This window comes from Loxodonta africana, chromosome 6, assembly GCF_030014295.1.
Source record: "Loxodonta africana isolate mLoxAfr1 chromosome 6, mLoxAfr1.hap2, whole genome shotgun sequence".
NCBI classification, from domain to species: Eukaryota; Metazoa; Chordata; class Mammalia; order Proboscidea; family Elephantidae; genus Loxodonta; species Loxodonta africana.
The window spans coordinates 74927131-75071309 of NC_087347.1; the positions used below are offsets into that span (position 1 = coordinate 74927131).

The 144179-nt window shown below is 37.5% G+C and overlaps 1 protein-coding gene across 5 annotated transcripts; it reads right to left on the reverse strand.

Moving 5' to 3' along the window:
• Nucleotides 1-494: 494 nt before the first annotated feature.
• DYNC1I2 (dynein cytoplasmic 1 intermediate chain 2) lies at nucleotides 495-57766 on the reverse strand. 5 transcript variants are annotated; one of them, XM_023542854.2, is made up of 18 exons: nucleotides 57610-57766; nucleotides 57365-57517; nucleotides 55285-55401; nucleotides 52609-52726; nucleotides 38883-38973; nucleotides 34704-34763; nucleotides 32434-32549; nucleotides 21992-22087; nucleotides 21621-21783; nucleotides 21411-21510; nucleotides 20780-20905; nucleotides 19737-19883; nucleotides 19257-19370; nucleotides 18810-18943; nucleotides 17833-17977; nucleotides 4789-4929; nucleotides 2866-2991; nucleotides 495-1137 (listed from the first exon to the last, which is right to left on the reverse strand). In XM_023542854.2, exons 3-18 carry the CDS (start codon nucleotides 55390-55392, stop codon nucleotides 1027-1029), a joined length of 1896 nt encoding a protein of 631 aa, XP_023398622.1. In that variant the 5' UTR covers nucleotides 55393-55401; nucleotides 57365-57517; nucleotides 57610-57766; the 3' UTR covers nucleotides 495-1026. The 5 variants fall into 5 exon arrangements, with proteins under 5 accessions (XP_023398622.1, XP_064143066.1, XP_023398621.1 ...); XM_064286996.1 differs by having other exon boundaries at nucleotides 495-1140; nucleotides 57610-57763; XM_023542853.2 differs by lacking the exon at nucleotides 57365-57517 and having other exon boundaries at nucleotides 495-1140; nucleotides 57610-57765.
• Nucleotides 57767-144179: the final 86413 nt, after the last annotated feature.

Genomic DNA, 144179 nt, shown 5'->3' on the forward strand with positions numbered 1-144179 from the left:
TTCTTGTCACCTACCTTTCAGACTTGTAGACAAAGTTGTGGTAGCAAGGTTCAGATCTCAAGATGTGGAGCTGATTCAATGGTAAAGTGTGGGTTCATTTGAGCACTTTCCCATCATGGCTACTGCAACCATGAAATCAATTTCTCTCAGGGGAGGTTTTACTCTCAGAGGGCTCACATACATAGTAATCTCAATCAGTGAAAATAACAGGCAGCCTTCCATTTATTCTTTAAAATAAATACATGTTAGATGGAAAGAAAATAAGATAGCAAAGCAGAAGTTAACCTACGGAATGTTTTTTCACTGACAGATTATCTAAGAATCAGTTCATACCCTATCAGGGAATCGACAGTATACTCTGTATAGTGTATTTAAGGCACAGAAATTTACAGGACCTGAGGTGGCTGCTCACAACAGGAGCTTAAATGATATCAAAAAAAGAGACACTTTAGAAAAGAGACGGAAAAATTCAAATTGCAGGGAGTAAATCAAAATGAAAAGTTTATGCAGATTTGTTTTTATTTAGATAGCTACCACATGAATTATAAACAAGATAAAGGAGAGCAGAATGGAACTTGGATAGACATACGCATGCTACAGCAAAGAATAAACAATGTTCCTATACTTTATGGTTAGTGAGAACATTATCAGTATAACAAGGAATTGTGATTATTTAAAAATACGCAGAACTTACATAACCTTGCTTTAGAAACTACTGCATATAATGTTATAAATTGAAAAGAATTCCAAAGAGTAACTAATGTGAAATAGACAACTGTATATAAGAATTCAGAAAAGGCTGCATTTTGTAATGTTAGTCAGCTGTATTAAAAATGACACAAATCCAAAACAAGGTGCATGTTATATAAAAAAGGACATTGTAAGACTTGCTTGTGGCATTAAATCCACAGTTTAATCCATGAAATTTCCTTTTGATTATAACTTAGGTAGAAGCATGCAAAGAGTCTTAGGATCTACTTAGAGTCTTCCCCAAATCCACTAAGGCTACCCATCCCATTTCAAGAACTAAGCAGGTATCCGAGTAGCTGCTTCCTCCTCTGCATCAGCTCGGTTTGCATTGATTTCCGCGAGAGTTCGGCCAAACCGTGCCCATTCATCATTGCGGGGAACAGCAATCTGCTGTTAAAAGAAAGACAACGTTTTAGGTACACAGAAATAAAAGATCATCTTACCCACTATTTATTCAGTTTGTTTTCGAATAGTTTTCCCATTAAAAAGTAGTAATTGGCCTGAATGACCTTTCCATAATTAGAGGGACTACTAAACAATGGCTTACAACATTTTGAAACAAAAGTCGGTGTCTGTGAAGTGTGTTGTGACAGCCTCAGAAATGACTTCGCTATTATTACCATACGTGCAAGAAAGAATAATAATGATGCTTTGTAAATATAACTCTTGTGCACCAGCTCATGGATTTTGCTGGTGGAGAGGAATTTCTTAAAAATTTTTTACTTTATTCTTGTACTATCCCTACTAAGTAGGTTTTTAAAAATAATTTTTATTGTGCTTTAAGTGAAAGTTTACAAATCAAGTCAGTCTCTCACATAAAAACTTATGTACACCTTGCTCCCAATTACTCTCCCCCTAATGAGACAGCCCGCTTTCTCCCTCCACTCTCTCTTTTTGTGTCCATTTCCTACTAAGTAGTTTTTGAAGCATGATTTGTGAGAGCTGGTTTTTTACGAGCTGGTTTTTTGTAAGTATTATTTTTGTTTGGGGCCTAAGATAACCTTTTCTAATACCTCAATCACTTCATCAGATGCTATGCCACTCCTTAACACTTTAAGTTTTGTACCAATAGTAAAAGGGGAGAAGTAAGAGGTGTGTGATGTTTTTGCCTCACTAAAGCAGTTCATTGACCAAAATTGTTTGATAATTGCCATTATAATATTGCAGGAGTTTGAGAATGCTGTATTAGAGCACAAACCAATCAGTGGGGCAAAAGGATGTACCTACTTCTAAGCCTACAGTGTCTAATACAGTAGCTACTAGCCACACGTGACTTTTTAAATTGAAATTAATTAAACTAAATAAAACTAAAAATTCAGTTCCTTAGTTGTACTGGCCGCATTTTAAGTGCTCAACAGCCATATGCGGTTAGTGGCTACCATACCGGAGAATATGGACACAGAACATTTCCATCAGCACAGATAGTTCAATTGGACAGTGCTATTCTAAGCAATTCAATCCACCTCCCTCTAGATCCAATTGCTAGACACCATGGGGTGTCCAGAGAAAGCGAGGAATCATGAGGCCCAGCAAAAATAAAAGTACTAAGGCACTAGCCAGCCTAAGAAGGAGGAAATCAATCCCAGACATTGTGTCGAGCCAAGAGTGCTGAAGGAGAGAAAGCTGCAGCTCAGCATGTCGGACTGGATTATAATGGGTCTGCAACAAGGCTCAAGATTCAAGATTCACATTTGATATAGTCATCAGTCTCAGAAGACATTACTTATGGTTTCTACTGCCTTGCCCAAACAAATCTATGAACACACAAAAATAAAATTTAACCTCAGCATTTCATAAAATCCCAAAGTCCAATTATAACTCTAAATATCTTCTCCTATCTGAAAAATTTCTAATTTTTTAGCAAACATGCTTCAAAAAACAGGGTACTTTCAATGTATCATGTTACTCTCAAAATCTGTTACATGGCAATACGTGACAACCAGTTTAGAGGGAAAATTAATCTCAAGATTGCCTTCTGTGGTAGGAAGTTTTTACAACCATGTGGTTTACACAATGCATGAACCTCAAGACTAGGTTTAGTCACAAAGATACTTTCACCGCGATGCTGTGAAAGCTAAGTAGATGTGTCAAGACGATAGGCAGCAAGTCCCATACCTCGCCCACATCATATATAACAATCTGTCCTTCAGAATCACCCACGGCAATCTCTCTTCCAGAATGGGTCCATCTTACACGATTAAGAGCAGGATTACCCTCCACGGAAATGCTGGCAGTTGGCACCTAAAGTCATTTAAAATAGAGTGCAGTGTTAAAGTTTCATCAAGATTTCTATAAACATGTAAAACAGTAATTCTTCCTTCTTCCAATCTGGCTACATTTTTTAAAACAAAGATAAAAATAAAGAATTTCCCCAACTTTCTTCCTATTCAGCGATATATTATGAATGACATTATAGCCAATCCTTGAAAATGGTTTGGGAAAATGATTTAAGTCCTTATATAGAAAATTCTCACCAGACTAGACACATCATCTTGAAGAGCTCCTCTTTAATAAAGTATTCTTTGTTGCTGTTTTAACTCCTTTAAGAAGTCAAGCTATTTGAAAACATATGGCCAAAACCCCATTTAAAAAAAAAAAAAATTCAAAAGCCCTCATAAACAGATCACAGTTCAATTTGAGAGGACAGGTATCACTACGGTAGCTTGCATTTTTGTCAGCTGAAGCCTGTGGTTTGATTCAGAGTTCCCAGTTCCCAGAAACAGTTCATACTGAAGATGCAATATGCGCATTCCTCTTGTTCCCATAAACTGACTAGAAGGAGGCAGGATGATGGCACCAGGCCCTTCTAATCTGACTCTGCCCCTCCTTTGCTGAAGAAAAAGAGATTTGCTTGATTCTGACTAAGCAGCACAATAAAAACCCTTAAATTTTGAAATCTGATTAAAAATAATCCTAATTGAAACCAGTCATCCCCAAATGATTGATTTAACCCCCAAAACCCTAAAATTTTTACACATTAAAATTATATTTAAATATATTCTTTAACTATTATAGGAAAGATTCACATTTAATTGTGGCCACAAATCTCTGACACCAAAATCCAAACTAAGAAAATAAAGCTAGTACCATTCTCAGTAACCAGAAAACATACAATCAAATCCAATTACTAAGCTAGGGTTCAACACCCTTTGTTAGCAGTACTTGAACGTTTCTCCCCAAACTATGGGACCAATAGTTAATACAGTGTTAAAATTCTTACATTTCCAATATATAACTTCTTTGCCCTCTATAACCAACTTCTTTAACAGCTCTAGAGAGAGAAGCCATCAGAATATGAAAAGACATGGAAGAGCGGGATGTGGGAGAAGGCACCAGACAACTTTCTCCTTATTGATAGAACTATTAACATTATGTCTGATACCACACAGCAATATAGAATTCTAAGAACATTTTAAGCCTCTCTAAGCTGGTAAAAATACACATGGCTAAATATAAATTATAATTACAGTTAAATTTTATTGCTAATAAGTGATTTTAGTATAGCAATTATGAAATCTGTTGGTTTCTATATTCATTTTATAGTAACAGTAACACTCTGTATTCAGTCCTCCATGGAAACAAGTCATCAAAATACCTTTTTTACTTCAATCAAAGAAGTCAGGCTTAGACTAATGTTTATGGATGATACACAATTCTATCAAGGCTAAGAGATAATTTAGAAATTCAAGATTACGGTTAACATACTTCAACAGTCTGAAACTACCTGCTTTCTTATAAATGAAAATATCCCAGTTGCCTTATGCATGAGAGTTTGCCAGGACATTAGAGACACGATAGTGCTTTTCAGAAGTAAAAGGAAATGCCCCAGTGCTCTTAGCAACATTATTTCTTCCTTCAGTTCTGCACAGCAAGCTGTTTATTATTTAGGGTACAAAGCTTATTTAGCTCCTTTGTGATGAAGCTACTACAGTCACTGAGCCCTTTTACATTCCTTAGGATAAAAGAAATTTCACAAATTATTCAATAAATCTCCAATTTTCTATTTTTCAGTGCAATTTTTGTTATTTCCCTGCTCACCTCTGTGTCATTATTGAGATTCCACAAATCCAGTCTCCCCATGCCATCCACACAGGCAAATAGGGCTGGGTGGGTGGGTGACCACATAACATCATAAACGTAGTCTGAATTATCTTCGAATGAGTACAAAGGCTTGTTATTCTGAAAGGGAAAAGTTGATTCTTAGCACAGTCAAAATCTGACATTCGACAGGTATGAAAACATTTCATTATATTTAACCCAGCCTAGAAAAAGTTCCTATAATTTGCTTCACTACAGTATTACCTGGAGTTTCGAATTAAGAATAAGCTATTGGGCTGCATTTTTTAAAAAAACTTGTAGATGCCATACTGCCATACTGTTTAAAAAAAGGAACAGAATGTGCTTTAAAAACATTCCCCAGTGAGAGGATTCTGGGAAGATAACAGCAGTGGCAGTGTGCTTTCTGAATTTTCTCTGAATCTTCCCATAAAACCAGACACAGCAATGAGGACAGCAAAACCAAAGACTCGCAGGCAACATGTACAACAAAATCAGGAGACAAGGTATTCTCACGAACTTCCAAATAGAAGTGGGTGGAAACAAACCTTTGAAAACTACAAGACTGGCAAGATCCGTGCGGGAAGATGTGGAAGAAAGGCACGAAGGATTCTGACACCCTGAGAACAGAAGCACTTCGCAGTCGCCAGTGGATACTCACTGGACAGTACAGTGGGGCAGTGTGAGAACAGGAACGGAAACTGGGATGGCATTTTGCAGAATTCCATTTACAAATCTGTGCAAGCAGACGGCAATGCCATATAAGTGAAGTCTGATGGTGCAGTCTGGGCCCTATAAACTCTCAAACTTAACAAACCAAAGCTCCTTTCCAAGGTACAGTCTTCTGTTTTTATTTTAAATTTATTTTAGTTGTTGTTGTTGAGAATATACACAGCAGAACATAGAACATTCATCAATTTCTACATGTACAATTCAGCGACACTGATTACTGATTACATTCTTCAAGTTGTGCAGCCATTCTCACCCTCCTTTTCTGAGTTGTTCCTCCCCCATTAAATAAACTCACTGCACCCTAAGGTTCCTATCTAATCTTTAGAGTTGCTGCTGTCAATCTGATCCCATACAGATAGATCTTAAAAGAGCATAATGCTCAAAGCAGACACTGTTTACTAGCTAAGCTAATCTACACTTTGGTTTTAAGAAGATTTCAGTGGATATTTTTGGTTTAAGGTTAAAGATTATCTCAGGGCAACAGTTACAGAGGTTCATCCAGCCTTCATGGCTTCAGGAAGTCTGGAGTCCACAAGAATTTGGAATTCTGTTCTACATTTTCCCCCTTTTGATCAGAATTCTTCTACAAATGTAAAGTCTTGCTGAAAAGAAACTGCTGGGACTAGAATCCAAAATGTGGAAGACAGAGACATCAGGGACAAGGGAAAGAAAAGATTCAGATCAAAGTGGTAGAAAGGAAGAGGAAAAGCACAACTCAGAAACTATAAGGTATCTATCTCTATCTATATACATATCTCTACTAACACATGCATACATATATCTGTTGCCGTTGAGTCAACTCATGGCAGCCCTGTGTGGAAGGGCAGAACGGAGCTCCAAAGTGTTTTCAAGGGCTGATTTTTTGGAGTAGGTTGCCAGGCCTTCCACATATATATAAAAGCCTACCGCTGTTGGGTTGATTCCAACTCATAGCAACCCCACAGGGTTTCCAAGGCTGTAAATATCTACAGAAGCAGACTGCCACATCTTTCCCCCAAGGAGCCACTGGTGGTTTCAAATCACCGACCTTTTGGTTAGTAGTCCACTGCTTTTAACCACATGCCACCAGGGTTCCACACGTACACACACACATATAAATAAAGTCACTTTGCAAAATCCACAGGAGAGGGTGCTCTAGGCTAGGCTATGAAACTAGAAAAGGTATCCTTTACCTATCCCTCCCTCCTGGAAGTACAGGAAAAACTCATGTCACTTATAGACAATGAACAACAGAAAAGGATCTCAGTCAAAACCCATACAAAGTTACTGTGGCAGACTGTATTTTTCAAAGAGGGACACACCAATATATATCCCATTGACATGCTCTTCTTATATGATACTGACACTTCTCCATTTAGAGAAAATGGTCTCTGTGTCCTCCTCCAAATCTGAACAGAGTTTTATAATCTGCCTCAACCAACAGAATGCAGTGGAAGTGATGCAGTGTGACTCCTGAGGCTGGGTTACAAAAGGTGCTAGGGCTTCTGCCTGGCTGCTTTCTTTTGGGACATACACCTTTGGTGCCATGTTAGATGTCTGGGTATCCTGAAGCTGCCATGCTGAGGAGACCATGTGAAGAGACCACATCATGCTAAGAAAGATGCCTGAGAAGCCCCAGTTATTTGAGTCTTCCCAGCTTGGGCACCAGACATATGAGAGCTTTCAGATGATTCTAGCCTCCAGCTAACACCGAGTGATGCAGAAGTGAGATGTCCCTGCTGAGCCCTACCCAGACAATATATTCATGAACAGAACAAATGCTGTTACTGCGTTAAGTCACTAAGTTTTGGAATGTCTACTACATAGCCATAGTATTACAACAGTTATTATAAGAAAAAAAGAAAATGAGAACAAAATACCTTCTGAAAATGAAAAGACACCGGAAACGCCCACAAAATGGTGAAAACTGTAACTTAATATTTCAAAACAAATTAAAAGAAATAAGAAAATGATAAAAACTATGAAATAACATGAATCATATTAAAAAATTCTAAAATGAGGAGCTCAGATAAAAGGAATCCTAAGAAGAGGTAAAAGAAGTCAGGAAAGACTCAGAATTAAAAGAAAAAAATAAAAAATGAAATATTACAACTAGAAGAAACACAAAAGCCTTAAGAGAAAGAGAAGATGGAAATGAGGAAAATTTAAAAAACAAAAAACAAACAACAAAAAGAACGAAATTGGAGGACTCACACTTCCTTATTTCAAAACTTGTTACAAAGCTACAGTAATCAAGACAATGTGATAATGGCATAAGGAAAGACATACAGATCAATGAGATAGTAATGAGAGTACAAAAATAAACCTTCAAATTTATAGTCATCTAAGCTTCAATAAAGGTATCAAGACAACTCAATGGGGGAAAGGGTAGTTTTCAAAAATTGGTGCTGAGATAGCTACCTCCACAGGCAAAAGAACAAAGTTGGACCCCCTCCAACACCCCGCTTACCTCACAACATATACAAAAACTAAATCAAAATGTATCATAGACCTAATGTAAATGCTAAAACCACAAAACTCTTAGGAAAACACAGGAGTAAAGAAATCTTCGTGACCTTGGATTAGGCAATGGCCTTTTAGATACAAAACCAAAAACATAAGCCACAAAAGAAAAAAACATAAATTGGACTATACCAAAATGAAGAACTTTTTTTTTTTAATTAATTTTTATTAAGCTTCAAGTGAACATTTACCATTCCAATCAGTCTGTCACATGTAAGTTTAATGAAAAACTTTGGTGCTTCAAACAATACCATCAAGAAAGTGAAAACACGCCTATACAATGGGCGAAAATATCTGCAAATCATGTATCGGATAAGTGGCTTGTATCCAGGATACAAAACCAAAACAAAACCCTTTGCCATCTAGTCGATTCCAATACATAGTGACCCTTAAACACTCTTACAACTCAATAATAAAAAGACAAATAACCCAATTAAAAGACAGGCAAAGGATCTGAATGTAAACATTTCTCCAGAGAAGATATACGAATGACCAATAAGCACATGAAATGTTCTCAACATCATCAGTCATCAGAGAAATGCAAATTAAAACCATGAGATATCACTTCACACCCATTGTTGTTGTGTGCCCTCAAGTCTATTCCGACTCATAGCGACCACAACATGACAGAGTAGAACTGCCCCATAGGGTTTCCTAGGCTGTAATCCTTACAGGAATAGATTACCAGGTCTCTTCTCCCACAGAGCCACTAGATGTGTTTGGCATGCCAACCTTTCAGTTAGCAGCCGATTGCTTAGCCACTGCACCACGAGGGCTCCTTCATACCCATCTAAAAGATAATAACAAGTGTTGGTGGAAATGTGTGAAACTGGAACCTGGTGGGAATGTAAAATGGTACAGCTGCTTTGGAAAAGTTTGGCAGTTCCTCAAAAGTGACTCTTAGGTATACACCTAAGAGAAATGAAAACATATATACCTAAGAAAAATGAAAACAAAGGTTCACACAAATCTTGTACGTGAATGTTCGCAGCATTATTCACAACAGTCAAAAAGTGGAAACTCAAACGTCCATTGAGTGATACATGTATAAACAAAAAGTGGTATACCGTATATTGAAATATTATTCAACGATAATAAGGAATGAAATACTGACACAGACACAACACAGGTGAACCTTGAAAACACGCGAAGTGAAAGAAGCCAGTCACATACTGTATGATTCCATGAACTGTTCAGAGTAGGCAAATCCATAGAGATACAAACTAGAGAAGTGGTTTCCAGGTGCTGCGGAGGTTAGAAATGATGATGGGTATGGTGTTTCTTTTTGAGGTTTGAAAATGTTCAAAAGTTAGATAGTGGTGATAGCTGTACAATTCTGTGAACATACAAAAAACCACTAAATTGTATACTTTAAAAGAGTGAATTTTATGGTATATGAATTATATCTCAGTTTTTTTTAAAGCTGTTATTAAAAAAAGGACAAAGGAAATAAAGAGAATTAAAAAAAAGAGAAATACACAAAGAAAACTAGGAAAGATAAACTGATCAGCAGCCCTGAAGAAGAAAACCAAAGCAATGATACAGAACGAATACTAAAAATAATAATTCAAGAGAATGCTCCTAAAATTAAAAGGCAGCTTGAAATTACATATTGAAAAGCTGTCCTGTGTATCTAGGAAAACTGACCCCTTAAAAGACCCTGTTGTACATAGGGTCACTATGTTTTGTAACTGGCTCGACGGCACATAACAACAACAAAGAAAAAGAAAAAAATCCTGCAGACACCAAGGTAAAAAGACCAAGTCATACACTAGGAAAAGAAACTCAGGCTGCCATCAGACTTTTTTTTGACAACAATGCTCTTGGTTAGAAGACAATAGGGTAATATGCACTCAAAGGAAGAAAATGTAAGTCATGGATTTTATACAAGACCAAACTAACCTTCACATCCAGGTATACTGTTGTGAATATGGGAATAACGTGCCCAGGGGCACCTCCTGAGGAATATACTACAGAATGTGCTTCAGATGACCAAAAAGGATCATGAGACATCATCGCAAGGACTGGTATGGGTAATCAAATGATTCATAAGGGTAAATGTCCCTTTTAGAAGTATTTTAGCTAGCAGGTAAAGTATTAGAATATAACTATTTTGCAAGCCCTAACGGATCCAGGCAGCATCATCAATGGCTGTTAGTATCACAAAAATACAGCAACCAGTCATTATACATATCCCAGTGGAAGTAAAGACCACCACCTAGGAAGCAGCTGACTGAACCTGAATCTAGTCATGCTTTTAGATCTAAGTATGAATTTACCGGAAACGCAGGGGCAGAGGAACATAATAAATGATACCAAGGAATACAAAATCCAGACTGTGAGAAACCCTACAGGACAACCAACATTTTTTCTTCATCTTCAACGATGACAAAGCTAGAAAAAAAAGAGGAAAACCCTATCATGACAGGGACTTTAAAAGATGTCAATGAATCACAAATGCATGGACCTCATTTGGATTCTGCTTCAAAGAAATCAATCGTAAAAAAAAAAAATTATGAACACTGATTGGCTATTTGATGAAATTAAGGTATCAATGTTTATTTTTTTAGGTGTAATAATAACACGGTGGTACTGTGGTTATGTTTTTTTCTGTTTAAAGGCTTTATATTTTAGAAATATATACTGAATGTTATTATAGATGAAATAATAATGTCTAGGTTTGCTTTAAAATAATCCAGGGGTAAAGAGGGACAGAAGGAGTATGCGTGGGTATAGATAAAACAAGACTAGTCACGTGTCCAGCCTCCAGCAGCCTGAGCCCAGAACTAAATGGTGCCCGGCTACCACCACCAACGCCGGGACAGAGCAGGAGAAAAATCCAGAGCAAAATTCAAATTAAAAAAAAAACAGAGTTATTAGTCTGACAGAAACTGGAGTAATCCCTGAGACTATGACCTCTGGACACCCTGCTTACTCAGAACTGAAGCCACCCCTCCCGAAGTCCATCTTTCAGCCAAAGATTGGACAGGCCTATAAAAGAAACACTAACACACGTGAGGAATGTGCTTCTTAATTCCATCAAGTATAAGAGCCCAATGGGCAACACCTGCTGAAAAGCAAAGAGGAGAAGGCAGGAAGGGACAGGAAACCTGGATGAATGGACATGGGGAGCCTAAGATGGAAAGCAGGATAGTGTTGACACATTGTAGGGATTGCAGCCAATGTCACAAAACAATTTGTGTATACATTTTTGAATGACAACGAATTTGTACTGTAAACTTTTACCTAAAGCGCACGCACGCACATACACACACACACACACACACACACACACACACACGACTGGTCACGTGTTGAGAATTGTAGAAGCTGGGTGACGGGTATATTAGTTTCACTATACTGTTCGCTCTGCTTTTGTATATATCTGTAATTTTCCATAACAAAAAATTTAAAAACATGTTTTTGAATTTTTCAGATAACAGTAGAGGTCAATGGCATGACAATCTTTATAGCAAAAACAGTTTGTTTTAATTAAAAAAAATTTATAAAACAAAACTTAAACTGAAAACAGAAATGAAGAGATTTCTTTTTCCTCTCCTAAGATCATTGTAACTCTCCCTGGCAAGTAGGTCCTGGGTGGCACAAACGGTTTGCCCTCAGCTACTAACCTTAGAGGTTGGTGGTTCGAATCCACCCAGCAGCACTATGAAAGAAAGGCCTGGCAAACTGTTTCCCTAAAGCTTATGGCCAAGAAAACTCTATGGAATAGTCCTACTCTGTAACATATGGGGTTGCTCTGAGTTGGTTTTCTCCCTGGCAACAATGCTAAATGAAGTCTGGTTCTTTGCCAGTGGTTTTCAGTTTAGGAGGGGTATCGCCATCATCCGCAAAGCTTTTTAAAATACAGATGCAGGAGTTGCACTTCATTAGTATTTCCGGTGTTGCCCCACTGAGTGATTCTGAGGCACACTTGGGGCTAAGCACCATTGTGTTAAGGTCTATGACTCTTGAGGTATACTTCTTCAAGAACACCTCATTTTCAGGTAATTTTTGTAGTCTTATCTTAAAACAAAAGTTCTTCACATTCTTGTTCACATGCTCAACTCTCTAATACATAATAGTCTGCATAATCTTTTAAAAAAGGGTTTGCCAACAAAAAATGGGCAAAATAACAGTCACTTCACAAAATAGCCAGTAAACACATGGAAAAGTGTTTAAAGTCATTAGCCTCAGATTAGTACAAATTACAACCACAATACAATGCAACTACATGCATCAGAATGGTTAAAATGAAAAAGACAGAAAAAAGTGCTGGCCAGGATGTAGAGCAACAAGAGCTCTGATACGCTACAGGTGGACTGTAAACTGGCAAAACCACTTCAGTAAAAATGCTTGGCTGTATCTGCTAAAGCTGAACACATGCACATCCAAAGACCAAGTAATTCTACTTCTACGTATATGCCCAAGAGAAATGAGTCCTTATGTTGATCAAAGGGTATCTACAAGTATGTTCATAACAGCATTATTTGTAACAGGCCCAAACCAGAATCAATCCAAATACCATCGGAGGTGGAATGGATAGATTATGGTACATTCAAAGAATGGAATAATATACAACAGAGAGAATGAACAATCTACACACAACTACATAAAACAATACAAAATCTCAAAAACATGATATTGAGCAAAAGAAGGCAGACACAAAAGAGTACATACTGTATGACTCCATTTTTATAAAGTATATAATATGAAAAAGCTATATATAAATTAAACTTATTTATAATAAAAAATGAATGTCTCAGGAAATGGTTAGATAAAATGTTTCACCTACTCCATGCAACCAAAGAAGCAAGATACATAGCTGGGTAAAAGATTACACTAAAAAGAAAAATACAACAAAACAGCAACATTTCCCCAAATTTTCACAATGTGATTATGGACAATGACTAAGGCTTTAGAAAAGTCACTTCACCTTTCTAGGCCCCTATTTCCTTACTTGTAAAACAAAGAGTTCTGTATCAGTGGTTTTGAACCTTGACTGTTTTTTGTAATCACCTGGGGAATTTTAAGAACTATGTTGTTACCTGGGTCTCCCTGTTAGAGATTCTGATTTAATCGGTCTGAGGCATCAGGTGAGCTTTGAGAGTTTTAAAAATTGTCCAGGTGATTCTAATGTGCAGCCACGACTGAGACCACTGAAATAGATCATTTCTGAAGGTCTCTGCAGCTCTAAAATACTTATACATAAGAGGTTTTCAAAACATATTAGCTAAAAGAATAAAAAAAAGAAAGGTTTCTTTGAACGTCAATAGCATTTGAATAAGCAAAGGTACCTCATCCTGTTACATGGTGAGCATCAACACTGTATGGTCAAGAGAGAAACCATATTTTCTCTAAGTTCTTTAAGGTTATTTCTCAAAGCTGGAGTAACTGGGGAGTTCTGGATTAATAATAAAGAGAGTCCCCGCAGTAAATACATGAGGGTAACAGTGAGATGCTCTCTCACTGGAAATAAGTATATCCTCAAACTGGATCAGAACAGAGACAAACAGATGTCCTTACAAAAATAATCCCAAGGTCAGAAATGTTGTTAGGTACCACTGAGTCATTTTCCACTCACAGCAATGCCATGTGACAGAGTAGAGCTGACCCACAGGGTTTCCTGGGCTGTGATCTTTACGGAAGCAGATCACCAGCTCTTCCTCCTCAGGAGCTGCTAGATGAGTTCGAAGCACCAACCTCACCACTGTACCACCAGGGCTCCCTTTACCTTCTCATATAACCTGACTGAAGACATTAATTTCTTGAGGAAGACTGTGTCAATTAGAAGTAAACAGAAATATTAAGCAGCAGTCTTACAAGGAAAATGAAGACAGTAACCATTCAAGCACTGTCCAAGAGAGAGGGAGTCTCTGTCGATGGAATTTGAGAATTGCTACCCCATGGCAAGGCGAACTCTATTAGAAGATGAATGAATCAGGCTATCTTAGCTTGATGCCATTTAAACATTCAAATTATAAAACTTCTTTTGTTCCAAATCCTTGCTCAGCAAGCAACCTTCTGATTATAATTTGGCTTCCCATGTAGGTTGTCTATATGAAAACAATGAGCTGGTCATGCTAATATGAGTATCTGGGCCTTCTGGCAGCTATGTTTCTCATTGTAAGTTAACGAACTGACATTCTCCAATGTATCAGTGCCTCAGGAGCTTGTTAGTTCCAGTCAGCATTCCCTACTCTAATCACTCTAGTAGATCGACAAAATTGAGTTCCTGAAAATGCAAAGGAGAAGCTGGACACCGGTTAGTAGCAAGTTCGCCTTCCCCAAGAAACATTTCAACTTTAAAGCATTGTTTCATTTTAACATGTATAATCTGTACATAGTTGTTATCCCAAGCACTGGTAGGATCTCTTTAGCCTTACTTTAATGCTGGTAACTCCCTGAGAATTAGACAGGTAAGCTGTTAAAATAAGGCGGGGATTTGAGACATCAGAGACTGTGAAAAATTTTAAAGTGTTTACGGGCTACAAAAGCCTAAAAACTACCTGTTCTAAGGAATTACCATATTAACAACCTTAAGTTTGTCACTTTATGGTAAAATATGGTTCTGATAAGCTTTTGTTTGGAAACTAGAATATATTGTGCATACATTAAAATATTTTGTCCCCCATATAAATACTTACATTTTAAGAGTAATTTATATGTTGAACTAGCAAATGTTGTGTCTCATATATACTTAGAATAATTTTAAAAAGGAGTAATTTATAAGCATGGTTAAATGTAGTGGTACATTAAGGAAGTTAACCAGGTCTACTCCAAATCAAGCTTTTATAGAATCCGCAGGTTACTCTGATGAAGCTTTCACTCACATATTTTCCTTAACATTTAGGCCTGCCAAAGTGCTTCTGTTAAGATTTTTCAAATTTAATATTCTGAGAAGGTAACAATGTCCTCCACATACATTAGACAAAATGTCTTGACTGATTTAAACTTTACCAATATGTAGAAAATTATTTTATGTTCTGTATTAAAAATGCCTCAGTTAAGAAACTTAATGAAAACAGTTTGATGAACTAGAATTCTGTCTGTGACTGTGTTATGAATTTCTGAGTTGGCAATGATTAGAGGCTGGCTACAGAAACAGATAACTTTAAATTAGAGGCAGTGCTGAACTGAGCTTTCCAGGGATTTTTAAAGGACTTCAAGAAAGGAAAATATAGAATGAATCTTGTTTTGCTATTGGGGCAGTGCCAGATTTTAAATGACACAAGATATAGCAATATCTAACAATTCATGCTTCCAGTTTATAAGGGATCAATCAATTCCCAAAGTCAGAAGGCATATAGAGGCAAACAAGCACAACATTTAAAGTCTGTTAAATCCATGAATGTGAAGACACTGGTTTAAAAAGCTTAAAATGGAATTGTTTAAAAACAGATTATTTTAAAACACTGCCTTTATTCACTAGCCTTGTACTGGAGAGCACAGAGGTTCTAACAAGTCTTTAAGCAGGGCAGAAATAAATACCAGCAACATAAAAAAAAAAAAAATTGTGAACCTAAGTAAAACAATGATATTGGAAGTCATGGTATGGCCAAATATAAAAATATTTATTCAGTTGACTGTTGCTGCTCTACTCTTTATAGAGTAGAGCTATTTGTGTACAGAAAGGTTAGAATAAAGGGTAATTCTTCTAATAAAGTTTTAGAGGGAACTTGAGCATGTATGAAAGTACCCTACTCTATGCTGGCCCATCCTTTGGCCATTAACATTGGAGGGAGGTATGACTGTGTGTGGAGGAGGGGAGAGGCATGCATCATGGATGAATGAACAAATGAGTCTTCTATATGAAGCTCAAGGAAGGAAGTCATGTCTAGCTTAATTAGCAAGAAAAGAGATATGCTTGCCTGTCATTCTTATTTGGAACAGTTCTATGTGGAAACAGCAAAACACAAGAACAAAAAAATATCAACCACCAATCAACCAGCTATGTAGTACCACAAAGGCAAGCATCAATCAGTCTGCTATCACAGGTTAGTTCTGCTCTTGTTTAGGTAAGATGAACTCTTCATTTCCCGATCCTGTTAATTTAGAGCCAAAAGAAGGCTGGCAAACTGAAGCCCTGCTATACCAAAAAAAAAAAAAAGTCTACATACAGATCTAAGATTCTTTTTAATTACTAAAAAAGCGAGCTTGCTAACAACCTAACAAATACGCAATGAGTCCTGTGTCTATATAAAGGACTACTAAAGGAAAAGCACATCCAGAAATCTAGCAACTTACAGGCTGCCTGCAGCCTATTGAGAAGTAGCTGGTTTCGTTCATCTTTCCAAAATGCTCCATCGTGGTTTGGTTATACTAGCTACATTATGCATTTCTTTGTCTGCAGTTGTGAGAATCTCCTTCTCCCTTTACCTTTTCCTGTGCATAAGTCTCATTAAAAGAACATAATATTCAAGAACAATCCAAGAAAGAAACCAGATGATTTATTAAATGCATTCAGGCTCTGTCTGATCCTCATTTAGAGGAAAATGAGGTACTAAACAACTGGTAAGTGCCTATTACATGCTGGATTCTGTTTTACGCACTTTTTAATATGTTCCCTTCATTAGACGTAAGGTAAGTGCTATTTTTATTTCTCTAATGCCAAACCTGAAAACATTCAATTTTAAAAGGCAAGTTTTTGGAGTAGTTTAACTCACTTCAATTACACTGAAATATCAAGGAAGGATAAGAGTGAACGGTGAGTTTATCCCAGATTTCTAAGGCCAGCACTCAATAAATAAATGTAAGTTCACTGGAATAGTGGGGAACATCTCCTAAGACCACCAGGTTTTCTCAAAGAAATGGAAGAACCAAATAAGCTCTCTAAACTTTGTCTCATTCAGTGTAAGGCACGAGGAAAGAGAAAAAAAAAAGCTCGAAATTTAATTTAAATAGAATCTGATATACAGTATGCAGTTTCACCAGCAACAGTGTAACACCGCAACAAAACAGCAAAGTCAAAGCACTTTAACTTTAAAACAGATGGAACAAGACCACGAGGTCAGTCACAGCAGGTAAATGTTCCCTCCCTACTTGGATTTGCCTTGAGACTTTCAACTGGCCAAGTTCCTGCCAGTCTTTAGCCCAAACGATGATACGCAGAAAAACTCAACTGAAATCCATACAACCATTTTCTTGCCTTGTCGCATTTATCTGAAATCGCTGGAGGATCAGGAAGCACTTTATCACATAAGTGGGCTTTTCAAATAACTAAAACTTATTAAAACCAAAACTATTCATTTATTATACAAAATAAGGAAAAAAAAAAAAAGTACCATGCCTTTACACAAATCTTTCCTAATGATTCAAGTTTTTTACGTATGACCTTATTGTATACGACCTTAATGTAAGTCAGTTTTTATGTGTCTTTTCTCCATTTCTCCATCAGTTCTGTGAGTCACTATGGTTCTGCATAACCCTCTAAAGCTCTCCATGGAGCAATGCATGGCTTTTGTGATAGGCTGTATCACAGTTATGGGAGGTGCTATGTGAGATACTCAGGAGCTATCTCCCCAACTCAGTTTAGGGTAAGGAGCTCTGTGCTTGAAAAGCCTGAAGTGGTGGGGAGGCTGGTATGTGTGCGGTTTCCATATCTGCCAGGACACTTTTATGAAAACTATAACATCCAATAGCTCACTCATGTCCTGTGTAACTTTTTATCAGGTTTGATCCATTAATAAATAATTCTAAGCTATTTGAAAGCTTTTCATCTTTCCTATATAGTATTAGAGCACCACCTTGTGTCAGAAACTTGAGCAAATGAGCAGATGTCTGCATTTTAGATACCTTAGTTGTCCAAAGTTTTACTGTCCAGTCAAACGATGAAGTGACAAAAAGATGTGAGAAGTCTACTGCTCCAACAGCTGCATGACAATGGATGCCAGTGATTGGTCCTTGATGCCCCTCAAACATCTCACTGATTCCAGCTTTGCTATTTCATAAAAGTGAAAATGTTTAGGAAATCTCTTATAAGTAGACCACTTACAAATACATTTTATTATGGGTTTAAATTTCATACCTTGACATAATTTCGCCAAACTTCAACTCTTATAAATTTATTGTTATTCTATTAAAATTTGGCAATACTACTAAAGCAGTAAGTACGTTTCACAACTGTAAACATCATGCTGTTGACAAAAGAACTTAAAAGTCCAATATCTGAGGTGGTGGAATAAAGACAAAGTGATCCTAACATAAGAGACATAATCTGGGTTACCTTTAAATCAAAAGCTTTGAAGTGAAATCTGTATTTGCGATGAAATCTGGACACTCAATTTTACTTAAGGAAGCAACTGATAAGGTACAGACAGACAGTTTCAAAACAGATGAAACAGGAGAAACACCAGTCAATATAACATGTGTATATGACATTACTGTACAACTATTAGGAGGACTGAACTAACACTAGAGTCCAAATAAATCACAATGAGATAACAGCTGATAATCTTATTTACAACTTTAAATGTGATATATCATATTTAGTAGAATTGCTGAATCTTGCTCTCTACCACTAACATCTACGTGTGCATGCACACACATAAACACAATATACCACAACCCACAAAATCCAAGACACATCATGAATCCAAAATGACTTTTTTTTTTTAAAGTTAAGTTTTAATTTTATATGCCTGAACACAAATAACCTGTCACATATAATGAGTGGCTCTAGGGCAGATTTCTATGTAAATGAGGGGCAATTTGTTTCAACGGATTATTCAAGGGAGAATATTAAATAATGGCAAATTCCAGTTTAGGTTTACCTGCCATGGCGGCATGCTGTGTACACAGAGCCCTCTTCACTCCCAACAACAAAGTTGTTGACATCTCCAACAGGGAAGGACATAGATGTCACAGCCACTGCCTTTGACTGTTTATGAACCAACTCCATGCTATCCTACATAGAAAAAAAATTGAGGAAATCATTTTGTAAACTTGCAACTTTTAATTTTTACAAAAACATTGTCTAGTTTTAGTTGACCTGTAAATAACTCTTTTATTATACTATTTACATAAATCTACTTTGATGATTAAATGAAGTAGGTTTGAAAAATAAAATGCATACACAACAAACACACCAGACATGTTTAGGTTTATAAACTGTTAAAATAATACTATTACAAAACAGTTTATAAAAAACATAAGCTGGGGTATATAAACAATAATAATGATATTTGCCTCAAAATTTCAGTTTTCCAAGTTTAACCTACCTGTGGATGGGAAAGCATGTCCAAACTCCATGAACAAATTTTTCCATCAGTAGAGATGCTAATCAGATTGTGAGCATTTTGTGTTCCAACTACATTTACACAATATACAGGGTGCTAAAAAGATGAAAATTAAGAAAATTTCAGTAATTATTTTACAAAAAAGATTTTTTTACTGTCTTTTCACAGGTATTATGTTTCATATGAAAATAAGTCTCAAATAACTTGATGGTATTTTTAATATCACTTTTACTGTGAGTCTTTAGATTAGCAAAAGATTCAGTCTCTGAAGAGAGATAAGTTTCTGATAAAACAGAACTTCAAAAATACAGAAAAAGTCTTTCATTCTTGGTTGCTAAATGATGAGAAATTCATACATCAAAGGAAGCACCATCTGAGGCTACGGTACTCTGAACGGATACTACTAAGTAGTTAATGGAGACAGGGCACAGAAGTGTAATGGAAATACCCTTATTTACTTACTGTGTGTGCAGCAGCTGACAACGGAGTTCTTTGCACTGGAGTTCTTTTATTGCTACGGTTATCCCAAAGCACAATTTGGCCTGAATATGTACCACCAACAACCAGATTTGGATGAAACTTTGCAAATGTAGCAGACATCACAGCTGACTGCAAGTAAGTAAGATTATTACACTTAAGGTTCACAAGCAAGAAGCCTGAAAAGTTATAAAATTAAATCTACTACCCAAAACATTTCTTTCTTTATTGTAAGGTATTAGAGGTTATAAAAATAATGAAATTAATTCATTAACAATTTTAATTTTTTTCAGGAGTATAAAAATGTACCTTTCGAATTTTTTGGCTAAAAATGATCCATAATGACTTTTTACATAAATATGTTTAAGCAATGTTTCAAAGAAAGCAAATATTATTCTGTTTGATGACAGTATTAAATCAAAACATAACTGGCCTTGTGTCAGCCTCTGACAGTAATTTGACAGCAAAATGTAAGCTAGTTTTGATCCAGTTAAGTGTTTTTCCCCCCAGAATTATGACATTATTAAAAGATTATAACTTTGCCAACAGAAAAGTCTTGCAAAGTCTAACCTTCCGCTAAATCCACTTTAAAAATCTGCATCTGTTTTCTACTTCAAGCATATGTTTCTACTTAAAACTATCTAGTTCCAACTCCTCAGGCCATGTATAAGTAACTCAGTGGGCCAACGGTCTAATTGTATATTCAGCAAATAAGTTCCTGAGAAACTCCCTGTAGAAAAGACATTTTATAAAAGATTCGTTTTGTACAATCACAATAACAGAAAATCACAACTGTAAAGGACTTTAGGTGTGATTAAACATTATAAGAGATGCCAGAAAAGCTACAAAAGGCAGATCATCATGTTGAACTGAGAAGCCCTCAGTTTCTGTTAACATCTGTTTGCAAATATGGAGTGGTTTAGCAAATGCCAATCCAATGAAATCATTATGTTGACAAGAAAAAAGGCATTTGTCCAAATTCATTAATGAATTTTTAAACTTGGGGAAGACTGTTAAAACCATCTCACCTGGCAGTGAAACACATACTCTGGCGTAGTTTTTTTGTACTTCATATTCCACACGAGGGCCACACCATCAGGCTCATGAGGAGCATCTTCATTGTTGTTATAGGAAGCCACAAGCAACTCTGGGTACTGTTCACAAGGGTCAAATAGAAAAGAAATTCCATACGCAGATAAGAACTATTGTATGTTCCTAGTTACTCAAATGTTTTCATCAAATTATTCTGAAAAGACAAATACCTGATACTTTATCTTGAAAGACATCTCTAGAGTTTCACTCATTGGGAACTTAGTACAATTTTAAATTAGTACAGTTAATTACCTAAAATGTTTTTACATTAAAATATTTTATTAAAATGTGTACTTAAATTTTGTCCAAAGAATTTGGTGAGCAATTGAAATTAGTAAAACTGGGCTGTGGCTTAACTGAAATCTTGAATTTTAAATACAAATAATGTTTCCAATTCTATCTTCCACAATATAGAAGATAAAATGGACACGGTAACACTGGAACCATCACCCACTGTTACTTTAATTATACATATTGGTTTAGCTACAAACAGTTCCCATAATTAAAACTACAGGTTAATTATAATTAAAAAATGAGCTAATAGCAACCACTCTTGCTATCCTTTACCTGAGATGACCAATCCAAACAACTAACAACACGATGCTTTGACCAACGTTCGTCAAAAAATTGTCGATTTAGTGACAGTTTAGCACCTGCTTGAATCTCTCTACAGAAAAGACCAAATCCAAAACAAACATGATGTTATAACTTATATCACTCTTAATCTTAAAGCAATTTAACACAGCGGAAGCCATAATCTTAGCAATTACACATTACCCTTCTTTGTCTTCCAAATCTCTCCCACTGTAGTCAAAGAAGATGTTAATCTGTTCAGAAAGAGCTCTTTCTACAATTCTTGTAGAATGGTCAAAGAAACTTAAAAATTCCTCAGAGTGCAAAATTTGTTGCTTTTCTTCTTCAGTGAGCTCATGAGGGGGAGCTGGAAAACAAATATTTTTCTGAAGTCTGAGTTATGTCAGACAAATCGTGTCAACTTACTATCACAGTTTGGATCAACGAATGCCACACATTCTTTCTCAATCAGATTCACCTCTTTGACTTACAGTATTTTATCTTAATACGTACATAATAAAATAAATATCAACAAGAATCACCAGAATTTTTTGAAGTTAAATTCTTTAAGATACCTTTAATATCATTTTCTTCATCTTTCTTTAAAGTTTTCTCTTCTTCAGGTTCAACAGGAGGCTTAGGAGTCACAACATCATCTTCTTCCTCTTCATCTGAAAAAACAATAAGACAAATTATTTTTATGAAAATAGCTGATAATTTTGAGGTAATATTTCAGAATGTATCACAACTTCCTAGATAAGTGCAAAAGGAAGCCATCAATAAGACAGAAAAAGTACAAAAAATATGAATTAAAAAAAAAAGAATTAAGCAGAGCCTCTTGGTTAAATTTTTATACGTACCTATGTATATGTATACCTTCATCAACAGTCATACCAAATTCTGTAGCTACATAAACTGAAATAAGATATATAAGCAACTGGGATGAATTTCTCATGGAAATCTCTGAAAGCTTGCAAGCATTTATCACTCAGGACAGAACAACATTGCAACTCCAGCATAGTTTTATGTAGCATGCTGACACATTAATGCGGTAGAATGAAGAAAATCAAATGCCTAAAATAGCCTACAGAGCTGGCTGCTTACTTGTGATCTGAAACCATCAGTGTCTAATGGGTCTTCATATGGCATAAAGATGGCTTACATTAACTCTCAGGTTGCTATTTGAGAGGCAGATTTTAAAGATAATAGCTGTGAGACCACATTTTCTATTCTGTCATTTTAAATGCAAGTCTCATTATCTACGTTATATGATGTGACAATAAGCACTTAATGTTTTCTTAATTTGAATAAAAGTATGTATTGATATAACATACAATGTTTATAAGACTTTATTTTCATTACAAAATCTTCCCTTATATCCCCAACCAGGAAGTAACTTAAAACCATTTATTTTAAAATGTTATAAAACATACAATCTTGCCTACCTTCTCTTTCTCTACACCCTGAAATAGATTTTTATGAAGGAAATGTTTATTTTTATTGCCTAAACAGATGTGTCATTTGTCTATAAGGGAATGGCAGCAGGCGGGTGCAGCGGAGTACATCTCAAGTAATGACAGTCTATTCAATAAGGGAACTTTACTTGTTACACAGTTATAGTCATTTCCTCGATCCATGTCCAAAATTATCTAAAACACACATATACAACGTTCACAAAAGAATGGTCAAGGATGGGAACCAGCTGCCAAGTCATGGTCCCAGCAGCCAGGCCAGCTGACTAGATAGCAACAACCAGATGGCACTGCTGGGACTGTGTCTTTCTGTACAAGGTGGCAATGGGATGGCATAACATTCTTCCGCTTGACTGCTTCCAATCCTGTCTCTCCCCAATGGTGAGTCTGTGCAATTACCAGCACTCCAGGAGGCCTACAGACAAGCCTTTACCCTGCAAACAAAACGCTGCTTGTAGGCCACACCAGCTGCCAAACCACACACAGTGTTAGGTTTAGAGAGTGATGAAAATCTTTCTAACTCTACAGTATACGCAATACAAATATAACTGTACCTGTAGGAAAGAAAGCTTTAAATGACACTGTATAATGCACACAATGATACAACCTCCAACTTAATCAAAATGATAATGACGTATGCCAATCCTACATTACTTGAAATTGAGCGATTTTTACGTACTGACAAGTTTACAGAACTAGGATAAATGGCACAAATGATTTCAATATATGCTCATACTTTTGAACCAAATGGTGAAGGTTAAAATTTTTCCTTTCAAGGGCCTCAATCAGCCACAAAGGAAAACAGTAATCACTGTCTTTTCAGCCAGCCCAACTGCATTTGTCAGCCCTTTCTCTGTCAATGCAGCCAGAGCAATCAACCTGCCAAACATTCGGAATGGAAAAACAATCTGAAAATACAGGGTATAATGCACCTGCCAGTGAAAATGGCCATTTCAAGAAAAGCTAGTGATCTCAGTGACCCTGCTGAGGAGGCGGTAGTGCAAAGGGGAAAGAACACGTAAAAGAATTCTTAGTGCTCGCCACTCTCTTGCACATTGACACTTCCTTACAAAGCATGCCAATTACAGCTTTTGTGCTACTTAAAAAAATGAAAGCTTTTTTGGGCAAAATAATCACAGACAGAAACAGAAAGACAGCACTCCTTTATAGATGAATTCTCATATACAATGGATTATTAATCTGAAAACAGTATAACTGGTAGCAATTCTATACTGTACTGCTCAAACATTAGGATAAAATTCTGCCACAAAGTGACCTATGGGTGTAATGTAATAAAATAATTTAATTATACTTAACTTAAAGTTGACTTGTGGATTAATAGGATATTTACTTCAATTAAAAATTCACTATGCAAATATATATGCATTTTTCCATTTTTTTGCTAATACTATTAGTTATTCTAATCAATTCTCTTTACTAGTAGGGTTCACTGTATGCAAATTCTAAAATCAAAGATAGGGATTTTCAGTCACCCTGGAGAGGTCATTCTTAAGCAATGTGAATTATAAATTACAGCCTACTATCCACATATTATTCTCCTCTCTCAACTTTGTTGCATTATATGGCTTCTAAGTGCCATTTCCAATGACAGGTGTCAAATTCCTGTCATAATGCATATGGTCAGTACTTTAGTGCTAAATGACCTCACAATCTACATATTTAACAGAAAAGATCTTGTTTATAAATTCTCTTTTCCTTTTAAAATTTAAAATGCAGATGAAGTATGTTAGACATGATCTTTATTCATCTACTATATGCCATTTTCCATGCCTATTTGTCCACATAAATTATCTGTTGTAGTTGATATCAACTATTTAAATACATGTTCTCAGGATTTTATTTTAAAACAATTATACATACCTCCATTTCTACATGGATTTAAAACTATAATAGGTATTTAAACCAAAATTTTATAAAAGCAATTAAGTTAAATAAATTTCAAGGGACATAAAAACAAAATTCATTTCTTAAACAATTCTATGTCACTAAATATTTGGCAAAAATGCCAAATATCAGTAACAGCAGATTAGAAAATGTTCCTCAGAAACAAGTAGACTTCTCTTATTATAAACTAACATGATAGCTAAAAAAAAAAAAAACAAAACATGATAGCTATTAAAGTATAATTAGCATGACCAAAAATACGGTATTATAATTCTAAAGATTTTAAAAGATAGTCCTTATTACATGATAAACTATAATATATTTAAAGCTGGAAAGAGTGCAACAGAGCAGGAAGACTGAAAAATGGGACTGCCATGTCACATCAATTTATTGATGAATATTCATTACAATATGCTAAGTGGTTAACTCTATGCTTTCTCTGACAGGGAATCTAAGGTTATAAACTGAGCAGTGAAGAATGCATAAACGTAGCAGTTACATTTTTAAAATGACAAGTCTCTTGTCAATGAATTCTAAAACTAGGTTTAACGAACCACTGAATTTTTACTTTGAGTTAACGTCAAAATTGTGATGTATTTTGGGGAGTTGGAAAGAAAAGTTGTGCTGTAAATTAAGCTGCACCTAGAAATAACATCAAAGAATGAAATTCCAGTTGTCGGAATAATCTGTTACAATGGGAGTCGGTTAATCAAAGTTAAATCATCTGTGAAATGGGTGGCTTTTGTTAAGCTAAAGGAAGGAGTCTTCAAACCAAGTTTTCTCATCTGTATGTCATATTACATTTCAGACACATAAGATACATTAAAGTTAAGAATAAAGCACAAAAGTACACTTTGAATTATTTTAAGATATTACAATACATTTGAAAGGTAACATGCAAGATCCTAGAAAATCCTTACTAAACAAACATGGCCCTAGACACCCTTCAAACTTGGAATTGAAATCACTCCTGGAGATCACATTATAACCATATAATAGGCCTATAAAATGAACAATAACACCAGTGAGGAATGTACACCTCAGAACAATCAACTATACAAGACCTAACAGGCAGCATTTTCCCAAAAGCAAAATTTAGAAGGATGGTAGAGGCAGAAAAGCTGGGCAAATGGACATGGGGAACCCAGGGAGGAAGTGGGGAGAGTGCTGACACATTCAGGGGTTTGCAACCAATGTCATGAAACAAGCTGTGTATAAACTGTTAAATGGAAAACTAATTTGGTCTATAAACTTTCACCTAAACAATAATTTTATCTTTAAAAAACAAACTGATCCTTAGGTATCTATCACATCATGATTAAGCCAATTCTCAATAACAAATTCCATTATTAGTGCATTAATGTTGTTTAGGAAATACATTTACTGTCTTATCAATTCATTATGTAGCTTCATTATACTGGTATACTCTAAGATAATTTAATATCCTATGAAGAATTCCTAACTTACAAAGTAGTTTGATTATTCACAGCACAAAGAAAGCTGCCAATGAGTTCTAAAAATCTGGTTATCTGTCTGCTGTTACATATGAGAATGATTTGATTTACAAAAATTCAATTTATGAATAATCTCACAAACATCTTGCATAAAACGAGAATATTAGAGGGAAATGCTTCCATCATTAGCTTAAAGATACAGGTTGGATATGAATGATTTTCCCTTAATATTCTCAAAATAATTCTTTTCTGTATCAGTATCATTTTGAATCACTCCATTCAATCTCTTTGTCCATAATTTAATCCTCTTATACCTTATCCTTTAAAATCAAACACGTATTGAGAGTTACCTTGGGACAAAGCTTCAGGAATGTATCAGTGAAATCCATTCCTTTCCTTCTTTTAAACAATTAGAAGAAGATGCAAAGCCACTTGGATTTCCTTAATAATTTGAATCTTCAACAAGGAAAAAGCTGACTTTTAAATTAGAAATATTTTGAATACAGATCTATTGCTAATTTGGGGGGGGAGGGAATTTGAAAAGCACAATAAATTATAACACTTACTTGATTTTAAACCAGAATTTGTTTCTTCATACAGTATTTTTTTAAGACATAATTCAAATTTTATTTTGGCAGTATTAGTATCACTTAGAATCTGTTACCTGTGATCTCTTACCAAATATTGTATTTTTCTGAGGCCACAGTTTCAGATATGCAGACTAAAGACTTTCAGTCAAGAGTAAGAACGAATGCTTCAATTTTCAATTATATTTATATTCTCATGGACTCTCTAAAGATTAAAACTAATTTAGTAAATATGTTACTAATTTATTCGAGAATTTTAAAAAATCCATTTTAGACAAGGGTAATACTAACCAGAAGGCCCACAAATTTACTCTATTTGGAAAGTGTGGATTCCAGATGTTAAGATCATACAAAAAAGGATTAAGGGTTGTTCATGCCTAAGAATTTTCTATACATTATAAATGCTAATCAACATTAGAAATACTAATCAGTGTGTATCTGATGAAAATATCTGGCTACCAAACCAATACCAGCAATAATTATAAAACTCTATACAGGTAAGAAAGTAGAATGGTATGAAAACAGCTCTTCTCTGGAAATCAAGAGCCAAGTTCTAGTTGTAGCCCTGACGTTTACTCACATTCATGCTTAGGATCATTAACTTCCTGGGTGGGTCTCCATTTCCTCAGGTGTAAGGAGCTAATTAGATTACATAACTGAATAAGAGCTATGGCTGCTAACCAGAAGGTCGGCAGTCCAAATTCATCAGGTGCTCCTTGGAAACCCAATGGGGCAGTTCTACTCTGTCCTATAGGGTCGCTATGAGTCGGAATTGACTCAATGGCAACGGGTAAGGATTTCTTACTCCTTTAAAAATCCCTTGTTTCCAAAAAGAATAAAATTTTCAAAAAAAAAATCATACTGAACAGCTGCATAAGAAAAAATAATGCCACTTTCAAAAGAGTTAAAAACTTGGAAAAAAGTAACTTTTCCAGTAGCGTGGCTTATGGGCACCATGCTCCTGCCACGAGAAGCTTTTTACCTGCCGAGAGTGAAACTGACTGAGGTCACGTGGTCCTAGTCAATGTCATTCACGGTAGGTGTTTTAATACAGCAAAGCAGCTGAGTTTGGAAATAGTACTACCAACTTACAGAGTAAACTTGAAAGCAAGAAGATAGCTAGAAAGCAGAAAAAGAAAATTAAGACAGAACAAAAACTATTGCTTAAAAAAAAACCAAAAAACAAAGCCATTAAAAAAAAAAATAGAACAAAGATAAAACCAATTTCTATGTTCAATTCAGGAACTCACATTACTTCTGCACTGATTATACAGCCTACCCAACTTTAATTTACTATCTGTTACACTCAAATTGTGATTTCAGAAATTTTGTCTCATGGTGAGTTTTGCAATTTGTTACATAATTCTTCAGTGGAAACCAACCAGGCTAAGTTTAAAAACTGTTGTATTAAAGCAATGGATGAGCATAAGTATAGTCAAGCACAAAGTGTTTTCATTACAAAGCCTTCATTTCAGTATTTTTCTTTCTTCTTTCTAAAACTTTCACAAATTGGGAAATGAAACAATGTAAGAACCTCAGACATGAAAATAATTTTAATGATATAGAAAGGAAATTATCTCCTTTAAAAAAAAAAAAACAGCTCCAAAGGCTAAGTATGGCCCCATGGTATCAGGATACATTTTTCATTTTCTTTCGCTTACATATCTCAACCTGTAACTAAAAGGACCACAAAACTGAAGAAAAGGATAATACAGTGCCTTCATAAATAGCATATACTCAATAAACTTATAGAATCAATGAACATGTTGCTAACTTGCGAATGGATAAGCATGGGCCTTTATAAAATTAACATCTAAGTCTAGCTTACACAGGAAAGGTTAGTAATTATTGGCGCTGATGAGGATAAACCCATTAGAAACTAGGCTCATCTTATCACTTTCACCTATCAGTGAAGATAAGAAAAAGTCTACTTAACGTCACAGAAGGTAAAAGCCACTTACTCATACACTCTGAGACAATCACTATAAAATATTGTTCTGATGCAGATACACCCATTTATAAATAAGCCAACCATCTTACCCTCTAATGAAGAGTTTTTCAAACTATGGGTTTAAACCCATAAATTTAGTGTGTCATGGTCAGCATTTTAAAGAAAATGAAATAGAACTAGATAGAAAACATCAGAGGGCCCTGCATATAACAAGGAAGGGAAGGTACTGTTCAATAAAACTTTTCAGTTATACATATATATCTATGTTTGTACCGGATTGTAATATAAACCGGATTTCTTATTATAAGTTGCTATTATAAAAAACGTAAAAGTCACTACTTTAGAGGCAATGTGAGAGAGAAAGCACATCTTGGAATCACTAAGACTTGTTTTAGAATCATTGCTATTAGTTACGTGGTCTTTGATAAACTATCTTTTTCAAATTCAGCTTCATCATGTGTAAATGGAACTAATACTTAAATTTCAGCATTTTGGTGAGAGAATTAGAGAAAACGTAAAGTGCCTCACACTATGCCTGATACATAGTAGGCACTCTTTGCTGTTATAATTTTCAGTCATCAATTTAAAACGTGAAGTTTGGAAAACTACTGACACAAATAGTTAAAATAATATATTTAAAAATGTTGACAGATTCAATTTTGCTAATAGCGTTCAGAGAGATATAAAGAACACAAAATAACAGAACGTGTTTATATCTACACAGTACGTCCTCCTGGAATGACTATAAAAAATCTATAATGGTTTCATTTCTGGAACCAGGGCAAATAATGTTTAGAACATGTTACAATTGTATTAAAACGAGGAACTAAGGCTAATCCCATTTTTTAACCCAATTTCATCAACTGTACTGAAATATTAACACTTGAAAAATAGCCTACTTTCCCAGTAGTTCTTTCAGAGTGAGAGCGTGAAAATAACATCCCAGGTAGGCAAAATCATTCTCCTGAGTAGGTAAAAGCAATTCCTTCACCAAATATGTACTGAATACTTACCACATTCCAGGCACTGTTCAGGCCTGGTATTACATACAGTAAGAAGAAACAGGGCTCGAGAATTTTCTCTGTGCTCATGAAAAATTTGGCAAAGAAGCTGAAGTATGATGAGATTAAATGCCTTGCCCTGAATAGCTTCAAGCTGAAAAGCACACAGATTATCTTCTACTTCTGGTCATTAAAATTGTGATCTTTTAATTTTTTTAATTACTTGCAAAATAAAAATGGGAACTTTTTTATGGAAAATGCCAGTCTTAGATTATGCCAGCTATATATCCAAACTAGTCCAAAGATATTAAGTTACATGTTCATGTTTTAAAATTTATATGCATGTCAAAAATTAGCAATTAAAAATGCAGATTTCAAGCAGGATACGAAATCATATGTGTGCGTATAATTTTTGAAAAAAAAAATACTCATAGAAAACTGACTGGAAACAAAATGTTAACAATGGCTATTGCACAGTGCTATCACAGACATTTCCTCTTTATATCCTTTCTGTATTTTCTAAATTTCTATGATGTGCTGCTATAATAATTATGAAAAATTGTTTTACAAAAATGAAAGTTTTCACTTACACTGCACATAATTATAGGTATATTATAATAGGTATTACCCAAAATAGCTTCAGAACACTTTTCATTTCAAATAGTCCAAAATGCATTTCAAAAGTATGATAGTGTAACTAAAAATACAATGTCTAAATTAGCAGATGAAAAATAAAAGCTAAAGTATTTTTTAAATGAATCACTATGCTCTCATTTTGGATATTTTGCTCACTTTCTGAGTTAACACATCTAATAATGTAGTTCCAAAAAGACACTAATACTTACCAAATTAATATATTAGTAACAATATTTTTTTAGAAATTATGGAATCCTGCAGTTTTAATACTCTTCATACTGCCAGTTCAACACTTTTTTTACTTCCTCCCTTTCTTAAAGATTTTACCATTGATGGCTTTTTTTTTCTGGTAGGATAAGGATTTCACACCTATGAAAGCTATCTTACCAACTAATGAAGCAGTAGGAATGAAATGAACATAGTCAAGTAAAAAAATACTTGGATCAAAGTGTTACCTCAATTTCCTCAAAATTATCAAAGTATAACTGTATCTATGATAATGTCAACTCCTTTTGAAAACAAGATGAAAGTGAAAGGAAAAGTTCAAGGTATTTATTTCATTTCCATCCTTAGTGAGCAGAAATGGGAGAGTTGTTGAAAGTGCATGTGATGATCTACTAAGTCAAACAAAGTTGTAAATAGTTACAATTCTGATTTTATCTTGAGGTATAAACAAACATAATAATGTAAATTCTTTTTCGTAATAGGGATTTCAAGGATTTGTGCCCCCTTTTGCTTACCTGTGTTTTCTGGGCTTTTTGCAATAAATATTACCTTTGTTTCTCCTTAGTGGAGAAATATGGTAATATAACCAAAATTTTAAAAATAAATTAATTTAAACATCTGATAAAGAAAGGTTTTATGCTTGATTTTCTGTAATTAATTAGGAATACATTTTTCCTGGCTAAAGAGAAAAAAATGTTCCTTATGTACAAACTGCTAAAAGGGTAACGAATCATTTATTATGGGCCCACAATATTTTAGCCACGATTCCAAAATATCAATGACTCTAAAATTAAGTACTGGTTTGGTTTACACGATGAAGCTCATCTGGAGGTAAACCCTGACATAACAGGAGGTAAAGCTATAATCATTATTTATCTTAATTAGCGTGAATACTCATATTTTTTGCTGCCAAAATATTAAGGCCCAAGACCCTGTTGGTGTGCTTACGTATGGTATTTATACTTTATTATTTTTCTAAAATCTGAAAAATTCTAAGTTTTATATATATATAGCCCCAGATGTTTCAGGTTCGAGACTGCAGACTTATATTAGGGTCTCATGTAAATTTCTTCTATGTATAACATAAACACATTAGCCTTACAGGTAAAACAAAAACTATATTATTTTGTGCTGAATCATTAGCTATCTGATGAGATTTAAAAAATTAATCCCCAATTTAAAAATGGTAAGTCTTTCTGGTTTATTTAAGAATGAAAGGACTCCACATTCAATATAATGTCTGTGCATACTTCTCACCATTATACACGGATTACAGACTACTACAGAATCTACACAGTACAGCCCTAAGAGCATAAAAGAAGGTTTAAGAATTCAGTCTAGATTTGTTCATTAGTATGGATAACAATGACAGCATATCAGAATACAGTATGCTCTAAAGAATAGTAATTTACATAATTTTACTGAGTGATTCAACTTTTTGGGGGAGGAATTATGGTCAATGACACAGAAAAAGAACACTGTTAAGCTTTCCAGCTTCTAAAAGCAGCCCTTGTAAATGACATGAAGAATCAATGACTTAAATTTATGTCAACAAAATTGAAAACCATAATATAGTTTATACTATTAACTTCTTAAAAAAAGTTTAAAAACTCCAAAAAATAAAGACATACAGAAATCCCAAAGCATTAGTTTTATAACGTTTCCCTAAGAAAATATGGCAAAAATAAAAATAAAACAACGGCAAGAAGAAAGAAGGAAAGAATGAATGAATCTACTCATTTAACATGAGGGCATAATGACAATCACATTAAAGACAGATATTCACCTTCTTTGGGCTGAGCCATAACTGGAGTCTGAGTTTCCTTTGTATACGTGACGATTTCTCGAGGAGGAAAGTCAACTTGTGTAATTTTAGCCATTCCGAGTTTAATAGGTCCTCGTCTAAATAAAGGGAATACAAATGTTTTTAAATATAACAAATGATACGTTTTAACTACGTCAAACCATGTTATTTTGGAAAATTAAGAATTAAACATTCATGTGCATCCAACATTGTAATTTAAATTCTTGTTTTATTCAAGAAATTTTTTAATGAACAATGAATTGACTTTATTTTAACACAAGAATTAGAAGACAGAAAAAAACAAAAGGCATTTCTGAATCATTCAGGGTGCTTACTTCACACTTTAAAAAGGCAAATAATTTAGTTTCTTAGAGTAAATGTGTGGGTGATACTAGAGCAAGAGGAATTTCAGAGTAGATTGTTGACTATGGTTGGTCACGATAACTATTTTTAGGAGGAATATGACTCTGGACTCTTTTGAAGAGTCAGAAATATGGATCTCATTATGATCAAGTTTTATTCTCTTCACCATTAGCAGACTTCAGCTTTAAGATTAAAAAGCAGATTTCTGTTGAAAACCTTTCCTTCTACTACTTATATCTGGCAGAAATTGAGAGCTGTACTGTCAATTTAGACTTTACAGTGAAATATCTAAATCTCTAATCTCTGCATGGTCAATATTGTCCTTGATTCACATAAGGAAAAACTAAGGTGCAGATATATTTACAGCTAGACTAAAGCAACAGATGCTTTGAATACCATAAAGCTACTAAAGTCATTTCTGTTTTAGTTAAAGAGAGGGAATAAATTCTTTTTTGACAAATAGTAGGAAGAGGAGGATTATAGCTGAGGAAAACGGACCAAAACAAACAAAAAAAATTATGAGATATCTGGGTGATTATATTAGATGTCTAAATTCTAAACCAAATACTCTTTCAAACTCCCACAGAAGTTCTCAAATAAATAGCTGTTGTAAAGGATATACAATAAAGATACTGCTCTTTAAATTCTAAAATACCAAGTAGGATATCTGAAATAAATGTATCAGTGGTAATATAGTATCTTTTTTTGTATATAAGAATCCTTTTCAATTCTGTTTGTAACTAATTCCAAAATCCTGAACCAAAAAATATAATAAAATCAGCACATTTTAAAATTAAAGTCCTAAATGTGGGCCATAAAAAATTTCCAATGTGTTTTCTACTTTAGAAATATATTAGCCTTAAAGAAAAATGAAAAGCATAATCAAAGAATTAAACGGGACAATTTAAGCACATCTGAAATAATCTAGTAATCTAAGAATGAAATTTAAATAAAGCTTTATATTCTGATTCTTAAGATGTAAACTATAGGAAAAGCGGATCACTCACATATCTGGAAAAAAATGGTCAAGCCAACAACATTAGGCCCAGTCACTAACTTGACTGCATTTAGGGTCTAACAGACAAAAATCACAATATTAAAACAAATAATCAAACAAAATATTCCAAGATTTAGGAGTGGGAGAGTAGGGAGAAAATATCTTCTTTATTCAAAAGCCATCTTTACTAAGAATAAAGAAGCAATGGGGGAGAAAAGAATCAGGGCAGCCAAGACAGGCCTTCCAGGTAATATATTAGGAGCTCATATACTTTTCTTATATGTCCTAATTCGACTTATTACTCTAGATTTAGAGATAATTCCAATAGGCGTGGCCATATACTTCAGGAGCTGCAAATTACCAGGGGAAATGAGCTGAGTCAGGCACAATGGCAGCAACAAGAATTTATCATTTGCATTGCATATATGAAAGAATGAATTAATGAATGAATAAATAGTAATCACGGGCCATAGTGTAGAGCTCAATAGCTCTGTACTTTCAAAACCTTATAAGCCCATTGGTGAATTTTAACATTGAAAATAAATTCATATTCATATGAATAACCAAGAAAAGGTTCAATTATATGTAGAATATACATTAGAAATAATCTGGGAAGTTTGTAATACTTTTTAGAAAAACTTCCATTGAAAATACAGAAATAAGAAAAGGAATTTGGGCATTTAAATGAGTCGACTTAGGACACCTAGAAAATCACACATACAGAATACTTCTTCCACTAATGACACACGATAAATGAGGTGTCACAGTAAAATATAGCTTTTTTCCTAACTATATACAGCAATATTAGAAACTTATGCAAAATAAAATTAGGACAGTTTCACAAAGAATCAAATTAACTATAAAAGAGGGAAGTAATAAATCTATTCGATACCCCAAATCGGAATCTGAGTGAAGCTGAAGAACTGACGGGTCTGTATCCCAATGCAGCGTCCTAAATGGTTGTAGGACAACCATGAAGTATTAGCAAAAAAGGCCATAGGTTAGTCAAGCAAATACATTCTATAAATAGCTAAAGCTAAAGTACTGTTCACAATTAAAAACCACATGTTCTGGTTAGTAAGACAACAAAACAAAACAGGTATCACTCAATGGTTTAGTGCATGCACTAGGTATAATATGGTTAAGACACAAGCATACAACCCAGAATAGTAAAAAGACTTAGAATTTTCAGATTATAGGAAACTAAATTAGCTAACAACCCAAATAATACATTATTTATAGACCATAACAAGATACGATATAAAATAATTACAATTTTATTTAAGTTTTCTAATGAAAAAAGCATTAGTAAAAAATCTTGGTTAACATATTGTAATCTTGCCCAAAGCATTAAATATGTGCAGGAAATTGTCATATTGGTAAAGGAAATGAGTCAACACATAAGCCTTTCGGTAAGAAAACCAAAGACTATTCCACTGGGATACAAAATGGCTAAAGTTTCCAAAATGTGACCCTTCTGTAATTTATGGGTTAAGCACTGCCTTGGGCTTACATGTCATCTGCTTTAGATAGCAACTAAAGATTTCTGTCTCTAGGATAAAACAGATTTTTTCCTGGAAAAATATTTTATGTTTAAAGGATTTACTTTAAGTCTTTTAGAGAATATCTATCTTAAATAAATGATCAGTTGTGTTTTAGCCTTGCCTACTGGGTAAACAACTTACATGGGGTCTTCTCCACTTAAGCCAAATCTAATAATTACTAGAATAAAACGCACTTTTTTACACTGGCATTCTTATAAGCTAGAAACATGAAAAATAACTACATACAGTACTACATGATGCTTATAGCCCTATAAGAAAGTTAAGCACAACACATTTAGTGCTACCATTTCTGTCAAATATATTTCTCACTTATATAAGATATAAATTTTAATACACAACTAAAACTTCCACAGTATTTTAATATAAACAAGTGATTTCTCTATTTTACCTGTGTATACAATTTATCAATAAACAATTGGATGAATTAAACTAGATAAACCCTTCATTTAAAAATATAAAGACCTTAGAATTTCTATAGGATTGTGTGCATGCAATGAAAGAAGCCAAAGTAATGAACAGCAACAAACTTAAATCTACTTTGCACTAAGTAATGAACAGCAACAAACTTAGGCTTTGTTAAACCAGAAGGGATTCTATGAGATGCTCTTCAAGGAATGTTCTGTCCACAGCCTTTACATCATATGACAGCCATTGCTGTTATCAATGACTTAAGGCTCCTTGTTGAAGATGTTATTTTAATTTAAAAGCAGGTAAGACCTCAAAATACTGGCAATACACTGAAGAACATACGTGATTACAGTTATTACAGGCATCTGCAGACATATAATATAAAATTCCAATGTAATCCTAAAGCCTGAGAAATAAGCTGATCTACAAAAAAGGAACAGGGGGCATGGAATAGCCAATTGAATAACCGTCACCCAAACTTTAGAGATGACAGAGGTGATTCAGAAAATGAACTAGAAACTTAATGAAATGCAGCTTTCTAATTTGTTAAGTTAGAGAAATACCACATTTCATGGTCTTTTATATTTACTCATACATTATCACCAGGCCCAAAAGAAACTCTTGGCACTCAGAAATAATGATTCAGACATATTTAGATAACGTATTTGGTAATATCTAATCTATCTTTTCTTACTCACTGAGTGTACTAATCCTAGACCGTCTTGGCCAACTAACGAAGTTAAGCGTACGGGTTCATACATTCCACGTGCATTTTCCTGTGGTAATACTTCTTCTCTTTATTCTTTCACTGTTGTCATGCCTGCTCAATTCAAGTTCATTCTTCTTCACTCTCACACTCTTAGCAGTCTTTTACAATGCCACATATTTTGAAATACTATTATTTTACTGCCTTATCACCATCAACAATATTAATTCTCTCTCCACTATGGAATCTGGAAATGATTTAGTGCAATTCATAGTCTTCTACACACAGACGTGCACACACAATGAATACACTCAGCCCTCTTGAAAATTAGTGTTTCAAATGAGTCTCTGCTCTCAAAGGAGACAAACCATGCATGTATTACAACTGAAAAGATACAAGGTCACCTCTTTCAAGATGAGGATTTTTTTCTCTTCTGTTAAATGTAGAAGAAACTTTAATTTTGTATTCATTCCCTAATAAGAATAGTTACTCCAAAAGATATTAAACCACCTGTTTCATTGTTTCACAATTTATCATTAAACCGACATACTACACTTATAATTTTTCAACAAAATGTATAATATCTTTAATGATATAATCATTAGAATTAATTTCTACAAAGGCAAGGGCCATGAACATCTTATTGTTTTGTGGTAACCTACAGTATCTAACACAAAGTTGGCAATTTGATGAGCATTTGTTCTATACATGAATAAATACTTTTCTTAACAATATTTACTCCCTGTTCCAATTTACAATATTCAAAGGTTCTCTACTACTTTCTATGCTGTCCCTGAAATTCAGGAGAACACATTAATTTTGCAAATCAGGTATATGTGACATAGCACTTTTTTGAAAGTAAGCCTGCTGGCAATAACTTAAAATAATCTCCCTACACTTATTAAAAATCAGAAACAATGAGTTCAGAAATGAACAAAGTATAGTATCCACATAAAAATTATATACAAAGCAAATCAAGAAATTTAATAGTTTTTTATTTTGGGAAATATTTTTATTATAATGTTGCACAAGGAAAAAAAAATTCTTCACTTGAAAATACCACTTATTATTGGAAAAGAAACACTAACATGTTTATATAAAAACACAAAAGCATGACACAAATAAATTCAGCCCTAAAAGTAAATTTAGACTAAAGAGTCTTTAGTCCATAATACATATTATTTTATAAAGTGATAACATTATTTCTAAAAAGAAAAGTTTTGAGTTTTTTAAACAAAAGAGTTACATTGTTTACCTTCAACAACTGTATTTCTTTAGATTTACAATATGTGCAATTCTGGTTCCGTATACAGAACAATTCTGGAAAGCACAGATCAAATTCAAACTGGTAAGCTTTGTGTGCCTTCCAATTGTTAATCATAACCTGATTATTCAGAGACTGATTAAAGTACTGAGCTTATGAAGTATCCATCTAGCCTCTCCCGTTGTTTCTTTTTTCTTGCCTTTTCCTCTGCACACTTGTTACTTTTTTTTTCATTGTTTTTAACTTTAATCAGAGGTCTCAGCACAAAAAAGAGAAAACTTCTATCAGTTTGGTTTATAAGTTTTTAAAAGGTGTGTTTGGAGATTTTGTTGAGGAGGACATTTAACTTACTGGCCCAAAATAGGAACTCTGAATCAGCTGTGGGTTTTGACTAGCTACGTTTAATCTCATTTCAACTGTCACAAGAATTCAAAAAGTATGATGCTATTAAAGAAACACTATTATCATGCAAATATGTACAACAAAAAGTAATAACACTTTCCCTAATACAATCTTCAGACGGAAGTGGAAATCTTGCAGAACTTTTGAAAAGCAAGTGTCTGCGTGTGTGCAGGCTCCTAAAACAAACCTGAAATACAGTTTTACAAGGAAGATGCAAGTTCAGGAAAACCTGGCAGTAAACAGTTGGTGTTTCTTTAGCAATTATGCCTTATTCTTGGTATTTTATGCATTATTATTTTGTCTTAATTAGCAGAACTAGTGATTTAACAGAACAGACTTTGCTTAACTGAACTGTTTAGAATTTCAATTACTGAATGGGGAATTAAGCACAGCAGAGAGGCTTTACACTATTTACAGCTAAACATTCACTAACCAATATGGAATTTATTTAAACAAAAAATTTCAAATACATTAACACCTCTATTTTTATTGTAAAATAATCAGCATAAATCTGTTAACTATTCAGTACTAAGTTACTCAAGTGTGATGGTTAAATTATTGTAAAAATATTTTTTTCCCAACTTACAACAGATAATTTCTGTGTCAATTAGATTTTAAAATGCTGGGGCTAACCCGACACAACTTCTTAAGAGTCCCTCTAAAGCATCAACAGCATGGGCACTAAATGCATTCCATCATCAAAATATTAAAAGAAAACTACTGTACCTAGATCCCACGGCACCATCTCCAGAGTCCTGGCTTCCAGCTTCGCTTGGTGTGCTCACAGATTTGGAGGATGGAGACATAGGAGGAGGGACTAAATAGTGAAATAGACAGGTATCCGCTGTTACTACACGGAGAGGTTGCTCAGCTTATGACGTTTCAAAAGTAATTTGACATGAATTAACAAAAGGAAAAAAATAATGGCAAACCAAAAAACAAAAATACATGAATGAAAATGAACAGTAGAAAGAAGAGGAAAAAGACAAAGTTAACAATGCATGCTGAAGATTCATGCAGTTTCTCTGGCAAAATGCATTTGGGCTTTACGTTTAAAACAAAAAACAAAAACAAAACAAGGCAGGATTATGGAAGGATGCGTCTTTATCTCAGCCATCACCAAATTGGGCCCTAATTTTCAAAGGAGGGCATTCCTTCTCCTCTTCCTAACTTCTCATTTTTAAGATCACCAGATGATAAGGAATATGTATAACCGCTGCCAAAATTAAAACTCTGAAATATGCTGCATTAAGTCATTTAATCGCTGGTTTTCTGAGATTGTAAAATATTAATTTTTACCTAATAATTCTTCTTTCAAAAATTAAGGGGCACTGGTGGTTAAGAGCTCAGCTGTTAACCAAAAAAATTAATGTTTAAAGTGATTTTATTCCCTCCTCCTCCACCAAAAAAAAAAAAAAAAAAGCCAATTTAGAGAAATGACCACGGCTAAAGGAATGGCTCCTCTAAATATTCATTAGTTTCCAGCAATTTGGGTGAAAAATGCAAACAGGCCATAAAACAACATGCCTTCTCGACACGATGCATAACATGAAGTGATGCATGCAACTTGAACAAGGCAAGACTTATGGTAACTTCCTTACCCCAGTATTCAGAAAAAACTGGAGTGTACAGACAAAGATACAGACACCCAAAATATTCTTAATCCTTTCTTATAGAAAAATATGTATTTTTCACAGTATATAAAACAAACAGAGCAAATGTTTTCCCCTAAATTGTCAACTTTTAAACATTATACAACAGCTGAACATGCATATTTCATGCTTTTACATTTGTAAAACTTTCTGACTACCATTGCAGGAAGTATAGGAGGATCATCACTGCCATCTTCTGGTTAAATTTTACCATAAATGTCCCCAATCCCATGTATCTTTTTAAAATAATTTTTCAACGTACAATATTAAGCCACTAATGTATTTTGTGTTGAGCGGCAAATCCTCTTTTCATAGTCTACCCAAAAGATGGTAAGTTCTAGTTATATAAGAACTAATCTAAGGAAATATGCATTTAAATAAAGTCTGTGTTTTTGGAAGACTCAGTCACTAAACCCTTAAAATTATGTTTAAACGTTTACACATGCTGCAAGAAACAGTGGGTTTGATAATCTAATCAAATGTACAAATATAATATGATGAATTACATCTTGAACAGAAGTACAAAACTGATTTTCCTTGTTTTTTCAATGATAAATTCTACTGGTAATCAGTAATAAAATCAGGGAAAAAATCATAGCTAGAATGTTTGTTTTCTGAGATACAGTGGTTAATTTTTGCTTAAATTTCAATGGACTATAAAAACATAATCAAATGTTTCTAATTTTGTGGTTAAATCCCTCAAAAACAATTAGAAGACCAGATCACTTCATATACTGTACATATAACTCAAAGTCGCTAAAAATGACTTGGATTTAAAATAAAAAAATAATATTCCCTACCTTCTCTTAGGGTGCATTTCCTAAGCTTTTTGTCCACCTCTCAGTGAGGCTTCCCCTAGTCTAAGTTCTGACTGATAGAGGAATAAAACAGTAACATCTAACACTTGTTTGCCTACTGTACTGTAACCATGATTATGTGTTTATTATGAGGCACCATCTTTTCATACTAAAGATTTTCAAAGAAGAAATTTTGTATTCTTTTAATTACCTCTTTAACTTCATGTTTAGAAAAATAACTTTTCTAAGTATATATACCACAAAGATTGCAGGGAAACAACAGAATATTCCTACGACTCTAATTATTTGTGATGAACTATGCAACTCTTTTCCAGTTCATTATCTTTTTTTCCCTCTTTCTGGAGACTTCAAGTACCAATGACTCTACTCAACAAGTTCAATAGTATATTACTTGGTTAAGGCTGTATTTTTTTTAAATACATGTCATCTCAAATTCCTTAAGGAAACAGGCTCAACAGTAATAATGCATGCATAAATACACTACCCTAGCCAGTTCTGAAAAGAGCCCTCGTGGCACAATGGCTAAGCACTCGGCTGCTAACCAAAAGGTTGGTGCTTCAAAACTAACGGCTATTCCATGGGAGAAAAAACCTGGCAATCTGATCCCGCAGAAATTACAGCTTAGGAAATCCTAGGTCAGTTCTATTCTGGCGTATAGGGCCACTATGAGTTAGAATCAACTCCACTGCACACAATAGCCAGCTCTGAAATAAAAATTTCAGAAATAGATTGTAGTTAGATAAAAGTCTCCATCTCAGAACTCTATTCTTTCTGCCAAAACATAGTTCTCAAGCTAGCTGATAGAGAGAACTCATCAAGGACACTTAGTTATCATCTGGCCCACCAACTTCACCTTGCAATAATAAGTAATGTGTACCACAGAAGGGACAAACCTGGACAAAGAAAATCACTGTCACTGAAAAAGGAGGAATGTTAACTTAAAAAAAAAGGAATGGTAGTTGTTATTTGGTGACTACCACATTAACCCAATTAGTCTAGAAAAATCAAAGAATACAGTAATTGCACAATAAGGCAGTATCACTATAGTCCCAGACTTCAATAAATGACCTCTGGAAAAAAAAATGAAAACATGCATTCAGGGAGGTAAAAAACCTGGCCAATTAATAGCCTCTCAAATCTCAGAGAAGACTCAATTGTGGAATTCATGTTTAAGGATGGCTTAAGAATACAATCAGTTGGCTATGAAAACAGCATAATCCATTGTTGTTGTTAGGTTCCGTCAATTTCATTCTGACTCACAGCAACCCTATGTACAACAGAACAAAACACTGCCTGGTCCTGCACCATCCTTAAATTCGTTGCTGTGTTTGAGTCCATTGTTACAACTGCCGCGTCAATCCATCTTGTTAAGGGTCTTCCTCTTTTTCACTGATCCTCCATTTTACAAACCATGATGTTCTTCTCCAGTGACTGATCCCACCTGATAACACGACAAAAGTAAATGAGACAAGTCTTCCCATCCTTGCTTCAAGGAGCATTCTGGTTGTACTTCTTCCAAGACAGATTTGGTCATTCTTCTAGAAGTCCATGGTATATTGAATATTCTTCATCAACACCATTATCCAAAGGCATCAATTCTTCTTCAGTCTTCCTTATTCATTGTCCAGCTTTCACATACATATGAGCTGACTGAAAACACCATGGCTTGGGTCAGGTGCACCTTTGTCCTCAAAGTGACATCTTTGCTTTTTGACACTTTGAAGAGGTCTTTTGCAGCAGATTTGCCCAATGCAATGCAACATCTGATTTCCTGACTGCTGCTTCCATGGGCATTGATTGTGGATCCAAGCAGTATGAAATCCTTTACAACTTCAATCTTTTATCCATTTATCTTGATATTGCTTATTGGTCCAATTGTGAGTATTTTTGTTTTCATTATGTTGGGGTACAATCCATACTGAAGGTTGTGATCTTTGATGTTCATCAGTGTTTCAAGTTCTCCTTGCTTTCAGCAAGCAAGGTTGTGTCATCTGCCTACCGCAGGTTGTTAATGAGTCTTCCTCCAATCTTGATGCTGCATTCTTCATATAGTCCAGCTTCTCAGATTATCTGTTCACCATACAGGCTGAATGAGTACGGTGAAAAGATACAACCCTGACACATACCTTTCCTGACTTTAAGCCACACAGTATCCCCTTGTTCTGTTCGAATGACTGCCTCTTGGTCTAAGCACAGGTTCTTCATAAGCACAATTAAGTGTTCTGGAATTCCTATTCCTTCCCAATGTTATCCATAATTTGTTACAATCCACATAGTCAAATGTCTTTGCATAGTCAATAAAACACAGGTAAATATCCTTCTGGTATTCTCTGCTTTCAGCCAGGATCCATCCATGATCCATCTGATATTAGCAATGGTATCCCTTGTTCCACACCCGATTCTGAATTCGGCTTGAATTTCTGGCAGTTCCCTGTCAAGTACTGTTGTAACCATTTTTGAATGATCTTCATCAAAATGTCACCTGTGTGTGCTATTAATGATATTGTTCTATAATTTCCACATTCTGTCGGCTCTCCTTTCTTTGGGATGGGTACAAATACGAATCTCTTCCAGTCAGCTGGCCAGGTAGCTGTCTTCCAAATTTCTTGGCATAGATGAGTGAGTACTTCCAGCGCTGCATCTGTTGGCTGAAACATCTCAATTGGTATTCCATCAATCCCTGGAGCAATGTTTCTCACCAACGCCTTTAGCGCAGCTTGGACCTCTCCCTTCAGTATTATCGATTCTTGGTCATGTATTACCTCCTGAAATGGCTGAATGTCAATTCTTTGTGGTACAATGACTCTGTGTATTCCTTTTATCTTCTTTTGATGCTTCCTGCGTTAACATTTTCCCCAAAGAATCCTTCAAAGCTAACTAAAAATTAGCTTTCGCCAAGTATTTGAGATGTGATTTGCTTAGAAGGAATAGTGATTTCATCAGAATCACCATCATTCCACAGTTCTGTATATAAAATTGCCCAAAACCAGGCTTTAAATGGTACAAGATAAAGGAATTAAAATTAGCATATGTGAACATATTAATGAACCTAAGCTTCTTAAAAGTTTAGAGCGAAGATACCTATTTTCTACGAGAACTAAGGGGGAAATGTGAAGTAAACTGAAAAACAAATCGACACAATGGCATTCACAGATCATGTAAGAAATACTGAAGGATCATGGCTCACTAATTCTCTAGGACAAAAAGTCAACCAAAACGGTCTTTCCTGCCTGCTTAGACCTTAGGTTTCCAAGGATGTAAAATGAACATTGCTGCCTTTTGGAGAAACAACTACAATATTTTTAAACCTGAGAATGTACTGGGATTTACAAGTAGAATTGAGTCTAATTAACCACTCAGAACCTACACGGATGTTTCAGGGACGAGGGATGGGGAACAGCCCAATCATTTTTTAAGTAGAAGAAGGTTCTAGCAAGAATGTCAGCGGTTTCTGCCAGGAAGAAGGACTTAGAAAAAGTGGACGGTCAAGGAAAATTAATGTTCGGAATGGACGTGCTGGTAGAACACAATGAAATGGAAGGAATGAGTTTCAGCAATAACCCAAAGTTGTGATCTCTCTTCTAGCAGCTCAATTTGATACTTAAGTACTCAAACACAGCCCATGGTACAATAATGCCCCCTTGTGGATGTAAGTGCTCCTAGCCTGGAATATTAATGTTTAAATAACTTTTTCATACCTTATTATTTTGGCCTTTTGAAAGATGTTCCTTTAAACTTTAACTCTCTGAAACATTTTGTCCCTCTCATATAGACTCTTCTCCTAATAATGAAGCTTAAACGGTCTCCACTAATGTTCCTTTAGTGTTTCCTTTCTTTCATTCTTTTTCAATGTAATTCAGAGCATAAGATACATGAGGAACTATTTTCTTTGCCATCCCCTGAAATGCTTATTTTCCTTTCTTCAAGCCTTTATGTATTAGTCCCTCCCAATTAGATCACCATTCCACTAAACCATGATTTTTCTTCAAAATAATTCTCTAGCACCTAACATCATGAAACCACACTAGATTAGCTGTATCAGATACTGGTATTCATAAATTCACATCCTTGCTCTTTCCCATGAAGTATTTATATACCTTTCTCTATAGCTGGAAGAAGTTATTTAACATTTATTACATTCCTACTACCTAAATTTACATGTACATAGGTATGTTTTTCCATTAGACTTTTATTTCTTATAGGCAGAGACAAAATCTCATTCCCTTGAAATAAATGCTCCAAATTAGCAACTGATGCCAAAGAAATATTATCCTATTGATGGGTCACAATTTTTCAAAATAAGTTATTTTAGCAAGTATTTGCAAATTTCTGAGTTTGACAGCAAATAGAATTTATGATTTTCCTTATTTCATTTTTAAGATATTAATGTAAATTACAAGTGTAAGTTTTCTGAATTAGTAGAGATATATTTTGTAGTGATCTGCTTGTTTTGACAAAAAAGGAATATAATTATGATCTACCCTACTTATAACCTGACAGAACAAGTACATAAAACAATTCATAAAATTAGCCTAGCAGAATAAGTAAAAAAAAAAAACTGGCTTTAAACATTTGAAAAAACAGAAATTAAACTTATATGTAAATAATTTTATGGTATTAAAGTACTATAAAGAACCAATATTCCCTTTCATGGAACAACTCATTAATATTATGCTACCCACCAAACCAAACCCACTACCGTTGAGTTGATTCCAACTCGTAGTGAACCTACAGGACAGAACAGAACTGCCCCATAGGGTTTTCTAACTTGGCCATACGGAATGCATTCTATCTAAAAACAGATTTAAAAATATCTAAAAAGTTGCAAATTGCTAGGAAAGGAAAAAAAAAATACACATTTTGACTAGAAACTTCTTTTGAAAGTTGTGCCTAAAATAAACTTCCTTAAAATCGGCCAGTTAAACTTAGTAAACAAAAAAATTCAGCCATACCTTTAATGAAACATTCAAATTTCAGTTTCAGCCATGCATTTTTCTAAAGTTTAAACAAGAAGATTTTGTTGTTGTTTTATTAAAGCAAGACAGCTTTTATTTGGCTTTACCAGGTAAAAAGATGTATGGCCTAATAATAACTGAACAAACATTTAAGTGTGTAGCCTGTGCTGGACACTAGGGATACAAACGGAAGTAATATATTATCCTTGAACTCAGGAAGCTCTGACAAAAAGCGACCAAATAAATAAGATGCTACTAAAAACCAAAACCAAACACACTGCTGTTGAGTAGATTCCAACTCATAGTGACCCGACAGGACAGAGTAGAACTGTCCCATAAGGTTTTCAAGGAGCACCTGGTGGACTCAAACTGCTGACCTTTTGGTTAGCAGCTAAACTCTTAACTACTCCGCCACCAATGCTACTAGCAAAGATAAATTAAGAGAATCTTATCAGCGGTATCTTTTTTTATTAAACATATTATCTTACGAAGAATTAAAAAAAAAGGAAGAAAAGTCCATTTTATAAAAAAGAAAAAAAAAAGATGGATTAAAAGAATCCTGTTGAGTATTCTAGCAGTATTTTCATACTTCTATAATATAAAAATATTTAAAAAATACCCAAACAATATATTCCATAGTGGGCGGGGGGGGGAAGCATCCATCCTGAATCATCATGTATTATTTTACTGTTGGCTACTGTCAAAAAAGTTTGACAGCCACTATCTTCAATCTGAATAATACATACTTCAGTCCTAATTTTAGATAAATGCCCAGCATGAGTACTGGATCTTTAGGCATACATTTTAAGGATTATGAAATGCACTTAGCCTAATTCTCTAAAGGTAGTGAGATCTTCATAAAGCCTTTAACCCTTCACAGGTTCCATTATAATGGTAAATCTGCCAATAATAGATGGAAAGTGGTTTAGAAATAAGAACCTCAAAGAAAGAAGGGGTGTCTAGATCTGACTTGGAAACTTACACGCTAAAATCTTAAGCACAATGTAAACCTCACCGAAGAAGGCACTGTTCATTTCCCTAGCTATTTGAAGAGATTCTTAACTCAACGTTAACTCAGATCAGGCGGCATTGATAAACATATAATAAATCTCACATGCCTTTAAACAATTTATATTTTCAATTAAATATCATGAATTAAAATAAATTAAAGCAAGGACATCTGGCTTCTTTTTCAAAGCATACTTTTTTATTGCCCCCTATTTCTAGCCTCACCAGAATTGAACCCTCTACTCTTTAATTACTGACAACTAAAAACTCTCAAGTAAAATAGTTGACAATGTATAAATTGATATTTGACCAAAAAACCTTTGCTGCAAATAATGTCAAACAATGTATTCTGTAAAAGTCTATTTCATTATTGATAATCTATTCTATTTTTAGGATGATAAGATAAAATACGCTTTCCCTCTCTCTTTAGTTATTAATCCAGATTTATAAAAAAATTTAAACACTTATAAAATGTTCTTTAAAATCTTTAATTAGCCAATCAAAAATTACTAAAGACATTTTTATTTTTAAAAAGTAGCTACTTAATTTGTTAAATTATCTCTCCACAGTTTAATTTAGAAATATGATTAAACTAATACTTTGAAGTTTAGAAATCTCTTCCTTCTTTCTCCCTTTCTCTCTCACATCTACACTTACAGACAAAACAACAAAAACTTGTATAAAGAAAAGGGAATATCTCTGTATGTCTCTCTAAAGCTTAGAGTCTAAACATGCTACATAAATACAGAAACACAATACTGACACTACAATATTTATTTTAGATAAAAACACTTTTATTTCCTAGTTCTACTACATTAAAATAATACCAGTTTGTCATTGGCTAGGAATAGGAATGGTTTATCGGAGATATTTTTACCTTAATTCAACTCTTCCCAGAGGCAACTCTCAAAAATCAGAGATACCTAAGATAGACTATAAAACTGTGATAATTGAAAGCTGGTTACAGTTATAAATAGGAGATGCTGCTTCCTTTGATTAAACAATGTCAGTCTTTAGTTTCTATGGAAAATTGGTTTAATGACCTATCTAAGACACTCTCCTGCTTAAAATGCTCCTATTAAAACTCCCTCCATCACATACAAACCAAACCAAAAAAACCCAACCCACTGCCATTGAGTTGATTTCGACTCATCGTGACCCACAGGACAGAGCAAAACTGCCCCCCAGAGTTTCCAAGGCTGTAAATCTTTACAGAAGCAGAGTGCCACATCTTTCTCCCGTGGAGTGGCTGGTGGGTTCGAACTCCTGACCTTTTGGTTAGTAGCCGAGCACTTAACCACTGTGCTACCAGGGTTCCTTACATACAATGACCTACATAACCTGGCCTCTGCCTACATCTCACATTTCTGCTCTTCTCCTCTCTCTTGCTTGTTATGATATAGCCAAACTGGCCTAACTAAAACGCCAAGATTTACCTCTCAGGGACTTTGTATTCACCGTTCCCTCTACCTGAAATGCTCTTTCCCTCAACTCTGCACTGCTAGCTCCTTCTGGCCATTCTGATCTCACTTCACAAGTCTCCTTCTCAAAGAAGTCTTCCAGAAACACCCTGACTAATGTTGTCCCTAGTAGTCACTCTATCATGTTATCACAAATATCTATCTTCCCTACTAGAATGTAGGTACCAAAAGAGCAAGACCCTTGCATTATTCAGTAATCCAACCCCAAGCTTGGCTTATACAAGGTGTTCAATGAATATTTGTTAAATCAATGAATGGATAAACTAAAGACATTTAGAATAACTAAGTATTAGAGACCTGAGTTTCAGAAAGCAGACACATCGGACTGTTCTAAATGGCTCAAAGGAGAGTCAAATTTATGGCAGATTTCAATTTACTTGAATCTAGATTACATATTTATTCTATATTAGTTTTATAATCAGATTATGGTCATGAGAAAAAAAAATTTTAAAGCTCATAGAAAAAAAGGTTATGACTGATAAGAACAGCTCTGATCATATCACTTTCTTGGGTGAAAAACCTTTAAGTGAGCTCCTAGTAGTTATTCCAAGATCCGGCCTCTCCTCTCTCCTCTCATTCTGTCGGCTACACCTTGTGTGCTCCAGTCAAAGTGGATCACTTGCTATTACTTTGAGCACACCTTAATCTTTTCAACTATCACATGTTTGTTCACTTTTCTTCTGCCTCAAAAGTTCTTTCCTTTTCCATCTATGTACATCAAAATCCTACACATCATGGGGCACCAAAAAAGCACTTTCGTAAATATCACAAGTAGCATTTACCAGTAAATCATAGCTTTGAGGAAATGTTTTAACTAAATTTCAATATCATTTTCGTTTTGTTTTACTGTAGTTTTTTAATCCACAATTCTTCATATGTCTGAACAACACACTCTCAGGTATAGGAAGTACATATTTTATTCTGATAAAAATTAAAGAAATGCAGACAGATAAGAGAATAGGCAAAGGACCAATTATACTTCCTTTAGAGCCCTGGTGGCACAGTGGTTAAGTGTTTGGCTGCTAACCAAAAGGTCAGCAGTTCGAATCCACCAGCGGCTCTTTGGAAACGGTATGGGGCAGTTCTACTGTGTCCTACAGGGTCGCCAGGAGTTGGAATCAACTCAATGGCAATGGGTTGAGTTTTCTTGTATATGCCAATAAATTGAAAAGAGTTGAGATGGATATATTTCTAGAAGAAATAAAATGCCAAAAATGATACCAGAGCCCAAATGATTTTAAATGAAAATTCTAACAAATGTTCAAGAAATAAATACCTCCAAAATTATACCTTTCCAAAGAACAGAAGGCAGAGAACTCTACAACTCATTTTACAAAACCAGACAAGATACAGTAAAATAAAAAAAATTACAGCTCTACATCTATTATGAGCATAGATGAAAAATTCCTAAATAATAGCAAACAAATCCAGCACCGTATAAGAAATATAGTATCTCATAACCAAGCTGGGATTATCCCAGAATGTAAGCTTGCTTTTTACATGGGAAAACCTATCAGTGTAAGTCATCATATAAAAAAAAAATATATTAAAAAATGTACTCATCTCAAAATATGAAGAGAACTGTGAGTTTGCTGCAAAATATTTTGGTGGTTTTAAAAAAGTTTGAGAATTTTTTGTGAATACAGGCTGGAGTTAGTGACTCCCTTCCAATGGATGGAATATGGCAAAGCGATGCTTAAAAAGTATAGCTTCCTTCTGGCTCTTTCTTGGATTGTTCACTCTTGAAGATCCCAGCTGATATGCTGCAAGGATTCTGAACTAGATCTGTAGAGTGGCCCACTTAAATAGGAACTCAGCCCTCCCACTAACTAACACCAACTTGGCACCAGCGTGCGTGAGCCTCCTTGAATGCAAATCCTTTAGCCCAGTCAAGCCTGTAAATGGCTACAGCGCTGACATTTTAAATTCAATCCCATGGCAGACCCTGAGCCAGAACCACTCAGCTAATCTGCTCCCAAAGTCTTGACCTGCAAAAACTGTGAGAGAGAATGTTTATTTTGCTGCTGTTGTTTTAAAAAGTGATACAAGAAGAAACAGCAAACTTGAATAGACTGAAATCTTTAAAAAATTAAAATGGTGACCATTTCCTCCTCTCTGATACTCCCTAGGGAAAAAAGTCCTAACCCTAGGCAGTTTTACAGTTGAATTCTACCAAATTTTTAAGGATGAGGCAACACCTATCTTTTACAGGTTGTCCTAAAAAAATAGGAAAAGGGAGAGCTCTCCAATTTATTTTAAGACCATAACCATGATGGCCAAACTGAACATAGACAGTACAAGAAAATTACATGCAAATTTCACTTATGCCACCACTGGAGGTGATATTTGTAATTAAAGTAAAAAACATTAAGCATTTTTCCTGCTTTTCTAATAGGAAATGCATTTAGAGTAACCGAATAGCCTCAGTTATTGAGGGAAAGCTTCTCTGTACAAAGGAATTTCAACAATAAATGTAGAAAGAATGATGGAATTATAAAAACAATTTTGCTATTCCTAATTTGAAAAACTGTTTAGATAAGAATCATCAATGTATAGTAAACTCTTAGATGATACTTAGTGAAGAAATGGATAGTCACATGGTGCCAAAGTATTACTTGTTAGACACAAGGATAAAAAAAAACGTGACTACGATGGAGAGATCTTTTATAATCATAACCCAGCATCACTAACAGCTTGACAACCAAACAATATGCCTACTGATGTGATACACAGTATCAACTACGAGATATTCTTGCCAAAGATGTTCAATCTGAAGCTATTCAAGTTAAAGCTAATTTTCAGTGAAGAAGAAATGCAAGGGATAAAGACACAAGCTAAACGTGAAGAACCCATCATCAGTCAAATCCAGGAGGTGGTCTACAGACCAGCTGGGTTTGGTCAATAAAGCTGGATCCCTACCTCACACTATATTAAAAAAATATACCCTAAACACCTAAATGTGAAGGGTAAAACTATAAAATAGAATAAAATTTAGGAGGATATATTTGTTTTCAAGGTAGAAACAGATTTCTTTTTTTTTTTAAAAAAAACTTAAGACCAAAAAGCACAAGAAAAGGGTTATAATTAGTAGATCTGACCACATCAAAATCTTCGTTCTGTTCAAAGAATATGACAGGCAAAGAAAAAGAATTCTTCAATATTAAAAAAAAAAAAAAAAAGAATATGGCAGACAGAGGTTAACAGGTAGCAGACTAAGAGAAGTATTTTGAAGACTAAAACAGACAAAGAAGTTCTCCCTAACATATAAATGGAATTCAGACAAATCAAAAAGATAAAGATAAAGAATCTCAATAGTAAATGGGCAGAGAACATGAATATGCAATTCACAGAAGAGAAAACCTGAATGGTTAGTAAGTTAATGGTTAATAAGGGCAAGTGAATTCAGCGAAACCGAAGTCCTAAAAAGGAAAAAAAAAAAAAAAAAATCCTACAATGGAAAAAAGCCAAAGGCCCAGAAAAACTAATCACGCAAAGGCTATATACAACAGGGAACCTGGTTTAGTTGTTACTAGGGTATTTTTTTTTTTAATGAGAAAAAAGTGTTCTGGTTTATTTACTTTTTAAATTACAATATGCAACACAAGATTAACTAAAGATATAAAAATTAATGTATTTAAGTTTTCAAATTCTACCAATAAAGAAAATGAAAACAAGCTGAAAGAAATAACAATGAAGCTGACCATGAGAGGAACAGCTTTTTCATGTTGAACCTTTTAGAAATATCAGCTCTAAAAAATATCAGCTCTAAGGACAGTGATATTGCAGTTTCAAAACAGGTATCAGCAGTTACCAACTCTGGTATTTGTCCAATGGACTAGATGAAATTAGCTCACAAACTAGACCTGAAATTTTAGGCCCCTTAAGGGAAAGGCCATGTCAAACTATTACCTAACGGCACCCAGCACAGAATTATTTTAATTAAACACCTAATGCTTTCTGATAGCCAACTATATTGTCCTCAGTACCGCTACCTGTATTCTAGCTTTATGGTTTAGTAGCTACCACAAGAAATAACCCAGAAATAGAACAAGATTAAGTAAAATCACTACCAAAATACACTGCCATAGCAGAAAGCTATAAGCTTCACTTTCCATTCCTATACCTTTGATTACTAATATACTTTAAGAACTTCTACCAATTTTACCTCTTTCTAACCTACAGAAAGGAAGAGAGTTAAATTCAGGAATCATAGTCATCTTTGAACTTAACAGAGTATGGCACACAGAACTTACTCAACAAATGTTTGCTGAAATAATTTACTGACTTAACAAGAAAAGTCAGATAGTGGTTTGGTATATGTTAACAAATTTAATCCTGCAGCTCTTTTCAACAAGTCAAATAATGATGTATTAGCACATCTGGAAAAAAAAAATTCCAAATAAATTATACGATTAATGAGTTTAAGAGACACAAATAACGATGCAAAATATATCAAGTCAGCTCACTCATCTCAGCTACTGATGAACTGAGTAAAATCTAAGTTCTCCTCTTATAAGTGGATATATTGTTATCCTCACCAATGGGGGATTCTGGAGTTAGCCCCATGCTTTGAAGCAATGCTTCAGCTTCTCTTCTTTTTTTTTCAAGATCTGATTCTTCTTGCACAGGAGCAACTGCTTCCTTCTTCTGATCAGTCTAAAATTTTTAAGTTAAAAACTTAAATTTACATATGATATGAAACATTTTATTTACAAAAAATTACTTTAAATAATATGCTTACACTCTCTTCAATAAAACTTATTTTAAACAACATACTAACATTGTATACTTCTATAGGGTGACCTTAGTTTGGGTACTAGTGATCTACAGTTGTGCAATGAAAATCATTCTCAAGAGTTCCAGTAAATAATTTCTAAATGATATGTACTAAATTCACCATTTTTATATGTAATCAAGGAGTTTCCACAAAGCTTTTCCTGAAAGATAAATTGAAAAAGTATAGTCAAGTTCTAATTATTTATGGTACGGAATTGCTATTTGTTGTTCAAGAATTGTGGAAATCTCCTCTAAATGGCAAAAAAACTGAGATAGAAATATCACAACATATGAAAAAATTAGGTGGAATTACCTAAGCGGTAATAAATTTTAAACGGAAACTTTGATTTGCTGAAACAGTATGGGAACCTTAAACTTCAGTTTGAAGATGTAACTGCATTTATGTGACTTTAATGTAGAGGATGTTTGTCAAAAATTCATCTGGAGAAAGGTTTTTATTTTTTAAACTACAGGTCTTATTTTTATGGTAATAAAAATGCATGGTTAGGTTGAATAAAATTAAAATTTGCTTTTGCATAGCACAAAACATTTTATCAAAATTTTTATCCCAGTCATTTACAGTTTTAGCAAAATTTTCCAGTTAAACTAGAAAAATCTCAATGCTCTCAGATCATCCAAAACATCTCAAATAAAATTTAGGCTTCAAAGGACAAGTTTTATATACACACACACCTCAAATGCTTATTTCCACTAGACAATTATTACTCACACAATTGTCTGGGATAAACTTGTAAATCATAATATTTTATGACACCATTTTAATTTAAAAGAAGTCATCAGAAAAACATTCATCAGAATAGCCAAACAGGCTACATTATCAAGTTGACTTGTATGTAACAGTATGCTAATAGACTCACTGTTCAATATTATTAAATTATCTCTAAAAATGTTTTTATACACTTTAAATTATGTAATCACGTAACAGATATCCCTTAGAGGCTATTTATACCGAGACCATCTTTAAAAAATAAAAATCAAATTTGTTCTCAGCATTGAACGGTTTAAGGCTATAGACGCTGTTTTGGAATCGCTATGCCAGTCTGAATCATACTTTAATCAGTTAGCTTTTAATTACATAGCTAGTTTAAAGCTCCAACCCTCTTATAATAATATAACACAAAGAGTTCAGAAGAAACAAGAAAATTCTTCAATTTTAGGCCTTTATGGTATCATAGCAATGTTGCACATATATCATACATTCGATTTTTCTGCTACTTATTTTTCTCTTCTCTAACAGATTTCTAGAATTGTTGGCTGTTGTTCAGGCTATCACATACAAAATCTCAGTACTAAAGTCAGTTAGGACATACTATCTTAGCACAAACTATTTTACAACGGCCATTTAAACATATTTGTGATAAAAGTATACAAATCTATCTAAAAAGTCTCCATAGAAATAAATGTTCACTTCAACACAGAAGCAAGTAAAATATCTCCAACCTCAGCTCAGGCTCAACAAATACTTGCTGTATATGAAGAAACGGTGATGCTAAAAATTAGAAGATAGGCATACCTGGTCCACCTTCATAGTACTATCAAACCTACTACTTAGTTAAAAATATTTCGGTGACTAATTCATGATAACAGAGACAAGAACAAACCCCCTAATCAATTAAATCACCTATCATATATTGGGGAAATCCTGGTGGCGTAGTGGTTAAGAACTTCGGCTGCTAACCAAAAGGTCAGCAAATCGAATCTACCAGGTGCTCCTTGAAAAAACCATGGGGCAGTTCTACTCTGTCCTCTTGGGTCGCTTTGAGTTGGAATCAACTTGATGGCAATGGGTTTGGTTTTGGATTATATGTTGGAGCCCTGGTGGTGCAGTGGTTAAGAGCTATGGCTGTGAACCAAAATATCGGCAGTTCAAATTCACCAGCTGCTCAATGGAAAACCCAAGGGGCAGTTCTACTCTGTCCCATAGGGTTGCTATGAGTTGCAAATGGCTTGATGGTAACAGGTTTAGTTTGGTTTATTATATATATTTCTAATTGCCATTATCTATTCTGACAAATTACTAGCCGTTTAGACTAGTAAAATATTGAGACAAAAGTTCAAAGTCCAAACTAAGTTATGATTTATATACCATGTCTTAAGAGCTATTACAATGCAGATGCCCCATACTTATACAATAAGTATATTCCTAGGAGACTAAATATGTAAATTGAATTTTTATAAATGAAATCCTAGACACACATCTACCTATATAAGATCATTTTATTCAGTTAAAAAAAATACCTTCTAATTTAGCAGTTTTATAATTTCCACACATCTGGTTTTTTTCAAGATACAACTACAGTGCTATATTTACAGTCATAACTGCTGGATTTTTTATTATTCTGAAATCATCGCATAAAGGTATAAGTACTTGAAATAAAACCCAACTATTCTTTTTTTTTTTTTTTAATCAAACATACTTCCTTTTTTTTCCTTTCTTCTTCTTTTCTCTTCTTTTCCTCTCTGATTTGGGCCAACCGCTGCTTCTTACGCTCCAACTCAGCTTTTAATTCACTTTTGTCAGACATTTTTGGAACCTTAAGAAACACACAATCATTTACAATAATCTTTACAATGGTAAAAGCAGCACACACAAAAAGTAATGCTTCAAAAACAAAACTGTCTCAAGGGACATTTAAGCTTAAGAGGCCTATTTAAAGAGAGCATATGAACTGCTTTTAAAATAATGAACTTGAAAAAAATTATAAACAAATGTATATAAGAAATAAACAATACCCAGAACTGAGCACAGCCTACCACATATTAAGCTCTTTAGTGTTCATATGCCCAAATTTAATACAATGCCTCCACGTTTTTTTTTATGACAGTATATGAGGACACTGGAGGTAAAGGTCAAAACTAGCTCTTTAAAACAGAAGACTTGGGTTGACATTAAGAACTTAAGCTATATGACACAGATCAAAGCTATTGCCAGAGTTTTGTGCTCATTCCTAAAAATTTTGAAAAGAACAACGAAGTCGAACAAAAAATTCCTGTAAACTGACAAGTAAGTAATAATATTAAGGACAAGCAAAACACAAAATGCACTATTAATAACTATGAAATCAAATGACTTTTTCTTTTTCCGCAATGACATCACACCTACACCTTTTATGGCACTTGTAGTACAAACTATTTGTGAACACACATGAAATGTCCTACACGGCAGTAATCTAGTTGAAAGCAGGAACCATGTTTTAGTTATTCTGGTTGCCTTCATAGCACCCAGTGCCCTAAGTCAGTGAAAATAACTAAGTGAACAATGAATGGTTAAGAAAGACAATCACAAACAGACCTTCAAAAAATAATTAACATAAACACTACTTCATCCTCAGTTTTAAGAAGACACAATCAATTAAAAATAGTCCAGGGGCTGAGCATAAGTAAGAAGCCTGGAAACTGTTACCTTCTCCACATTACTGATTTATTACAGAATAATTAAACTCTCTTAACGTCTGCTCCATAAAACTGAAGTATTAATCCCTTTTACCAAGAAAAATAGGAAAATAACTTCTGGAAAATTGTAGTTAGAGGGGAATCTCTTAACAATCACAATTACAAAATGTGAATAAAATTAAGTTAGTCAAGAGGGAAAAATCCATGTACTAATAAATGCTTACAAGAAATTTCAGTTGCAATACTCCATACAGACTGATGTACAAGTTGATAATTTTCAAATAAACAAAAAATGTGAAAAGCTGACATGCAGGCTCTTTACATATATGCATAATATCTACCAAGATTTATCTGGTAGAACAAACCAAAAAAGAAAACAAGAGAACGTGTTTATACTCTGCCTTTTCTACATCCCTAAAGCAAGCAGCTTTACATTAACGGCTCTCAAAGAGAAACTTCCGTATCTAAATCCATATGCTGGCTTAAGAACATTTTTTGTTTCAGTGTCCACTGCAAAACAGATATACCAATACCAACTGATTTTAAAGTATTTTTTTGTCAAAACCCAAGAACAAAATTTAACCTGCTGAAGTATAGCCGACTGGCCTTATCATCATCCGAGACACAGAAGCCTCCATGATTGACATGTCCACTTTCTTAAAACTCCAGGAAAAAGTCTCTGGAGTTTTGTGCAACAATCTCCGCGTTACAGGGCTTTCCAACACAAACAAGGTGAAGAAAAACGCTGCCAACGCTGATTATAATGACTTTATTTGTAAAACAGAGCAAGACGAAGAGGAGCTGCACTTTCTCCCCTGGGGTCCAGGACAAGAAGGCGCGGTCCAGGCTAGGGCACCTAGGGGAGGGTGCCAGTGGCGCCAAATAAGCCTCGAGGCTCCCCAGGCCGCCTCTTGAGGGTCAGGCAAGAAAGGGAGTGGGCTCCCCTCCCCCGGCCGCCCTGAGTCACCGCACCCGACTCTCCCTGCCTCTCTTCTTCGAAACCCGGCCAAGCAGCGCTGTCAGCAGGAACGGCCAACCCGCCCTTTCAGTCCCGACGTGGGACACAGCAGGCAGGAGGTCTTCAGGGAAGAACAGCCAACCCACCTGTCAGGTGGCGGGATGGGGAAGAGTTCGTCCGCTTGCAACTTCCCGGTAACGTCGTTCGCCTTCGCCCCTAACGCCAACTGTCGCCGCTACCAGCTCCGTGGCTTCCCGATCCACACAAAGAAGGATGGGCGGCGGCTGCTACGGCGAGAGCTTAGGGACAAATGGATTCACCAGAATGAGGTCGCTCTCGGACGAAAAAGGTAGGGTCTGCTGCGGAGAATTGTAGCCCCTCTGTAACTTACCTGTTGTAAAGCAGAAGCCGATAAATGAAACAACGAATAGAGCCGGACCAGGGGACTAGGTATTTCAGCTTTTACAAAGCTGGAAGACTATGTCTAACACCTCGGACTGAATAAGCAACCACCGCCCTCACCGTAAAGATTAACACGACCCAGGAGAACTACAAGCCCCAGCTAAAAGGGAAATCAGCCTGCAAGGGGCAATGCGTTCTGGGAGTCGTGGTCTCCGGTAGTCGCAAGGTATGCTGGAACATGTAGTGTGTGTTACGCGTGCCTTGTCCAACTTCGAGACCTTCCTCCTTCAAGATTCTATTGAGAAACTTTAAAGTACGTCTCTTAGATGCGGTCAAGTCCGTTAGTCGGTGTTGTCTTAAGATCTTTGACCGAATGTTGGCAGAATTTTAAAAAGAGTAATTTTCCAATGATGAACCTCTGTATTACACTACACATTAAAAAAATAAAAAATTTTTATTTTTATTTTATTTATTTTTTTTACGAAGGAATTTTTGGCGCATAGTAATGGCCACAAGGTTGGCTGTTGGAACCCATCCCGAGGCCCCTCTGTCTGGATATCAGCTTCTGAAAGGTCACAGCCATGAAAACCCTGTGGCACACAGTTCTACTCTGAAACACATGGGGTCACCATGAGTTGGAATCAGCCAGACAGTAACTAAAACAACATAGGAGTTTTAGAAGTCGGAATCACTGGTGAGCAACTGGTAAGAGATTTCACGCGGCATCTTAGGCAAAATATAAATGAAAGTATGTGTAAGGAATGCTCCTCTAGTATTTTCTTGCAGTGGGGCATCATTTTGGTTTTCTCTCAATTTTTAGAAAGAAAGCATTTATACTGTTAAAATCTAACCAAAGCAAGAAATGAGTTCCACAGCTAGATTTTTTAGTATACAAAGTAAAAGTTGTTGGAATATGAATTTACCAGAAATATTTGGGTCAATACACATTTTTTTTAAAGTTTATTTGAATAATTTAATGTATTATTTCTCACGATTTAAAACTAACACCACAGCAACATCTTTTCTATGTTCTAGAAAACTGAGAGAAAGCATATAGCCCAAGTCTGGGATTAGCCTTAACGATTCAAATTCTAAGTCCGTGTTCCATCTTTTCCTTGTCTTGCTCCGCTTACATATAAAATAACTATCTCGAATTTAAGAGAAAGAAAACCTCTTAAATTCCGAGACTTTATCGCATAACCTAAAATTCCAGAGAGCTTTTTAACTGTAATATTTTCATGCTTTCATAATTAGTTTTTATTTATTAATTTGAAAATTTGTTATTGATTGTTGAATGAATGTCATTGAAAAAAGATATTTCCAGTAAATAGATTGCTGGTCTTGCAAAAGTCTTTTATCACGTGCTCTCCAGTGTCGTTTCTATCACCAAGTTCATATTATCCAACTACTGATGCTTATTTGTTTCCAGCTTTTGCATTCCAATCACCAGCAGTTATCAATACAACTTGATTGCATGTTTGACCAGTTTCAGACTGCAGAAGTTGGTAAAAATCTTCAGTTTCTTCATCTTTGGCATTAGTGATTGGTGCATAAACTTAAATAATAGTTGTATTAACTGGTCTTCCTTGTAGATGTATGGACATTATCCTATTACTGACAGCATTGTATTTCAGGATAGATATTGAAATGTTCTTGTTAACAATGCATGTGATGCTGTTCCTCTTCAATTTGTTATTCCCAGCATAGTAGACCATATGTTTGTCCAATTCAAAATGACCGATACCAGTCCGTTTCTGATCACTAATGTCTAGGATATCTACCTTTTTTAAAAATGTTCCAAGGCACTTAAAATGCACCTACAAATTTTCTTTGTTTTATGTAGATTAACATTTTAAAGAGGTAACTTATATAATCTACATATCTTGTATATAGATTAGATTTAATAAGCTTTCAGTGGATGATGATATAATCTTTTTAAAAAATTTTTTAAAGAGATATCTTGTAGCTGATTTGCCAATGCAATACATCTTTTAATTTCTTTTTTTTTCCTTTTATTGTGCTTTAAGTGAAAGTTTACAGTTCAAGTTAGTTTCTCATACAAAGATTTATACACACATTGTTATGTGACCCTAGTTGCTCTCCCTGTAATGTGACAGCGCACTCCTCCTTTCCACCCCGGATTTCCCATGTCCATTCAACCAGCTCCTGTCCTTTTGGGCCTTCCCATCTCGCCTCCAGACAGGAGTTGCCCATTTAGTCTCATGTATCTACCCGAGCTAAGAAGCACACTCTCATGAGTATCATTTTGTGCCTTATAGTCCAGTCTAATCTTTGTCTGAAGAGTTGGCTTCAGGAATGGTTTTAGTTTTGGGCTAACAGAGAGTCCAGGGGCCATGTCCTCTGGGGTCCCTACAGTCTCAGTCAGGCCATTAAGTCTGGTCTTTTTACTAGAATTTGAGTTCTGCACCCCGCTTTTCACCTGGCTCCGTCAGGGTCTCTCTGTTGTGTTCCCTGTCAGGGCAGTCATTGGTGGTAGCCAGGCACCATCTATTTCTTCTGGTCTCAAGGTCATGGAGTCTCTGGTCTATGTGGCCCTTTTTGTCTCTTGGGCTCATATTTTCCTTGTATCTTTGGTGTTCTTCATTCTCCTTTGGTCCAGGTGGGTTGAGACCAATTGATGCATTTTAGATGCCCCTTGCTAGCTTTTAGGACCCCAGATGCCACCCACCAAAGTGGAGTGCAGAACATTTTCTTGATAAACTTTGTTATGCCAATTGACCTAGATGTCCCCTGAAACCATGGCTCCCAGGCCCCCCGCCCCTGCTACTCTGTACCTTGAAGTGTTCGGCTGTATTCAGGAAACTTCTTAGTTTTTGGTTTAGTCCAGTTGTGCTGACTTCCCCTGTATAGTGTGTTGTCTTTCCCTTTGCCTAAGATAATTCTTATCTATACTCTAGTTAGTGAATACCCCCTCCTTCCCTTCCCACCCTTGGAAGCATCAAGGAATGTTTTCTTCTGTGTAGGATATCTATCTTCAAGCATTCCATTTCTTTTTTGACAACTTCCAATTCTCCTGAGGTTCATACTTCGTACACTCCATGTTCCCATATTAGTGGATGTTTGCAGCAGTTTCTTCTCATTTTGGTTCAACTATGTAAGTAGACCTCACCAGATGGAATGCACAGGGATCAGATCGACCACATCTGTGGAAAGAGATGATAGAGAAGCTCAATATCATCAGTCAGAGCAAGGCCAGTGACCAACTGCGGAACAGACCATCAATTGCTCATGTGCAAGTTCAAACTGAAGCTGAAGAAAATTAAAACAAGTCCACAAGACCCAAAGTATGACCTTGAGTATATCCCACCTGAATTTAGAGACCATCTCAAGAATAGATTTGGTGCATTGAGCACTAATAACTGAAGACCAGAGGAGTTGTGGGGTGACATAAAGGATATCATACATAAAGAAAACAAAAGGTCACTAAAAAGACAGGAAAAAAAGAAAACACCAAAATGGATGTCAGAAGAAACCTTGAAACTTACGCTTGAACATCCAGTAGCTAAAACGCATGGAAGAAATGTTGAAGTAAAAGAGCTGAACAGAACATTTCAAAGGAATGACTCAGGAAGACAAAGTAAAGTATTATAATGAAATGTGCAAAGACTCAGAGTTAGAAAAGCAAAAAACATTCTCAGCATTTCTGAAGCTGAAAGAACTGAAGAAAAAATTCGAGCCCCAAGTTACAATATTGGAGGATTCTATTGGTAAAATACTGAAAGACGAAGGAAGCATCAGAAGAAGATGGAAGTAATACACAGAGTCACTGTACCAAAAAGAATTGGTCAACATTCATCCATTTCAGGAGGTAGCATATGATTAAGAACCAATGGTGTTGAAGGAAGAAGTCCAAGCTGCACTAAACCAAAAAACCAAACCCACTGCCGTCAAGGCACTGGTAAAAAACAAGGCTCCAGGAATTGATGGAATACCAGCTGAGATGTTACAACAAATGGATGCAATGCTGGAAGCACTTACTTGTCTATGCAGAGAAATTTGGAAGGCAGCTACCTGGCCAACTGACTGGGAAAGATCCATATTTGTGCCCATTCTTCAAAAAGGTGATCCAACAGAATGCAGAAATTATCAAACAATATCATTAATATCACATGCAAGTAAAATTTTGCTGAAGATCATTCAAAAATGGTTGGAGCAGCACATTGACAGAGAACTGCCAGAAATTCAAGCCAGATTCAGAAGAGGATGTAGAATGAGGGATGTCATTGCTGATGTCAGATGGATCCTGGTTGAACGTAGAGAATGCCGGAAAAATGTTTACCTGTGTTTTTTTGACTATGCAGAGGCATTCAACTGTGTGGATCATAACAAATTATGAATAACAGTTCAAAGAATGGGAATTCCAGAACACTTAATTGTACTCATGTGGAACCTGTACATAGGCCAAGAGATGGTCACTCAAACAGAACAAAGGGATATTGTATGGTTTAAAATCAGGAAAGGAGTGCTTATTCAATCTGTATGCTAAGCAAATAATCCGAGAAGCTGCACTATCTGAAGAAGAATGCGGCATCAGGACTGGAGGAAGACTCATTAACAACCTGCGATATGCAGATGACATAACCTTGCTGAAAGCAAAGAAGGCTTGAAGCACTAACTGATGAAAATCAAAGACCACGGCCTTCAGTATGGATTACACCTCAACATAAAGAAAACAAAAATCCTCACATCTAGCAACATCATGATAAATGGAGAAAATATTGAAGCTGTCAAGGACTTCGTTTTACTTGAATATACAGTCAGTGCCCATTAAAGTAGCAGTCAAGAGATCAAAGGACGTATTACATTGAGCAGATCTGCAGAAGACCTCTTTAAAGTGTTAAAAAGCAAAGATGTCACCTTGAGGACTAAGGTGCACCTGACCTGAGTCACGGTATTTTCAGTTGCCTTGTATGCATGTGAAAGCTGGACAATGAATGAGGAAGACCAAAGAAGAATTGATGCCTTTGAATTATGGTGATGGGTGAAGAATACTAAATATACCACGGACTGCTAGAAGAATGGCCAAATCTGTCTTGGAACAAGTACAGCCAGAAAGCTCCTTAGAAGTGAGAATAGCGAGATTTCATTTCACATACTTTGGGCATGTTACCTGGAAGTCCAGTCCCAGGAGAAGGACATCATGCTTGGTAAAGTAGAGGGTCAGCAAAAAAGAGGAAGCCCCTCAGCTAGGTGGATTGACACAGTGGCTACAACAATGGGCTCGTTGAGGATGGTGCAGGATTGAGCATTGTTTCATTCTGTTGTACACAGGGTTGCTATATGTTGGAACTGACTCGACAGCACCTAACAACAACATCAATAATTTTATGGAAGCAGATTGCCAGGCCTTTCTTTCATGGCACCACTGGGTGAATTTGAACCACCAACCTTTAGGTTAGTACTTGAGTACAAAGTTTTGCGCCACTCAGGCCTGGGAGGAGTAAAGATGCTTCAGTTCTTTTAGGTCCAATTTATTGGCACAGGGTCACTAATTTTTTGTTGAATTGACAATCAATTAATCAATAAATAGTAAGTATTTCTTCTATCAAAGAAGGGACAGAATTATGTTGGAACACATGGGGAACACAGATCAAGTAAACTAGTACCTGACATTACAATCTAATTGGAGATCAAATTAACCCATCCACTTCTTGGGCAAATTACCCAAGCGCTTTGGCTCTGAGTGGGATAGGGATGGGAAGGCAAATATCCTCCGAGGATTTGCAATCACAAATGGGCCCTTACGTGGGTCTCCAACCTGAAATTTCAGTACCTGAGTGGTTCAAAGAAACACAGACTGAATATTTGGTTTAAAGTTGTCCCAGACTTATAATCCCCTTAGGTGCCTGGGAGAAGAAAACATGTATTTTTTCTGAAGGAACCAATCCTTATTCTAGTCTTTGAAGAATTCTCATAGATAAATTACAAGAAATTTAAGCTTAAAAATCAAAGAATACACAAGGAAAGAAGGCATCAAAAACAAGAGCCAAACCAAAATAACAGCATAATAAGGACCACAAAGACTTTAGATATTAGAATCATTAGACACAGAATATAAAATAAATGATTAACATGTTGAAAAAATAAAAGGAACTAAAAATATGAATGAAAATATGCCAGCAGATGTGAAAAGAACAAAACAGAACTTCTAGAAATTAGTATTATAATAGTTGAAATTAAAAACGCGATGGATACGTTTAGCATAGCAGTTATGGGTGTAATATCATCTTTATACCCAGGCAAGAGGGTCCCCTGACTTGGGCTCTATAGTTTGGAGTCTGCTGTGGCCTTCATCTAGTCACAGGAGTCTGCATGGCTAAGGGTATGGTCAGTCACTTGGAATCTTTATCCCCTCCCTTCTATACCCCACTGTTGGGAGCCCTTCTGTTGCCACAGAATCAGTCCGACCCCATAGCACAGAGTAGAACTGCCCCATAGTGTTTCCAAGGGTGTAATCTTTATGGAAGTATACTGCCACATCTTTGTCCTGCTGGTGGGTTCAAACTGCCGACCTTTCTGTTAACAGCCGAGTGCTTAACCACTGTACCACCAGGGCTCCATTTTCCTGGTACCAGGGACCCTGAAATTTCCAGCTCAGATTATCTGAAGTCTGTTTCCAGGGCCTTATGCAGATCTCTTCCCCAGATCCATCATCCTGAGACTAGACAGCACCCTGAGGGTATGGCCAAGAAATGGCACCTCAGAGTGCTGTGCATAGTATTTAGATTTGTAAGTTGAGGTGTCTACATGTGTTTACCTGATGTCCCTTACAGTGTGATACAGTGATGAAGGTGAAAAGAGAGAGGTGTTGGCAAGTGGTTAGAAGTGAGCTCTCTCTGTGCCACTCTATTATAGGCAAGAACTCTAGGTATCCAAGAACTTTAAATTCAAATGTATTTTATTTAATTAATCGTTAGACTAGTTTTTAACTTTTAAATATATCTGTACAATATATAGCTGTATGATTGTACGATGTGAGTTTCCATTTATACTCTTGCCTAGGGCCCTAGAAATATTAGGAGCAGGCCTGGAAAAGAAAATTAGTGTATTGGAAGATAAAAAACCAGCCAAACCCATTGCTGTTGAGTCGATTCCAACTCATAGCGACCCTATAGGTCAATGTAGAATTGCCCCGTAGGGTTTCCAAAGAGTGGCTAGTATATTTGAGCTGCCAACCTTTTGGTTAACAGCCAAGTGCTTAATTACTGCACCTCCAGGCCCTACTGGAAGTACAGAGAGATAAAAAGATAATAAAAACAACAACAAAAAAAAAACAAACCCACTGCCTTCGAGTTGATTCCGACTCATAGCAACCCTATAGGACAGAGTAGAACTGCCTCATAGAGTTTCCAAGGAGCACCTAGTGGATTCACACTGCCTGACTCCTGGTTAGTAGCTGTCGCACTTAACCACTACACCACCAGGGTTTCCAAAAAGATAATAAGAAAGAAAAATTTAGACACATGGAGATTGGAAGATGAAGGTCTAACAAGGTCTAATGAAGTTCTGGAAGAGAAGGGGAGAGAGAATGGAAGATAGGCAGTATCTGAAAAGACAGTTTTCCACAACTGATGAAAATCACCAATCCACAGAATCGAGACTTCCAGTCAGTCACAAGCAGTCACCTCGATAGCAGAGAATAAAACTGTAGATCATCAAAGAACAAGAAATCTTAAAAACAACTAGAATAGAAAGACATCTTCAAAGAGGTAACATTTACACTGACAGTTTACTTAATAGTAAAAACAGAAACCAAAAAATAGTGAAATTATATCTTCAGTGTGCCAAGAAAATAATTTAATTGCTGACCTAGGATATTATGCCCTGTGAAAATGTATTTCACAAGTGCCAAAAACAAATAAACAAACCCTAGAAATAAATAACTGTCCATCAACTAGACATTCGTAATGTATCTATACAAGAGTTGTAATACATTCATATAATGGATATTACAATGGAATACTATTCAACAACAGAGAGGAATTATTCATATATGCAACAACATGATAAGTGTCAAAAACATGTTAAGTGAAAGAAGACAGACATAAAGGATTATATACTGTCTGATTGCATTTCCGTGAAATCCTGCATAAGACACAACTGTAGTGACAAAAAGCAGGTCATGGCTGCTTGGTGTTAGGAATAGAGGGAAGGAACTTTTTGGAGTGATGGACATGTTCTGTATCTGGAGTGTGATGGTAGTTGTATAACTCTATATGTTTGCCAAAACTTAACTATACACTTAAAATGACTACATATTATTACGTATAAATTATGCTTCAATATATTAAAATAAAGACAACTTTATAAGAACTGAGAGAGTTTACCACCAACAAACATGAAATAAAGAAAATTCAAAAGAATAAACTTCAGGCAAAAAATCCTAGGTGAAGTTCTGAGATGCAAGAAGGAATGGTGAACAAAGAAGGTGGCAAATATGTGGATAAATTTTTTTTGGCCATACATAATAATAAGCAATATCATGATAAACGGGAAAAAAGATCGAACTTGTCAAGGATTTAATTTTACTTGGATCTACAATCAACACCTAAGGAAGCAGCAGTCAAGAAATCAGAAGACTCATTGCTTTGGGCAATTCTGCTGCAAAAGACCCTTTACTCTTAAAGTGTTGAAAAGCAAAGATGTCACCTTGAAGACTAAGGTATGCCTGACCCAAGCCATGGTGTTTTCAATCGCCTCATATGTGTGTGAAAGCTGGGCAATGAATAAGGAAGACCAAAGAAGAATTGATGCCTTTGAATTAATGGCATTGGCAAAGAATATTGAATATACCATGAACTGCCAAAAGAACGAACAAACCTATCCTTGGAAGAAGTACAGCCAGAATGCTCTTAGAAGCAAGGATGGCAAGACTATGTCTCACCTACTTTGGACATGTTATCAGGAGGGACCGGTCCCTGAAGAAGGACATCATGCTTGCTGAAGTAGAGGGTTATCGAAAAAGGGGAAGACCCACAAGGATATAGGTAGACGCAGTGGCTGTAACTGTGAGCTCAAGTGTAACAATGATTGTGAGGATGGTGTAGGAGTGGGCAGTGTTTCGTTCTGTTGTACGTAGGGTCGCTATGAGTTGAAACTGACTCGATGGCACCTAACAACAGCATTTAGGGGATAAAATGAAAATAAATGCATGGCAACAATGCAGTGTAAGTCTGAATAGGGTAATTTGATTTTTTTTTTTTGCGGGGGAGGGGAGGAAGGTAGAAATTAGACTTTGATAAGTAAAGTTTGCATGTTAAAATTTTCAGGGTAACCACTGAAAAGCATGTGGACTTCCAAACCAGTAGAAGGAAAAATGGAATGAGAACAAATTTCATATTAATACAGAAATAGTCAAGAAAGGAAAGAGAAAGATATGGACAAAAAATATGATAGCCCGCAACAAAATTATATAGATAAAGCAGAATATGTCAGAAATTACAAAAACAAACAAATAAATAAATGGACTAAATGCTCTAGTTAAAGGACATTATCAAATCAGATTAAAAAAAAGAACTATTGGTATTATGAGAGGCTATTCATAAACATAAGTATAAAAAAAGCCTGAGTGTTAAAGGATGAAAAAAGATACACCAAGCAAATACTAAAAAAAGCTTATGTATTATATTAATGTAAGAAAAAATACAGTATTTCTAAATACAAAGAGGATCACTACAGAAGCTTCAATTCAGTTAGAAGTTGCACCATTTCTAAACTTGTAGGTCCTAATAAAATAACCACAAAAGATTTAAAACAAAAAAATTTAATTGGCAGACTACAAAGAGAAATAGCCAAATCCACAATCAGTGAGAAATGCTAAGACACCTGTCAGTAAATAACTGAACAGACAAAAGGAAAAAAAAACAAAAAAACAATATATGAGAGGTAAATGACACAAGATTGGTAAGCTTGTCTTAATGGGCCTCTGTAGAACACTCCTGGGTTTTCTAGGCTGTAATCTTTACGGGAGCAGAGCAGCTGGGTGGGTTTGGACTGCCAACTGTTCGATTAGCAGCTGAGGACTTAATTGTTGAGCCACCAGGGATTCTTACTCCTATCCCTAAACCTCAGAGTACATATTCTTTTCAAACACAAACAGAACATTTTAAAAAATTGATCACTTAACGGGGGCTTAAAGAAAAGCTGAACAGGTTTCTGAGATCAGTACCTTGTAGACTGTGTTCTCTGATCATAGGGCAATTAAGTTGAAAAAACAATGACAAAATATGAACCCAAAAAATATTAACTAGAAAACTCTCCATATTTAGGACAAATAAGAAACATACTTCTAAATCACTAAAGGGTGAAAGAAGAAATTATACTGATAATGTATCAGTTATTTGTTGCTGCAAATAAACTACCCCAAACTCAGTGGCTTAAAACAACAACCATTTTATTGCTTAAAATTTTGTGGGTAGGTATTTGAGTAGGGCTCAGCTGAGTAGTTCTGCACATGGTGTCAGATAGAGCGGCTTGACTGGCACTAGAGGATTCAAGATAGCCTCATTCATGTATCTAGAGAGCTCTAGTACTGGCTGTTGGGTGTGCACCTTGGTTTTCCTCCTTATTGTCTTTCATCATTTGGTAGTCTAGCTAGAAGTTCTTTATGTAGTGGCTGCTTCCAAGAAGGTGTAGTATTAGTATATCTCCCCACAAAATACCAATCAGATACAGTGGGGAAAATTGGTGACTTTATGTTGGGAAACCTGGCAGACACCAACTTGATCTGGTGATCAAGAGTAACATCATCAGCAATGAGATGGGTTGACATCTTGTGCCTTCTGATATGATGCACTTGAGAAGAACACAGCACCATTTCCATGGTATTTTACCAAAAATGCATGGTCTGAGTCTGGCTATGAAGAAACATTAGATGGATTCAGGTTGAGGGTCATCTGACAATATGAAAGACTTGTACCCTAAAACTGTCAAAGTCATACAGGATAGGATGAGACTGAGGAACTGCTCGAGATCAGAGGAGAGTGAAGAGACATGACAAAGAAGTGCAATGCATAATCTTGGGTTGGATCTGGGATCTGAAAAAGAAAAAGACACTTGGGATAGGGCAAAATTTGAATGGGAGATGTAGATTTTATGGTTGTATTGTATCAATGTTGATTTCGTGATTGAGAAGGGTTGTATACTAGTAGTGTAGGAGGGTAGCCTATTGGGGAGTTACCTACTAGACTATTTACGGTGATGAGTTATCATACATTTATAGAAGGAAAAAGAGAGAGAGACTGAGAGGGTGATGGAGGAAATGTGGTAAAATGTTAACTGAGGAACCTGGGTGAGGTGGATGCAAAAGTTTTTGTATTCTTGTAAATTTTCTGTAGATTTGAAACTGAACTTTTAATTTCTGCCTTTCCGGGATATTTCCTCCTTTCATTGGGAGAATAGCCTTGTTTGTTTTATATAGTCTAGGCTCTCTAAGGCCATGGGCAATTCCTTTGCCATTATGTGACCCTAAAAAAAAAAAAAAAAAAGAAAAAATTTTTTTTTTTTTTTTTAGTCACCCAGGGATCAGTGGGAGCTCTGAGTTCCAGGGACTAAAGACCACCACTTTCAGGCAGGGAGCTGAAAATGGTGTAGGCAAAATCTGCATATTGTTTGGACTTTACGTACACTCGTTAGGGAATAAAGGGCATATAAAACTCTTTGACTTGTCTCTGTCTTGTGTTGTTGTTGTTGTTAGGTACCATCGAGCCAGTTCCAACTCATAGTGACCCTGTGTACAGTAGAATGAAACACTGCCCAGTCCTGCACCATCCTCACAATCCTTATACTTGAGCCCATTGTTCCAGCCACTGTATCCATCCATATCCTTGAGGGTCTTCCTCTTTTTCGATGACCCTCTACTTCACCAAGCATGATGTCCTTCTCCAGGGACTGGTCCCTCCTGATAACATGTCCAAAGTATGTGAGACATAGTTTTGCCAGCCTTGCTTCCAAGGAGCATTCTGGCTGTACTTCTTCCAAGACAGATTGTTCGTTCTTTCGACAGTCCGTGGCATATTCAACATGCTTCACCAACACCATAATTCAAAGGTGTCACTTCTTTGGTCTTCCTTATTCATTGTCCAGCTTTCTCATGCATTTGAGGCGATCGAAAACACCATGGCTTGGGTCAGGCACACTGTAGCCTTCAAGGTGACATATTTGCTTTTGAGCACTTTAAAGAGGTCTTTTCAGGCCCATAAAACAAAACGAGACTAAAGGGGCACACCAACCGAGAAACAAGGACTGGAATGCAGGAGGAGACAGGAAAGCTGGTCATTGGGAATCGAAGGTTGAGAAAGGAGACCACCGACATGTCATGGGGTTGTTAACCACTCTCATAAAACAGTGTATGTACTAACTGGTTAATGAGAAACTAGTTCTGTAAACCTTCATCTAAAGTACAATAAAAAAAAAAAAAGAGGTTTTTTTGCAGCAGATTTACCCAATGCAACGTGTCTTTTGATGTCTTGACTACTACTTCCGTGGTGTTAATTGTAGATCTAGGTAAAATGAAATCCTTGACAATGTCCATATTTTCTCCATTTATCATGATGTTGCTTATCAGTCCAGTTGTGAGGATTTTTGTTTTCATCATGTTGACATGTAACCCATACTGAAGGCTGTGGTCTTTGATCTTCATCACAGTAAGTGTTTCAAGCCCTCTTCACTTTCAGCAGTCAAGGTTGTGTCATCTGCATAACACAGGTTGTTAATGAGTCTTCCTCCAGCCCTGATGCCCCCTTCTTCATATAGTCCAACTTCTCGGATTGTTTTCTCAGCGTACAGATTGGATAGGTATGGTGAAAGATACAACCCTGATGCTTGCCTTTCCTCATTTTAAACCACACAGTGTCCTCCTGTTCTGTTCGAACGGCTACCTCTTGATCTAAGTACAGATTCCTCATGAGCACAATTAAGTGTTCTGGAATTCCCGTTCTTCAAAATGTTATCCGTAATTTGTTATGATCCACACAGTCAAATGCCTTTGTATACTCAATAAAACACAGGTAAGCACCTTTCTGGTATTCTGCGCTTTCAGGCGGGATCCATCTGACATCAGCAATGATATCCCTCATTCCACATCCTCTTCTGAATCTGGCTTGAATTTCTGGCAGTTCTCTGTCGATTACTGCTGCAATCATTTTTGAATGACCTTCAGCAAAATTTTACTTGGATGTGATATTAATGATGTTGTTCAATAATTTCTGCATTTGATTCCCTTCCTTTGGGATAGGCATAAATATGAATCTCTTCCAGTCAGTCAAGTAGCTGTCTTACAAATTTCTTGGCATAGACGAGTGAACACTTCCAGCGCTGCGTCTGTTTGTTGAAACATCTCAGTCAGTATTCCGTCAATTCCTGGAGCCATGTTCTTCCCCAATGTCTTCAGTGCAGCTTGGACCTGTTCCTTCAGTGTCCTGAAATTCGTATCTCATTGTGATTAAAAAATCACTTGCCAGAAAAAACTGTGAGGTGGAGCCAAGATGGCTGAATAGACAGACATGTCCAGCGAGCCCTCTTTACAACAAACACCCAAAAAAACAAGTGAAATGAGTATATTTTTGACAAGCTGAGAGCCATGAGCATTAAAGGCAAACTTAGACAACGAACTGAGGGACCTCGGGAGGAAGAGACCGTTCAGAAGTGGAGAGGAGTTACGGGACCTGAATTGTGGGGAGCCCTCAGGTATCATTTCTGGAGCGGCGGCGGCGGCAGCAGACTGGTACTAGCGTTCAGCCGCAGTTTCCTCAGGGAGATGCAGCCAGCCACACAGCCTGCTCCCACCTCCGGAACCTGAGAAAAATGGCGCTCTTGGCAAAAGCTAAGTACTTGCGTATATTTTACCGCACCCCGCAATCCCCAAGCCACCTTCAGCGGCTGAATCCCTGGGCCTGAAATAGGCCCTGTTGAGCACCTAGAGCCATCCTCCCGGCCTCGGAAAAAGAAAAACTTGTAATTGGGGGGAAAAGATAATTTGCTAGCTCCATTAACCGGGGGAGCTCAGGACAGAAGCGGCTCCTGTCCAAGCATAAACCGTCCATGGACCTTGAGCACGTTTCCCTTCTGCACGGACCTGTGTGGGCCTATTTCGGGAGAATAGGCCCTCGTTGGCAAACTCCAACTGTTTCAGCTGTGTGAGGGCGAGGTGGGTGTTCGATGTTTGAAATTGCCTATTAAACAAGGTCCTAACCTACCCACATCAGGGACCTAAGGACCGGTAGCTCCCCTCAGGTCACCCAGCCACCTGCGACGGGTCTAAAGATAACTGGTACCTCCCAGTCCTTACAACCAAGTACTTTGGGTGCCCATGGTCCATCTGGAGAACCCATCCACCAGCACGCTGTAGGGAACAGGGATAAGTTTCCCTCAGACACACTCGGGGGTCTGCTCTCAGACCCCGCCTTATCCAGAGCGTGATGCCGTGCGGCAATCAGATACCGGTATATACGCCAATCAACCCTGCCCCTCTAAGACTGTAGGACAGACCCTGTACCACACACTTGATGATCAGCTGCCTGGAAACCCAAGCTGAATTCATACAAGAAAACTGAATGGACTACTAGACTGATACACCTGATAACAGCTCTAGCCAGCTGGGGACAGGACACCAGAGCTCCAAAGGTGAAAATAATCAAGCTAGCTCACTCAAGCAACCCATGGGGTGTACTAAAACAGAACAAAGCAAGCAGCTATGATACAGTAAGCAAGCATAAACCAACACAATAACTTATAGATGGCTCGGAGACAACAGTCAATATCAAGTCACATAAAGAAACAGACCATGATCACCTCAACAGGCTTTCAAAACAAAGAATCCAGGGATCTCCTAGGTGAAAGTGCATTCCTGGAATTACCAGATGCAGAATACAAAAGTTTAATATACAGAACCCTTCAAGACATCAGGAAGGAAATGGGGCAATACACAGAACAAGCCAAGGAACACAAAGATAAAGCAATTGAAGAAATTAGATTATTCAGGAACATAATGAAAAGTTTAATAAGCTGGAAAAATCCATAGATAGACAGCAATCAGAAATTCAGAAGATTAACAATAAAGTTACAGAATTAGACAACTCAATAGAAAGTCAGAGGAGCAGAATTGAGCAGATAGAAGCTAGAATTTCTGAACTCGAAGATAAATCACTTGGCACTAATATATTTGAAGAAAAATCAGATAAAAGAATTTAAAAAAATGAAGAAACCTTAAGAACCACATGGGACTCTATCAAGAGAACTAACCTACGAGTGATTGGAGTACCAGAACAGGGAGGAATAACAGAAAATACAGAGAGAATTGTTGAAGATTTGTTGGCAGAAAACTTCCCTGATACTGTGAAAGATGAGAAGATATCTATCCAAGGTGCTCATTGAGCTCCACATTAGGTAGATCTGAAAAGAAAGTCACCAAGACATATTATAATCAAACTTGCCAAAACCAAAGATAAAGGGAGAATTATAAGAGCAGCGAGGGATAAAAGAAAAGTCACCTACAAAGGAGAGCCAATAAGAATAAGCTCAGACTACTCAGCAGAAACCATGCAGGCAAGAAGACAATGGGATGACATGTTTAAAAAATTGAAGGAAAAAAATTGCCTACCAAGAATCATATATCCAGCAAAACTGTCTCTTAAATAAGAAGGTGAAATTAAGACATTTCCAGATAAACACAAGTTTAGGGGATTTGTAAAAACCAAACCAAAACTACGAGAAATACTAAAGGGAGTTCCTTGGTTAGAAAATCAATAATATCAGGTATCAACCCAAGACTAGAACACTGGGCAGAGCAACCAGAAGTCAACCCAGACAAGGAAATCCAAAAAAACAAAGCAAGAATATTTAAAAAAAAAAAAAAAAAAAGCTCCAAACAGGGTAACAGTGATGTTATTATATAAGACAATACTAAAATAATAAAGAGAGACTAAGTAATGTAATCATATACCTTCCGTATGGAGAGGAAGATATGGTGATATGAAGAAATAAAAGTTAGGTTTAAATTTAGAAAAATAGGGGTAAATAATAAGGTAACCACAAAGGAGACTAACTATCCTATTCATCAAAATAAAATACAAGGGAAAAATAGAGACTCAGCAGAAACAATATCAACAACAACAAATATGAGGAAAGGACAATATATAAAGAAAAATCTACTCAGCACATAAAATTAAGTGGGAAAAAGAAACTGTCAACAACACACAAAAACGTCAAAATGGTAGCACTAAATTCATACCTGTCCATAATTACCCTGAATGTAAATGGACTAAATGCACCAATAAAGAGACAAGAGAGTGGCAGAATGGATTAAAAAACAAGATCCATCTATACGCTGCCTACAAGAGACACCTTAGACGTAGAGACACAAACAAACTAAAACTCAAAGGATGGAAAAAAATATATCAAGCAAACAACAATCAAAAAGAAGCAGGAGTGGCAATATTAATTTCTGACAAAATAGACTTTTAAGTTAAATCCATCAGAAAGGATAAGGAAGGACACTATATAATGATTAAAGGGACAAAACACCAAGAAGATATAACCATATTAAATATTTATGCACCCAATGACAGGGCTGCAAGATACATAAAACAAACTTTATCAGCGTTGAAAAGTGAGATAGACAGCTCCACAATAATAGTAGGAGACTTCAGCACACCACTTTGGGTGAAGGACAGGACATCCAGAAAGAAGCTCAATAAAGGCATGGAAGACCTTAATGCCACAATCAACCAACTTGACCTTGTAGACATATACAGTACACTCCACCCAACAGCAACCAAGTATACTTTCTTTTCTAGTGCACATGGAACATTCTCTAGAATAGACCACATATTAGGTCATAAAGCAAGCCTTAGCAAAATCCAAAACACTGAAATATTACAAAGCATCTTCTCTGACCATAAGGCCATAAAAGTGGAAATCAATAACAGGAAAAACAGGGAAAAGAAATCAAACACTTGGAAACTGAACAATACCCTGCTCAGAAAAGACTGGATTATAGAAGACATTAAGGGTGGAATAAAATTCAGAGAATCCAATGAGAATGAAAACACTTCTATCAGAATCTTTGGGACACAGCAAAAGCGGTGTTCAGAGGCCAATTTCTATCAATAAATGCACACATCCAAAAAGAAGAAAGGGCCAAAATCAAAGAATTATCCCTACAACTTGAACAGATAGAAAGCAACAAAAGAAACCCACAGGCACTAGAAGAAAACAAATAATAAAAATTAGAGCTGAACTAAATGAAATAGAAAACAGAAAAACAATTGAAAGAATTAACCAGACCAAAAGCTGGTTTTTTTGAAAAAATCAACAAAATCGATAAACCACTGGCCAAACTGACAAAAGAAAAACAGGAGAGGAAGCAAATAACCCCAATAAGAAATGAGATGGGTGATATTACAACAGACCCAACTGAAATTAAAAAGAATCATATCAGATTACAGTGAAAAACTGTACTCCAACAAATTTGAAAACCTAGGAGAAATGGATGAATTCTTAGAAACACACTGCCTACCTAAATTAACACAAACAGAGGTAGAACAACTAAATAGACCCATAACTAAAGAAGAGATTGAAAAGGTAATCAGAAACTCCCAACAACAAAAAAAAACCGTTTGTCCGGATGGCTTCACTGTAGAGTTCTACCAAACTTTCAGAGAAGAGTTAACACCACTACTACTAAAGGTATTTCAGAGCATAGGAAAGGACGGAATACAACAAAACTCATTCTATGAAGCCACCATATCCATGATACCAAAATGAAGTAAAGACACCAAAAGAAAAGAAAATTATAGACCTATATCCGTCATGAACGTAGATGCAAAAATCCTCAACAAAATTCTGGCCAGTAGAATTCAACAACATATCAAAAAAATAATTCACCATGACTAAGTGGAATTCATACCCGGTATTTTTTTGCGGGGATGGTTCAACATTAGAAAAACAATTAATGTAATCCACCACATAAATATAACAAAAGACAAGAATCACATGATTTTATCCATTGATGTAGAAAAGGCATTTGACAAAGTTCAACACTCATTCATGATAAAAACTCTCAGCAAAATAGGAATAGAAGGAAAATTCCTCAGCATAATAAAGGGCATTTATACACAGCCAACAGCCAACGTAACCCTAAATGGAGAGAGCCTGAAAGCATTCCCACTGAGATCGGGAATCAGACAAGGATGCCCTTTATCACCACTCTTATTCAACATTGTGCTGGAGGTCCTAGCCAGAGCAATTAGACTAGATAAAGAAAGAAAGGGCATCCATTTGACAAGGAAGAAGTAAAAGTATCTCTATTTGCAGATGACAGGATCTTATACACAGAAAACCCTAAGGAATCCTCAAGGAAACTACTGAAACTAATAGTTCAGCAGAGTATCGGGATACAAGATAAACATACAAAAAATCAGTTGGATTCCTCTACACCAACAAAAAGAACATTGAAGAGGAAATCACCAAATCAATCCCATTAACAGTAGCCCCCAAGAAGATAAAATACTTAGGAATAAGTCTTACCAGAGATGTAAAAGACTTATACAAAGAAAACTACAGTACACTTCTGCAAGAAACCAAGAGAGACTTACATAAGTGGAAAAACATACCTTGCTCGTGGATAGGAAGAGTTAACATTATAAAAATGTCTATTCTACCAAAAGTGACCTATACATTTAATGCAATTCTGATTCAAATCCCAATGACATTCTTTAATGAGTTGGAGAAACAAATCACCAACTTCATACGGAAGGGAAAGAGGCCCCGGATAAATAAGGCATTACTGAAAAAGAAGAACTAAGTCAGAGGCCTTACTTTACCTGATTTTAGAACTTACTATACCGCCACAGTAGCCAAAACAGCCTGGTGCTGGTACAACAACAGATACATGGACCAATGGAATAGAACTGAGAATCCAGACATAAATCCATCCACATATGAGCAGATGATATTTGACAAAGGCCCCAAAACAGTTAAATAGGGAAAAGACAGCCTTGTTAACAAATGTTGCTGGCATAACTGGATATCCATCTGCAAAAAAATGAAACAAGACCCATACCTCACTCCATGCACAAAAACTAACTCAAAATGGATCAAAGACCTAAATACAAAATCTAAAATGATAAAGATCATGGAAGAAAAAATAGGGACAACATTAGGAGCCCTAATACATGGCACAAACAGTATACAAAACATTATTAAGAATGCAGAAGAAAAACTAGATAACTGGGAGCTCCTAAAAATCAAACACCTATGCTCATCCAAAGACTTCGCCAAAAGAGTAAAAAGACTACCTACAGACTGGGAAAAAGGTTTTAGCTATGACATTTCTGATCAGCGCCTGAACTCTAAAATCTACATGATACTGCAAAAACTCAAATACAAAAAGACAAATAACCCAATTAAAAAATGGGCAAAAGATATGAATAGACACTTCACTAAAGAAGACATTCAGGTAGCTAACAGATATATGAGGAAATGTTCACAATCATTAGCCATTAGAGAAATGCAGATCAAAACTACAATGAGATTTCATCTCACTCCAACAGGGCTGGCATTAATCCAAAAAATGCAAAATAATAAATGTTGGAGAGGCTGTGGAGAGAGTTGAACACTTATACACCGCTGGTGGGAATGTCAAATGGTACAACCACTTTGGAAATCAATTTGGCACTTCCTTAAAAAGCTAGAAATAGAACTACCATACGATCCAGCAATCCCGCTCCTTGGAATATATCCTAGAGAAATAAGAGCCTTTACATAAACAGATATATTCACACCCATGTTTATTGTAGCACGCTTTACAATAGCAAAAAGATGGTAGCAACCAAGGTGCCCATCAGCGGATGAATGGATAAATAAATTATGGTATATTCACACAGTGGAATACTACGCATCGATAAAGAACAGGGAGGAATCTGTGAAACATTTCATGACATGGAGGAACCTGGAAGGCATTATGCTGAGTGAAATTAGTCATTTGGAAAAGGACAAATATTGTATAAGACCACGATTATAAGAACTTGAGAAATTGTTTAAACTGAGAAGAAAACATTCTTTTGTGGTTATGGGGGGGAGGGAAGAGGAGGGGGGGAGGGAGGGTGGGAGAGGAGTATTCAATAATTAGTAGATAAGAACTACTTTAGGCGAAGGGAAAGACAGCACACAGTACAGGGGAGGTCAGCACAATTGGACTAAACCAAAAGCAAAGAAGTTTCCTGAATAAACTGAATGCTTTGAAGGCCAGTGTAGCAGAGGCAGGGGTCTGGGGACCATGGTTTCAGGGGACATCTAAGTCAATTGGCATAATAAAATCTATTAACAAAACATTCTGCATTCCACTTTGAAGAGTGGCATCTGGGGTCTTAAATGCTAGCAAGCAGTCATTTAAGATGCATCAATTGGTCTCAACCCACCTGGATCAAAGGAGTATGAAGAACACCAAGGGCACAAGGCAATTACAAGCCCAAGAGACAGAAAGAGCCACATGAACCAGAGACTACATCATCCTGAGACCAGAGGAACTAGATGGTGCCCAGCTACAACGGATGACTGCCCTGACAGGTAACACAACAGAGAACCCCTGAGGGAGCAGGAGAGCAGTGGGATGCAGACGCCAAATTCTCATAAGACTAGACTTGATCGTATGACTGAGACTGGAAGGATCCTGGTGATCATGGTCCCCAGACCTTCTGTTGGCTCAGGACAGGAACCATTCCCGAAGCCAACTCTTCAGACATGGATTGGACTGGACAATGGGTTGGAGAGGGATGCTGGTGAGGAGTGAGCTTCTTGGATCAGGTGGACACCTGAGACTATGTTGGCATCTCCTGCCTGGAGGGAGACGAGAGGGTGGAGGGATTTAGAAGCTGGTGAAATGGACACGAAAAGAGAGAGTGGAGGGAGAGAGCGGGCTGTCTCATTAAAAAAAGAGTAATTGGAAGTGTGTAGCAAGGTCTATATGGGTTTTTGTGTGAGAGACTGACTTGGTCTGTAAACTTTCACTTAAAGCACAATAAAAATCATTAAAAAAAAAAATCACTTGCCAGACAGGGGAGGGGTCACTTGTTTTTCAAAGTCTAAAATTTGATTAAATAAATTGAGGTGCAGCCATACAAGGTACTGTGATGAAGGCATTAAAATTAGCGAGGTAGTTCCTGTGTGCTGATCGCAGATGACTTTATTGATCGCTGAAAAAAGTAAGGTGAAGAACAATTTGTATAGATGAGTCCTTTGAGTAAAAAAAAAAGAAGAAATATATATTAGTGTGTAATATTTTTGCAAGGGTATATAAGAAGTCAGTAATAATGAGTGTCTCTGGAGATGAGGGTTAGATGTCTTGGGATCTAGGGCAAGAGGAACACTTTCTTCTGTGCCCTGTTTGAACTTCTTTTAAAATCTGTATATGTGTAACCCTAAAAAGAAAAACCATTTTTTTTTGAAATTTTTATTGTGCTTTAAGTGAAAGTTTACAAATCAAGGCAGTCTCTCCTACAAAAATTTATATACACTTTGCTATATACTCCTAGTTGCTCTCCCCCAATGAGATAGCACACTCCTTCTCTCCAGCCTGTATTTCCTTGTCTATTGAGCCAGCTTCTGTCCCCATCTGCCTTCTCATCTCCGCTTCAGACAGGAGCTGCCCACATAGTCTCATATAAAAATTTATATACATCTTGCTATATACTTGTAGGTGCTGTCCCCGTGATGAGGTAGCACACTCCTTGTCTCCACCCTGTATTTCCGTGTCTATTCAGCCAGCTTCTGTCCCTGTCTGCCTTCTCATCTCCCCTCCAGATGGAAGCTGCCCACATATTCTCATGTGTCTACTTGATCCAAGAAGCTCTCTCCTAACTAGCATCATTTTCTATCTTATAGTCCAGTCCAATCCCTTTCTGAACAGTTGGCTTTGGGAATGGTTTCTGTCTTGGGCTAACAAAAGGTCTGGGGACCATGACCCCTGGGGTCCCTCTGATCTCAGTCAGACCATTCCGTCTGGTCTTTTTACAAGAATTTGAGGTCCTCATCCCACTCCTCTCCTGCTCCTTGAGGGATTCTTTGTTGTGTTCCCTGTCAGGGCAGTCATAAAGAACCATATATTTGTTTTATTTCATTAAAAAAAAATTTTTTTTATTGTACTTTAGATGAAGGTTTACAGAACAAACTAGTTTCTCATTAAATAGTACACACACTGTTCTGTGACTTTGGAGAACAACCCCACGATATGTCAAAACTCTCCCTCCTCAACCTTGGGGTCCCCATTACCAGCTTTCCTGTTCCCTCCTGCCTCCTAGTCCCTGCCCTTGGGCTGGTGTGCCCCTTTAGTAATTTTGTTTTATGGGCCTGTCCAATCTTTGGCTGAAGGCTGAACCTCAGGACTGACTTCATTACTGAGCTGAAAGGGGTGTTCGGGGGCCATCCTTTCAGGGATTCTCTAGTCTCTCTGTCAGGCCAGCAAGTCTGGTCTTTCTTTTTGAGGTAGAATTCTGTTCTACATTTTTCTCCAGCTCTGTCTCAGACCCTCTGTTGTGATCCATGTCAGAGCAGTCAGTGGTGGTAGCCAAGCACTATCTAGTTGTACTGGACTCAGTTGGTAGATGTGGTCCATTAGTCCTTTTGGGCTAATCTTTCCCTTGTGTCTTTAGTTTTCCTCATTCTTCATTGCTCCCGAAGGGGTGAGACCAGTGAAGTATCCTAGATGGCCACTCACAGGCTTTTAAGACCCCAGATGCTACTCACCAAAGTAGAATGTAGAACATTTTCTTTATAAACTGTGTTATGCCAGTTGAGCTAGATGTTCCCTGAGACCATGGTCCCCACAGCCCTCAGCCCAGCAGTTTGGTCCCTCAAGGAGTTTGGATATGTCTGTGGAGCTTCCACAACCTTGTCTTGTACAAGTTGTACTGGCTTCCCCAGTGTTGTGTACTGTCTTACCCTTCACCAAAGTACCACTTATCTATTGTCTATTTAGTGGGGTTTTTTTTGTTTTTGTTTTTTATCCCCAGTCCTCCCCTCCCTCATAACCATCAGAGATTGTTTCTTTTTGTGTGTAAACCTTCTCATGAGTTTTTACAGTAATGATTTATTTCACTCAGCATGATGTCCTCCAGATTCATCCATGTTATAGATGCTTCACAGATTCATCATTGTTCTTTCACATTGTGTAATACTCCATTGTGTGTATATACCACAGTTTGATTATCCTTTCATCTGTTGATGGAAATCTAGGTTGTTTCCAACTTTTTGCTATTGTAAACAATGCTGCAATGAACATGGGTTTACATATGTCTATTTGTGGGATGACCCTTCTTTCTCTAGGATATATTCCTAGGAGTAGGATTGCTGGATCATGTGGTATTTCTATTTCTAGGTTTTTAAGGAAGTACCATATTCTTTTCCAAAATGGTTGTGTCATTTTGCATTCCCACCAGCAATGGATAAGAGTTCCAATCTCCCTGCAGCCTCTCCAACATTTGTTATTTCCTGTTTTTTTTTTTAATTCTTGCCAGTAATGCCGGGGTGAGATGGTATCTCATTGTGGTTTTGATTTGCATTTCTCTAATGGCTAGTGATGGAGCATTTCGTCACGTGTCTGTTGGCTGCTTGAATGTCTTCTTTGGTGAAGTGTCTGTTCATTTCCTTTGCCCATTTTTTAATTGGATTATTTGTCTTTTTGTTGTAGAGGTGTTGGATTTTCTTACAGATTTTAGAGATTAGACCTTTGTCTTATTGTAATAGCCAAATATTTTTTCCTAATCTGTCGGTTCCCTTTTTACTGTTTTGGTGAAGTCTTTGGTGAGCATAAGTGTATAATTTTTAGGCGATCCCAGTTATCTTGCTTATCTTCTGGAGTTTGTGTGTTGTTGATTGTGGTTTGTATCTTGTTAATGCTGTGTGTTAGGGCCTCTAGCATTGATCCTACATTTTCTTCTATGAACTTCATAGTTTTTGCCTTTATATTTAGACCTCTGATCCATTTTGAGTCAGTTTTTGTATATAGTGTGAGGCATGGGTCCTGTTTCATTTTTTTGCAGATGGACATCCAGTTTTGCCAGTGCCATTTGTTAAAAAGACTGTCCTTTCCCCATTTGATGGACTTGGGCCCTTGTCGAAGATCGGGTGACCATAGGTAGATGAATTTACATCTGGGTTCTCAATTCTGTTCCATTGCTCAATGTATATGTTGTTGTACCAGTACCAGGCTATTCTGACTACCATACCTGTATAGTAGGTTCTGAGGTCGGGCAGTGTGAGTCCTCTTACTTCATTCTTCTTCTTCAATAGTGCTTTACTTATCTGGGGCTTCTTTGCTTTCCATGTAAAGTTAATGATAAGTTTTTCCATCCTTTAAAGAATGTTGTTGGTATTTGGATCGGTATTGCATTGTATTTGTAAATTGCTTTGGGTAGAATTGTCATTTTCACAATGTTGAGTCTACCTATCCATGAGCGTGGTATGTTTTTCCATTTATGTAGCTCTCTTTTGGTTTCTTGCAGTAGTGTTTTATAGTTTTCTTTGTATAGGTCCTTTATGTCACTGGTTAGATTTATTCCTAAGTATTTTATGTTTTTAGGGGCTGTTATAAATGGTATTGTTTTTGTGATTTCCTTTTCATCGTTCTCTTTATTGGTGTATAAGAATCCAACCGATTTTTAAATGTTTATGTGTATCCTGCTACTCTACTGAATCTTTCTATTCGTTCCAGTAGTTTTCTTATGGGATATTTTGGGTTTTCTATGTATAGTATATCATCTGCAAATAGGGACCGTTTAACTTTTTCAGTACCAATTTGGATGCCCTTTATTTCTTTTTCTTGCTTTATTGCTCTAGCTATAACTTCCAGCACAGTGTTGTATAGAAGTAACGATAAAGGACATCCTTGTTCCTGTTCTCAAGGGGAATGTTTTCAGCATCTCTCCGTTAAGAATGATGTTGGTTGTTGGTTTTGCATAGATACCCTTATTTCATTTTTAGCATTTAAAAACAAACCACTTATAAACATTGGTTAGGAAGACTGTAATGGCTGAGAAAATGTCAGTACCTCAGATTTTAACGTGTTCAGACTATTGTGTCTTTCCTACTTCTTAAACTGGCAGGGCTGAGGAAGAGTCATAGTATTAGTGCTGAAAGGGTTTTGTTTATTTTTGTTTTTGCATTCTAAAACTTCTGAGAATGGTTTGTAGGAGAGGTTAGAAATAGATACAGTTGTACTAATTGAGCAAATTCATATGTAGAATTACACTCAAATTCAATATGCCAATTTATGAAAAGTTTTATAAAAGTAGCATGTTGAACATATTGCATGATTTCACTAGCAGGCAAAACTAATGATTGAAGTCAGAATAGTAGTTGTTGAGGTCTAGGGGTATTGACTGGGAGGTGTATAGGGGATGTTTCTGGGTTCCTGGTAACGTTCTGTATCTTGATCTGGGTGGTGGTTATACAGGTTTATATGTCTGTAAAAAAGTCATTGAACTACCCCTAAGATAGGTCCATATATGATATATTCAATAAAAATGTTAAGAAAAAAGTAGCATAATTAAACAGTAGCACTTAAACAAACAAACAAAAATTCAAACCATCAAAAGATGTAGCACACTCCCAAATCCAAGGAGGAAGGAATTGGAAAGGGTTAGAAGTGCATCCAGTTTACCCAGTGATCCAAACCAAAACCAAAAACCAAACCCAGTGCCGTCAAGTCGATTCCGACTCATAGTGACCCAATAGGACAAAGAAGAACTGCCCCGTAGAGTTTCCAAGGAGCACCTGGCGGATTCAAACTGCCTACCCTTGGGTTAGCAGCTGTAGCCCTTAACCACTACGCCACCAGGGTTTCCAAAACCAAGTCCATTGCCATCAAGCCAATCCCAACTCATAGCCAAGTTAGGGTTTCCAAGGAGTACCTGGTAGATTTGAACTGTCGACCTGCTGGTTAGCAGCCAAGCTCTTAGGCAGTGCGCCACCAGGGCTCCCCCAGTGATCCAGTCACCTCAAAATGTTAAAGGGACTCCAGTGAGTTTTTCAAGTAGTCAGCTATAGTGTTTGTAATTATTTGTTGACAAATGCACCTTCATCATATACAATTTATAATTTGTATAAATTTATAATTAAATTATGTTGTTTGTAAAAAAGAAAATTGTAGCCCCATTAGTGATGTATTAAGCTTTCTGGTAACTATACTTTTAGATTCTTTTGTTGATGTCACTTGGATAGTTATAACTTTGCTAAAATGAAATGTATGGTGCGAAAATTTAAGATCCTCTGACCATCTTACCAGATATAGAACATATTTCCCAAGACATTTTCTTACCTACTATTTGTATCTGTATTATCCTTTCCATGTATTTATCAGAGGTCCTCTGAGATTTCACTTAAGTTTCCCTTCGTCTTGAGGTTTCTGCCACAATTCCTCTGGGATCTCCGTTTACTCATCTTTTGTGTGCTAACAACTCCTTACAAGCCATTTGTGGTTTTAATTTTTTTCTCAGGTATTTTCATTTCACCTTCAGGAAATGAGTTTGCCCCTGTCTTTTATAAACATTGGAACAACTAAATATTTCCTTCCAACTTTGGGAACTACCTGAACTTTGCCCATTTTCTCTCATACCGAAGAACAAGCCTTTAAGGAACTATCTTCACTTGGGGGTGTTCATGAATGACCAGCAAGTCTCTCCTCATAATTTAACAGCATTACTTTTCTATTATCCTTATTATTGTTCTAGTCTGTATTTTTCCCTTTGGAGTGTTTGATGCATTGTTAACTTAATATAGGTGGGTTTTTTTTTTTCTTTTTTCATTATTTCCTGTACTTGTCTTGATGCACATATTTTCTCTCTTAGTGTCAAAATAAGGTGATGGTGAATTATGAGTCCCTTCTGAGCTGAGAGTACTTTTGTAATCTAGTAACCTTTGGCATGAAGCACATATCCTAGTGAATGATGGAGCACTTAAGAGTGATTCACCACTCAGCATTACAGAAAATAGGCTGACGGTTTCAAAAATTCAAGGCAAGTTCCTTCTACTCAGCATGGTGTATATACTGTACTCTCACTTTTCTACCCCCTATTATGTGGTTAAGAGAGAGGAGATAATGACAGCTTCTTAAAGTTATCTGTAATGCACTCAAAACTCTGTTAGGTGTAATGGTTTTAAAAGGTAGAATGAAAACACAGCTAGGAGATCAACACAAAAGGAATCATTTTCTGATAGAGACAGTGAGGCTTGTGCTCCTCCTGATACACACATACACACACACACACACACAATTTCCATTAACTGTAATGGAAATTATGAGTGCCCCATTAATGGAGTATCTACGGCCCAAATGTGGTAGGGATATAGTCTTTCTCCCCCAGAATTTCCACTATTGACTTAGTTTCTTGTGGTAGAATAAAATTTGTCTTGTTTTCGAAAGTTACTCTTGGGTATTCAGTGCATAGTTTTTCAGATATAATGGTATAAAACAACAATGACTAATTGACTGGTAAAAAATTGGCAGGTAAACAATAACAACAGCAAACCCTACATAAAGCCTGAATCAGACCCAAATTGATTCAGTTTTTCAAGTTAGAAGCATTGACCTGTATTGTTCCCCTTTGAACAAATATTTATTCAACATTTGACCTTACTGACTTTAGGCAAATTTCAGGGTGGTTAAGACTTTCTATATTAACATAGAAATGAGCTCCTAATTATACAGAACTGTTGATTAACGGAAACCCTGGTGGCGTAGTGGTTAAGTGCTGCAGCTGCTAACCAAGAGGTTGGCAGTTCAAATCCACCAGGTGCTCCTTGGAAACTCTATGGGGCAGCTCTACTCTGTTCTATAGGGTTCTATGAGTCGGAATCGACTTGACGGCAGTGGGTTTGGTTTTTTGATTTGTTGATTAACAACATGTACAGATTTGCATAATGGAAAAAGAACTGTAGTTTACTCAGTGCTCTTTCTAGCTATAGATGAATATAGAAATCTTGATCTCTAGCAGATGCTAAACTTTTAAAATGTTGTCTGTGTGTGTATGTATATAGAGAGAGAACTATTTATACAAATATAACACTCTCTCCTGAGCTCCTGAACCATACATCCAGCTCTCTACTGGATACCTCCTGGAAGTGCTACAGGTATCTCAAACTCAACATGTTCAAAACTGAACTTGTCATCTTTCCCAGTGAGCCTGTTCTTTCCCTGTTCCCATTCTCAGAGTGAAACCCTCATTTCTTCAGTCATCCAAGCCTCAGTCCTGCAAAATCATCCTATTTTGGGTTTCATGTCCTCCACATCTATCACTGTTGATTCTATTTCTTAAATATTTTCTGGATGCAACAGGAAGACATCTGTGCAGATGTTTGCAGCAAGCATGAATCTAACATCAGATCTAAGCAAATGGTCTTCACGAGAGAAGTGTGGTAATAGGAAGTGAGAATCCAGGTACAGGGACTAGGGGTGTTGAGCTTCAACCAAGATAGCTTCAGGCTCAGAGAACAGATTTTAGGTGGAAAATTAGGTATCAGTAACGGGAAGTCAGAGATGGAGACATAAGATGGGGGATACGTGGAACTGAGCTGGCAGATAGGGGCTTGGTCACACACAAACTAAAGAAAAAGTCAGTTTCTGGAAGTAAATTTTAAGGTTAGAACTAGGCCAGTAGTGAGTGTGACTCTGTGCAGAGCCATAGAGATGTGGATCCTATAGTCTTTAAATTTCATTGGCCTTAGGGCCAAATTAACCTCAGAGATTAGAACAGGAGTGGATGGAAGTTAGATGTTTCCAACTGTCAGCTTTTTGTGCTTTGGGTGGAGAAGTCAACACATTGGCTAGTACTGGATGTCATCAGCAAATCTGTCACTAACAGCCCACTCATCATTTTAATTTACCACCTGACATGTTTTTCTCTGAATAACTATACAGACTCAAAAGAATGGTATTTGTGCCATCTACTTGGCTGTTCTCAGCTGTATTCTGGACTGTCAAGGTACCTGGGTAAAGACAGTGAATTGCAAGAGGCAGGGCTCCATCTGGCTTGGCTGCCACTGCATCCCCATCCCTGACAACAGGGCCCAGCCCATGATGGGCGCTCAAGAAATAGTCACTGAATTTTGGATGAATGACTGTGTAATTATTGTGGTACTCATTAATTTGGACCATACAGATTTAGAATTCTAATAGTTCAGACATTGCAGACTGTAATCTTGCTTTTCACATTGTAACAAAGTAAACAAGGAAGAGTAGGCGCCTCCCCCCCGCAACATATTGTTTTCAAGTAGCTCTTTGGCAAAACATTTGGATTAAAATACATGGATGTGCTATTTACATTCAGAGAACTCAGAAAAAAAGCATAGAAATCATAGAACAATACTAATATACTAGGAAATAAATAGACAAAGAAAAAATGTACAATAGAACCACTACAGATTACTTACCTGTGAAAAAATGTTCAATCTCCTAGTAATAAAAATGTGCAAATTTGAGCAAGGAAATATACTTTCCTAAATATCAAGTTAGAAACAATTTGAGACTTCTAAGCCTCAGTAGGTAGAGAGAAACAGGTACTCTTAGATACTGTTAGTAGTGTGTACATTGTTTCCATCTTTAGGAAAATAATTTGCAGTGCTTAAAAGATATTCACATCATTAATTTGTTCAACATCTATGGTCTCCCCTATGAAAATATTATTAAAGCAGTATTTACAAAGATTTATTGTGACATTGGTAAACAGTTAGGAACAATGTCTAGCTATAGACGATAACCAAGTCAGTTATGTACAGGCAATATGGTGAAAACTTTTACCACTACAAAAATATTATGTTTCTGAAGAGTTTTGATGATGTGAGAAAGTTCTCTGTTATAATGGTAAGTGAAAAAAATAACAATATAAGTAAACAGTTATACAGAGAAAAAACCAAAGTCAAATTCACCAAATTGACAAAGAGAGTACCTCTGGGCGGTGAGAAGCCAGAACCCAGAAGAGGAGAAGTTAACAAAGGAGAACTGCTGGGAAAAATTTTCATTATGTAGGTGGGAACATAAATGCCCCTCAGGGAAGATCCAAGCCTTTTCAAAAAGTATGATATCACCTATATAACCTAAACAGAGAATGTAGCCACAGAAAATTTGGCACATTTAGCAGCCTTTGGCCGTTAAGGCTAAGAAAGACCTGCCTTTGTGGGAAGAGCTTGCTAGTTTGTTAAACTATATTCGATAGAACTCCAAAATTCTATGTAAGTAATTTAGAAAGTTGGTAAGCCTCTGTTTCAAATTTCTTCAGTGTTTAAATTGCTGTTAAGATTGCGATTACCATTTGTCATGGATTGAGTTGTGTCCCCCAAAAATATGTGTCAACTTACCTAGGCTGTGATACCCAGTAATGTGTGCTTTTCTTCCATTTTGTGATCTGATGTAATTATCCTCCATTTTGTGATGTGTTGTAAATCCTAACCTCCATATGTTAATAAGGCAGAATGAGTGTGGGGTGTATCTTGAGTCACAGTCTTACTTACATCACGTCAAGCCAGTCCCTGACTAATGGTGATCTCATGCACAAGAAGATTGGACTGTTGTGATCCATAGAGTTGTTACTGCTGGTTTTTTGGAAGTAGATTGCCACACCTTTCTTCAGAGGTGCCTCTGGGTGGACTTGAAACTCCAACCTTTCACTTAACAGCTGAGCACATTGTTTGCACCACCCAAGGGCTTTTCAAAAACATCTACTGAGCATTTGGTAGATATTAGGCACAGTACTATGTAGCAAAGAGCTTAGAATCTAGTAGAGGTGTTAAACAGAACGGCAGTGAAAATTTAGGGTGGTAAGAAAGGTCGGCGGTTCGAAACCACCAGCGACTCTGCGAGAGAAAGATGTGGCAGTCTGCTTCCATAGTGATTTACAGCCTTGGAAATCCTATGGAGTTGCTATGAGTCAGGATCAACTCGATGGCAGTGGGCTTGGTTTTTGTTTTTTTAAGTGCTATGAGAGTTGAGTAGCCAGGAATGATTTCTAAAAGTAAGTGACATTTGGGCTGTATCCTAAAGGATATATAAGAATTAGGTGAACAAGAGGGGAGAGAGTGTTCCTGGTCCAGAGCAGGATTGGGCCAAGAGTGTGGAAGTTGAATCAGGGTACACGTTACAAACACTGAGTTTGGGTTTTATCTCGGTGGCAATAGAGAACCACTGATGCATTTTTAAGCAAAGGGGTTACATGACCTAATTTATATTTTTAAAAATATCCCTAGTAGTTGTATGGAAGATGGATGAGTGTGGAAGCAAGAGCAAGGGAGGGAGATCAGTTAGTAATTTAAGTGAGAAATGATGAGGAAATGAAAGATGACAGTGGGAGAGTTGAGAATAGATTTCAGAGCTATTTATAAGGTAGTATAGGATTCTGTGACTAATTTAGGGCACAGGACACATGAGAGTTCTGAGCAGTATAATAATTCAGTTCAAAATTTATTTAATGAGTTTAGAACAAAGTAATAGTCTATGAATAAAATTTGAATATAGAAAAACTGAATATAGAAATCCACATACTAATTTACTTTCACTGACTAAAGCACTGAAAGCCGCAGGCTAAAAAGAGATGGCATACTCCAATTAGGATAATTCCAGGGGGGTTTATTTACCAAAGGGACTGTAACTTCCGCAGGTGTGGGAGGGGTATGAAGAGCCATAGTGTTATTGCAAGAACCAACTCGGAGCTCAGAGCTTCGGAGCTGTCACCATTTACCCCAAGTCCTAAAGGAGAGGGGAAAGAGTTATTGAAACTCCAGAAAGAGAAAATCCTATAGTGTGAGCTGTCTTGAGAGGAGCAATGACCTTCTGCCCAGGAACCTAGGCAGCTGAAAGTAATCTCACAAGGAGGGAACCAGAGGAATAAGTACCCTGATAGCACTTTCTGTTATCTCCTGCTGTGGCTTCCCATTGGCCAAACCCAAGAGGAAGCCGGAGGGCACAGGAGGCTGTTTATATAGGTCAGCCCCCTGAGGCAGAAACCAGAGTGAAGGAGGGTAGAAAGTGGATCTAGAGGGGCAAATGGAAGATATCTGAACAGATGTCATATTAAAGGGATTTTAACTGAGAAAATAGAGTAAAGCACCTGTGTCTGATAGACAACCATGCATTATTATGTTTTGGATTTCAGCTAACAATAACATCTGGCTTCAGTTAAATGACTTTCATCTCAGATTAGGTACATCTCACAGAAGCACTCAACAGAGATTAGAATAATGCCTGTGTGTTTACTATCCAAGGATAATATTTTCCAGGAATGAGACCGATGTATATTTTGCCACTTACATAAGAAGTTGCATGTGGAAAGCTGAATTAACTAGCACCATATTTCTATAATCCAAATAATAATTAGGACCCCTTATTGGGCACCCTGAGAAATGGTCAAACTGACTGGACTAGGGGAGTGAGGGAGGTGGAGGACTTTGGAATTCTTTAAAGGCATTGTATTTGATGGGTAAATACATAATACTCCTTTTTCTCCACCTAAGTTTAGGATCACTTGAGAGAAAGAGAGAGAAGTCAGACAGATAGAGATCAAAACATCACATTATTGGTAAAGCTGTTGAATAAAGAGGTGTGCTGATATTTCACCTCTGAGTTAAGCAGCCTTACCCATTCAGCCATTGTTAGCCCTGAACAGCAGCAGATCTCCTTGGGGGCTTGCTTCTATAAAACTCAGAGCAGAGAAAAACAGAGAGGAATGCATGTGTGCTTTCTTCAGCCACACAGACGCCAAAGGAGCAACTGGAGAAGAAGGAACAAGCTGCACGTGGCCAGTTATTTTCTCCCAAACTCACCAATCGGATAACTCACTGTTTCTGCAGGAAGAGTGAGGGAGAGGTGGAGAGAGGCAGGGGTATAACTCTGGAAGAGATCTCACCACAAGGAAACATTAGGTGAGGAGAAAGGTGGCTCTTCTCCAGTAGAAGCCAGTATCTTGGCTAATCGGATGCTATTAGAGAATATGGGAGGAGAGGAAAAATAGTGATTTAATTTGGGATGTTTGATTTGAGGAGCCGGTGAACATCAAGATGGGGGATGTACAATAGGCAGTTGCTGAATCTGGTGTTTAAGAGAGATGTTGGACTAGAAATGTAGATTTGAGAGTCATGTATATGGATAAATGATAGTCAAAGATGAATATGTATAGAATTGCTCTGGGATAATATACACAAAAAAGAGGAAAGAGGACTCTATATGGAACCCTGGAGAACACCAGCATTTGTGGAGCAGGTGGAAGATGATTTTTAATAGTGAAGAAAGAGATAAGAGAAAAGCCAAGAGAGTGGTGTTATGTAAGCTACAGATTCCAGGAGAAGGAAGCCCCTATCTGCTCAGTGAGGCTACTCAAAGTTGTAGACCATTTTAGGCTATACTGTTTGCATTTAACTTGGACAAGTTTACCTTTAGTGAACTAGTTTTAAGAGGGAACCAATGACTCGTTTGAGATGAGTTTACACAGGTAAAGGTATTCAGGTAGAAGAGCTTCTGAGCTCAATTCAAGTCCATGGATTTCTATTATGTATGTTTATAAAGTGTGGTGGTAGAGGAAGGAATATAGAAATTAGGAAGATGGGGATTTGTTCAAAATTTGATGGATGCTTTAATTTCCTAGCCTCTGCTCAAACTCTGGAGACTATTGGCAGACCTAAAAGAACAACAAGGCCCATGCCCAAACATATCTATGTCTGCATTGGTGTGTGTGTGTGAGTGAGTATATATGTGTATGTACACACACAGTTTTTCTCTGATTGACTTACCTAAGTCACAGAATTTAAGTAAGAAAATACAAGGTTTAAATGAGAATATACATGAAAGGTGTTATGGATTAAATTGTGTCCCCCCAAAATTATGTGAACTTGGCTAGGACATGATTCGCAGTATTGTGTGGTTGTCCTCCATTTTGTGATCTGATGTAATTTTCCTATGTGCTGTAAATCCTAACATCTGTGATGTTATTGAGGCAGGATTAGAGGTAGTTATGTTAATGAGGCAGTACTTAATGTACAGGTTAGGTTGTGTCTTAGTTATCTAGTGCTGCTATTACAAAAATACCACACATGATGGTTTTAATAAAGAGAGATTTATTCTTTCACAGTTTAGGAGGGTAGACATCTCAATTCAGGGTGCCAGCCCCAAGGGAAGGCTTTCTATATTGGCTCTGGTGGAAGGTCCTTGTCATCAACCTTCCCCTGGTCTAGGAGCTTCTCAGTGCAGGAACTCCAGGTCCAAAACGGTGTGCTTCGCTCTCAGCTCTTCTTTCTCGATGGTAAGAGATCCCTCTCCTCTGAGCTCGCTTCTCTCTTTTATATCTCAAAAAGGATTGATTCAAGATATAACCTAATCCTGTAGCTTGCATCCTGCCTCATTAACACAGCTGCCTCTAATCCTGCCTCAATAACATCATAGAGGTCAGGATTTACAACACATAAAATAAATCCATCAGATTATAAAATGGTGGACAACCACACAATACTGGGAATCATGGCCTAGCCATGTTGACACACATTTTTGGGGGACACAATTCAATCTTTAACAAGTTGTCTTGAGTCAATCTCTTTTGAGATATAAAGGAGAGAAGTAAGCAGAGAGGAGAGATACCTCCTACCACCAAGGGAGAAATGCCAGGAGTGGAGTACATCCTTTGAACCCAGGGTCTCTGCTCTGAGAAGTTTCTAGACCAAGGGAAGGTTGACGACAAGGACCTTCCCCCAGAGCCGACAGAGAGAGAAAGCCTTCCCTTGGAGCTGGTGCCCTGAATTTGGACTTTTAAAAAAAGACTATGAGAGAATAAATTTCTGTTTCTTAAAGCCATCCACTTCTGGTATTTCTGTTATTTGAAACAAAACAAACCCATTGCTGTCGAGTTGATTCCAACTCATAGCGACCCTGTAGGACAGAGTAGAACCGCCCCACAGGATTTCCAAGGAGCAGCTGGTAGACTCGAATTGCTGACCTTTTGGTTAGCAGCCATAGCTGTTAACCATTGCACCACCAAGGCTCCATTTCTGTTATAGCAGCACTAAATAACTAAGACAAAAGGTGTTTAGAACAGTGACTAACACATAATAAGTGTTCAATAAATGTTGTTTATTTTTATTACTACTTTTCTAGGGTATACAGGGATGGAGAAAGTGCATGTAGATAGAATCTTTCTTTACCTATACTTTATGCCAGACAATTTGAGATTAAAAATCTCTGTGGCAAATTCCTAAACTTTTCTAACTCAGTAGAGAAGCTGATGAAAAACATGACTTCGCCTCAGAAAAATGCACCTATACCCAAAATAGTGCATGCAGTTTTGGGGGTGAGGTAAGGATTCTTTGAAACCCTTTTAGTGTAAGCTCTAGACTTTCCAGGGTGGTCGGACAGGGTTATGTTGACTGGAGTCGGTGAGTGACACTGTCAGTCAGCTGCAGTTACTGTATAATCAGTAATATAGAACACTAGGCTAAACAGAGACAGGACATATACACATTGAAAAGAGACTTTAAAATAGCCGTTAGCTGCATGCAGCCAACCTTCATTGAGTAATACTCTGTGCCCAGGTCATTGTTGAATACTAGGAGAATGCAAAGATCTATATAAGACAAACCCATTGCTGTTAGGGTCTCAGAGTCCTGTGGTAGAGAAGTTCTAGATTAAGTTACATTGAAAATCCATAGACGCAGGGCAGAGAACCAGACTCGCTGGAAGTAGAGACTGGCTAGGTGCTTTACTCTATCATTGATGGTGAATTAGAAATCTGTTTGCTGAGATACTGCAGTCAGTAAAAGTACCAGTAAGGCACCAGTTCACTCCTGCAAAATTGTTAATAAAAGAAAGTCAATATTGTTTGCCTTCAGACGTTCCCTAGAGAAATGATCTGTGGTATAATCAAAACGTTGTGTCCAAGACAGAGGGTAGATTTTATTACCTTGAGAATGCAAAGGAAGACATTACTCAAGTTGTACTTGTCTTAACCAAAATGTCCCCTTATACAGTATTCCCTGGGCTTGAGTCTTTTTCGTTTTAAGAACTTGAGATCATACATACCCTATATGATTGTCATTAACTGACCAAATATGTAACTCAGTTATTAAGTTAAAACTTAGAAACATTACAAACAAAAACGCTAGAGCCTCCCAAGCCCCTTGCTTACTGACTTACTGAAGCAACTTAATCTGATCTGATGAACTGAGAGTCTTTGAGAATCTTTTCTTTCTTCCTTGATCCACCAATCTTTTAATGTACATTTCCTGACCTCCATTTTCCTCTAATTTCTTCCTTCTCTTTCCTTAGATTTTGATCCAGTTTTTTCATGGATGGGGCTGCTTAGAGAAAAAAAGGCTGCATCGTAAATGTGTGATGTCTCCCTTCAAACAGCAAAGGACACAAAGCATTCTTTTTTTCTTCCCGTAACTACTTACTGCAAACCACAAAGACTTGCAGCCAGTGAGGGGGCTAGAAAAAGGATGACTTGCTTTATAAGAGGGTGGTTTTAATGGCATTTTTGAAAACCTGCAATCCTTTTTTTTAAAAAATTCGCGTATTCTTGGCACTCTAGTGCAAACTTGTAGCACTGAGAATTCCTACGTAGCCCTGGTGACTGGAGCCTCTAGTAAAACGTTGCAACTTCCCCTGCCAGGAAGGGGAGAAGCATCTGTTGTTTCAAAGCACAAATGGGACAAGTAGTTAACTACTAAGGAATATTCTTACAGGATAATCAGACCCTTGTAGTCATTTCCTGGTATGTTTGCTTGGAATTCTACTCAGTAACAACAGTTCAGATTCTCAGGGAAAAGATTATATGCTTGCAAAGATCACAGGCCCAACAACTGGAAGTGCTTATTGCAAAGAAAAGTAAAACTACTACAAGATATATTCATAGCATGTGAAAGGAATACATAGGTGAGCAACTGGGGTGTTCTTTGTGTATTGGTTTTGAAGTGTAATTGTTTTAGGCCGATTTAACCAACTTGACTTCGAAAGCATCTGCTCCTCGTGGAGGGTTAATCTTGGCAAATACGGAGAAATGAATGTATAATCCTGCTCTTTGTTACAGGTTTTGTACCCAAGAGGAAATCAAATAAAAAACTGATTTCCAAATCTTCAAGGCCAAACTCTAGTTGATGAGAAGAAATACAATTGCTGACTCAACAGACTAATGAAAGGGGCTAGAACAATTATTCTGTCCTCGTTAACTATAGGTTTTAGAAAGCATATATCAACAGCTTAGAGAGACCTTACCAGCATCAAGAGATTTAAACATATTTGTTCACATACTTGAAACTCAACCAGGCTAATGTATATTGTGCAGATTCTCTCAGTACACAAAATTCTTCCTAGCATTCAGTAGGTTGGTCATTTCAGTGCAGGTATGTGTGTATTTAATGGGAATGGGTGGGGTTAAGTAATTTGGCTTCAGTTCAAAAATTTGAAGTGCATTGCTTAGCCCATCCTTTAAAAAATGATTTCTATTATAAATGGAATATTCTGCACAGTAATTGAAACATAGAACATCGAGACCTGAATGCCATTTAAATTCACATCTGATGAGTAGATAGGCCTCTTGTGAAGAGGCAAATGTCTTTATCTTCCATCTTTCCTAGTCAATTATCAAAGCACTGGAACAACCCAGTGAGATGACAAATCTTGCATAGTGCCTGGAAAGGTACGAGTTCAGCAAATGTTAGTTTACCACCCTTGACTTTCTCTGGATTTAGCCTTTTAAAAATTTTGATCCAAACTACACAATTTAAGCTTGTAATTATTATATAATCTTATTGGATGAAACTGTTAATTGTGTGTTTGTTTGTTCATCTTATCTCTTTGTATTGTTGTTAGGTGCCGCTGAGTCGGTTCCAGCTCATAGTAACCCTGTGTGCCACAGAACAAAACACTGCCCAGTCCTGTGCCATGCTCACAATCCTTATTATGCTTGAGCCCATCGTGGCAGCCACTGCTCAGTCCATCTCATTGAGAGGCTTCCTGTTTTCTGCTGACCTTGTACTTACCAAGCATGGTGTCCTTCTCCAGGGACTGATCCCTCCTGATGACATGTCCAAAGTATGTAAGATGCAGTCTCGTCATCCTTGCTTCTAAGGAGCATTCTGGTTGTACTTTTTCCAAGACAGATTTGTTCGTTCTTTTGGCAGTCCATGGTATATTCAACATTCTTCTCCAACACCACAATTCAAAGGCGTCAGTTCTTCTTCGGCCTTCCTTATTCATTGTCCAGCCTTTGCATGCATGTAACGTGATTGAAAATACCATGGTTTGGGTCAGGCACACCTTAGTCTTCAAGGTGACATCTTTGCTTTTCAACATTTTAAAGAGCTTCTTTGCAGCAGATTTGTCCAGTGCAATGTCTCTTGATTTTATGAGTGCTGCTTCCATGGGTGTTGATTGTGGATCCAACTAAAATGAAATCCTTGACAACTTCAACCTTTTCTCTGTTTATCATGATGTTGCTCATTGGTCCAGTTGTGAGGATCTTTGTTTTCTTTATGTTGAGATGTAATCCATACTAAAGGCTGTGATCTTTGATCTTCATCAATAAGTGCTTCAAGTCCTTTTCACTTTCAGCAAGCAAGGTTGTATCATCTGCATATTGCAGGTTGTTAATGAGTCTTCTTCCAATCTTGAAGCCCTTTTCTTCTGCATATATTGCAGCTTCTCAGATTATTTGCTCAGCATACAGATTGAATAAGTATGGCGAAAAGATACAATGCTGACGCACACTTTTCCTGACTTTAAATCATGTACTATACCCTTGTTCTGTCTGAACAACTACCTCTTGATCTATATACAGATTCCTCATGAGCACAATTAAGTATTCTGGAATTCCCATTCTTTGCAGTTCTATCTGTAATTTGTTATGATCCACGCAGTCAAATGCCTTTGCATAGTCAATAAAACACAGGTAAACATCCTTCTGGTATTCTCTGCTTTGACCCAGGATCCACCTGACATCAACAGTGATATCCCTGGTTCCACATCCTCTTCTAATCCAGCCTGAATTTCTGGCAGTTCCCTGTCGATAAACTGCTGCAGTCACTTTTGAATGATCTTCAGCAAAATTTTGCTTGTGTGTTATGTTAATGATATTGTTCAATAATTTCCTCATTTGTTTGGATCACCTTTCTTGGGAATAGGCATAAATATGGATTTCTTCCAGTCTGTTGGCCAGGTAGCTGTCTTCCAAATTTCTTGGCATAGACGAGTGAGCACTTCCAACACTGCATCTGTTTGTTGAAACATCTGAGTTGGTGTTCCTTTAATTCCTGAAGCCTTGTTTTGCGCCAGTGCATTCAGTGCAGCTTGGATTTCTTCCTTCAGTACCATCAGTTCCTGATCATATGCTACCTCTTGAAAGGGTTGAAGATAGACTGATTCTTTTTGGTATAATGACTCTGTGTATTTCTTCTGTTTTCTTTTGATGCTTCCTGTGTTGTTTAATGTTTTCCCCATAGAACCCTTCATTATTGCAACTCAAGGCTTGAATTTTTTTCTTCTTTCAGCTTGAGAAATGCCGAGCATGTTCTTGCCCTTTAGTTTTCTATCTCCAGCTCTTTGCATATGTCATTATAATACTTTACTTTGTCTTCTCTAGCACCCCTTTGAAATCATCTGTTCAGCTCTTTTATTTCATCATTTCTTTCTTTTGCTTTAGCTGCTCATCGTTCAGGAGCAAGTTTCAGAGTCTCTTCTGACATCCATTTAGGTCTTTTCTTTCTTTCCTGTCTTTTTAATGACCTCTTGCTTTCTTCAGGTATGTTGTCCTTGATGTCATTCTACAACTCATCTGGTCTTTGATCATTAGTGTTCAACACAGCAAATCTATTTTTGAGATGGTCTCTAAACTCTGGTGGGATATACTGAAGATCGTACTTTGGCTCTTGTGGCCTTGTTCTAATTTTCTTCAGTTTCAACTTGAATTTGCTTATTAGCAATTGATGGTCTGTTTCACAGTCAGCCCCTGGCCTTGTTCTGAGTGATGATGTTGAGCTTTTCCATCATCTCTTTCTACAGATGTAGTCGATTTGATTCCTGTGTATTCTATCTGGTGAGGTCCATGTGTATAGTCGCTGTTTATGTTGGTGAAAAAAGGTTTTTGCAATGAAGATGTCATTGGTCTTGCAAAATTCTATCATATGATTTCTGGCATCATTTCTATCACCAAGGCCATATTTTCCAACTACCGATTCTTCTTTGTTTGCTCAGCTGAAACCTGTCCACCATGGGTGACCCTGCTGGTATCTGAATACCAGTAGCATAGCTTCCAGCATCACAGCAACACACAAGCCCCCACAGTATGACAAACTGACAGACACGTGGCGGAATCTCTTTGCGTTAGTTTGGTATTATTGCGGAACAAGTTGCCACACACAGTTTAAGACAACACAAATTTATTATCTTACATACCTGAAATAGGTCTCACTGAACCAAAATCAAGGTGTCAACAGGGATGTGTTCCTTTTTGGAAGCTCTAGGGGAGAATCCATTTTCTTGCATTTTCCAGATTCTAGAAGCTGCCCACGTTCCCAGGCTCCTAGCCCCCTTCCATCTTCAAAGCCAGCAATAATAGCAAGTTGAGTTTTTTCCACATAACATCACTCTGACACTCTGATCTTCTGCCACCCTCTCCCAAATTTAAGGATGCTTATGATTTTTTTTTTAATTTTTTTCTTTTTTTTATGATTACATTGGAGTCCCTGCATGGTGCAAATGGTTAACATGCTCAGCTGCTAACCAAAAGGTTGGAAGTTTGAGTCCACCCAGAGGTGCCTGGGAAGAAAGGCCTGATGATCTACTTCCAAAAAAATTAGCCATTGAAAACCCTGTGGAGCACAGTTCTACTGTGAAACACATGGGGTCAACAACTGAATAAGTCAGGATAATCTCCCTATTTTAAAGGAAATTGATTAGCAATTTTAATTCTATCTGCAACCTAAATTCCCCTTTGCCATATAGCGTAGAATATTCACAGGTTCTAGGGATTAGGACATGGGCTTCTTTGGGAGGCCATTTTTCTGCCTACCACACAGCACAACCAGACTGAAAACTCCTTGGATGTCTTACACTTTTCTCTGTATTTCTCACAGCAATGAGAACAGGGCTAACTACACTTGTTTTTTTTTGTTGTTTGATTCTCGAGCTAGTAATGTAAAGGTTCTCAAAGAATGGCTCCAGGAAACAATGAAGATAACACAGGACAATTTTAAAGTGCCATTGTTTTGGGGCAAGATTAAAGATTCACAGGTAACTTTTCTTCTATTTGTTTTATGGAGTAAGAGGCCCTAATTTTCATGATGGAGCCCTGGTGGCTCAGTGATTAAGAGCTACGGCTGCTAACTGAAAGGTTTTCAGTTTGAATCCATCAGCCAGTCTTGGAAACTCTATGGAGCAATTCTCCTTTGCCCTGTAGGGTCACTGTGAGTTGGAATTGAGTCGACGGCAGCAGGTTTGGTTTTGATTTTTTGATCTTCATGACACACTTTCCCATTAAGTTGTTCAGTTTGATTAGTTGGTTCCAGGAACAGGTGTTTGGAAGCATGAAGAGCTGGAAAAACCAGCCAAAAGAAGCCAGCAAAAGAATGGCAGGCTGTTGACACCACCTGAGGCAAAACAACAGTATCTCTCATTGACCAAACAATGACAATACTCTGTTCTATTGTATTTCATTCATTCAGCCAGTATTTATTGAGCATCCTGGTGCCTGGCACTGTTCTAGATGCTGGGGATACAGCTGCGATTTACAGTGACGTAATTCTGCCTGATTGTTTCCTCTTCAGAGCCACCCGTGCGAATTAAGAAGGGTACGGTGGAACATCCCATCTCTTAATCAAAATCCAGTCTAGAGTTCATACCTGGCAGCATTTGACCAAAATTTCATAGGAAAGAGGCTTTCTAATGAAATTTGCAGTGTTCCCAGCTTCTGATTCTTCAGGGGAAGGAAGCTTTATTTCTGCAGTAGTTTGCCCTCTTCCAAGTGTTCCCTCCATCCCATCACCTCTCAGATAAAGACCTAAATTCCGTGAAAAGCCACAGCTACCCTGTAATGGAAATCAGTCCCTAATGATATTACACTTGCACAAATTGAAATGGGGTTAAAAGCTCGGATTGTGGATTCTCAGATTTCTTGCTAAGCTGGAAGCTTTTATGGGGCTCACTTTAAAATGAGAGGCAGAGTTTAGACCTCTTTGTTATTTAAGAGACTGAGCAAATTAGGAAGTCCGAGGCAAATCTTTTTTGATTACTGAACTATTACAAATGCCACCTGGTCAAAGAGTAACCCGTCTCCAGAGGGAAATGTTCAGTGGGACCTTTTCCTTAAATTCATAAAATCTGTTAAAGCAAATCTCTCACATTTCCATTAAGTTGGTAAATTACTTCTAAGTGAAGAAGGAAAATGCTGGCAATAGAATGACTGGACTGTATTAACGATGGGAGGTGGGGCTGCAAAGGTGGAAGAATTGATGCTACATTTACGGTGCAGAGAATTTTAGCCTTTTTCTTGTGTTGGGCTAAATGTAAATGATGTCACCTTCTCCTCCCCAGTGAGAGGCAAAGTTATCAGACTGCAGAGGCTTCACAGAACGCATTGTGTGGCTGACATTAAAAGGACTACAAGGTTATTTCTTTCCATATCTATTCTCTTGGAAATTTTTTCAAGACTTTATTACAGATGAAAAAAAATGCATAATGCTATGGGAAACAAAGCACTAGCTACATTCTTGCTACTGGATTATTGCCATTCTATCTCGGTGCTGATTGAAATCCAAGAATTTGTATCAAAGCCTTAATGAGATACTGGCAAATATCTTTCTGCCCCACTGGAAGTGTAATCTTTCTGTTGAACATTTTGTCCCAGCGAATTTCATCTGCCATCGCACTTTGCATTTGAATCAGAGAGGTCATTGCTTTAGAGCAGACCATGTGGTACTGGCTCGGTTCACTTCTGGGTGAAATTGATCCTGGAAGGTGTTGAAAATACAGCAATGAGTCGTTATATATAATTAGCTCATCGTTTCATTCAAATGATTAAAGTATTAATACCACTGAGGAATTTGTGTTTTTTAAAAATCAGATTTTCCAAAGAAAACAACTTGCCAGTTCTTATGTCCAAACTGTTTCCCAGGTGTATTGAAGTAGTATACTGTCTCTTGATGCATCTTTTATACTCCCATTACATTTACCTAGGGAAACTCATGCGTGTCCTAACCATTGTCCCTAACAGGGCCATATTTTCCTATATTTTTCTTAGTTTTGTGTGAATGAAGGAGTAGTCCATGCTGTGAATTTAGGCTAAAATTCTAAGCTAAAATACTTAATCCCTTGTCTAACCATCAGCATTTTCTGAGTCTTTGACCAAAGTTAATCATCAAGCAAGGTGCTAAATTGTACTCTTGTTTGTTACAGTTAGATAGCAGTGGAGCATCTGGCTGGTACTTGCAACACCATTTGCAAATACTTAGCCTGGTGAGGGAAACCCTGTTGGCGTAGTGGTTAAGAGCTGGATCGGCTACCCAAGAGGTCAGCAGTTCATATCCACCAGACACTCCTTGGAAATTCTATGGGGCAGTTCTACTCTGTCCTATAGGGTCGCTATAAGTCAGAATTGACTTGACGGCAATGGGTTTGGTTTGGGTTTTGTAGCCTGGTGAGGCTCCTTATGTATAACCAAACACCTCATGGAATTTAGTTCCTTGGTTTGGAGGTTTAGGGTCATGGTTTCATGGAACAGCTCAGTTAATTGGCCTGAAAACATGTTTAGTGCTTCTGTTCTACTTCCTAGTTTATTGCATAGTGCTTGGGGTCTTAAAAGCTTGCAAGCAGCCATCCGAATCTCAACAACTGATCTCTGTTCACCTGGAGCAACAAAGGAAGGAGAGTCAGGAATAGGAGGAGGATGTGGAATGTGTGGCCAATTGCCTCCATGAACAACTGCCTCCTTTGCCATGACCAGAAGAACTAGATGGTGCCTGGCTACCATTACTGAACATTTTGATCAAAGATTCCATAGGAGAACCCTGATCAAAAGAGGGAAAATGCAGAACAGAATTTCAAATTCTCATGGACCCTAGACTTTCTAGAGCCACGAAGGCTGCATGAACCCCTGAAACTATTTCCCTGAGATAATCTTTAAACCTTAAACCAAAAATATCCCCCTGAAGTCTTCCTTACACCGAACAATACCTTATTTAGTAAAGGATGTCTGCTTTGCGCACTGTGCTCTCTTAAAGAACTATCTATGTGGGATCAAATTAACAACAGCAAATGGAAAGATTAGATGGGACTCTTAGGGGGCAGTGAGTTTATGTTAATAAGGGAGGAACAACTCAGAAAAGGAGAATAAGAATGGTTGCACAACTCAAAGAATGTAATCCATGTCACTAAATTGTACATGTAGAAACTGTTGAATTGATGTATGTTTTGCTGTGTATATTCTCAACAATAACAAACTAAATAAAATTTAGAGAAGAAAAAAAAAATACTTGGCCTGGTAGTTGAATAATTTATTCCTTAACTGTAAACACCAAAGTATATCCATGATACAGGGAGAGTGTGTGTGTGTGTGTGTAGTAAATGTATGCTTCCAAAATATAAAAACTGTTGCTTTTCATGCTGTGCTGATATCAAAAGACTAAGCATTTAACTGTTTGGTTGAACGTATTATTTATAACATAGAACACAAAGATTCTATATAATGAAATATTCTGTAGCTATTAAAACCAATGTTGCACAAATATAATTGCAAAAGTGCTATTTAGAGATATGGAAATATATTTGCAATGTTGTGCTGAGAAAAGAAAGCCCAGCTTATATAACAGTATGTTGCATAAGATTGCGCCTATATGAATATGTGTGTCATCAGGAAAAGTGCCAGAATGCTCGTTAGAAGCAAGAATGGCGAGACTCATCTCACATACTTTGGACATGTTATCAGGAGGGATAAGTCCCTGAAGAAGGACATCATGCCTGGTAAATTAGAGGGTCATGAAAAAAGAGAAAGACCCTCAGTGAGTTGGATTGACACAGTGGCTGCAACTGTGGGCTCAAACATAACAACGATTGTGAGGATGGTGCAGGACCAGGGGGTGTTTCTTTCTGTTGTATATAGGGTCACTATGAGTTGGAATCCACTAAACAGCACCTAACAGCAATCAGGAAAAGTAGTCACCAAAATATTAACAATGGTGATCTCTGAGTTGTAGGGTATGTGTGATTTTTATTTTCATTTCTATTCTATGTTTGCTTTTGATTTGTGTGATTTAAAAATTAAAAATACAACAGGAGTGAATTGTTCCATGGTGCCAGAAATACTATGTATTATTGTAACTAGAAGTAAATCTGACTCTGCCATTATCCTCTTAAGTTGAGGGAATCCAATCTCAGTAATTTTCCAACCCCCTCCTCTCTCTTAAGATTGTAAAAGAACTTCCAGGAAATTGGAGAAGGGCCTCTGGTCTTGAGTTAATTGCTTAAAGCATCTGATCTTCTTTGCCAAGGTAGCACGGTCTGTCTGAAGGTGGCTGGCTCTGCTGGTGGCTACTTACCTTGTGCTCAGTATGGCCACAGGGACCTTCACTGGGGTTTAGTGTTCAGTCTCCAGGCACCAACTTGCACCCTCACCCAAGGTCTCTTTAGACAATGTAGGTGCCCACCATACACAGAACAATTCTCAATCAGTCTTCCCAAGTCCCTTTTCCTCTGGAAGTGTCATCCTCTGTAGTAAGATGGCTCGTCAGTTCCAGGTATCATATCCAGACACAAAGCAACCAGGGGAAGAAAGGGGTTTGTACTCTTTTGTCTCTCTTTTAAGAATGAGAGCTTTCTTGGAAGCACCCACCCTGAAGACTTTCTTGCATGTCCATTTTGTCAGAATTTGGTCATATACATTCTTAAAGTACTTACTGACAAGACAAATAGCATTACCATGATTTAAAAAAAAAAATTTTTTTTTTTATATTAGCTTAGATTAATTATCTGGAGTGAAATAGATGCTGATGAGTAAAGAACTTGCCTTCTGCAAAAGTAACTAATTATTTGGAATACTCAGAGCTAAATATCAGGCCTACTGCTAGCAGTGTCAAAAACTTTGGATACTGACATTATCCTGAGCTTCATCTTATATTTTACCTCAGGTTTTTCTTATCCTCGTTTTTTTAATACATTTTTTTAATTGTGGTGAAAATATACACACAAAAAACATTTGCCAAATCAACAATTTCTGCATGTGTAATTCAGTGCATTGATTGCATTTTTCATGTTGTGCAACCATTATCGCTGTCCTTTTCCAAATTGTTCCACCACTATTAACATAAACTCAGTGCCCCCTAAGCAAAAGCTCCCCTTCCCCCTTTCTCCCACCCTTTGTAACCACTAATTAATGTCCTTATTTTTTAAATTTATTATAATGTATGTTTCATTATAAGTAACTTCAAATCCTTCCTGGAATGAAGTGGAGTAAAAATACTAGTTACTGAGAAGCTACTTATACTTACATTAAAAATAACGCTAATTTTATTTATAACCTGCTTTCTTATCTGTGAACTTCTTATGAAAGAACAAGGTGTATAAATTTTATGCGTATTTATGACATTTTGGGGCTTTTCTTCAAGATGATGTTATTTTTTAGGAGGAAGTCCTACACAGTGGTCATTGTTAAGCCTAGAATTCAAGTAGTGAGGGAGGTTTTTGAATTTTCTCTGAATGTGGTTACATACTAAGACCAACTCCATGTGATTTAAGTAGTTTGCTGACTGAAGATGGCTTAGTCAGTTATTTATTCAAAACCTCAACTCTTATTTTTCTAGGCATTGAGGAAGTAGGAAATTGAGAGTCTGCCCAAAATGAGTTTACAAATTAAATGGAGAGACAAAATCCCCCTACATAAAACAATCAGGTAAAATGTACATGTACTGTATGCGGCAGGTAATTGTGGCATGGTCTCTCTGTTTTCCCACCTGTAGGTTGGGCTGCTGAGTAATTGGTTCCAGCAGTGCTCTAACCTTCTGTAATCTGATGATGTTTCTAACCCCGTGACTTTGTCATTATTTCCTCTTTACTTATCTCCATACTGAATTTTAACAAAGAGTGGACCTAATGTGACACGGAAAGTCTGGAGCAGAGTCCAGAATCTAGGCCAACCTTGATGTATCAGAACACTCAATAAATTTTGTGGATGCCTTTGTTTAGGGGAAAACTGTAAATCACAAAGAAACTTATATCAGGTTGGGATTTTTTTCAAGATAAAAGAAAACTTCCAGGCCAATTTGTGAAATCCTGTACTAAGCCTTTGAGTATCTACAACTAAGGAATGAGGCCCGAATGGTCAGCTTCAGGCACTGAGAGATCTTCATTTACCAAAGAAAGACTAAAATATGTTTACTGTGCCAACATTATGAAAGAAAGTACCCGGCACACAGTAGGTGTTCACTGAATGGTTATGAATTAATTCAGTGAATGAATGAATGGTTTCCATCTAAGTGTTTCTGGTTTTGTTCCCCCTGAAGCAGACTCAGGAGATGGGTCAGGAGGAAGGGGAACAGCAGGCAGTGAGAGAGACAGGAAGAAGTAGGGGAATGCTCCATCAAGAAAATTGCATTTGTGCTATTTGAAAGGAGAGATGAGGATATCTATGAAATATAAAGAATAGAACTGAAGGCTTATTGGAAATTTGGAAAATCATCATAGCTTATTGTGAAAAGGCTCTTGTCCCCATGAAATTTTGATGTGTTCCTTACATAGTCGAATTGTTTTCCCTTCATTGTTGAGTGTCACAAGACAGAGATGTCTAGAATTACCATGTTATGAATGTGACTGAATTGCTTTCAAAAATATTTCAAAATAGGTAGTTCTGAACAGAGGATTGAAATTCTCATTGAACAATATTACTTTAAATGACTGCAAGATTTTTTTTTTTCCCCCATATCTACACAGTTTTGGTTCTGGGTACACAGTACTAATTGGCCATATTGAACACAAATGTTGTATTTCAAAATGTTAAAAACGTGTTAAAATAAATACCCTGATACCTAGGCTCCAGCCAAATTTCACTGGTGCTTTTAAGTCAAAGGTGCTCTTATTGATGGTATAAAAAGGAAAAAGAAAGTGAATATAGGAGGAGGGAACAAATTAGGACAGAGAAGAGGAAGAGATCAATTAATGATTTTGAACAATGCTTAGCAAACCAGGAACAGATAGGAACTTCTCAATCTGATAAAACTGTCTACCAGTTACATAAATATTAAAAGTTAAATGTTAAAATAATTCTCTTTAAAATCATGAACAAGACAAGATGTCCACTATTATAACCACTTCTAGTTCAGCATTGTACTGGAGATACAAGGGGAGAGAAGGGCAAGAGGGGAGAGAAAGAAATAAAGCTGTCAATATTTTTAAGATGATGTGATCGTCAACATAGAAAATGTAAGAGAAATACAGATAAATTATTAGAAATCTAGACTCCCAAAGTCAACACATTTCTAGAATCTTTCCACAGATGTAGTTGATTTGATTCCTATGCATTCCGCATTCCATCTGGTGAGTTCCATGTGTATAGTCACTGTTTATGCTGGTGAAAAAGGGATTTGCAATGAAGAAGCTCTTCATCTTACAAAATTCTATCATGATATCTCTGGCATCGTTTCTGTCACCAAGGCCATATTTTCCAACTACTGATCCTTCTTCGTTTCCAGCTTTCACATTCCAATCAGCAGTAATTATCGATGTATCCTGATTGCATGGTCCATCTATTTCAGATGGCAGAAGTTGGTAAAAATCTTCAATTTCTTCATCTTTGGCCTTAGTGGTTGATGCATAAATTTGAATAATAGTCACATTTACTGGTCTTCCTTGTAGGCGTATGGATATTATACTATCGCTGACAGCGTCGTGCTTTAGGACAGATCTTGAAATGTTCTTTTTGATGATGAATGCAATGCCATTCCTCTTCAAGTCGTCATTCCTTGGCATAGTAGACAATATGATTGTCCGATTCAAAATGGCAGGTACTAGTCCATTTCAGCTCCCTAATGCCTAGGATATCAATGTTTATGTGTTTCATTTCATTTTGATGATTTTCAATTTTCCTGGATTCATGCTTCGTACATTCCACGTTCCTATTATTAATGGACTTTTGCAGCTGTTTCTTCTCATTTTGAGTTGTGCCACATCAGCAGATGAAGGTCCTGGAAGCTTGACTTCATCCATATCATCAAGGTTGACTCTACTTTGAAGAGGCAGCTCTTCCCCAGTCGTATTTTGAGTGCCTTCCAACCTGAGGGCCTCATCTTCCAGCCTGTATCAGACAATGTTCTACTGCTATTGATAAGGTTTTCACTGGCTAATTCTTTTCAGTAGACTTATGGATGCTTCTTTCTAGTCTGTCTCAGTCTGGAAACTCAGCTGAAACCTGTCCACCATGGGTGACCCTGCTGGTGTTTGAATACTGTTGGCATAGCTTCCAGCATCACTGCAACATGCAAGTCCCCACAATATGACAAACTGACAGACCTGTGGGGGACAAAATGGTGATATGTTCATACTGTTGACTCCAGTGGAACAATATAAATGAACTATAGCTACCTAGATCAAGAGGTGAATCTTAACAAACATGATATTGAGAGATAAAGCAAGTTGTAGAAGCACAGATAAAGTATATCATATAAAATCCCAAAAATGTACAATTGAGCCATTTATTGTTTAGGGATATAACTGTATGTGATAAAATAGTAAATAAAAACAAGAGAAGAATAAACACAAATTCAGGATAGTAATCTATGAATGGAATGTGGGGTTAGGGAGGAGCAAACAAGAAATTTTGTCTGTATTGATTATAGGTGCATGGGAGTTTATTTCATTCTTTAATTAGACGATATATACATATATTTTTAGTTGTAAAATATTTCAGACAGAGGAAGCCAACATTGCCTCAGCTATAATCCTAGAACTAAAATAATTCTGATTTTACAAATGGAACAATTGAGGCCCTTGGTTGTGCTTATGAAATTAACCTAAATATGTGATGTAAAGTGTTAATTAAAAAAAATAGTCTAAGGAAAAAGAAATAAACCAGAAGAAAGAGGAAGTTAGAAAGTAGTATAACAGGCAGAAAGACAAGAGGAAAAAAGAGATGTCCAAGTAGGACTAGTTTAGGTATCTTTTTTCATGTTTTTCTTGTCACCACATCTTTACCCTATGTGCCAAAAATTAATTGACTCAGAAACATTACCAATCCACAGTCTCTATTACAGACAGTAAATGCCTGCCTGGTATCTTGTCTCTGGAGGGCTCTAGATAGAAAATACCGGTTACCTGGAAGAGCCCTTAGTCTTCTTCCACTGGTGTATTTTAACACTGATTAGTTGGCCGGATTCATTAGTTGAGGCCTTAGACCTGGTGAGGATGAAATTTAGGGTCAGCTAAACTGGGGTTGCTAACCAAAAGGTCAGTAGTTGAATCCACCAGCCACTCCTTGGAATCCCTAGGGGGAAGTTCTACTCTGTCCTATAGGGTCTCTGTAAGTCAGAATTGACTCGATGGCAACCGGTTTGGTTTGGTTTCAAACTGGGGGCGTGATACAACAGGGAAGGAAGGGGACCCAGGATGCTAAGGCACTAAAACTCTAGCTGGGGAAGTAACAGGTAGGATAAGAGAACAGAGGTGAGGGTGCCTGGGAATCTAGCCTAGGAAAAAAAAAAAAAAAAAAATCTAGCCTAGGGAGGGGATAGTTTTGTCCAAGACAAAACCTGAGGCTGAAAAATGAAGTAAAGGGAGAACAGATCATCACTTTGTCAATAAATAGTCCACTAACTGAGTGTGATCTTCCATTTATGGATTTGGTTATAAAATGGTGATAGAAAACTACGGAAATCTACTGTTGACTAAAGGTGGGTTACATGAGTCCCATATAGGACGCTGATACGTGGTATGACTTTGGGAATTTGTGGATGGTCCCAAATCTTGGCTTTGAGTATCTCCACAGTCCATATACTAACCAGTTGTCATCAAGTTGATTCTGACTCGTGGTGGTCCTGTGTGTGTCGGAGTAGAACTCTTCTACGCCCCAACCACAGTCCTATTTCCTCCGCGTCACAGGGTTTTCAGTGGCTGATTTTCCGGAAGTATATCACCAGAACTTTCCTCTGAAGTGCCTCTGGGGGGACCTAAGCATCGACTTTTGGTTGGTAGTCGAGTGCTTCACTGTTTGCACCAGCTAAGATCAAAGCATGGATTACACCTCGACATAACAACATAAAGAAGACAAAAATCCTCACGACTGGGCCAAGAAGCAGCATCGTGATAAATGGAGAACATAGTGAAGGTGCCAAGGTTTTCACTTTACTTTTATCCACAATCAATGCCAATGGAAACAGCAGTCAGGAAATCAAACAACACGTTGCACTGGGCAAATCTGCTGCAAAAGTCCTCTTTGAAGTGTTGAAGAGCAAAGATAACACTTTGAGGACTAAGGTACACCTGACCCAAGCCGTGGTGTTTTGAATCGCCTCATGTGCATGCAAACGCTGGACAATGAATAGGTAAGACTGAAGAATGATTGATAAATTTGAATTATGGCGTTGGCAAAGAATATTAAATATACCATGAACTGCTGAAAGAATGAACAAATCTGTCTTAGGAGAATAGCTAGAGTGCTCCTTGGAAGCAAGGATGGAGAGACTTCGTCTCACATACTTTGGACATGTTATCAGGAGGGACCAGTCCCTGGAGAAGAACATCGTGCTTGGTAAAATAGAGGGTCAGCAAAAAAGAAGAGCCTCAACAAGATGGATTGACACAATGGCTGCAACAGCAGACTCAAACATAACAATGATTATGAGGGTGTTGCAGGACCAAGCAGTGTTTTGTTCTGTTGTACATAGGGTTGCTATGAGTTGGAATCGACTTGACTGAACAGTAGCAACACAACGTAATGTTTTCAAGATTCATTCATGAAGCCAACTCCTTTTGACTACCACTGAAAACTGTATAATATGGGGGCCAATCCTAAAGTGGTCTGTACATTTTGCCTCTGAAGCACTTTAGTAAATGACCAGCAACTGACCCACTAACAAACCCATAACAGAGGAAATATTCTTATTTTACCTGAGCTAAAATTTAAAAGATATGTATATAAGATTAGGCAAGCCACTTAATCTACTTGAACATGGGGAAAATGGGCATCTGGGTTTCCACTTGACTGCTCTCAGTTAATTCAGTCTTACACATAATTTTGAAGGCTGCAAGAAAAAATATTTGTTAAGGAGTTCTTTTTTAAAAATATATTTTATAGTGTTTTAGGTGAAAGTTTACGTAGCATATTAGATTCCCATTCAATAACTCATACACAAATTGTTCTGTGACGTTAGTTACAATCCCCATAATGTATCAGCACTCTCACCATTTCCACCCTGCCTTCCCCATTTCTATCCATCCAGTTTTCCTGTACCTCCTTGTCTTCCCATCTTTGCTTTGGTCTAAATGTTTGTTAATGTTAGAATAAATTTTACAAAGTGACTTTTGGGTGCTTTTCTGATTTTTCAGAAACTCGGGCCCTCAGACTAGGCGAAAATAAAATCTGGAAATGTAGGTAAGTGATTAATACGAAAAAATGAGCCCAACTTTAATTATAGAAGATAATTAGAAGCCAAAACAAGTCTTCCCTTTTTTTCTTTTTTAACCATGGGTCCCCAATAAAATTATCTAATGCTTAAATGCATTTTGGCAAGTATAAACATCTACCCCAAAACCTATGTAGAATCCTGTGAGGTACTGTTGTTTTGGTAATGTGTATCACGGATTTACCCTGAAGGCAGAAAATGTTTCATTAGCAAAAACTTGGGCCGCTTTTGAACAGTTGATGAGTAATTTCTGGAATTATAAAGTAAGGGCCAGTGACCTGGGCCCTCAGCTGTGGTACCCAGTACTCATTTCCTGTGGTGCCTGGCACACAATGTGGTCTGATCTTAACTCACAATAGCAGGAGTGAACATGAGGGGAACAAACCATAGGCCCTGGGCAGCTTTGAGACTCTCAAACACCATAGACTATAATCCAGATGTGTATATTATGAAGGCCGCTGAGGCAAAAGTTCAGTACAAATACAATCCAACAAACCAACACGAAGAACCACCAAGAGCCAGAATCACTTTGGCCAGTGTGCACTGCTTTATATTTCTACCCTAGCAATTCTTACAAGCACCAACTCAAGTACCTCGCAGAACTGCAGTTTGTGGGGGATAGGGGACAGAAGAGATAGGGAGAGGAAGTTTCTTAGCGGGTTCTCCAGTTCCTTCCTGATATGTCTCATAGGACTCACTCTTGACTCCAGGTCACTTTTCTAAACTGACCTGTACACCCAATCCAGAAGTTACACGGAGTTGCTGACCATTCACAGTCACTGTTATCTGCTCTGTATTGTAAACAGTCACCATTGTTTCTTTTTTTTTTTTCCAAACAGCACTGCTACACTTAAAGAGAGCAACTACAATTAAGACAATATTTAAGTGAGTGTGCGTGCGCATACACACACACGCACACATTAAATTGGCATAAAAAATATTAATGCAAGGTTGGGTTGAAGTTAGAAGTCAGAATGTATCAATATCATTGATAAAGCCCCATCTTGCACATTCTCCTTTCTGCCCTCCCCACCTCCAAAATAAAATTTGCTATAAAAATACCTTTTTGGATTGCTGGGATTAGATACAGTGTCCTCATATGCCTCTGCCTGGTAATGTCTTTAAAGCCTTTCAAAGGATATTTTCATTCACAGTGTCAAAAAATTTTTTTAAAAATGTATATTTAAGATTAGACAAGCCCCTCATGAGTCAGACTGGTTACCCCTGGACTCATGTAGTTGAATTCTAGATTTAATGACAGCAAATCAACAAAGATTTGAGATCAAATAAATACATTCAAGGGACTGATGATGAAAATATTATATTCCCCTTAAAAATCAACCTGAAACCACTTTAAACCTCAAGTTTTTATTATTTTAAAACCAAGTTGCCTTTCTGTTCAGCTTTTAAAGAATGGTAATTGTACATTCTGTAAGAAAATACGTTTGTTTGACAGTAGCTAACTCTTCTACTCCACAGCAAAAGTCAGAACTATTTATTTCAGAAAGGTTAATTTCAAGTCAAGTTTCACTTTGTATTTTAAACTAGGTCTTCAGAGAGAATATTTAAACATAGCCTCAGTTTAATTGGTTTAGCACCCTGGAAACTCATGTTAAAAATAAGGACATTTATAACAAAGAGAAACTGCCATGACAGAGAAATTATTATATCCTCTGCTCCCTTCTGATTTTTAATTCGTTATTTCACAAGCGCTCCTCTATGTAATTGCTTTTAGCTTTTTTTTTTCCTTCCTCCTCATAAGTTTATAGAATAGTCTCAGGCCAGGAAACTGCTGCTATGTGTTGGGATTGGCAAATAGGTCATCCTAGTCGGTAATGGCAACCAAGAGCAAGTACAAAAAGATGTAATTTCAAAAACAATTTTTAGAAGAACATGGATAATGTTTTTCTCTTTGCCAAGAGAGCCAGTAAGTGTTAGAAAAAAACATCTAAATTGAAATTCTCTGTGGATGCCATCCTGATTCTTCATTCCACAATTTTTGGAAGGGATAGTTGAGCCCCAGTTCGTTTTAGCAGTATCAGCTTTGGGGGAAAGAAAGATTTATCTCAGACCTTACTTTTAAAGTGAGTAGTTCTTAAAGACATTATTGCCTCTGTAAGGATGAGATATAGCTTTCAGTTCTTGTTTTCAGATTTTATTTCAGTCTCTATGTCACACTCCATATGACATGGGGATGGGTAGAGATCAAAATCATAAATGAGTAAGACCTAGAGTCACAGTTGGAAGAAAGGTTTAACCTGTCACCTGAGGAACAGGGACAAGAGGTGGGGAGCAAAGAGCAGTATCAAGAGTTCTTAAAGAACATGGAATGGACTGGTCAATGGGTTGGAGAGAGATGCTGACGAAGAGTGAGCTGCTTGTATCAGTGGACACTTGAGACTGTGTTGGCATCTCCTGTCTGGAGGGGAGATGGTAGGGTAGAGAGGGTTAGAAACTGGCAAAATTGTCACGAAAGGAGAGACTGGAAGGAGGGAGCGGGCTGACTCATTAGGGGGAGAGTAAATGGGAGTATGTAGTAAGTTGTATATAAGTTTATATGTGAGAGACTGACTTGATTTGTAAACTTTTGCTTAAAGCACAATAAAAATTATTAAAAAAAAAAAAGAGTTCTTAAAGACTGGACATTTTGATCAAAGCTTCTGTAGAAGAATCCTGATCAAAAGGGAGGAATGCAGAACAGAATTTCAAATTCTCATAGAACCTAGACCTTTTAGATCCATGGACACAGGATAAACCCCTGAAGCTATTGCCCTGAGATAATCTTTAAACCTTAAACTTTAAACCAAAAATATCCCCTGAAATCTTCTTAAAACCGAATAGCATTTAACTAATAAAGAATGTCTGCCTTGAGCATTGTGCTCTTTTAAGATCTGTGTATATGGGGTCAAACTGACAACAGCAGCTCAAATGTTAGACAGGAAACTTAGGGGGCAGTGAGTTTATGTTAATGAGAGAGGGACAACTTGGAAAAGGAGGGTGAGAATAGTTGCACAACTCAAAGAACCTAATCAATGTCACTGAACTGTACATGTAGAAATTCTTGAATTGGTGTATGTTCTGCTGTGTATATTCTCAACAACAACAAAAATAAATTATTTAAAAAAAAAGTTTATGAAGCAAGTCGGGAAGTTTAGCAAGAAGATGGTGAAAGTCACGATTCAATAACAGACCTGGAGAACTCAGATATCAAGCAACGAATATGGATTTTCAACCCTAGTAGGAAGCTTAAGAAGTCCTGCTGAATGGCACTGGACCTGTCAGGGATGTTTTCATTGATTTCCTTGCATATCAGTGATTTTTACCCTTAGAGTCTTTTTTTAAACTAACTTTAAAGAATGGTTTTATCATCCAAGAAACATATTTTCATTGTGGAAAAAATAAGAAAATACAGATAACAAAAGAAGGAGGAACAGAAGAAGAAAATAAAAATACTCATATTAATACATGGTTAACACTTTGCTTTCAGCCTTTTTTTCTATACATATGTATTTATAAATACAGGATCATAGAGGAATATTGTTCCAAAAATCTTCTTTCCCCTCAACAGATATTATTGTGGTTTTTAAAAATCCTTATATAAAGAACAAATATTGTATGGTTTCACTTTTATAAAAAGACAAGAATAGTTATACACATAGAAAGCAAAGTTCTTTGATGGTTACCAGAGGTGGTGGGCAAGAGAGGGGAAATCACTTTCTAGATAGTAGACACTTGTTATTTTTGGTAATGAGAGTCAATACCCAATACAGATGAAGGCTGCAAAACTCAGCCAAAGTAGACGAAGACACTAAGAAGTGTGCCAGAATAAAGGACAGTTCGGTAAATGCTATAACATACAATTTTGTAGGAACAGTAATAACAACCAAAAAATATGTGCATAGTTACACAGGTAGATATAAATGTGTATGTGTGTATAGGAAGGCATATGTGAGTACATGCATGTGCATGTATAGGTGTATCTGTAGGCATGTGTATATACATGTTTGTGTGCTCTGCTTATATATTCATATATATAACAACGTTCATAGGGGGCACAGTTACAAAGACTTCCTAGATATATCCAAACACCTCGTGGGATTGGTTTACTGGATTAAAGGATTTAGGACCATAGCCTCATGGGACAACTTGGTCAATTAGCATAACATAGATCATGAAGATAATGGTCTACATCCTAGTTTGGTGAGTAGCTTCTAGGGTCTAAAAAGTTTGCAAGTGGCCATCTAAGATACAACTGTTGGCCTCTACTCATCTGGAACAAAAGAGAATGAAGGTAACCAAAGGCTCAAAGAAGAAACTAGTCCACAGGACTAATAGCCCACACGAACCACGGACTCATCTAGCCTGAGACCAGAAGAACTAGATGGTGCCCAGCTACCACTACTGACCTTCTGACTAGGGACACAGTAGAAAGTCCCAGATAGAATGAGAGAAAAATATAGAACAAAACTCAAATTCCTTAAAATGGCCAGATTTACTGGACTGATAGAGACTAGAGGAAACCCCAAGACTGTTGCCCTAAAATACCCTCAGAACTTGGAACTGATGCCATTCCCAGAGGTCACCTTTCATCCAAATAATAGATTGGCTTATAAAATAAATAATATCACCCATGAGTACTGTGGTCCCTTAAATATGCAACTGTATGAGACCAAACAGTCAACATTTACTCTAAAACAAAGATGAGAAGGTAAGGAGAGGCAGGGAAGCTAGATTAATGGAAACAGAACAGAATGGAAATAATGAGAATGCTGACACATTGTGAAAAATGTAACCAATGTCATGGGACAATTTGTATAAAAATTGTTAAACGGGAACTTAATTTGCTATGTCAACTTTCACCTAAAACACAATTTGAAAAAGAAAATTTTTTAATCCTTATAAAGGTCACATCTACTCATGTAGAAAATTCAATCAATTAAAAATGTGAATAAAAAATAAAAATTATTCAAATTTCTTTTTGCCTAGAAGTAATAACTGTAAATATATTGGTGGCAGTGTTTCAAGAAACCTGTCTCTACAAACACCACATGCATTATTTTATATTAATAGGATTATATATGCATATTACTTGTAACAAGCTTTTTTTCAGTTTATAGTGTGTCTTAAGGATCATTCCATGACAATGATTATACATACACAGAATATTTTTAGTGACAGTTCAGTATTCCATTAGATGGATGTGCTATAATTTATTGAAGGAATCTTTTGATTTACTTTATTTAAAATATTTCTGTGTTCTAAATAACATGACAAAGAAACTTGTAACCAAATAAACATAGACCAGCAGTATAGGCTACTTCTTCCATCTTGAATACTCTTTCCCCACCTAGTTAAGGACAACTCAGCCTTCAGCTCTCATTTCAAGCACCACTTCCTAAGGAAAGCCTTCCTTGAACTATAATCTGGGATCATGGCATTGTTTTGGACAGAGTTGGAGGAAAACACAAATAGTGGCAGCCTTCTTACCTCCTCAGCCATTCTGGCTCCTGTCACATCCCTAACCTTGCTTTGTGACCAAAAGATGCTCTCCACTGGTAGTGCCTCAGTTACCATATGTGTGCACACTTCTTCAGATGTCAATATAGGGATGTTGGCATTGAAGATACAACTCTTGATATCAGTCCTGAAAACATATATATAACTGGTCCCACTTCAGTTATCCAAGGCGAAACTTCTGCTTATTAACTATGAAATTGTTTTCAAGTCAGAAGAGTTGTATATTGGTTTTCATTCTGCTTGTAGCTAGCTGAATGAGTGTGGGCATGCTGTTTACTCCCCCGTGCCTCAATTTCCTTAGTTACCAAATGGGATTTATACCATGAGTTCAGCCTGCCTCATTGGATTATTCTGAGGATTGAAATAACATGGAACCTTATATATGAAAAGTGAGGTTTATCGTTCCTATATTATTAGTCATACAGAAATCTCTACTACTGTCATTCTTGGTATAGAATGGCATAGGTATAGTATAGGCATGGTATAGGTATAGAATGGTATAGGTATAGTCTATATGACAGTCAACAAAATTTGTCCCCTGAAGTTATATGGAATATATTGAAACTTAGACACATATAAATATGACATGAATAAGTGCTTTGCAGTTTTTTTTGTTTGTTTAAGGAGAATAATAGTATATTATTTACTAGTATCTCACCAATGTGTTGTTGAGAGGGTTAATATGCTCAGAGCTCCTTGAAAGTAGGTTGCTACCTAAACACAAATATAGATCTCGATGATTATTACTATTATTATTGTTGACATTTCTTTTTAACACATTAACTTCTCTCTACTGAGCAAACTGCTCAATTGTCAGAAGGACTCATGTCATCATTCCTCTCTTCTTGATGTGTCTTGCTGCTGTTGAGCTAAACAATTCTTTAGCTCACAGGGTACTTATTTAATAAATGATGCAGTGAAGTTCCCAAAGAAAGACTTTCAATTTTCCTCTCATATGATGGCTGTGATCAAGTTCCAACACCCTGTGGTCTGGCACAATGAGAGCACGTACTTGGAACGCATTCACTAACTTGCTTGCTGTATTTAGTCTGTTAAATTCTATAAACTGTAGAAGTACCTGATGCTTTTCTTCTTCCTTCACAATTTTCTTCTCTACTTTCCCTCAAACTTGGGGGAAAAAAAGGTTAATTGCATATACTTTTGAGCTAATTTTCTCTGACTTTTATAAGATGTTGTGAAGGAAGGTTATCAATATTTTGTGTATTTCTTAAAATACAGAAAAAGAAAATACATCCTGGCTAGAAGTTGCATGTAAATAATAGTTGTTGGGCTGACGTTGTAGAATCATGGAGTTATTAGAGAATTTTGAGATCCAGTCCTGCTTCTTCCTTTCACAGATGAAGAAACTGAGGCTCAGAGAGGTTACATGATGTGGCCAAGATGACACAACAAAGGCAGGACTAAAACTTGGAACTTCTGTGGCCCCACCCCACCGCTGCCTGTTTGTGGAAATTAAGTTTTATTGGAACACAGCAATGCTCATCCATCATATTGTCTGTTTATGGCTGTGTTCGTGCTATAGTGGTAGAGTTGAACAGTTGCTGCACAGACCATATGGTCCTCAAAGCCTAAAATATTTACTATCTGGCCTTTATAGAAAAAGGTTGCTGACCCCTTTCTAGGCCTTCAGAGTCCTCTGCTTTCATCTGGGAGAAGGGGAGCAGACATATGCGAAATGGAGTTGGGGAGGGGGTGGCAGGTGGTATGATCCAGGCCTGGAGTGGTTCATTATTTCTGCTCGCATTCCATTGGTGAGCATTAGCCATATGCCTTCACTTAGATGCAAGGAGGGCTGGGAAATGTAGTTCTGAGCAGCTAATGCCCAGTACAACTCTAACCTATGGAAGCAGGGTCATGAATCAATGGATAGCTAGCTATCTCTGTCGCAGGTGGTGTGGCAGCACCGTGCTTAATTGTCTGTAATAGTGCAGTAGACACATTTGGCAGATATCTGCTCAGCACATGGACCCCATCTCTGAGAACTGTAGCCTCCCATAAGGGTGGGCCCCTGTGACCATGTGTTTACTCTCGGCCCTAAAACCTGTCATAGATCACTGTTGAATTAAAGGATGATTCCTAACCCAAAAGATCCTTCCATGATTTTAATTAAATACTGAGAGATACTAGCCAGTGTCTGTGTTATGTGTGTATTTTTCATTTATTAAACATTTTAACCAAAATGATATATTCAGACTCTAGTTAGAGAACATATTTTCTTTTAAATCTATTCCAAATTTTACATATTTCTGGGCCTTTTAAAATAATGCTCAAGGCTTACCAGGCTAGGAAAAAAGTACAGCATCATAGAAATAAAAATTGCTAAAATCAATATAAAATTCACAAAGTGTAAAGTCAGTATTACTCTTTTTTTAGTATTCTTCAGTATGACATAAAATGTGAACATAATACTATAAGTGTTTTAATTGGGAAAATATAAACACTGAAGCTGTGGGGTAACCAACTTTAGACCCCACAGAAAAGCAGAGAAAGCCACACTGCAGACTGGGTAAAGAATGAGGCAAAAGCACAGAGAAGAGCAGAGACGGAGGCCATGTGGCTCCATTAAGAGCACAGATTCTTTAGCTCCTGATGGGTTTTGACTTCCTAGTTCTAGTTCTGCATGAGGCCCATTTGCATTTCTTGACTTTGGGATATTTAAAATATCCATTGTAGTGCACATACATGGTGGAAACAACTCAAGTGTTCATCATCTGGGGAATGGATAAAATATGGTAAATCTGTATAGTGGAATGTTTGTCCATGAAAGGAATGAAGTACTGATACATGCCATGACATGAATGGACCTTGAAAACATTATGTTAAGTGAAAGAAGCCAGACAAAAAAGGCCACTTGTCTTATATAGTGCGGCTGTAACAGAAATACCACAAGTGGGTGGCTTTAATGAAGAGAAATTATTTTCTTATAGTTTAGGAGGCTTAAAGTCTGAATTCAGGGTATTAGTTATAGGGGAAGTTCTCTCTCTGTGTGCTCTGGGGGAACGTTCTTGTCTCTTTTCAGCTTCTACTCCTTGGTTCCTTAGCAATTTTCATGTGGCATGTCATATATCTTCTCCCATCTCTGCTTGCTTAATCTGCTTTTATGTGTCAAAAGAGATTGACGTAAAACATACCCTACACTAATACTGCCTCATTAACATAAAAAAGAAAACTCATTCCCAAATGGGATTATAACCATAGGTACATGGGTTAGGATTTACAACACATATTTTTGGGGAACACAATTCAATCCTTAACAGCCATGTATTATATGATTCTACTTATAAGAAATGTGCAGAATAGGCAAATCCAGAGAGCCAAGAAGTAGGTTAGTAGTTCCAGAACTAGAGAGAGGGAGACATGGAGAGTGGCTGCTAAAGGGTACAAGAAAAACCCAAAAATGTTGCCATCCAGTCGATTCCAACTCATAGCGTCCCTATAGGACAGAGTAGAACTGCCCCATAGAGTTTCCAAGGAACGCCTGGTGGATTTGAATGGCCAACCTTTTGGTTAGCAGCCGTAGCACTTAACCACTACACCACCAGAATTTCTGGGCTAATGGATGCAGATGGTTTTCTCTTTGGGGTGATGAAAATGTTTTGGAATTAGATAAAGGTGATGGTTCTACGGCTTTCTGAATATACTAAAAAAACACTAAATTGTACACTTTAAAGGAGTAAATTTTATGTGAATTGTATCTTAATAAGTGTTATTTATTTATTTTTTTTAATGCTGCAATGAATTTCAGAGGGCAGCAGCCACTGAGGTCTGGTCAGGTGTACCCCCTGGCGTATAGATCTGCAAGGAGCATTCTCATGGCTACCAAACATGAAGATCTATTACAAGTATGTTTTTAGTGTTGGTTGTCATAATATTTACCTAAAATGCATTAATTGCAGACCTAAGTACAGTAATGGGCTAAATTATTTCCCCCAATCCTTTCTTTTTCCAGGATTCAGCAAGTGCACCTGAATTTCTCATTGAGAGTTTACGAGTTTTGATGGTACTTTTTCACTGCCGCAAGCATTTTGATTCCTAGAGATCAAAGGGCTGTATCAGCAGAAAATGTGAAATGGTTTCACACCTAGTTAGTAACTCTAACAGACATAAAGAGTAGTATGAAGCAACTTTGGTATTTTCAACTGCTAGCCAGAACCAGAACCGCACTTACGCAAACTGTAACTGGTATTGTTACTACCATTGCCCTCACTTTCTGCAAAAGAATTAAAGATGAAGTGGGCCCCCAGAGAAGATGGGAATGCTTATAGCTCGGGTTACTTGCTAATTTTTTTAAGTTCCAGATTTCCTTTTTAATTTAAGTGGAAGATAGACCAAAAATTAATTTTTAAAAAAAGTTTCCCAGAGAGATGGGAGGGAAAAAGGGACAAGAGACTAGTGAAAGAAGCTAGACATCTCTGAATTTACCTTATTTAGGGATTTGACTTTGGAACCATGTAAATGTTTTACATGATTAAAATAACTATTAAAAAAATCAACAGCAAAATGAAATTAATGAACCCCATTGTGGATTGAGTGGGTAGCTTAACCATACAATGAGGTTAGAAATTAGCCCAGAAATTCTGGTGGTGTAGTGGTTAAGTGCTACGGCTGCTAACCAACTACTTTAAGATATCTTAAAACATAATAATTCGACTGGGATGCACCCTAACACAAAAAGAACTGCAAAAACAAACAAACAAAAAGAAACTTAAATTATTTCTAGTAGTCATATTGTTAGTGTCTTAGTCATCTAGTGCTGCCATAACAGAAATACCACAAGTGGATGGTTTTAACAAAGAGAAATTTATTTTCTCACAGTCTAGTAGGCTACAAGTCCAAATTCAGGGCATCTGCTCCGGGGGAAGGCTTTCTGTCTCTGTCAGCTCAGGAGGAAGGTCCTTTTCCTCAATCTTCCCCTGGTTGAGGAGCTTCTCAGGTGCAGGGACCCTGGATCCAAAGGACACACTCTGCTCCTGGCACTTTGCTTTCTTGGTAGTATGAGGTCCCCAACTCTCTGCTTGCTTCCCTTTCCTTTTATCTCTTAAGAGACGGAAGGTGGTATAGGCCACAACTCAGGGAAACTCCCTTTACCTTGGATCAGGGAGGTGACCTGAGTAAGGGTGGTGTTACAATTCCACCCTAAATCCTCTCAACATAAAATTACAATCACAAAATGGAGGACAACCACACAATACTGGGAATCATGGCCTAACCAAGTTGATACACACATTTTAGGGGGGACATAATTCAATCCATCACAGTAATAATATTGGTATAGTTATTCTAAACTGTTATGTGTAAAATAGGACAAAGTAAATAAGTAATTATGTCAGTTCGTTAGGAATCAGATTTTCAACATAATACAATTACAAATATAAAATCAGACTTAAGTAAAACTATGTAATCCTAAATTTGAATTATAAATCCATGACATTTTCTATTCAAAAAAATTCCTAGCTCTAGCTACTGAAAAGATTTAGGAACAATGACAAACCCAACATCAGTGATCCACCCTAGCATGCAGGCTATAGTTTCTAAATACAATTTCCCACTAAAAAAGAAAAAGGGCTCCTTGGGCAAGTAACTGTTTAACTAGGGCAGAAAGTGATTACAAGCTCAGAACATCTTGTCATATTAGAAGGTAAGGATGCTATGAAAAACTACTGGGGTCATGTCAAAAGGAATCAAAGGTCAATTTGAAGAGGTTCCCCTGGGCCAAAGATGAGAGAATTTTAGCATCAAGCTGAAAAATAACTGCAGTGGATTGAAACCCATGAAAACCAATGAGTTTATAATGATGCTAAACAAAAAATTATTGATCATCTTTGGAGAATGTTAGGGAATCAATTCATTTTTCTGAAAAAAAAAATCAGAAAAGGGAAGGAGCAATTAATTTACCTTTCCTGTTGTCACTGTGGTACAGAAAACCAAGTCTGTTCAAGGTAAAATCGCAGAGTTTATTCCAAGCAATTATTACAGTTTGAACTGGGAACAGCACAGCTCACTGAGATGAGACAGTGGTGTCCAAAGAAGTGGTCTGAATCAGGGATAATTATACTGTTATAACAGACATCAACCACAGGTTGTTCTTGATTGGTGCTTCTCCAATTAGGGAAGTGGAAGGTGGAATCTTGTAAGGTGGGGGAAAGATACCCCCCAGAGGGTTTAGCTGCAAAACACTGATTGGTTACCAATTAGTAATAGCTACCGTTAGAGATTACAGATAGCTTTGACAGAATACTTGGGTAGTGATCACAAGATGCTTACATGTATTTTCTTTGTCTATTTCTTGCAAAAATACCTTGCTGGCAACAGCACCCAGACAACAGTCTTCCTGAGTATGTGTATTTTGAGGGGTGCAGATGGTGTCATGGTCAAGACCCCTCAGGGCATGTGGCTTCACATCCTGGTTTTGACCACTAAGGAAAAACATGTTTTTCTTAAAAACATAGCTGTTAGAAGTCCAGATTAAAATTAGATAGCATTGTCAGCATATTATGTCTCTGTCTCATTGCACTAAAAGATTTTTTCCTAAATAGTTTAAACAGAGAAGAAAATATTCGTTGATGGTTATGGGGGGTGGAGAGGGGTTTTCACTAATTAGATGGTAGATAAGAACTAGTTTGGGTGAAGGGGAAGACAACACACAATACAGGAGAGGTCAGCACAACTGGACTAAACCAAAAGCAAAGAAGTTTCCTGAATAAACTGAACGCTTTGAAGGCCAGCGTAGCAGGGGTAGGGGTTTAGGGACCATGGTTTCAGGGGACATCTAAGTCAATTGGCATAATAAAATCTATTGAGAAAACACCCTGCATCCAGCTTTGGAGAGTGATATCTGGGGTCTTAAAAGCTAGCAAGTGGCCATCTAAGATGCATCAAGTGGTCTCAACCCACCTGGAACAAAGGAGAATGAAGAACACCAAAGACATAAGGTAATTATGAGCCCAAGAGACAGAAAGGGCCACATAAACCAGAGACTACATCAGCCTGAGACCAGAAGAACTAGATGATGCCCAGCTACAACCGATGACTGCCCTGACAGGGAACCCTTGAGGGAGCAGGAGAGAAGTGGGATGCAGACCTCAAATTCTTGTAAAAAGACGAGACTTAATGGTCTGACTGAGACTAGAAGGACCCCAAGGGTCAGGGTCCCCAGACCTTCTGTTAGCCCAAGACAGGAACTATTCCCAAAGCCAACTGTTCAGACAGGGATTGGACTGGACTATGGGATAGAAAATGATACTGGTAAAGAGTGAGCTTCTTGGATCAAGTAGACACATAAGACCATATGGGCAGCTTCTGTTGGGAGTGGAGATGAGAGGCCAGAGGGGGGTCAGAAGCTGGCTGAATGGACATGAAAATAGAGAGTGGAGGGAAGGAGTATGCTGTCTAGTTAGGGGGAGAGTAACTAGGATTATATAGCAAAGTGTATATAAATTTTTGTATGAGAGACTGCCTTGAGTTGTAAACTTTCACTTAAAGCACAATAAAAATTAAAAAAAAAATTTTTTTGTGGGACACTGTATAAATTATGTTTCAAGACAATCAAATTGTTGACAAGAGGAAACTTCTCTTGATCGAGGATTTAAACTAATAAGGAAGGAATGATGGAATATGACCATTTTGACATTCTCGAATGAATTAATAGATATACACAACAATCACCAAATCTGTTAACATAAAAAGAGAGATAATCAGACACTTTGCACCTCCAGGTGGAAGTTCATAGCACCACTTATGAACTATTCTTGTTAAACAATCAAACTTAATCTATGTGCTGTCCAGTAGAGTAGCCGCTAGCTACATGTGGCTATTTAAGTTTAAATTAAATTAACCTTTATGTGCTCTCCAATAAGGTAGGCACTACTTGTGGCTATTTAAATTTAATAAAAATAAAATAATATGAAAAATTCAATTCCTCAGTCAGATTATTACAATACCACAGGTACAGATACAGAACATTTCCATCATCACAAAAAGTACTATTGGGAGAGCTGAAAATTAAACTATAAGTTTGCAGGAAGTACAGGAGCCTAAAGAACATGATTAACACAGTACCAAAAAACTTGTTGCTATCAAGTCTATTCCAACTCATAGTGACCATATAGGAAAGAGTAGAACTGTCCCAAAGGGCTTCCAAGGAGCAGCTGGTGGAACCAAGCTGCTGACCTTTTGGTTAGCTGCCAAGCTCTTAACCACTGAGCCACCAAGGTTCTGAGTTAACACAGTACAGGGATGCAGTCAGCTAAATCCAGAATATGGAAAACCCTACAGGACAAATGACCTATTTCTTCCATAAATAAATTACAAGCAGAAAAAAGGTGAAAGGAAGAACCTAAACATTAAAAGAGACTTAGAAACATCAACCAAATGCAAAGCATAGACCTCATTTGGATCCTGACTGTAAAAACTCTGAAAAATCATTAATGAGGCAATTGGGGAAGTTTGAACACTGAATATTTGATGATACTAAGGACTTATGGTTAATTTTTTGTGTATGTGTGATAATGATATGGTGTCTTAGGCTGGGTTCTCTAGAGAAGCAAAACCAGTGAGGTGTGTATATTTATAGAGAGACAGAGAGAGAGATTTATCTCAAGGAAATGGCTCACACAGTTGTGGAGGTTGGTAAGTCCCAAATCTGTTGGTTAGGCGTCAGGCTGGAGGATTCTTCTAACTCTCGTGGTTGCAGGGACTGACTCATTCGAAATCGGCAGGTTAGGCGGAAGGCTGCTGGCTTATGGAGTTGTGGGAACTGGTAAATCCCAAAATCTGCAGGTCAGGCTGCAGGCTGCTGGCTCACATCCCAAGAACTGAAGATCAGAGGATGATGAGTTGGATGTAGGATCCAGAGAGAGCAAAAGCCTCCCCCTAGAGCTGTCTCACTGAATTCGGACAATACCTCAATTGTGAGAAAATAAATTTCTGTTTGTTAAGGCCATCCACTTGTGGTATTTCTGTTATAGCAGCACTAGATAACTAAGATAGAATTTGGTACCAGGAGTGGGGTGCTGCTCTAACAGATACCTAAAATGTGGAACTGGGTAATGGGTAGATGCTGGAAGACTTTTAAGGAGCCTAATAGTAAAAGCTTATATTTCTTGAAGAGACTGTTGGTAGAATTATGGACATTAAAGGCAATTCTGTCAAGAGCTCAGAAGGAAGTGAGGAGAGCCTTACAGAAAATCTCTATCCTCAGAGAATACCTATGGTGCCAGCAGCAGGAAGTTGCTAGAAATGTGGACATTAAACATGCTTCTGTTGATGCTTTAAAAAGAAATGATGAAGATGTGATTGGACAATGGAAGAAGGGTGAAGCTTTTTATGTAGTTTCAAAGAACTTGCCTGAATTATGTTCAAATCTTTGGTGGAAGGTGGAACTTGTAAATGATGAGCAGGGATATCTAGCTGAGGAGGTTTCTAAGCAAGATCTTAAAGGGGCCACATGGCTTCTCCTTTCCTCTTACAGTAAAATGTGAGAGGAAAGAGATGGACTTGAAAATGAACTGTGCAAAATGAAAACAGAACTTAAAGATTTGAAAAATTCTGTTGTACAAACTAAGTAGACATGCCCTAAAATGCTCACCAAGGACTTGGTGACTCAGTCTTTTGTTAAGTAGATTAAGCCTGTGACTGATAAATCTAATCAACTGCCACAGCAGAAAACCCATCAGCTTAGACTGAAGGGGACAGGGACGGGATGAAAGAAAAGAAAACTGCCTGCCTCTTGGAATTCTTCAGTCAGGAAACAGGCCAAGGAGCTACATCTGTTGTCCTCCAAGAGAGGAAAAGAACCATCCCTGGAGCAGCTCAGAGATCAGCAGAACTGTTGGGAACAGCATGGGAAGCAGAACTGCCTCAGTCTCAAAAGGTGGGGCCATGGCCTCTGGGGCTTCAAAAGGTGGGGACACAGTCACCTGGATCTTGAAGGGTGGGGCCGCAGCCTCCTGGGTTTCGAAGAGTCTGATCTTCACCAACTCCATTCTGGAGTGTTGGGCTTTGGAAGCAGATAACTCGTATTCTAGATTTCACAGGTTTACGGGTGAAGAATAATTTTGCCCCTGGATGGAATGCACCTAAAGTCTCACCCATATTTGATTTAGATGCTTCAGAAGATGATATTTTGGACTTGGAGTTGATTTAAGACTTCTGTGATGATGTGAGGGGGTGAACGTGTTTTATATGTGGCAAGGACATGAATTTCGGGGGGCCAAGAGGTGGAATGTTATGGATTGCATTGTGTCCTTCAAAAATATGTGTTGTAAATCCTAACCTCTATGCTTGCGGCTATAATCTCATTTGGGAATTAATTTTCTTTGTTATGTTAATGAGGCAGAATTAGTATAGGGTTTATTTTGAGTCAATCTCTTTTGAGGTATAAAAGAGATTAAACACACTGGCAAGCAGAGATGGGGGAAGAGAGATGCCAAGCCACATGAAGATTGCCCAGGAACAGAAGCTCAGAAGAGACAAGGACCTTCCTCCAGAGCTGACAGAGAGAGGATGGCCTTCCCCTAGACCCATACCCAACACCCTGAATTTGGACTTCTAGCCTCTTAAACTGTGAGAAAATAAATTTGTTTGTTAAAGCCAGCCACATGTGGTATTTCTGTTATAGCAGGTTATAGTTAATAAAAAGGTGTTTAGGAGACTGCAAGCACAGAGCTTAACTGCTCTGGATGGAGGTGCCTATTAGTAAAGTTCCAGTATATTTCAAATAATTACTGCCTTCTTAATTGGAAATCTTAATTCAATTAAATAAATTCAATTCAATTTACTAAACTTTCAATATAATTTAGTAAATGTCTACCAGAGCAAATGAGTAATTGAAAATATTCTATCATTTGAGCATTTTCTATGTGTTTAACCTTCTCCCAGAGTCTGTGGAAGGTCCAAAAGAAACATAAGAAAAACTAAAGGATTTTCTGGTCTTCTTAGAGAGGTGGGATTTACATGTTTGGAATAATTACAGAGGATGATTAGAAAATTCCCAAGGAAGGTAAAAAAACGTAGTTTCAAATAGAATAATAAAGAAAAGTGTAGGCCAAGGTTTTGTTCTAATGTAATCTGATCTAATATACTGATGATAATAGCTAACTGAGGGACATCCTTTGACTTGCACAGTGGGTATTTTCCTCCCATATTTCAACTATGCCAAAAAAAAAAAAAACCCAGTGCATCTCATAGAGACCCTATAGGACAGAGTAGAACTGCCCCATAGGGCTTCCAAGGATTCAAACTGCCAACCTTTTGGTTAGCAGTCATAGCCCTTAACCACTATGCCACTAGGGTTTCCATATTTCAACTATAGATACTGAGAATATCATTTCTCAAGTTTGCCTCACTCAACTTTAGCTAGTCTTTATGCATAAAGTGTGTCTATATATGCGGGGATTGAGGGTGAGGAGGGTAGGTTGAGAAGGTGAGGCTTGGAGTGAACAGACAGCTGGGCCAATATGATTCCTTCTCTAGGGAAACTGATCTGCCCAGTTGGAAGAGGAGAGAGCAAATACACAGGAAGACATTGAATCACATTAATGACCAAACACTAGGGAGAAGCCCCTGTGGCCCAACTGAACTACCCATTCTGTTTTTCCTAAGGTCTAGTTACTTGGATTATTTTATTTCCGATCTCCTTGCACATCTAGCTTTATAGACAAAAACCAAACCCATTGCTGTTGAGTCGATTCTGATTCATCGCGACCCTATAGGACAGAGTAGAACTGCCCGGTAGAGTTCCCAAGGAGTGCCGGGTAGATTCGAACTACCGACCTTTTGTTTAGCAGCTGTAGCTCTTAACCTCTGTGCTACCAGATTTTTCCAGCCTTATATAGCTGGTATGAATTTTAGAGTCCCAGAACTCATATGTACAAAGGTGGTGTTTTTCTAACTTAACTGTAGTCTTTGGTTTCAACTCACTCTCTTTTGAATAAACACACGTCAAACATGGAATTATCCTCTTCCCCTTCTTCCTTTCTCTCTGGAGAGATATAAATTCCCAGGTGTTGGGGAGTAGGAATTTACATAGGGTCCTGGCACCAGGAGGAAACTTTGTTCTGTGTAATGTCCATCGTCCCTGTCTTAGTTATCTAATGTTGCTATAACAGAAATACAAGTGGATGGCTTTAACAAAGAGAAATTTATTCTCTCACAGTCTAGGAGGCTAGAAGTCCAAATTCAGGGTGCCAGGTCCAGGAGAATGCTTTCTCTCTCTATGTCAGCTCTGGGGGAATGTCCTTGTCATCAATATTCTCCTGATCTAGTAGCTTCTCAGCGCAGAGACCCCAGGTCCAAAGGATCCACTCCCTTTCTGGTTCTTCATTCTTGGTGGCATGGGGTACCCCTGTCTCTCTGCTCACTTCTCTTATATCTCAAAAGAGATTAACTCAAGATACAACCAACCCTGTAGACTGAGTCCTGCCTCATTAACATAACTGCCTCTGATCCTGCCTCGTTAAGATCATAGAGATAGCATTTACAACACAAAGGGAAATCACATCAGATGACAAAATGGTGGACAAACACAATCTAGCCAAGTTGATACACATTTTTGGGGGACACAATTCAATCCATAACATTCTGCCCTTTAGCCTCCCTCCCGAATTCATGTCCTTGTCACATGTAAAACACATTCACCTCATTGTATCATAGCAAAAGCCTTAAATCAACTCCACGTCCCAAATCCAAAAATTCTTCATCTGTGAACTCTAGAATACAAGTTATCTGCTTCCAAAGTACAGTGGCGGAACTGGTACAAGCTAGACATTTCTGTTACAAATAGGAGAAATTGTAGGGAAAGAAGGGGTAACAGGCACCAAGCAAGTCAACAGAGCACATTACATTAGCCTCAAGGCTTGAAAATAACCCTCTGTTCTCTCGGACCGTTTAGGCAATGGCCCTGCCCTCCAGACTCTGGGTACTGGCCACACTCTGGATGGAGGACCCTTGGCCCTGGGCTTCAACTCCGCCTTCCAGGCCCACTGGAACAACTCTGCTCTGTCACATTTGGACGGCCCCATGCTCCTAGTCCATCTGAGTGGTGACTCTAACCCTTCAACTCTAGCAGGCCCCATTCTTCTGCGTCTTGGGCATGGCAGCCCTGCCGTTTATGTTTTGGACAGCAGATCTGGCCCCATTCTGCTGGCACTTGTGAACAGCAGCCCCACACTCCAGACCTGAGCTGGTGAAGATCTGACTCTTTGAAACCTTGGAGACAGTGGCGCTACTCTTTGAAACTTCAGAGGCCATGGCCCCACCCTTTGAGACCCCAGAGGTTGTGGCCCTATCCTTTGAGACTGAGGCAGCTCTGTTTCCTGTGTTCTTGTCTCTTCAGCTTCTGCTTTGTAGTTCCTTGGCCTGTCAGCCCCTTAGCCCTCGCTGCCGGCATCTGCCCTGCTGGGTAAGTGTTCCAAAGCTCTTTAGCTCCACTTGTAAGTGCCTGGAGGCTCATGTGACCCTGAGTGATCTTTCTTCCATTCCTGGTTGGTACCTCTAAACCTAAAAGCTCTAAGACTGGCTCCACACTCTGGCTCTTCCCCCCACCCCAATGAAATCTTTTCCCTTCCATGGCCAATGTAGTTATCTCTACTTTCTTTTGGAGGGTCAAAGACTTTGGGCTGCATTCCCCAAACCATGCTGGGTTCAGAAAGAAGATGAGAAGATGTCCTAATCTAGTTATAGGAAACCTAGAGTCTGCCTGGACGCCTGTCTGGCCATAACTACTATTCTGCTCTTGAGCCGTGCTGCATGCAGCCCTTCTTTCTGAGGCTTGCACACTCCCCAACTGCAACCCTGGGGGCCAAGCATGGCTCTGTCTGTCCAGGGAGACCCGCAAATATTAGGTTTTATTTAATACTCTGCACTCTACCACACATGATTGGTTGGGTGAAACCCAAGTCCTAGATGAGTTATCTTGGAATCTCTTTTCTCACCCCTGCTCAAAACTCACTTTTGATAGGCAGGTAAACTGCTCTTTTGTGTTCTACAGTATTCCCCTCTCTGTGCTTTGCTGCATAAGGCTATGTGGTATTGAGCCCTTTAAGGGAATATGAGACTTGCCTCTTTCAACCAGTCTGGCTCTCCTTCATCAGAAAACTTACTTCCATGACTAAATTTTTTTTTCTGCTCTTAGTTTTAGGAGTCTAAGTTAGAACTCAAAGCTGAGCAATGATTTTTTTCCTCTTGGCTTCATGCACTCGTTTCCTAAAGACATTGAGCATAGGAAGTTATCTGCTGTCTGAAAGGGGATGAAGTGTAATGGTTACAAGAAAGGTTGAGGAGAAAACTTCAGTTGATACTGCAAAATGTTATCTGCTCACATCAAATACTGTAAATACTGACTAAATAGTAGAGTTTAAACTTAAACTTGAAACAGGTACTGTTGTATTCTCTTAATATTTTAAAAAGAAATTAGGTCTGCATCTTTGTGAAGTTAACTGTATCTGTTATTTCAATGGAAACCCTGGTGGTGTAGTGGTTAAGAGCTACGGCTGCTAACCAAAAAGTCAGCAGTTCAAATCCACCAGGTGCTCCTTGGAAACCCTATAGGGCAGTTCTAGTCTCTCTTGTAGGATCACTATGAGTCGAACTCGATGGCAACGGGTTTGGTTTGGGCTTTTTTTTGGGGGGGGTTATATCAATAAATCTTAAAATTCTAGTGGTTGATCAAATACTTCGAGGGACAGAGTAGCAAGGACGGGGATCTGGGGACCATGGTTTCAGAGGATATCTAGGTCAATTAGAATAACAAAGTTTATTAAGAAAGTGTTCTGCATCCCACTTTGGTGAGTGGCATCTGGGGTCTTAAAAGCTAGTGAGTGGCCATCTGAGATGCATCATTTGGTCCCAACCCACCTCGAACAAAGGAGAATGAAGAATACCAAACACACAAGGAAAATATTAGCCCAAGAGACAAAAAGGACCACATAAACCAGAGACTCCATGACCCCGAGACCAGAAGAACTAGATGGTGACCAGCTACCACCAATGACCGCCCTGACAGAGAACACAAGAGTCTCTGACGGAGCAGGAGAAAAGTAGGGTGCAGAACTCAAATTCATGTAAAAAGACCAGACTTAATGCTCTGACTGAGACTGGCGGAACCCCAGAAGACATGGTCCCCAGAATCTCTGTTAACCTAGAACTAAAAGCATTCCCAAAGCCAACTCTTCAGACAAAGATTAGACTGGGCTATAAGGCATAAAATGATACTCGTGAAGAGTGTGCTCTTAATTCAGGTAGATACATAAGACTAAATGGGCAGCTCCTGTCTGGAGGTGAGATGAGAAGGCAAAAACGGATAGGAGCTGATTGAATGGACAAGAGAAATGTGGGGTGGAAAGGGGGAGTGTGCTGTCACATTATAGGGACAGCAACTAGGGTCACATAACAACGTGTGTATAAATTTTTGTATGAGAAACTAACTTGAGCTGTAAATTTTCACCTAAAGCGTGCGTGCGCACACACACGCATGCACACACACACAAATTCCTGTGATGGAGAAAAAAACAAAATATGTTATCTGCTATATTTGAATGCTTGAGGTGTCTTGATGAGGTTTCTTGCAACCTGAGCAACACAGTGTAGAAAGTTCCTTTATAATGCTGACGTTTGGGCTCTAGGATAGTTCACAGTATAGATTTCCTCAGTCACAGTGTGAGACGTATGCCATCACTCTGTCCACAGGAAACATGATCCAATCCAAAGCACTACTAGTCCTTGAACTATCACCCTTACTAGATTTTTCTGTATAGCCAAATCTTTCAATTTCACATGTAAGATTAAGTGAAATCCATTGATAATGTACCTGCCTCATTTTTACCAGTATTTTCAACGTCTATCCAAACTGACTATTGATGGGCATGGGCAATTACATCTAGTAAAATAACTAAAAGACTGGTTTAGATTTTTTTGTTTTCCTTCTCTGACAATCCTTGAGGAAGATATGAATGAAGAGAAAAACAGAAGACAGGATGCAAGAAAATATTAGGGATTTAAAACATCCAATCTATGCTAGGATTATAGCTATGTAAGACTAAATGCTTACAAATTTAGGAGAGAGGGGGCCTGGGAAATGGAAACCAAATGACTTTTTAGTGGAGTGGGATTGTGATTTTTGTTAACTCTTTAAAATTTTTAGCTAATATTATCGTATGGTAGTGTAGTGGTTAAGTGCTATGGCTGCTAACCAAAGGGTCAGCAGTTTGAATTTGCCGGATGCTCCTTGGAAACTCTATGGGGCAGTTCTACTCTGTCCTATAGGGTTGCTATGGGTTGGAATTGACTTTACGGCACTGGTTTTTTTTGCGGGGGGGGGTATTTTTCGTTTATCGTGTTAGTAAAGGAAACGTTCTAAAGCATACAATAATTTGGACTAACAACAGAAAGAGGATTAATTGTTTTTAAAGTTTGGGAGGAAACAGGAGAGACTGGGAGAGTAAGGCTTAAATCTTTAAATTCTGGTGATTCCTAAGTAATCAACTCGCTTTTACTGAGAAGAAATGACAAGAAATCTGTGATACTTAGAAATCACATTGAAACAAAGTTATGAAATCTCTCACAATTAGGCTTTGGGTGATTCATTTTGGACCTGCAGGAAAGGAAGCGTGTCCCTCAAACTGAAGAACTTGGATGTCTAATTGAGCTCAGATCCCTTTTTGCAGGAGACGGTCTTTGTCTGGCGAATACAGTCGACACGGAGCCTCTCCCGCTTGTCCTCTTCCTAGATTATTTGCTTACTCTGGGAAATGAAAAGACGGCATGGTTTGTGAACCCAGAGTTGTTATTCTTTGCCTGCATACCATGTTGGCTTTTTTTGTAAGAAAAATCACAGGAATATATAAAAGTTTTTGATGAATAGAACTCTTTATTTTTAGGATAAAATGGATGGAACAGTTTGGGGCTTCGGGGCCACCTGTTGCTCTCTGTGCACACCTCCCACTGCATTGACTTTTTATTCTGCCGAGTGCTTGGTGCCAAGATTTACATGATTGCCGTGGGGAACAACTGGATTTAGCATAAGTAAGAATAACTGCTTTTCCCCTGGGGAGTGACAAAAAGGATAAGTGCACAAGGCACAGAGACAATATTATCAGGAGTTATATTCCTGTTCGGCTCTTTTATTCACTCTGAATTCTGGATTCTCTTGCAAATAATAAAAGCAAAGAAGCCAGTGGGCTTGAAGCCAAGGTCTGGGATTAGCGAAGAGACTATTTTATTTTAGGGTAAAAATGTGTTTGTCAGTGATGTGACTGTACATTACAAATATAGCCATTTGGATTAAAAATTATTTTTTCATAAATTGATATTGCCAGGAATGCACAAATTAATAACAATTTGAATTAGGCAGAGAAAGGCAAGTTTCTTTCTGCCAGAGAGCCTGGGAACCCAGGCTGTCTTGGTAACACCTGTTACTGCTTTCCAGATTTCTGCAGCTTGTACCGTATTCTCTGAGTTTGGGTTGGATTGTTATTATTTCCTTAATAACCTGTATCCTTTTCTCTCCCTTTTTAGTAGTTCAAATTATGAGCTACCTTTTACTCTAAAGCTTTAAAGCCAGATGATGTCATTTTTTTCCTTACTCTCTCAGCTCAAATATCCCATTTTTCATAAAACACGTTGAAATGGTTCAATAACTCATTTTGAACTCAGGCAGACTTTGATTGGAATCCCAGCTTTCCTGCATGCTATCTATCCTTGAGATCCTGGAGAAATTACTTAATTTTCCTTCATTGCAATTTCCACATTGATAAAATGAAGAGTAATAATAGTACCCATCTCCTAGGGTTTTGTGAAGATTGGAGAAACAATGCATATAAAACATTTTGCATAGCACCTTGTAACGGTACGTGCTCCACAAAAATTTTATCTTGACCATTATTGTGAGGTAAAGTGGTATTCAGAGGGAAATTTATAGCTTAAAAACAGTAATAAAAATAAGAAAGCCTAAAAAAAAAATGAAATAATCAGCCAACTTAAAAAGTTAGGAAAAGAACAACAGACTAAACAAAAGGAAGGTAGAAGGATGAAAATAATAAAAGAAATTAACTGAATAGAAAATGAAGAACAGGGACATGTGTCTTTTGTAAAGACTAGAAAAAGTGACGGAGGGCTATGGTGGCTCAGTGGTAGAATTCTTGCCTTCCTTGCAGGAGACCAGGTCCCAGTTTGATTTCCCACCAATGCATCCCTTCTGTCAGTGGAGGGTTGTGTGTTGCTGTGATGCACATCAGATTTCATCAGAGCTTCCAGACTAAGACAGAAACCCTGGTGGCATAGTGGTTAAGGGCTACAGCTGTTAACCAAAAGGTCAGCAGTTCAAATCCGCCAGATGCTCCTTGGAAACCCTATGGGGCAGTTCTTCTCTGTACTGTAGGGTCATTATGAGTCAGAATTGACTTGACAGCAACAGGTTTGGTTTTTGGTTTGTCAAAACTAAGACAGATGAGGAAGAAAGGCCTGGTGACCTATTTCCAAAAATCAGCCAATGAAAACCCGATGGATCACAACAGACTGATCCTGTTGTGCATTGATGGCAGCAAACAACAACAAAAATAGAATTTACAAACATCTAGAGAAATTGACCAAGAAAAAGGAGAAAATGCAAATAAACAATATTAGCAATGAAAAGAGGACATAACTCATACGCTAAAGGAACGCAAAAGATAACAACTTTGCCAATAAATTTGAAAACAGGTGAAATGCACAAATTCCTAGGACTGTGTTTCTAAAACTTCCGAATCTTTACAGGACTTAAAAGGAGCCCCAGTGGCATAAAGGCTAAGCACTAGACTGCTAACTAAAAGGTTGGCAGTTTGAACCCACTGACGACTCCATGGTGCAAAGACCTGGCGATCAGCTCCCGTAAAGATTACAGCCTAGAAAACCCTGTGGGGCAGTACTGCTCTGTCACGTGGGGTTGCTGGGAGGTGAAATCGACTTGACAGCACCTAACAACAACAGAGGGCTTTTTAAAACACAGGTTGTTGGACCCCATCCCTAGAGATTCTGATACAGTTGGCCTGAGATTCAATAATCTGAGAGTTCCTCTAGCCTAAGAATTTGCATTTTTAGCAAGTCCCCAGGTAACTAAACATCAAGAACCACTAGCCTAGAAAATAGAAATCACCAAACACACTCCAGAAGAAATAGAAATTATTTTATAATCCAGCCCTTTCCTACCTTTTCATGGCACTCAAAAAAAAAACAGTAGCGTTGGATGATCTCTCTTCAAGTTTGCAGATTTTACTTGAGGCTCAAGAAATGTGCTCTCTAGCTTTGGCTTCTTCATCTTTAAAACGGGCTTGAAAAAAGTACCTGCTTCATAAGATGGTTATGAAGATTATATGTGTTAATACAAGTAAGGCACCTAGAGCAGTACTTGGTGCATGATGAGTGCTGTTAGCTGATCCCTCATTTTTACATCCTTCCTCTTCCTTAGTGAAGACCTTGCGCTCACCTCTTACAGACTCAGCCTAGGTCATCGGCAATGGTTCCTGACCTTTTGGGGTTTTATGCCCACTTTCAGATCCTAGGAGAAGCTTTGGATTCTTGCCCCAGGAAAAGGGAAAAACACACATAATTTTGCATATAATTTGAGGAGGTTCAAGGTCCTCTTATATCTGTACATGGGTTGCCCCTGGTTCCCAAATCATTTATGGAACTAGGTTAAGAACCCTGCTGTGCAACAACCCTGCTAGTTTTCTAGTGGGGTTTAAGCTGTTCTAGTGGGATACCCTGGTGATTCAGGATTATTCACTTTTGCTCCGAGTCTGCTTATGACCTTGTGCACCAGTTCTGATAAATGGGTTTCAGGCTTGCTTCTCTGACCTGCAGCCAAACTTTGACAATTGGGGTGAGGCCTTACTTTCCTGTACTTGAGCCTGTGCCTTGGCTGGCTTCTCAGAACCCGGGACATCCCTGAGATAGGGGACCTGGCCTGTCAACATTAATCCATGTAGAGCAGGGTTTCTCAACCTCAGCACTATTGCCATTTCGGGCTGACGCTTCTTTATTCTGAGAGGCACAATAAAGTTGAGAATCACTATTCCCAGGACCTTGAGTCCTGTCCTTGAACTTTTGCGTGATGCCTGAGTCCCACTTCTGCTGACAGACCACTCGGATACCAACTACTTGTCTAGTTCTTATAATACAGCTTGCTCTTAGATTTTCCCATTGCCATATTCTGCCCTCCTGTGAAAATGCCACTGTAATTCTTGAGCCATCTTTCTGATGCCAATGGCTTTCCTGAATTACTAATCGTTCTCTGTGTTGAGATGCCATTTTCTCTGGCATGGGTGAATGACCTTCCACCTCCCACAACTGCTAGCTTTCCTGCAGGAGCTGGTTCTTCGAAGAGTGACTGTGTCATGAGATGTGGCAGTGAGAAACTGTTTTCCTTGTGAAAGTAGTCTAGTGATTTTATGTGAGAGAGCCTGCCCTTTTCCTATGTAAGTGCGGACAGAGTTTTCTGAAGGTGATAAATTGCCCTGTTCTACTGTGCAACAAGTCAGTTGGAATGAGCAGTAGAACCATAGAATTGCAGCCTTAATGCCAACAAGCACAAAGATGGCAAGCTTAATAACAGAGCCTTAGAGAGAGCAAAAGAGAGAGATTGATTGACTGAAAACTCAGAGAACGAGGAAAAGAACATTGTGTAATGCTTTTCACAGACAGCATATCTGAAAACAACAGGAGAGAGGAGAAAGTACAGAATACATTGCAACATGCAGTGTCCTAAACCTGGCCTAATTAATTATACGGGGTGGGGTATGCTGGGAGGACCCAGAGTCTAAAAGGCACTTCCGGGCCTGACACAGATACTGGCTTTGGGAGAAAATCCACTCAAGCAGGTAGGAAATGGTGTTCAGTGGCTTTGACAAGTTAGAAGTTTATTTCTCTTTCACGTGAAAGCATAGTGGCTTTCCTTTGCAAAGTAGTTGAGGGCCCAGGATTTTTCCCTATTGTTGCTCCATCATCTTTTGGGTGTTGCCCTCGTGACCAAGGTGGCTCATTCCCACACCCACATTACTGTAGCAGAAAGGGAAGAAGAAGGGAAAACACACCTTGTTCTCTTAAAGGATACCTCCAAAGTTACACACATTATTTTGGTTCACATCTCATTGGCCAGAACTTATTCATATGGTTACAACAACCTGCAAAAGAAGCTAGAAACTCCCAGAGGAGACCACGTGCCCATATAGAAATTTCTCCACCAATACCAGCTCAAGTGCTTCTTGTCCTCAGTCTCTTCCCCTTTCCTAAGAGTTCTATTTCCCCAAATCCCAAAAACCCATCTGGTATCCTTAGAAGACAGAAGATGGAAAGGAAAAGAATGGACAAAACTGGAACCCTGTAACAAAAAGACCTTGCTAACCACTGCTAATTCTTCTTATTCCTAAAAACCAACCAGTTGCCGTCAAGTCATTTCCAACTCGTGGGAACCCGTATGTGTCCGAGTGGAGCTGTGCTCCGTAGGAGTCTCCATGGCTGCTTTCTCAGAGTCACCAGGACTTTCTCCCTAGGTGCCTCTGGGAGGACTCGAACCTCTAGCCTTTTGATTAGGAGCCAAGAAGCTTAATGGTTTGCTCTACCCAGGGACTCCTACTCCTCAGAGAGTGGTAGTTTTAAGTATAATGCCGTTATGCAGGCCAAGTGACCTGATCTTGGCTGGAGCCCTGCTTTTACCAGAAGAGTTGCCAGTCACTCATTGTGAAATTCCAGGGAAGATTCCAAGGCAAAGCTATGGGTTCTTGGGTAGTGAGGAAGCGTGGGCACGTTAAATTTGGAATGGAGGGACAATCAGAGTTCTAAGGGAATCATCCCTAGTAATGCTTATTTTTCATGAGCGTGGAATTCAATTTATTGATGCCAGCACATATCTCGGGCTGAATTAGAAACAGAGGGGAATTGTGTCTTTGGCCACATTGAAAAAGATGCTTCCTTATACCCTAAGATTCTGAATTCTGAATGAATTAGTCTGTTGGGTGGAAGAACTCAACAGTCCAGACTTTAGTACCAGGAGTACCAGGTGGTCAGTGGTTATGGTACTTCACAGGATTTTAAAAGCAGCACAGACAGAAATGGAGATGAGAAAAGTACCATTTGTAAAAATGATATTTTGACAACTGTAAGATTATGTATCTTACCTTTTTAAACTTTTAAATAAACTTATTATTTTACAACAGTTTAAGATTTACAGAAAATTTGAGACACGAGTACAGAGAGCTCCCACATGAATCTTATCATTTTAAATGAAGGCTTTTCTTTATTCTGAAAATTTTTCATAAGGAAATTACAAACAGAAAGTAGTAGTAGAAAAAAATATATACCACTTTCTCTGTTCTGCCGCTCTCTGCATGTGAGAATCTTAACAAATCCTTTAGCATTTTGAACCTCAGTTTTCTCACTTATAAAATAGAGACAAAACTAATATTTCACAGAGTTGCTATGGGGACAACATAATAAAATACATGTGAAATATCTGTATACGGATACACTGTAAAGTCTAAGGCACTAATCAAATGTTGTTAGGTGCCATCGAATTGGTTCTGACTCATAGTGGCCCTATGCACAACAGAAGGAAACACTGCCCAGTCCTGCACCATCCTCACAGTTGTTGCAATGCTTGAGCCCACTGTTGCAGCCACTGTGTCAGTCCATCTCATTGAGGTTCTTCCTCTTTTTCGCTGACCCTACTTTACCAAGCATGACGTCCTTCTCCAGGGACTGATCCCCCCGATAACCTGTCCAAAGTATGTGAGATGTTGTCTTGCCATCCTTGCTTCTAACGCGCATTCTGGTTGTACTTCTTCCAAGACAGATTTGTTGTTCTTTTGGCAGTCCATGGTATATTCAATAGTCTTCGCCAACACCGTAATTCAGAGGCATCAATTCTTCTTCAGTCTTCCTTATTCATCGTCCAGCTTTCACATGCATATGAAGCAGTTGAAAACACCATGGCTTGGGTCAGGGGCACCTTAGTCCTCAAGGTGACATCTTTGCTTTTCAATACTTTAAAGACGTCTTTTGCAGCCAATTTGCCCAATGCAATGTGTCTTTTGATTTCTTGACTGCTGCTTCCATGGGTGTTGATTGTGGATCCAAGTAAAATGAAATCCTTCAATCTTTTATCCGTTTATCATGATGTGGCTTATTGGTCTAGTTGTGAGGATTTTTGTTTTCTTTATGTTGAGGTGTAATCCATACTGGAGGCTGTGATCTTTGATCTTCATCAGTATGTGCTTCAAGTCCCCTTCACTTTCAGCAAGCAAGCAAGGTTGTGTCATCTATATAATGCAGGTTGTTAATGAGTCTTCCTCCAGTCCTGATGCTCTGTTCCTCTTCATATAGTCCAGCTTCTCGGATTATTTGCTCAGCATACAGACTGAATAGGTCTGATGAAAGGATACAACCCTGACGCGCACCACTCCTGACTTTAAACCATGCAGTATCCCCTTGTTCTGTTCGAATGACCGCCTCTTGATCCATGTACAGATTCCTCATGAGCACAATTAAGTGTTCCGGAATTCCCATTCGTCACAATGTTATCCATAATTTGTGGTGATTCACACAGTCAAATGCCTTAGCATAGTCAATAAAACACAGGTAAACATCTTTTTGGTATTCTCTGCTTTTAGCCAGGATCCATCTGACATCAGAAATTATATCCCTGGTTCCACATCCTCTTCTAAATCTGGCCTGAATTTCTGGCAGTTCCCTGCTGATACACTGCTGCAGCAGCTTTTGAATGATCTTCAGCAAAATTTTGCTTGCATGTGATATTAATGATATTGTTTGATAATTTCCACATTCAGTTGGATCACCTTTCTTGGGAATAGGCATAAATAAGGATCTCTTCCAATCAGATGGCCAGGTAGCAGCTGTCTTCCAAATTGCTTGGCACAGATGAGTGAGCACTTCCAGTGCCGCATCTCTTTGTTGAAACATCTCAATTAATATTCCATCAATTCCTGGAGCCTTGTTTTTCACCAATGTCTTCAGTGCAACTTGGACTTGCCTCTTCCGTACCATAGGTTCCTGATCATATGTTACCTCCTGAAATGGTTGAATGTCAACCAATTCTTTTTGGTATAGTGACTGTGTATTTCTTCCGTCTTCTTTTGATGCTCCCTGTGTTGTTTAATATTTTCCCTGTGGAATCCTTCGGTATTGCAGCTCGAAGCTTGAATTTTTTCTTTAGTTCTTTAAGCTTGAGAAATGCTGAGCGTGTTCTTCCCTTTTGGTTTTCTATCTCCAGGTCTTTGTACATGTCATCAGAATACTTTGCTTTGCCTTCTCGAGCCACCCCTTGAAATCTTTTGTTCAGTTCTTTTACTTCATCATTTTTTCCTTTTGCTTTAGCTACTGCCCGTTCAACACCAAGTTTCAGAGTCTCCTCTGACATCCATTTAGGTCTGTTCTTTCTCTTGTGTCTTTTTAATGACCTCTTTCTTTCTTCATGTATGATGTCCTTAATGTCATTCCACAGCTTGTCTGGTCTTTGGGTCGTTAGTGTTCAACGCTTCAAATCTATTTAGATGGTCTCTAAATTCAGGTAGGATATACTCAAAGTCATACTTTGGCTCTTGTTGACTTGTTCTAATTTTCTTCAGTTTCAACTTGAACCTGTGTATGAGTAATTGATGGTCTGATCTGCAGTCAGCCACTGGCCTTGTTCTGACTGATGATACTGAGCTTTTCCGTCGTCTCTTTCCACAGATGTAGTCGATTTGATTCCTGTGTATTCCATCTGGTGAGGTCCATGTGTATACTTGCCATTTATGTTGGTGAAAAAAGGCATTTGCAATGAAGAAGTCATTGGTCTTGCAAAATTCAGTCGTATAATCTCTGGCATCATTTCTATCACCAAGGCCGTATTTTCCAACTACCGATCCTTCTTCTTTGTTTCCAACTTATGCATTCCAACCACCAGTAATTATCAGTGCATCTTGATTGCATGTTTGATCAGTTTCAGCCTGCAAAAGTTGGTAAAAATCTTCAATTTCTTCATCTTTGGCATTAGTGGTTGGTACGTAAATTTGAATAATAGTTATATTAATTGATCTTCCTTGTAGGCATATGGATATTACCTTATCACTGACAGCACTGTATATAAGGATAGATCTTGAAATGTTCTTTTTGATGATGAATGCAATGGCATTCCTCTTCAAGTTGTTGTTCCTGGCATATTAGACCATATGATTGTCCAATTCAAAATGGCCAATACCAGTCCGTTTCAGCTCACTAATGCCTAGAATATCGATGTTTATGCATTCCATTTCATTTTTGATGATTTCCAATTTTCCTAGATTCATACTTCATACATTCCAGGTTCTGATTATTAATGGATGTTTGCAGCTGTTTCTTCTCATTTTGAGTCATGCCACACCAACAAATGAGGGTCCGGAAAGCTTGACTCCATCCAAGTCATTAAAGCCAACTCTACTTTGAGAAGGCAGCCCACCCCCAGTTGCATTTTTAGTGCCTTCCAACCTGAGGGGTTCATCTTCCGGCAGTGTATCAGACAGTGTTCTGCTGCTATTCATAAGCTTTTCATTAGCTAATTTTTTTCAGACGTAGACCGCCTGCTCCTTCTTCCTAGCCTGTCTTAGACTGGAAGCTCAGCTGAAACCTGGCCACCATGGGTGACCCTGCTGGTATTTGAATGTAAGTGGCATAGCTTCCAGCATCACAGCAACACACAATCCCCCACAATAAGATGAACTGACAGATGCGTGGGGGAATCAAATGTTAGTTCCAATAATTATCCTGCAGTATCCTTTTAACTGAACACAGTATGTGAGCTGTTATGCAAGGGTTAATATATTTAATTAGCTTGACATAGTATGGGCTGCCAACTCACTAATGAAAGGTTGCTAAACTGATGTTTGAAAAAAACTAGAAACCATTAAACAATTAAATTTCCCCTTATGATACAAGTGGAATAATTTCACTGTGAAAATAAGTATCATAAAGTTTTAGATGATTTAGTAATAATTTTCCCCCAAGTAAAACACGTTTAATATGGCGGATGAAGGATAGGGAGAAGAAATAGGTCTTAAGAATGTCTTGGGTTTACTATACCTACTTCCTAGGATAAAAAGCAGAAAAATTGGAGATTTGTGCCTGGAAGTGAGGTATAGGAGCTTGTGAACCAGAGATGAAATGAGGATTTTCCTAACTTGCTGAGGTGCTTGGGGATGTTTGCAATAGACTGTTAATGGTGGTTATCTCTGGATTTAGAGATAATTTTTTTTTTTAATTAACTTGTCCAAATTTCTTATAATAAACCTGTATTGTTCTTTTTTTAATAAAAGTTATTTAAACGCCAAGTGTTGTCAATATTCAAAGTAGACAGTGGTTTACATTATCTTGTTGAAACAAAAAAATTGACAAGTGTTTCTGTATTTATTTTTTCCATTTGCAAAGTCATTTCCCTGGCCAAAAATGTCGTGTTTCTTGGGAAACCCCCCAATTACTAAGCATGTTCATTACCCTTCAGATTTCCAAGTTACACTACCCATGAAAGTCAAAATATTTCTATAATGAATGGAGGAAAAAGTATTTCTGCTTTGTTCACTTTTGAATTCTTGATGTATTACCAATTTTAGCTATAAAACCTTGGATTATCTCTTAAAAGAAAAGCTGCTTATAGTAACATGGAAATTGGAGAGCATGCTAAAAATAAAAAACAAAACAAAAACCTTTTTCTTTGAAGAGCAGGGCCCAAACGAACTAGCCTGAATAAACACATTATTGAAAGTAGATATTCAATTCAACGCTCACCCTTTACTTGTGGGAAGCATTGTGTTTTACACTATCAGGAAGCCCAAAGATGAGAAACAGGTATATTCAGTTTAATGGGACATTATCTTAGCACTGACCAGAAACGTCAACATCACCTGGGAGCTGGTTAAACACACAGAATCTCAGGGCCCATCCCAGAGCTACTGAACCAGAACTTGCATTTTGACGAGGTTCACAGGTAATTCCTATGGATGTTAATGTTTAAGAACCACTGATCTAGTGAATATTATGGGTTAAGTCTGGCCCGCTTTATTTAACAGCATTGGCCTCGAAATCCGCCTGTTCTGGAGGGCACTTCTAGATTGTGACAGTAGCATCAAGCATCTCATCCTCCTGTTTACTGATTCATCTGAAAGTCTGCCCAACTGATCAGGGGTAAGCATTAAACGTGGGGGAATCATTCAAACAAATGATCAAGGCTCTGTGCAAAAAAACTGTGTTTCAGGAATTCACTGTAATGTTCTTTATAATGGCAACCCTGGTGGCGTAATGGTTAAGTGCTACAGCTGCTAACCAAGAGGTCGGCAGTTCATATCTGCCAAGCTCTCCCTTGGAAACTCCATAGGGCAGTTCTACTCTGTCCTATAGGGTCGCTATGAGTTGGAATCGACTCAACGGCACTGGGTTTGGTTTGGTTTTTTTTTTGGTTCTTTATAATAATAGAATAATTGGAAGCGTACCACTGTTAACAAGGGATTGGTTAAATAAATTAGGGTGCATCTAATAACCACGTTGTTGTTAGGTGCTGGTGAGTCAGCTTTCAACTCAGTGACTTCACGTGACGGACTAGAACTGCCTCGTAGGATTTTCTAGGCTATAATCTTTACGGAAGCAGACTGCTACATCTTTCTTCCACTGAGCAACTGGTGGGTTGGGCCACCAGGGCTCATTCTTTTTTGCCCAGAAGGAAAAAAAAAAACAAACTAATTGTCATAAAAAAGAAAAAGAAGCCTTGTATTTTTGGTCATACAAAATAGAATTTTTTTCCAACTTGAAACTCAGATCTGTTCACTCTGATTCAATTGTAACCAATATTCAATAACGACACTAACTTACTTTTTTATTATGATAAAAAAATATACAACGAAGCACTTGCTATTTCAACCATCTTTGCATGTACAGTTCGGTGGCATTAATTACATTCATCGCGTGGTGCAAACATCACCGCTATCTGTTTCCAAAGTGTTCATCACCCTTAACAGAAACTCAGTGCTTCTTAGCAGTATTACCCCTCCCCCACTCCCCCCTCCCCGGCAACCACTAATAAACTTTGATCTTTATGCGTTTGCGTATTCTAGATATTTCATATAAATAGGATCATATTTGTTCTTATGTGTCTGACTTACTTCATTCAGCATAATGTTTTCAAGATTCATTCATATCATAGTAGCATGTATTAGGACTCCATTTCTCTTTATGGCTGAATAATATGCAATATATATATACACTACATTTTATTTTTGTTTATTCATTCATCTCTTGATGGACACTTGGGTTGTTTGCACCTTTTGGTATTGTGAATAGTGCTGCAATGAACATTGATGTATAAGTATCTGTTTGAGTCCCTGCTTTCAAGCCTGT

Excerpts from the sequence above, each read along its gene's own strand:
- DYNC1I2 (XM_023542853.2), bottom strand. The coding sequence starts at position 55,392 with ATGTCTGACAAAAGTGAATTAAAAGCTGAGTTGGAGCGTAAGAAGCAG. Across the intron at positions 22,088-32,433 it reads TATGGCTCAGCCCAAAGAAG|ATGAAGAGGAAGAAGATGAT; the intron begins GTGAATATCTGT and ends TTGTTTTTTCAG. Across the intron at positions 19,884-20,779 it reads AGTATGTGTTTCACTGCCAG|TCAGCTGTGATGTCTGCTAC; the intron begins GTGAGATGGTTT and ends ACTTACTTGCAG.